Raw genomic sequence first — 144,179 nt, forward strand, 5'->3', positions numbered from 1 at the left:
GAGGGGATTTTGGCACTGATGCAGGAGAAGATGTGAAACAATGGACAGAGATAACAGAGCTCCTGTCACGCTAACGAGAGTGAGACGATCCAGAGCGGAAGCCGTTCTCTGTTTAGAAGCACTGATGGCTCATGCAGACTCGTCCGGTCTGAGGGACATGGGTTTAACATGCTGCAAAAGCATTCAGAACAGTGCTTTGATTATTCTGTATGTTACTTTTCACATTTTTACTGTTTCATTAATGATTGTTTTAAAGTTACATTTTCTTGTAAATGCTGTGATTTAATGGTGTGCTCCCTGTGTGACAACTTACCCCATATCTGATAGTGGGAAGCTCATAAGGACATTATAGGCTCCTTTAAGGATTTTCATCATTTCTTTTAGCTGCTGGGTGTATGTTTCATCAGGGAAGAAAAGCATAGGGTTTCTAAGATTATATAAATAATACAATAAAGATAAAAAGACATGTCATTTCTCGAATCTACTTAAGGCAATGTCTAACCTTTCCCCGTATGAGGTTTATCGCTGAGATACCAATCAACCAAACAACACGAAATGCCAAACAGGTGAAGAGTTAAACAGGTGTAATATTAACCCTGTCAAAATGCCCTTTTTCTTAGAGAGTTCAAGGCCAGAAGAAGTCGAAGTCCATATGAATCTACAGTAATGTTGAGAGTTTAGTGTTCACACAGAAGCTGATTTGTGGCTGTACGTAAAGCAGAATAAAACACACCGATGTTTCCTGATCGAATCTCGCTGTCAGTAACAGGAACTCGATCACTAGAAACTTCCTGCTCATAAATGACAATAAAATGACTCATGAAAGATAGAAAAGCCATTTATTAATTATGAGTCATTTATCAACACTAAAAAGAAACAGAAAAGAAAAACAGTTTCCATGCATTTCCTTATTTGATCTGGCTTTATTTTTCTGTGAACAAGGAAACACACTCCTCATCATGAGCAGTTCTCGTAGATCGTCTGGTTTACGCATATTCATTTTCCTGAATATTTTAAACGAGTAAACCTGACACACATGTAATGGAGATGGAGACTAGCTGTGTTTATTTCGGATGAGATTATGTATTGTCCACACTATTTACAGCGGCCTACATTCAGGTTTTGTCACTCCTGCCACCCAGCGGTTGTGTTATTAAAACCACAAGGAATGAGTCAGGAATACAAACAATCAGATATGCTTAAATGATGACGGTTATGATGCTATCCATGTCCAATTAATATTAAATACGGTAGTCAGTACGATAAATAGCTGTTTTATAAAGCCTTATGTCACGCTGTTAGAGTATGATTTGAGAGATGTTCAAACCACAGCTCAGCACATAAACACAGACAGTACAGACGATGTGTTTATTCATGATGACTGGGCCGGTAAAGACACCAGAGACTACCTGATGTCTGCACAGAGGTTAACAGAACTGGCTAGAAGAGGTCAGAGGTCAAGTCAAGGCCGAGCTTTCCCTCCACATACAGTATAATGTATAAAATAGCATTAACTCCATAAGTGTCACCGGCCTACATGTGGGCTGCTTGGCGCTCTATTTTCAGTGCCTTTTTTTCTCTATAACATATTTTTAATAATCATCATGAATTATATATCATTTGAAAGCTTAAATGGAAATGGTACTTTAATATCTTTTAGCAGTGTGATCATATCTTAGTGGGCAGTGTCAAGTGTCATATTACAAAATGTATTACAGTCTTTTAGAATCAAAACATTTTATAATCTTGACAAAATACATACCGTCTGAGTCTCAAGATTCCATATTTGGTGGTTATTTTGCAGTAGAAGTAATATTAACAGAGAAATTTAGACATTTGTGACAGAAAAAAATGCATAAAAAGAGTCAATGGAGTTTGTGTGGCACCTGGTGGCTGTTTGTGGTATAACGCCCTAAATAAAATCTCACAGGAACCTCAATTTTTATATATATATCAATTTAAAATTTGGAACATAACTTATATAGACATAAGGCTTTAATTTTATAGCAATTTTGGATTCGAGAATATTTAGTGAAATATTTATTATATATAAAATAATAAATACAATGGTACAGTGCATTTTCTTTACGGTAAATTTAAATGTCTATAACTTTTTGATAATTTCATATTTCGAAATTATTCTTTTTAAAAAAGAGTCCAACCTTATGTCTGTATTCTAAAGTGTTCATGTATTATAACTATTTAAGTTTGGATAGTGCACTTTCACATCTATGTTCAAAATATGTGTGTGTGTGTGTGTGTGTGTGTGGGGGAATAATTCATTTATTTTGATTCATTTCAAAATAAATGAATAATTAGCCAAATCAAAAATTGCATACATTTATTTTAAAAATATATAACATTGTTATTAATTACATTAAAGAACAGAAGTAGATTTCACACACACACACACACACACACACATGCACACACACACACATATATATATATACACACACAGCGCTGGACTGGGGTTAAAATCTGGCTCACGAGCTCCTCGTGAATGTTTTGCTGGGTTATAGGGCCTTAAATTGGAGTAAATAAATGAATAAATAAAACAGGACAGAAACCAATAATGATAGATATTACTGAATTCTTAATGAACTTAATAATGCATTTTTGTCACATGGAAAGGAACTTGACAGTAAAGCAATGATTTTGAGCCAGAATGCAGAACGTACTGCTATCATTTCCACTCTCATGTCGTTCCAAACCTGAATGACTTGCTTTCTTCTCTGGAACACAAAAGAAGTACCCTTGATTTCTACTGTATTCTGCTGTTTGTATACTGTGCAGAAATTTCGTGAATTTCTTAAGATTTGGAATGACTTCATGGTGAGTAAATGATGACCGTTTTAATTTTTGTGTGAACTATCCCTTTAAGAACTTTATCATTTGGAAATAGTTAACACCTAATTTATATAAGACCCTATTTATCTTTAATCAGGCTCTAATTGAATTCACATTTTACTTCAATTAACATTAATTAGAACTAAACATTTAAAGCTATTCTGTTAAATGATACTTTGCCCTAATGAATTTTAATATAGTTCATAGAATCCAGAGTTTACATTAAATTTACATTTAGTCATACATTTTATCCAAAGCGACTTACAAATGAGGACAATAAAAGCAATCAAAATCAACAAAAGAGCAACGATATGCAAGTGCTATGACAAGCAGCAGGGTTTTTTTTTTTTTTTTAATATATAATAAATAAAAATAAATCAGATAGAATAGAAAAAGAATAGAGCAAGCTTGGGTTAGAGGCCTTTTTGTTAATTGTATAATAAATAAAAAGAAAAAACAAATAGATAGAATGCAAAAAGATTAGAGATTTTTTTAAATATTATTATTTTTTTATTTTTTATTTTTTTTAAAGAGTAGAATACAAGGAGCCTGAACTGAAATTCTCAGTTCCACGTGCATGTCCGGTAAACTCATTATTATTATTATTATTATTATTTCAAGAGTTCAGATACCAAATCCTCTAAGTGCTGTTTGAAATTTTGTTCTAAATTGAGCATTTTTATCAGGCTCCTATGTTTATGTTCAGTTATTTCACTTTAACGGCAATGAAAAGAACCTGTTCTCCTCGCTCTGCACCGCGTGCCCTGCTTGAACTCGCTTTTATAATGTGATGACAGTCGCTTCTGTAAGCGGTCCGTTCATCATGACTTGCAGATTTGAGAGGTCGCGTCTCCTTTAAGACGTCGCGTTACGTTTGTGGGCGGGGCCTCGAGCGACGTACGCGCACGCGGCAACTAAGGCGGGTAAATCGAAAGCTGATAGCAACCAACCGACAGCCCTTAGCAACCGGTTAGTTTCGTCAAACACGCGGTTAAACTGACGGCTTTTATCTCCAAAACGAGACTTCAGCTGTATGTTACGTTCGTCTGAAGCTGTTTTGTTGAGTTTCTGTGTTTGAGATTGAGCGCGCTGAGGGTGAAGCTAGCATGTAAACAAAGCTGTGAATGAATGGACCGACTCTGTTCACATGTACAGTCCTCTCTGTGTGATTGCTTTAGATCAGTCTGAACATGAGCTCTGTCATGGTGAGTGCTGCTTAAAATATCATTAACTACTACAGGAATATTACATGTAGCAGATGCTTTTATGATTATCCAAAGCGACTTACAAATGAGGACAGTGGAAGCAATCAAAATCAACAAAGGAGCAATGATATGCAAGTGCTACGACAAGTCTCAATATGATTGAATAAGATAATTCATAATAATAAGATTCAATAAGAATTATGCTTGATATCTCAGTGTGAGTTGTGTTTGTCTTTGGTTCAGGATGATCCGACCCTTGAGAGGCATTTTAAGGGTCACAGAGATGCCGTCACCAGCCTGGACTTCAGCTCGAACATGAAGCAAATAGGTAAATGTGTTTTACACATCTGTGTCTTTCTCTCCAACATCTGAGTTTACAGTGATGACATCTTACTGTCTTTATGCATTAAACCCAATATGTGACCCTGGACCACAAAACCAGTCTTAAGTCGCAGGGGTATAAAATACATTCTGAGTGTCAAAATTATCGATTTTTCTTTTCTGCCAAAAATCATTAGGATATTAAGTAAAGATCATGTTCCAAGAAGATATTTTGTAAATTTCTTAGCATATATATATATAAAAACTTAATGTTTGATTAGTAATATGCATTGCTAAGAACTTAATTTGGATAACTTTAAAGGTGATTTTCTCAATATTTTGTTTTTTTTGCACCCTCAGATTCCAGATTTTCACATAGTTGTATCTCAGCCAAATATTGTCCGATCCTAACAAACCATACATCAATGGGAAGATTATGTATTCAGCTTTCAGATGATGTATACATCTCAATTTCGAAAAATTGACACTTAAGACTGGTTTTGTGGTCCAGGGTCACATATATCAGAGCTAAGACATGAAGTAACTGTGTAAGATGGCAGTGTTTGCTTGCTCTTCATCTGTGTGTGTGTGTGTGTGTGTGTGTGTGTGTGTTTCAGCCAGCGGCTCCGTGGATGCGTGTGTCATGATCTGGAACACCAGGCCTCAGATGAGGGCCTACAGGTTTGTGGGACACAAGGATGCGGTGACGTGTGTCCAGTTCTCTCCCTCCGGTCATCTCGTGGCCTCTGCGTCCAGAGACAAGACGGTCCGGCTCTGGGTGCCCAGTGTGTAAGTCACAATCAGTCCGCTCAGATACTGTAACCTCACTGCCATCTGCATTCAGCCTCTGTTCACACTAAAACTACATTGAGCAACAGAGACAGAGCAACACGCGTCATAATCTGAAAACCGTGCCCACCGGAGAGGAAAACAATCCATTGCTCTCCATTGACTTTGTACAGCGGGAATCTGCCTCCTTGTCATTTCTGACTTATAACAAAAAACAGAACAATGTCTAAAGCTGCTGTGTGACGAGGTGAACAGCAAACAAGCTAAAATATCCAGAACTATGTGTTTATAATCTGTCGACCCAAAAAAGGAGCATTTAAGGACACAAAAGTACAGCGCAATGTGTTATATTACTCTGAGAACTGCGCCCACTGGAGGGAAACGTAATCAGCGACATAAACATTCATTATTGTTAACCATATCAAAGGATTATTTCACCACCCGATGTGGACCTGAGAGGAGCAGATATACTGAGAAACTACATTTTATTGGTCTATATCAGTGCCTCTTTTCCTTACCTTCCTTCTGTTGGAGAAATGACCCAACTGAATGGCCCAATGTGAAATACTACAATTGACATCTACAATTATTTGATTCATTTTTTAAATTAAAACGATGGTGGGACAAGCTGTTGTCCCACCATCTACAGCTGCATACTGTTAAAATGCTACAGCTTAGCTTACAGAAATATATAAACCTGACGTTTGGATATTTGCACACGCAGGCATACTGAGTGTCAGGATCCCACGATTTACCCATTCTTCCTGCTGATGCTTCATGTCTTATTGCCTGTATCCACTTTTGTTTCCTTAAAGGCTGGCTTTTACGGTTCGGTAGCTTATAAAAACATAGTTCTGGGTTTTTTTAGCTTGTTTGCTGTACATCTCGTCACGCAGCAGCTTTTAGGCATTTTTCTGTTTTAAGTCAGAAATGACAAGGAGGCAGTTTCCCGCAATACAAAGTCAATGGAGAGCGTTGTATTGTTCCCCCCCGGTGTGGGCGTGGCCTAAATGGACTCAGTCTCTATAGTTAAAATGATCGGAAAACAAATTGTCATTCTGTATCAACTCAACCATGGGTCCAAGTCGAAGTTTCTTTTTTTATCATTTCTGTTTGTGTTGAAAGAATTGCACAGGTATGCCAAAATGTTAAATGGCATGAATGTATATGTACCGAGTAATCAAAATAAGCATCAAAATGAGAATTTTCGCTTGAGATCCAGAGCCAGATTACAGGAGGATAAAAAAGACCTCAGAAAGAGTGCGGCATCGTGATGTTATTTTCACACAGAGATTGATTGGTTGGTCTGTTCTTTGTTGCATTATGTGCCAATGGTGATCGTTCAGAAATGGGGAAAAAGCACTTTTCAAGCATTTCTTCCCAAAGTTTACATACCTGTAACTCAAGAAGTATTAAATGTATCTTAATATCATAATACATTTTAGTTTTTAGCAAACTTTTCATTTTGTATCACCATTATTAGGCCCTAAATGGTTCATTTTCTGATATATTGAGATCTCAATATGGCTCAAATAGTTAAATTGTACACACTTTCGGTGGTCAAAAACCAAATGTGGGTCACTTTGCATACAGATGATATTTTTCTTCTTTTAAAGAGCAATATCTTAAGAACAAATAATCAAGTTGAAGCTAAAATGAGTCTTGTTTTCTTCTATCGAAACATACCTGTCTGAGAACTATAAATATTATTTTACCGATGTTTGCCTGTAACTCAATTAGTATTAAACATACTTCAATATGCTTTTAGATTTTGGTTCTTAGTAAACCTTCCTGTTGATATCTTTATTTTAAAGCCCTGTTTGGTTCATTCCCATATTCTCAGTTTGGCTCCATAATATCCAAATTGTTGAATTTGACCCGTTTTCAATGTTTGAAAAACAAATGTGGGTCACTTTTCATATAGCGTATATTTCTCAGTATATATTCATTAATAATATGTAAGATTTTGGCTTTGGTGTTTGATTTATATTTGTTGTATTTTAGCCAAGTTGATGTGACACAGAATGACCCAAAAGCGTTTATGGCATCCTACCCATGATCCAGTATGTTAGTTGATGACTGTTAATAACGCCAGATCTGTCTGGACAGTTATTTGAAGCTGAAGTGTCCTGGCGGTGATCTGTTGTCCACTGGATGGTCAAACAGTGGAAACTAATGTCACAGACGCCGTGTTCGGCTCCTCAGGGAATGGTGACACTAGATGGCAGCAACACCCATGAGCTGACAGTCACTTTGAGCAGCGTCTCTGAATACTGCAGGCACCGGACTGAATCAGATGCTTCATGAGAGCGTGTGGCTCAAACACACTCAGAGATGAGCGCGCCTCAACTTCAGATGTGTGTACATTCAGCTGTTTCTGTAGTGTTTCTATACACATACTAAGAGCTTCGTAAGCTCTTCATACTCAAACTAAGACAGCAAACCTTCTGTTCTGACAGTGACTAATGCTCCCATAAGCCTTTTCTCTCAATCAGCGAGATGCTGGATGTGGGTGTTGGTACAGAAATAACTGTTTCACAAGCTGATAATCATGTTGTCTGAAAGCCTGAGCGTGTCTCATCACGATCGCATTGAGACACTTTACACATGGAGACATCCTCCTTTACACGTTACAGAGACGTGAGAAATAGAGGATGTTTCTCCAAGAGCTGCCCTCCATCAGACACCAGAGTTATGAACACGATCATGAGCACTGAGGTCCGGTGTTAATGCTTCATCTCATTAAAAACACTGAGACACACGAGCAATGCCTGACATAGGGCTGGGCGATATGGCCCAAAAAAATGATCATAGGTTTTTCATATCAGGCGATATCGATAATTATCATGATAAATGTCAAATCTTTATTTCCATTATAGATCTTATAGACCATTAACTGTGGTTTTAAACTGCTTTAAATATAACTATATGTGACCCTGGACCACAAAACCAGTAATTAGGATAATTTTTTTTTAATTGAATTTATATATTTTTTTGTTTGTTCAGATGTATATATCATCAGATTTATATATCATGAACTCTGCTTTCCATTGATGTATGGTTTGTTGGACAATATTTGTCTGAGATATAACTATTTCAAAATCTGGAATCTGAGGGTGCAAAAAAATCTAAATATTGAGAAAATCACCTTTAAAGTTGTCCAAATGAAGCTCTTAGCAATGCATATTACTAATCAAAAATTAAATTTTTATACATTTACGTTAAGAAATTTTACAAAATATCTTCATGGAACATGATCTTTACTTAATATCCTAATGATTTTTGGCATAAAAGAAAAATGGATAATTTTGACCCATACAATGTATTGTTGGCTATTGCTACAAATATAGCTGTGCTGCTTATGACTGCTTTTGTGCTCCAGGAACACAAATGGTTTTTAGGTATTTGTATGAAAAACAGTAGTCTAAAAACATTTAGTATAAATTCACAAACGCTATGGCTTAATCACAAAAATATTGTAATTATATTCCATTACTCCTTTAATACGTCTACATTAATAATACAATAAGAGTCAATATGAATATCTCACATTTCTGCCACAGTGGCATGATGCAGTTAGTGTTACTACAGTAAATCTGTGGTGAATGATGGTGATTTGTAGATTGAAAGTCTTCTGGCTCAGTGTTTCTGCTGTTTGTCAGCACTGTTTCAACTGGTTTTAAAGGTGCAGTGTGTAATATTTAGGAGGATCTATTGACAGAAATGCAATATAATATACACGAATATGTTTTCAGAGGTGTGTAAAGACCTTACATAATGAACCGTTATCTAATTTATGTAATAGTATTTCTATTATATCGCAATAATTATCGTTATCGATTTATTGCCCAGCCCAGTTACTTAGACCCAGTGCATCTGAAATATTTTTTTTCTTTTGTCTACAGTATATACACAACCAGGCTATGTTTGTTAATATTTTTGAAAGAAGTCTCTTCTGCTCAAAAATTCTGCATTTATTTGAGCAAAAATACTGTAAAAAACCTGAAATATTATTATAATCTAAATAGCTGTTTTCTATATGAATGTTAAAATGAATTTTAAAAAGCTGTATTTTCAGCATCATTACTCCAGTCTTCAGTGTCACATGATCTTCAGAAATCATTCTAATATACTGATTTGCTGCTCGAGAAACATTTCTGATTATTATCAATGTTGAAAACAGTCGTGCTGCACAATATTTTTGTGTTATTTTAATGCATGATGGAAAAAAAGTCTTACTCAAGTCTAGATGTTTTTTGTAAGCATTATTTATAAGCTAATGTACGTGACATTAAGAAACAGGTGAAAGCTTTGTTATAGATGGAAAACGAAGACGTCATGTATGTGTGTGTTTTAATGGAATATGCACGGAAGTAACGTGAGAGATTCTGTGGATGTCAGGAAAGGGGAATCGACGGTGTTTCGAGCGCATACGGGAACCGTGCGCAGCGTGAGCTTCTCCAGCGACGGACAGACGCTCCTCACCGCTTCTGATGACAAAAGCATCAAAGTCTGGACCGTTCACCGGCAGAAGTTCCTCTTCTCCCTCAACCAGCACATCAACTGGGTGCGCTGTGCCAGGTGCGTTCACAACACTTTTTGATTCATTATTTGCTTTTGTACTTTAAGTTAACGTGGACAAATCATTTGAAAAGTGTATAACCAATGTGTTTAACCAGCAGAACCTCACAGGTCCAGAGTAGTTAATGATGTGATGGCTAAAGATGAGCTATCGTAACGAGTTCACTGTAAATCCTGTAGGTTTTCCCCGGATGGCCGTCTGATTGTGTCTGCCAGCGATGATAAGACGGTGAAGCTGTGGGACAAGAACAGCAGGGAGTGCATTCATTCGTTCTGTGAGCACGGCGGGTGAGTGAAGGCCGCGATACAGAGCTGAGCACAGCACTGGAGCACAGTCACAGCAGCGTCTGCGCTCTCGTTTCAGATACGTGAGTCACGCTGACTTCCACCCCAGCGGCACCTGTATCGCAGCGGCCTGCACCGACAACACCGTGAAGGTGTGGGACATTCGCACACACAAACTCCTGCAGCACTACCCAGGTGAGGGTCACTGCACAACACACATCAGCAGCAGATGCCAACATATTCTATCTCTTGCTGGAGTGCGTCAGGAGGAAATATCAGTTTACATTCCAAACATTCATTTTGCCATTAATTGTAATAATCCAGTCAGATTTTTAAGCTCCACACGGAGATCTGGGGCCGTATGTATAAAGCCGCTCAGAGTAAAATTTTAGCCCTAAGTGTGTCAAAACTCTAAGAATGACGTAATTTTACTCTTATTCCTAGAATTAAGAATAAAGGCCCTTTCACACGGGACGCGGCCAGCGGCAGTTGAGGCGGACGTTACCATAGTTACAAACAACAAATCACATTTGTATTTCCTACACTAAATAAATGAAACAATGTAAGTTTTGTGTTAGTGTTATTTGCTATTTATCATTTTATGGGAGCGTCTACTAGTGTTTTCATTAACAAACTCCGTACACTCGATCACACTCTGGATTTTAAAAAAAAAATTTTCAATTTAATGTTATATCTCTGAGATTTTGATGGATCACACAACAACTCCGGGAATTCCAGTAGGATTTACAGCGATCTTCATCATGTTTTCAACACTCCGGACATGAGCTCAGTGAAATATTACCAGTGGTTTTTAATAATATCAGTTCTCTGATTGGTTGAAACCGACACGATGCGCAGTGGATTTTGGGTGCACGAGTACCGCTTGCGCTCCGCCTCCGCACCGCCAGCAAAACCCCCCGCGTTTTGCCGCTTGTCACATGTCTCCCATTGAAAATGAACTAGACTGCCGCGTCCTGTGTGAAAGGGCCTTAAGAGTGATTCATAAAGGTTCCTAAGTGTTAAGACTAGCTCTCAGCTCCTAAATTATTTAAGAGAGCTGGAGAGGTCTCCTAACCTAGTTAGGCGTAACAAGATTGCAGCAAAGAGGAGGAGATAAACACTTCACAATAAAGATATGACATATTGGAGTTATATGTTGATATGGAATTGATAAAACGATACAAACTTGATTGTCAAGATCAATCAGTTTTTTTTTGTAACTGACAAAGTAAGAAATTTAATAACCTCTTCCACTCAACAAGTCAACTGCAGAAATGAAAGTAGTAATTAAATTTTTTTTTGGCTGGAAAAATGCAGCAATGCACCGGTGATGACACTGTAAGCAGGGCACTAACCCCACCAAACACAACAGTGGCCAAAAGTGATGTATGGATTTTTTATTTATTTATTTTTTTATATGACCCCACATTTCACTTAAACCATTAAAATACAAAGGACAAAAACACTGACCAATTGAAAGTAGCTAAAACTGGTCACTTAAAGGGATAGTTGAAAATGTGATGTTTATCTGTTTACCCCCGGGGCATCCAAGATGTAGGTGACTTTGTTTCTTCAGTAGAACACAAACGAAGATTTTTAACTCAAACCGTTGCAGTCTGTCAGTCATATAATGCCAGTCAATGGGCTCCACGGCTTTGAGAGAGAAAAAAACATGCACAGACAAAACCAAATTAAACCTTGCGTCTCGTGACGATACATTGATGTCCTAAGACACGAAACAATCGGTTTGTGCGAGAAACTGAACAGTATTTATATCATTTTTTACATCTGATACACCACAATGTCCGACTGTCACAACATCCGGAGTGTGACGCGTCAACCTGCTCTGGCGCATAGATATATATACATAGATGCCTCATTAGCAACTGTTTCTATGGGCTGCGAAACGTAAGGATCTACGTACATCTATGTTCCAGAGCTGTTGACGCGTCACGTGCTGGATGAGCTCAGGAGAGTTGGACATTGTGGTGTATCAGAGGTAAAAAAATGATATAAATGCTGTTCAGTTTCTCGCACAAACCGATCGTTTCGTTTTCGTTTCCATTTTTGGGTGAACTATCCCTTTAATGTTGCTAGATGACCTCATAAAAGTGAGTTCACTGATCTATATTTATGTTTATTTAGATCAGTGAACTCATCTTTGACGTCATGGGAGAGTCTCGGAGTGTAGATAAGGTTTGTCCAAGAAATTGATTTTGTTGCTATGCTTTTGAAAAAGTCTTTACAGGGATGAGGGAGTCACTAAATCTAGTGACAAAATCACTAAATTGGCACACTGACTACAACATACTGTAAGTTATTAACATTTTATTGGTCCTCTTGTTTTTGCATGCGTTCAAAATTTATTTGTATGACAGCATGGCCAAAAATGATGACCGCACAATTTGGCATGTTTCATTGCATTATTATCACAAATAAAACGACTGACTCTAAGCAACTATGCAATATGCTTACAAAAAATCTTGCACATTTTATTTTTATTTTCTTTTAATTAAGGGTAAAGATGTCAAATTTCCTAGGCCAGACATCACTTTTGGCCACTATTATATGGCAGTTTATTGACTTTCCAACTGACCGCCAAACCATATTGCAAAAACAAGCCACTTTTATGAGGATTGTGGGCTTTCCTGGAGTTGTTTATGGAACTCGTGTTCACATCATTGCTCCAAATGTAAACAAGGAGACATGCCAATAGAAAACAAAGCATCAGTAATAATTTTTTATAATTTTGCACAATGCAAAGCATTTAAAAAAATACATTTGAATATTAAAATATTTCAGTGTCTTAATGTCATAAATAGATTTTTTTGATCAGTTACCGTCTATTAACTAAATGAAATCAACATTAGGTGTGAGCATCAGGTCATTCAGGACACTTTTTGCCATCGAGATGATTGCTCATTAAGGTAATAATGATTATTAAAAGTCTCAACTTTAGATTGAGTTCTGCAAAAACATGAACAATTAATAAATGTTAATTTTGTCAAGATGTGAAAATAGTAGACGTCAACACAAATTAGATAATTATGAACCAAAGTTTAATGACATTTGTTAGCATTCAAAAGTATATTAACAAATAAGCTTTTAATCACGTTATAACATCTGCTAAAATCATTTGTAGATTTTTAAAAAGTGCATGATCATATGAATTGAAAGTTTAATGACATATTTAATAAGTTTAGTTGTAAACATTAACAAGCACATTATCTCATATTTAATAACTAATGAACTGTTAAGCATTATATAATGTTTATTAGTGATTTATTAATGAAAGTTGTTATTACTAAGTGTTACCATTGTTAATAACCGTGTAGATCAAGAGGTTCAGGCCCTGTTTTGTCCACTATTCATGAAAGTGGCTGTTAATATGTGACCATGTTTTATGCAGCACTTTTCAAGTTGCGTAGCTTTAAAAAATTAATATACTTTTGCATATAATAGCGTATAATAAAAGGAATCATTCACATCTGGAGCACATGCTGCAGGGCAACACACGCAATAAGCAGCATGTACATTTACAAAAGTAATGCATGTCATGATTCAACATGATCAAGTAATGCATAATGCATTCAGAGCACATAAGTGTAGACAGGTTTTTGTTTTTAAATGTGTGCATACTCGTGGACTCAAAACAGTGTGCATCGACTCTCACAGTGAGTCTGCAGCAGCTGATACTGTGTGGAGCTGTAGTTTCTGCATTAGTCTGCTGGGGGCGTGTTGTGCTCGCTCATATCCAGCGTCCATTCATGAGGCTGACGTCATGACGAGCAAAGGCTGTCCTCAGAGAGAGGCCTGCTCAGCTCCGAGTGTTTGAGAGAGGATCGTAAGACTTCAGCTCACAGCGCTCATGTTTCTTCTGCGGTTGCTGCATTTGCTCACTTCAAGTTCACGAGAACGTCTGCACACAATCACAGGTCTATTGTGTGGATCTCTTCATTCATCCAAAAACACATAATTACAGTTCACACATACAATCAGTACACCTTTTCTGTAATTAACATGTTTTTAATTAAAATTCATATTGATATTTTTAGGGAGTGTAAAGTGAAATACGTCAGGGTCATGCAACTGCTCAGATATCATAGTAAAAAAAGAAAACATTTAAAGAATTAATAAACCTAACCTTTTCGAGAATTTATTATTTCTAGTTCAGAAAATATATTGAAAAGTTTTTTTCACTTGCTTATTAATGCTTGGAAAACATTGTCGTTTAAATCAAAATCATGTGAGGCAGCCAGTATACAAAAACAAGCAGAAAAAAATCATAAAACAGTGAGAGCAGTGAGTGATTTTCTTGTTTGATTAATATTAAGCACACAGTCGCAGAAGGAATATTATTATTTTTATTAGGAATATTATATTTTAAGTGCCGCACGTATACAATTTACTGTGATGCATGTATTTTCATTCTTAACTCTTTTACGTGAATAATCACTAAGCGCCACATTTTGACAAAATTTTGCATGTATTTGATGTGTATTTATATTTTGTATTTACATTTTGAGCTTGACTTTACATTAGAGGTCTGCATTCCCGCGGCTCTCCCGCGGCAGCCGTGAGACCCGACCAGATTTCTTGCGATGCGGGATTAAATTTCCGAATAAAAGGCGGTAGCGGTTAGTAACTCTGGTGTAGTTTGAACGGGAGTGGGCAGTCTAACAATATCCCGTTCCCAATGTCCTTTCAGAGCAGCATATCAGCGCTTTATTCTTATTGAACAGCGGTACAGCCTGCACTCAGGACTGTTATGCACGTACTGCACGTACGGACCACTACTTTTTGAGTCATGCATTTTATTTGCGGGGTCTGTGCGCAGAATGTGCATAATGGTGTTCAGAGCAGGCTGTAGCCTACCGGTGGTGAATATACGGCCCTCAGACAGAACAGGCAGGCTGTCGATGAGTGACAGGGCAGAATAAGGATGGAGCAAAGTGTGGATGCGCTGTCCTTGAACGACGTTCAACTGTGTTTTGTTCATATTTTGCTTAGCCTATAATTTTAAATGACAGATGTCGTAGCCTATTTATTTATTTTTCTCTGCGACACTTCCTACTGTGTTAACTGCAAAATGTTAAACGAATTTTGTATTTTGAGAAGACGAATAAAAATAAATAGGCTACAACCTACATTTTAATTTTCTCTGTGACACATTTTCCTACTGTTGACAGCAAAATGTTAAACGAATTAAATGTAAGACGAATAAAATTACAAATACAGTTTTGTGCAGACTACACATTTATTTGCTAGCCTATTTCTCTCTTAGTAGTGGAAATTTAAATGTGAGATTCTGGAAACGAGATCTAAATTTATTGGGATGGGTCAGGTCGGGAAGAAAATTAGTCTAAGTAGACAGTTTGTGAACGAAGAGTGAATATATCACGGGAGCGGGTGTGTGCGGAATATAACCTCGCGGGAGTAAAAAAACAGTCCCGTGCAGACCTCTGCTTCACATGTCCGTCTTCTGTTCCGTCTCTGAGCGCAAATCCTCCCAAGGAACAGCGCAAGTTCTCGTTTGTGCTTTTAAAAACATGAATAAATCTAGTCAACTTTAATAAATGAAGCACGTCCCATTTTGCAAAAGTCACGTTACATGATTTTACTGATTTGCACGTGAAATTGGGCTTTTACGGAGGAAAAGCGCACCGCTGGAAAGAGCGCAAAATGGGGCGCAATAATCATTTTATCTCGATTACTGTATTTTCATAATCATTGGAGGCAGAAATGGAAATCAGAACCTTATTTCGATTAATTGCACAGCCCTAGTGAGTAATGATTGTGCTCTTTCAGTTCACAGTGCGACGGTGAACAGCCTGTCCTTCCATCCGTCTGGAAACTACCTGATCACGGCCTCCAGTGACTCCACGCTGAAGATCCTGGACCTGCTGGAGGGCCGACTGCTGTACACGCTCCACGGCCATCAGGTGACACGCTGAGCTTTCACCTCTGACACGAGCCCACTCTCTTTCTGTGCTGTCCTCAGACTGCGTCCCAGTGCAGCTGTGTTGTGTAGGAAGTCATCATCTCCACTCACACAGCAGAAACATGCGCAAGACAGCCATTTACGTAAGGTGAACATTGACCTCACCACTACTTTTCAATTAACTTTATTGCACGATTAGTAAAATTATAGGGCTTCACGACTTCAATGACTCCACGCTCTTCACGCTGGCTAAGATGTTGTCTGGTGATTATTCCCCTTTCATGTTTTGCGTGAAGAATGCCAAGCACATTCTTCCAAAATTAGAACCCTATGATTTCCGCAGTGTGGAAAATGCGGAATCCAGTCATCATAAAATCTGAATTTACTGTGTAACGCAGAATGTCACGGAAGCTTTGGATGCATTAATTAGGGCTGTTGCGATTCATCGATCTAGTCGACTAGTCGATTTTTAAAAAGATTTTTCATTTTGCTCGCATCGACTAACCAGCAAAATACATAAAACTAGGGCTGCAACTAACGATTATTTTAATAATCGATTAATCTGTCGATTATTTTTTCGATTAATCAATGAATCGGATTAAAAAAAGAAAAAAAAGAAAAGCATTCATTTCCAACCCTTTATTCAAAAACAGAACTAAAATCTTTAGAAAGTGCACAAACATGTTGCTCCTTGAACATCCCTGAGCTGTTATAATAATAATAAAATAAAATAAAAATGGACTAACACAAAAAACATACACATGTATGCTTTACATCTGCCAAATATATAGACTTTTTGGGGGGGGGGAAAGTGCAAAAAATTAAATAATTTAACAACGCTGCGTCGTTAGCGTTGGTATTGTATCAGACACCTGCACTTAACATTATATGAAAATCAAGCTCAAATGGAGTTAATAATGTTTTTGACCAGAGAATGACGGAGATGGAGTGTTTTGTCTGTCGTTAGAACGGCTGTAACTGTTATCTGAAGCAGCAAGTGCATTATGCTTTCATCAACTTTTACAGGTTATATAACTTTGATTGTAGCTATATGGGCGCTTAATTTTTCTTGTGTTTAATACACTTGGCCAAAATCTCAAATTAAGCGCTTATGCACATAATGCACAGGATATTTAAAACGATATAGACAGCAAATAACTAATTCTTCTCCACTCTTCAAACACACAAAAACATTATCCTTTACTGACATAGTGTTTGAGTAAAGAAAACGCTGTACTATTCAAACACCAATTATTTATTCACCCTTGCATTGCGAAAAAGCAGAGATCTCATCTTCTCCAGGCTGTGCGCGCGTCAATCTGAACGGAGGCGGGTGAAGGTGCGAGGTCTCGCTGAGAGCTCGATGATCCAATGGCGTTACGGTTTTACTGACAAGTTATTTTAATGCTTATCATTGGTTTACTATTTTTAAAACTCTCTGATTTAAAATAATAAAACGAATTATAAGCGACTCAAGTTTGGATAATTTTTCACAGCACCTGACTGGGCTAGGGTATGGCAACTGCCATACGCAAATGCCGCCCTGCTCCCACACCTTGGATGACTTGGGTGACGGATTTCTCTGCCTCCGCCATGTATCTTTCCTCTACCTCCGCTCGTTTTTTTAATGTTTTTTTACTTTTTTTTTATTTATGAGGCGCCAAACTCTGCTACCATCCGTGCTTGTGAGAGAGACCGAGTGTGTTCACTCCGCTCCGCTCAACTAAAGTTTTTTTTTAAATAATCAAACGTCTCCGGCGTCGCGACACAACGAATCGATTATGAAATTCGTTGCCAACGCTTTTAGTAATCGATTTTATCGATTTAATCGATTCGTTGTTGCAGCCCTACATAAAACACATTATTAGACTATTTTCCAAGGCTGCATGATATATTAAACCCATTTAAAAATCATAATTAAGCATAATTGTGAATTGACAAATGCTATGATTTAATAAAATAATTATATGCGATGCAGTTCTAATACAGTATATGCGCTTTAATTATTTACATGTGTGTAGGTTAAGTACATGCATCACACAGCGGCTCCGTTCACAGTAGCTCCACAGAAACTTATTTACATGTGTGGCACGTCTCATTTCATCAGATTTGTAAGGTAAATAATTTATAAATCTACGCAAACACAGGAGAATACATCGCAATTTCAAAGTAAAATCTCAAACCCTCACTCTGAGTTTACAGGTTTTGATGTCCACGTATTTATTTAATTACAGTGGCTATAGCATTACTGTCCTAAAGAAATGGCCAATTATTAAAGATTAAGTGGACATTTGAATTAAATGGTTCTTGGTCAATATTAAACAAAGATTAGATCGCGCAGTAATGTGTAAAAACAATCATCAGTTGGTGCCCCCTGCAGGCATTTGTTGTTATGCGTAATGTACATTAGCTCTATTGTTTATAATACTTTATGTATTTTAACAGTTTTGTTCAATAAAACCATATGATTTCTTGCTTTTGATACTTTATTTGAACTAATTATTATTGCATCATTGCTATTATATATGTATTTTAAGTCATTTTAAAAGCTATTGTTCACTTAAATCTATTTTTATTACCACACAAAAAAAAAAAATTATAATTATAGGGCCCTACGAAATCAGTTTTATTTCCAAATTCAGTTTTTATCCATTTTAATTTTTCTATACTCTTTCTTTTAATAATCAAAAGCATCTCCAATTAATTGATTTTATATTAAAAAAGTATTAATCGATAAATTAGTCGATAGATTAATCGAAATAAAAATAGTCGTTAGTGGCAGCCCTAGAATTAATCAAAAGTAGGTCATTACACATATCAAATCGCGATATGGACTAGTATCTGTAAATGTTAAGCTGCAAAAAGACTATTTAAATGACTCCTGTGTGTTCTGCGTGTCTCTGTGTGAGTGAATGATGCAGACGCGGGGTTTCGTTTACTACACACACACTGAAGCGTGTGACGTCTCACTAAACAAGGACATAAATACATGAACAACATCTCCAGAACTGCTCTGAGAGACACTTCATGAACATTTTATCCTTTAATTTGAGAAAAACTAGCACCATACCAAATACAAACAGAAAACCGTCAAAATAAAAATTCAGTTTACTTGAAGAAATTGTGACAGAAATACATTATTGTGCAGTAGAATGTATGTAATACTACTACTACTACTACTCATAATAAATTAAAACTTTATTTTTAAAGAATAATCACTCTATTACTTCCATGTTTTAATTTTAATAGTAAACCCTCTTTGTTTGACAAAAACATAGTTTAATTTTCATTTGATTAAAAGATAAATTAAATGAATGTTTATGGCTTCATTTAATTAGAGATGTTCCGATACCCTTTTTCCCTTCCCGATTCCGATACCTAGGCTCAGGGTATCAGCCGATACAGAGTACTAGGGCTGAAACAATTAGTCGACATTATCGACAACGTCGACAAAAATTATCGACAAATATTTTTGTTGTCGAGTAATCGTTTGATCTCACGTGACCTAATGCAAGAGCCTGCAATACTGCGGTTCGACCAGTGTGGCGCTGTAGCGCAAGAATGTAATTCAGCCCTCCTGGATGCAATTCAAGAGAAGACACACCCGAACCTGAGCGGCGTTTGATGAATATGTAAATATATATTGCACGCTTTCCTCTCAGTAACAAAATAAACACAACAAAAACTGACAGCAGTGTGAAAGCAGCAGTTAAAAATGCATGTGATTACAACGATGTGGATGTTTGCATGAGCTCTGCAGTTCAGTACTCAAGTAAAGTCTGGTCACATCATGTTTATTTATATAGTACTTTATGCAATAGATAGCCTTAAATCAAGCAGCTTTACGGTATTAAACAAGAAAAACCAGAGTCAGTGTCGATTTCAGTTAGAATTACATCTTGATTTTCTGAAATAAAGCAGCTCTCCAGTGTGGAGCTAGCTAATGATAAAATGTTTTTATTAGTGGGGAAAAAAATATTTAATCAAAGTGATAGTTTGTTTTACAGAGATCAAAGCTTGATCTAGCTCAGGACTGTTTTGGTTATCATAACCCTAAAAGGTAGGCTATTTTAAGACATTATGTTTTGAATAAAATAGTTTATCCAAAGAATCTCATCACTTACCTTTTATTTTGATTCTTAGCACTTACAAAAGGAGATGTTAGGCAGAATGATGTGTTACTTTTCCATGTAGCTAATTAAATGGTGAGAGAGTGTCTCTGTCTGTCATCTCATTTTGTGTGCCAAATACATCTATTTGTATAATGAATTGGTAACACTTTAACTAATGTTAACAAATGATACCTTATTGTAATGTATTAATCTTTGCTAATGTTGGTTAATAAAAATAGTTATTCATTGTTTGTTCATGTTAGTTCACAGTGCATTTACCAATGTTAAAAAACGCAACTTGTGATTTTTATAAATGCATTAGTAAATGCTGAAATTAACATTAACTAAGATTAATAAATGCTGTAGAAGTATTGTTCGTTAGTTCATGTTAACTAATGTTAACCAATGAACCTTATTGTAAAGTGTTACCAGTTAATTGTATAATAAATGTAATCACATAATATGCTTTTCTAAAGCTGAAGTGACCTTTATTTATGTTAGAATATGTATAACTTAATATTTTAACTAATTGCAAAAGCTGAATAATCAGTCGAAGTCTACCGATTAATCAGTGGAATAATCGGTGATTAGTCGATTAATCGTTCTAATAATCGTTAAATTAATCGATTATCAAAATAATCGTTTGTTGCAGCCCTACAGAGTACTGATCCGATACCTGGGTGTGTATCTGGTTATACAGCTGTATGTACTACTAGCCCTGTGTGAATTGATACAATTATTTTATGGTGTGCTTCATAAGTCTGGCGAGTAAACAAAAAATAATGTTTGGAAAATGCCACCGCTTTTTAAATATCTAAAAGTACACACTTAACATCAGTCAGTCAAGCATTATAGATGTATTATGATAATCGAGTATTATTTAATGATAGAACTTTAGTAATTAGAATTAAAACTTGGTAACCATGTATGAATACATATTATTTTTATTATTATTATTATTATTATTATATAGTTTACATACCATGCAGAATTGACGCGCTACATTTAAGACTCTCTCTCTCTGGGTTCAAGTACTCGCCGATACCGATGCCAGAATTTTTTGTGGTATCGGTGGGATTTCCGATACTAGTATCGGAATCAGAACAACCCTACATTTAATAACCAGAAAAAATTTTACATTTCTGGGGAAAAAAACAACAACAAAAAAATTTCATAGGACTATTGTAAAAATTTATTTTAATAAAGTAAGTTGTTTTATGCATTCAAACAATTAAACATGCAGGGTAACACTTTAGTATAGGGACCGATTCTTACTATTAACTAGTTGCTTATTAGTGTGACTATTATTAACATATTGGCTGTTTATTAGTGCTTAAAGCACATATTCTATGAGCATATTCTACATTCCGCATCCTGCCTAATACCTAAACTTAACAACTACCTTACTAACTATTAATAAGAAGCAAATTAGGAGTTTATTCAGGCAAAAGTCGTAGTTAATGGTTTGTTAATAGCGAAAACAGGACCTTAAAATAAAGTGTGACCACATGCACAGACTTTGGCAACAATAAAACAGAACATGACAAAAATAAAACATTGCACAGGGCTCTAAAAATTAAATTTTTTATTAAACTTTTAATAAATTTATGTTAAATTGTATGTTTCATGATTTGCATTAATTAGACATGCTTTCTGATTAATAAAATGTAATTTAACCATTAAAAAGGAATTCAGAAAAATTTAAATGAAGGCGGAAAAAAACATATATATATATATATATATATATATATATATATATATTTATTTTATATATTTATATTTATTTATTGATTTATTTCCTTCATTTTCAACAGCCAGGTTGCTCCAAAAGACACATTATTACATGATGCAGATTTGATAGAGATTTGGTGCTAGCAATGGCAAGGTCATGGCTTGATTTCTTGAATGCAGTGTATGTCGCTTTGGATAGAAGTATCTGTCAAATGAATACATGTAAAGAAATGCGTAAAATGTAAGTTTGATCTTCAAGGCACTTCACATGACCAGGTTGATAAAGCGTTTGTGAAACATGCCTTTATTTAATGGGTCAAAGTGTATGTTGTCCTGCTCTCGTTCTGCAAATGAATGAATTAATCACATCGCAGAAGTGATGATGATCTGTTCATTACACCAGTGCTGTTGTATTTTCCCTTCAGTGGAGCGTTGGCTAAATCAGTCCTGTCCTAAGAGTATTAAAAACTGACCGCCTACCCATTGATGGTGAGTCATATGCAGTACAAACCTGAATGCTCCTGGTTAGCGTTACAGTGTAGCGAACGCCTGCTAGCATCAGTGGGAGTGAGATGAGTGAATAATCTCAGCTTTCAACACAAACACACTGACAGCTAAAAGAAGCTGGAAATAAATGCAGTTGGTGAGGAATGGAGCGCTGTGATTGGACGGTCAGCCTGTTCCTTAACAGCAAACTGCACTCAAGTCTGCTAGAAAAGGTGGTGTGGGGTGGTTTGGCATACAATTCCACACTGCTGGGAACTGCCATTGTTATGTTTGCATGCTCCTGCTCGCTTATTATTGCGTGATGCATTTCTCATTGCTGCTAGTCTCCAAATAAATGATCTTCAGAGAGCATTCTTCTCCTTCGCAGCGATGTGTCTGCGGAGGTGTTTTTGTGGTAAATCCCAGCGCTTAACTAGCTACAGCTGCTGCTAGTGCTCACACCGATGACGGTTCAGACTCAAAGAGGAAAAGAGACCTGCGGGATTGGAGCTGAACTCACGTTTGGACCTTCGAGATGCTCGCTGACCATCAGTGGCCTATTTGTGGATTGGTCTCTGACACAGTTATGGCCTTTGGGGCTGATTCGAGGGTCTCCGTCCCATCTGGTGTCCCATCTGGACTATGAAGCGCTTGTGTTGGCCTCTTCTGACTGACCTCATCTTCCTACACGCCTGTTGCGTAACTTCCCACTGAAAGGCTCTCGTTCAGTCCACACTCACCACATTCAGAGCCGTGCGCTCAAACGACTGGTGTTGTTTTCCCAGCAGTCTGTTTGGCCTTTAAATGAGAGGTTCACCAGCACCTCCAGCTATTCCAACACCAGTAGCTTAGGTTTATGAAAGACAGTTTTTCAGCTTGTATTCCATTTTCTTTCAGCATTTGTTTGGAAATCACATGTAAATGTGCCTTTCCTCGATCTCAGACTTTATACTGGTCAGCTGGCTTCATTGTGGTCCAGTCTATGATGTGTCCACTGAGACCGATAAATCAATCCAGTATGTGTTTTACTTCTAAAACTTGCAGAATATTGCATACCTAAACACATCATGCAAACAGCTTTGTAAGCAGTGATGAGTTGCAGCTCATTATCACATTGGTTCCTCTGCAGCGGCTTCCTTGAAGGTACGATCGGTTTCACTGGAAACATGCTGTTTGCAGTTACACACGCGCTTCATCAGGAGAATGGGAAAGTGTCATTGGTGCTGTAGATCTCAAATGATCTGTTAAACAGCCGTGTCGACCTTTGAATTAGACTACCTTCTAAATCAGCTTCAGAAATACCCAGTGCATCTGATCAGCGCCGTGGCCCGTATGTTCATTTATGTCTCACGTCATAAAGGGGTCATCGGATGCGACATTCACTTTTACATGTTTGAACTGAAATGTGTGTTGGCAATGTTTGTACACAACCACCCTATAATGATAAAAATCCACCCAGTTTTTTTTTTTAAAATCCTAATAAATGATAACTCCTTTCTCATATCAAACTGATCTCATATTCTTGGCTGTGTGATGTCACACAGACCCAGGCCCCTCCCACAACTGTTGATTGACACTGGTGTTTTACCTTAGACCCGCCCTGAGTGAGCTGTCATCAGTCCACCATTGTTTCACCGCCGAAGCAGATGTAGACAAGAATGTCTCCTAAGCAATTGAGGCGTTCTGTTGTTGGATGTAATAATGAACATAGCAGTCGTCATTTACTCCTGACATCTGAGCCGCTGAAGACGCAGAGGATTACCTTTGTTTCTGAAGGGAATGCACCCTGATCTACATAAATGCGTTTATGTTCGCGCGAATCATTCGTGATTCAGCTTCACCTACAGAAGAAGTGAGTGTAAGGTTCTTTTATCAGGGGTGCAAACTTGTCACCTTTCGGCGAAATTCGCCGTTTTCACCTTGAAATAGGTAATTCACGTGAATCGTGTAGATCTGAAAAAAAAATGTAATGGGGGGGGGGGGGGGGGTCGTATCTGCGTGTCATGTGTCACGTCACCTGTAGCGTTTTTTTCCCCTGTTGGCAAAGGAATGGACCCGCCCTACTCTGCCTCTGATTGGCTTACCTTAATGTCCTTTCCCTCAACCAACCAATCTCACTCCTGAAGGATAACTTTTAGACGCTGCAGGCAAATGTCCATATTTCCAGAGGCTACGTAAAACGTGTAGGAACAAGCTAACGGCAAGCAACTTATGACCGAATGAAGAATGTGCATCAGTGTGTTTTTTTCTTTTTTCCGTTTTATTTCATTTATGAAGGTGATGTAAACTGAATAATAATATATTCTATTATAATTATATAATAATATTGTGTGTAGGCTATGTAACTTATATAGTTTTCATTTTATTAATTTCGACAACTTTACCGACACTGCATATGGTCTTTGGCTGCGTCCATTGCATCCGACACGTTTTTCACGGACACGCCGCCAAATCGGAAACTCGGGCTTAAAGAAAATTTCAAGTTTCCGCTCGTAATAACGACTTTGTGGTGGCGTTCATGTGCGTTCAACTCGTACATGTATCTGACATGACTGTAACAGCCTATTTCAAGACGGAGAAACACCTCGCGTTTAGCCCGTCAGCTGCTTCAATAATTCGAGTGCTGAAATAAAGATTTACAGTGGTTTATTTGCCCTGACTAAGTTCATGTATTTTAACAACAGTCCTTGTTGAGTTGTCGCTCAAACGTCTTTTAATCATATAAAGGTGTTTATCCTTGAATGGTGCACTGCAAAAAATGATTTGAGAATGTTTTTGTCTTGTTTCTAGTCCAAATATCTAAAAATTCTTAAATCAAAAAGCATTTTCTAGACAAGTAAAAATTGTCTTGTTTTCAGAAAAAAAATTGTCAAAATTGAGTGAGGTTTTTCCTTAAAACAAGCAAAATAATCTAGATTATTTTGACTTATTTTTTTCTGGAAAAAAAAATTATTTGATTTAAGAATTATTAGACTAATTATTAGACTAGAATTATTAGATTATTTGGACTGGAAACAAGACAGAAAAATTTAAGAAAAGCATTTTTAGCAGTGTGTAACATTTTCTCCCTATAAAGCACTTTGACTTGCCATTGTGTGTGAAATGTGCTATGTGAATTATGTCAATTAACTTGCCCTTAGTTTTAACACACCTGTGTGTGTCTGTGTGTGTGTGTGGGGTTGTCACCTTTTTCACCCCTGACGAGTTTGCACCCTGTTTTATGAATCTTTGCAAATCTCCTTTCCTAATAATGTGCTAGTTAGCAAGTTTCACGATGAATGCGGCTGAAGTTTACCGTCTCTCAGAAGAGAGAGGTGGGGTCAGGAGAGCTCATTTGCATTTAAAGGGACATGCTCGATGTGAACAGCTGTTTTTGTCAGGGTAAAAAGGGTGTTGTTTTACAATACCATTGAGAAATTTTAACCAAAGTATGTTACAGACTTTTCATTAAGACCCTAAAGAATCATATCAACTTGTGGAAAATGGGCATCTGATAACCCCTTTAAGACATTGCAGCAGCGACCAGATTGATGAAAATCTAATTATAAGTTAAAGTTAAATATGTTTCTTAAGAACTTTTGAACAATTTTTGAATAGTTCTCGATTTAAAAAAAAAAAAAATTATTCAGAACATCTCATTTTTTTCTTAAGAAGAAAAGTTTTGGTGTTTTCTGACTGTATGGCGGTTCTTGCTGAAGACTCGCAGATCAGCTCGATGAAAACACCTGGCTGTCGTTTAGTGCTGCCTGCAGATTACTGTAATAATTTAGTTTACCCTAACTTTGACGTTATTTACGGTGATTTTTAAGAACTTTTTTTTTAGGAAATCAAATTCTTCTTAAAGGGATAGTTCAACCAAAAATGAAAATTGTCATCATAATTATGTCAACACCTTGTGTTGTTCTAATTGCTGTCAGACCACAAAAAGAGCTTTTGAAAAAAAATATCTCTTGTCCATATAATGTTTGTAAACATAAATCCATCTCTGCACTTGTGATCGTAAGAATGACAAACAATATACGTTACTTTACTGTGCTATAGAAACATACCAGTATATCCATGGTGTCACCATTTACAGACTCAAACTGATACAGTAAAACTGACAACATTATTAGCTGTCTTTATAATTCATTTGGAAGCTGAAGCTCACGATTGTGGAAAGGGGCATTATATTTCCGTTACATACTTGAAATATTTGGCCAATCAGAGCACACTGAGCTTTTCAGAAGGAGGGGCTTTGTAGAAATCAATGTGTTTTAGAAAGACTGGGCATAGAGGAGCTACAATAATGTACAGTATGTGAAAAAGAATGTGTTTTTACAACGGTGAGTTAGTGATGACTTTATTTTCATTTTGGGGTGAACTATCCTTTTAAGTTATGTCTTTAGAACAAACAGATAAAGAAGACCTTTTGGCACATTTTTAGACAAAGAAAAGACAATAATTACTGTTGGTGACATGCTGGCAAGGGCTTTTATCCCTGTGCTTCTGTATTATACATAATGTTCATGTACGAAAGTAAATATTTGAATCAGATTGCAGAGTTTAGGGTACATAATCAGTACTCTGAGAATCTGCAGTCTGACTGAATTCATTGAGATAGTTAGACGCTGTAGTGGAGTAGGAGTGCACTAGCATTCAACAGTCCTGTGAACGTGCCTTTACTGATGCATTACAGTGATGATCAGATGAACCATGTTTTGTGACTCCAAAGGCTAAATCTCATGCATGTGTCGCTGTCAGTGTGAACGGCCCATAAGGGTTCACCAGGTTTTTGTAGTCATTAGCAAGTGTCTGTCTCGCGAGAAGCTGTCATTAGCTGTAGCAAGTCGGTCTTGGCTCTGGTAAGATCAGCAGGTGCTGCTAGCGTGCTACATGCTAACACACGTCACACAGGGTGAATGTTGTGTCTGCGTGTGCTAGCCTGTTAGTCAGCAGCAGAGTCTGTCTCTCGCATGTGCTCTGCAGCTCTGTTTGTGGCTTTACCCACCAGATTCACCAGTTGATCTGTTTACCAGTGTTTGGTGCACAACAAAACACACCGGCTAGAGCAGCGGTTCTCAATTACAGTCCTCGCATGTCTCTCTTTGTTAACACACCTGATTCAGATAATCTGCTAGTTAGAAGTGAGCTCCGTGCACAAACTGTTCTGAATGACACGATCCCTACACCGTGTTCATTGCTCCCTGAGCAGGGAAATCCGTTGAAGTTTACTTCACTTCGGCACGAGGACTGGAATTGAGAACCGCTGGGCTAGAGTAAGGAACGCTGCATCTAAGATGCATGAAATCATTTTACCAATGAGCTGTTAGTCTGAAGCCCCCTGTAATCTGAAGAAAGGCCTAATGTTTGCCTTAACTGTCACCGTCCCGCCAGCAGGATGCCTAAGTTTACTTCAATATATATTACCATTTGATCCTAATCTAATCATGGCATACTGTATATTGTTGGAAAGGTTTAAAGGGATAGTTCACCCAAAAAATGGAAATGTGATGTGTATCTGTTTACCCCCAGTGCATCCAAGATGTAGGTGACTTTGTTTCTTCAGTAGAACACAAACGAAGATTTTTAACTCAGACCGTTGCAGTCTGTCAGTCATATAATGTCAGTCAATGGGACTCACGGCTTTGAGAGCCAAAAAAGCATACACAGACAAAACCAAATTAAACCCTGCGGCTCGTGACGATACATTGAGGTCTAAAGACACGAAACAATCGTTCTGTGCAAGAAACTGAACAGTATTTATATCGTTTTTTACCTCTGATCCACCGCAATGTCCAACTGCCCTGAGCGCGTTCACAACATTACGGCGCGTGGCGCGTCAACGTGCTCTGGCATAGTAGACGCATGCGCAGAAGCGATCTTCTTCCTTGATGTTTAACGGCGGTTGGCATCCAACTTCAATGGTGCATTACCGCCACCTACTGTACTGGAGTGTGAACCGGAGCTAGATAGAGATAAACTATAACTAGAAGGGAGACTTCCATCTCTCTTCTTCCCCTTCCCCTTTAATTAATAATAATGATTTCCAAAACTGTATTCTTTATGACAAGAGTGCACCTAAAAAAAACATATACATCATAACAGGAGTTCTGACCTTTGTCACAAAAAGTATTTTTCGTATCCTTTTTACCCATCATATGTTTTAGTAATCAACATAAATTATATATCATTTGAAAGCTTAAAACCTTAAAATTCATCCTGTGAAAAGCATTTTGAAATTGGACATTGCGTTATTATGGAAATCTTACTTTAAAATCTTTTTAGCGGGCTCCTCACCCTTAGTGGGAGGTGTCATATTCCAAATGTATTTTAGAATCAATATTTTTTTATAATCTTGACAAAATACAGGTGCTGGTCATATAATTAGAATATCATCAAAAAGTTGATTTATTTCACTAATTCCATTCAAAAGTGAAACTTGTATATTATAGTCATTCATTACACACAGACTGATATATTTCAAATGTTTATTTCTTTTAATTTTGATGATTATAACTGACAACTAAGGAAAATCCCAAATTCAGTATCTCAGAAAATTAGAATATTACTTAAGACCAATACAAAGAAAGGATTTTTAGAAATCTTGGCCAACTGAAAAGTATGAAAATGAAAAGTATGAGCATGTACAGCACTCAATACTTAGTTGGGGCTCCTTTTGCCTGAATTACTGCAGCAATGCGGCGTGGCATGGAGTCGATCAGTCTGTGGCACTGCTCAGGTGTTATGAGAGCCCAGGTTGCTCTGATAGTGGCCTTCAGCTCATCTGCATTGTTGGGTCTGGCATATCGCATCTTCCTCTTCACAATACCCCATAGATTTTCTATGGGGTTAAGGTAAGGCGAGTTTGCTGGCCAATTAAGGACAGGGATACCATGGTCATTAAACCAGATACTGGTTGCTTTGGCACTGTGGGCAGGTGCCAAGTCCTGTTGGAAAAAGAAATCTGCATCTCCATAAAGTTGGTCAGCAGAAGGAAGCATGAAGTGCTCTAAAACTTCCTGGTAGATGGCTGCGTTGACTGTGGACTTCAGAAAACACAGTGGACCAACACCAGCAGATGACATGGCAGCCCAAATCATCACTGACTGTGGAAACTTCACACTGGACTTCAAGCAACATGGATTCTGTGCCTCTCCAGTCTTCCTCCAGACTCTGGGACCTTGATTTCCAAATGAAATGCAAAATTTACTTTCATCTGAAAAGAGGACTTTGGACCACTGAGCAACAGTCCAGTTCTTTTTCTCCACAGCCCAGTTAAGATGCTTCTGATGTTGTCTCTGGTTCAGAAGTGGCTTGGTAGCCCTTTTCCTGAAGACGTCTGAGCGTGGTGACTCTTGATGCACTGACTCCAGCTTCAGTTCTCTCCTTGTGAAGCTCTCACAAGTGTTTGAATCGGCTTTGCTTGACTGTATTCTCAAGCTTGCGGTCATACCTGTTGCTTGTGCACCTTTTCCTACCCAAATTCTTCCTTCCAGTCAACTTTTCATTTAATATGCTTTGATACAGCACTCTGTAAACAGCCACACCTTTCAGTAATGACCCTCTGTGACTTACCCTCTTTGTGGAGGGTGTCAATGTTCATCTTCTGGATCATTGCCAAGTCAGCAGTTGTTTTGGATAATAATAAAAAAGAAACATCAGGTCTGACAATATCGTGTCTTTTCAAATTTAAATCTAGATTCATTCTCATTGGCCCATGGAACACACTTGACATGACTTGGCCAAAAAATTGCAGTGGACGAATTTACGTTTTATTGAAAAGTGTTTGCATATTCTGCACTAATGGCGTGCGAACACACGATAGATGCCTGCCTCCGTTGCGAGTCCCGATCAAGCACTTTACCGACTCAACTGCTCTCCTCTCCTCCTCCTGCTGGCTCTTTACGCCGCATCACTCACCGCAGAGCAAGCCTTTTCTTGATAAAGCTGCTGTGAAAACGTGGGAAAAGCCGACGAGGAGTAAGTTGGGGGTGAAGCATTCTTTATATAGGCGGAGCAAAACACTTCATGGCTCAGTCTATAGCGCATTGTGATTGGGTGGTTTACACTGTTAATACAAGAGACAAACCAATGGGCCACCAATGGGTTTCAAGTGATGGTCCGTGATGGTCCGTGATGGTCCTTGGCAAAAAAAAAAAATTCTGTCGGCCCCTTCAGTGCGTTGGCCCACCGGGAAAATGCCCGGTATGCCAGATTACCAGTCCAGCCCTGTTTGTGACAGAAATATGCATAAAAAAGTTTGGTTGGCAGTGCACCCGGTGGCTATTTGGTATAACGCCTAAACAACGCTTATTCAAAAATTGCATAGGAACCTCATTTTTTTTTATATCATCTTCAAATTTGGAACACAACTTATTTAGACACGTGGCTTTAATTTTATATCAACTTATCATTTTATACTACTGGCTGTTTTCGTTGTATTTTGTATTTCTGTATTCAGAATGTTATATTTCAAACATTAATCTCAAAATATTATGCAATTGTAATTTGCAGTGTAAATGCATTCATGAGCTGCATTAAACAGTCTGTGTAAATACATCTAATGCCACTTCAGATGCAGATTCTGTGCCACATCTGCCGTGCAAAGAAGGGGCAAATATCACAGCGTAATGGGGAAGTTAGTTTCTGCCATTGATCAGAAGGTGCTCCTAAAGCACAAGAGGTTTGGTTTGGTTTGGTGATTACCCGTGGTCTAAGATTTATCTTCCTTACTGCTCCTCACTGTCTGATTCATTATCCTTGTTTTGTAGAACAGAAATACAAGAAAAATCTCCTTCCACTTGAGTTTTCATAGACCACATTCCCTCACATTTCACCCATTTTACAACTATAATTATTATTATTATTTTTTAAATGTTATTAGTTATTGTATTATTAGCATTTAAACAAAATAAAAAATAAACATCAATAATAAATGATAAATAATAAACTACAATAAAAAGTGAGTAATTGTGAAAAATACAAGTACTCTAATATTTACATTTTCATGTTTTTATTTTTCCTTTTTTTATATTAATTTTCTTCATTTTCAAAACTAAAATCATCAAGCTTTTATTTTGGTGGGTTGCTGGCAAATAGGTTTATGCGCTGCCAGTTATATACTTAAAGTGGAAGTGAAGCAGTCAGTCAAGTTTACATAGTTTAGTAAATTGATTTCCACTTTAACTAAAGAATATATAACATTACAGCATTTTAAGCCATTCAGAAGTGAGTCAGCACGAAAGAGATTCACTGTAAAAATGTCACTGTAAATTTACAGTAAAGTACTAGCAGAAGTGGTTAACGTGTATGACCCCAGAGGATGAACCAATGTCTTCTGAAGCCAAACATGAAAAATTGATAGCTGTGAAAAATTAATATTTTTAACTCTTAACTATAAATAGTTTCTTGTGAAGTTTGTGCAAGAAGTGTGAATCCTTTGTGCTGGTGATGTAAGCTACACAATGTAAGTTTTTATTTGACAGTACACCGGAAGCAATAGTTTCTAGTTATCTTAGTATTTGCAGCTATAATAGTATAGTTTTTACACAGGGATGGCATGAAGGTGAGAAAATGATGAAAGAATTTATTACTGGGTGAACTACGCCTTTAAGCTAACAACACATAATCATAATCTACCATGTCTTTACTAAGCACATCCCATTAAACATCTACAATACTGTGGAAAACAGTTAAATTTGTAAGATGTTTTTATTAATTCATTTATTATTATTATTTTATTTTATTTTTGTAATGGAGGTTAATGAGTCCTTTGTTAGTCTTGATCAGTTAAATTGAAAAGAAAAATGATCCCGGTCTTGACTCACTATTACAAAAAAAAAAGAAAAAAAAGTTGTGGGTCATCAAGGTAATCACAAAGCTTACATCCCTTTCCCACAGCACTGTGCATGTTTAGCTGAAGCACCTTGTGTTTTGTCTATGCATGTGATCAGATGCAATTTTAGGTCATATTAATACAGAAAAACAAACATTTCCAAAGGGTTAACTTACTCGTACCACTTAATATGAATGTAGATTAGAGATGGTAACTCTCACACTCAGAAATAAAGCTGTCACTGGGGCGGTACCTTTTCAAAAGGTACATGTTTGTAACTAAAGGGTCCATTTTGGTACCTTAAAGGTACTTAAAGTGTACATATTTGAACCTAATAGGTACAAAAGTGTACCTTTTGAAAAGGTACCACCCCAGTGGCAGCTTTTGTACCTTTATTTCTGAGAGTGCAGGGAACTAGAATATGTGTTTGTGGGGAATTAAGTTTATTTACGTAGACAAAATCCCATTCGAAATCGATGAGGTTCTTTATGAGGGATGCAACTTTGTGGTTGACAGTAGCAGACTTCTTATTCACAATCTTTCCAGTTTTCTTCGAAAAGACCTTGCCTCTGCCAGTCTTCAAGCCTTTTTCAGGGTTTTGATATCCAAGATGTCTATGACTTTTTTCGTCATCAGAACACGCATACATTTTCAGGAGTAAATTGGAGCTATGTATATGTACCATGTAAGTAATCAAGACCCAGAGTCCAAATAGCATATAAATACAGCATTACAGGAATCCACATGATTCCTGTTTAGCAGTGAATGTTTTCTGAGGTGAGACAAATCCATCATTAAGATTCAACTATAAACTAAACTATTTACTGTTATTTTCAGTCAAAATACAGCGTATTGGTGACTCAAATTACATGCATCCATAACTAATTACAATCTTCCAGAAAAACAAATCATCTCTGCTCTTCTCTGGAGATGCTGCATGTTGTTAAACTTGCCTAATAATAGCTTTGTTTACCGTCTCGGAAATACATGTACATCCAGTGAATGATTCCTGTATAAGATAAAAAGAATAAAATAATTTATTTTGGGTTAATTACCTCTCTGACCAAGCAAGTAATTCGATGCCTAACGTTAGCCGCTTAGAACTGTCTGTCTGCAGAACGTGATTCACGTCGAAAAGCAGTCAAAACACGTTATCTCTCAGTAACAACCTCTTCGACTGTTTGAACAGGCCTCCTGCATATACAATATACATGTAAATAATATCGCTAAAATAATAAAAAGCAATAATCGCTAAAATATGAGTAAGTACTTGCTCCATTAAATCAAACGAAAAATGTAGATTACACTGTGGTGTAACTTAGTGAATAACATTTATGCATCTGGTATCTAAAATTAGCATCATAAATCATAAATAGATGTAGATTAAAGGGTTTCTGCTAAATAAAATTGATCTTATATTGAAGAAGTACCTTTTTAACCAAGCAAAGAATTCTCTGTAATGATCGGAGGTCGGAGAACTGACTAGCCGAATGCCTGAGCCGTTGCAAAGCTAGATTTGCGTACCGCAGCCACAAATACGTCTTAAAAAACGTGATTTTACTAGTTGGGGACAACCTAATGAAATAACAACAAAGAGACAACAGTGTCCTTCAACAGTGTCCTTTAAATCAACGGATGTGAAGGCAAGAAGAGCTGTGAAGTAATCTCGTTGACCGTGCTGTTTTTGAAAACTAGGACTGCATTGAAAAATCCCTGCCCACACCTGCTGCTTTTTACAGGAGCCAATGGGTTTACAGTTAAATACTGCAAATTTAATTCATTTACGGGCCTTTGGCTGTTAATTTACAGGATTAAACCAAAACTTCCAAAATCCCAGTAGATAAACGACAAAAGTCAACAGGCTTTTCAAAATAAAAAATATTTCCAAACAGGCGCTTTTGCATTTCGTTTAGAAACTAAATCTTCCGCCATCGTCTTGTCTTTCTCACATCACTCTTCTTGTCCGTCAGCTCAACTCTCCTCACGTGATAAATTGAGTTTTTTATTGTAGTGTCTGTTCTCTAACTGAACTAAATTATTTTTATTACTATAAAAAAACTAATGAAAACGACGGTGGGGGGCAAGTGATGTAACCGGTGTTGCGGCTTAACACCGTAAACACAGACTATCGCAGCAAGCCTAGCATCCAGGCGGCAACATTGTCAAAATGATCCCAGTTCACATGGATCTGTGAAAACCACTAATGACGCTCATTACGCTCTTTATTCATGCCAGGCCAGAAGCTGACGAAGTCGCTTAATAAGGAAACTCACGCATCCCTAGCCTGAACACACAATACATCTGCACGATGTGATCGCTTCACAAATTCACGTTTTCATAGTTTACACCGAGACGATATTATTTTCAAAAACCTTCACTTTTAAACACATTTCCAAATGTTTTTTTTTTTTTTTTCAGACCCCAAAATGCCGTTGTCATGTAAATGAAGAGCCAAAACACATAAAAAGTTAAGTTTTTAGTTGAAAACAGTAACAGAATAAAGTATTGTGATTTAATATATAAGTGGCATAAGTAAGTAGTCTGAACTTATTTACCCAGCACAATTCAGTGCAGCCCTGACCATGACTACAAACTACAAAATGGACAAAAACATAACGAAAGCTCAAAGTCCACAGGAATACTCTGCTATATTCCTTCTGAAGCCAAACTCATACTTTTATGAGAAACAGAATGAAATTTCAGTCATTATTAACTGATTGAAACAACATGATGGAGAGTGAATAATGACAGAATTGTTATTTAATGGTGAACTAGTCTGAAATTCACATCTGTCCTCACTGATAAGATGCTTTGAAGCAGAGTGTTTGTGAAGGTGTGACGCTGCATTATGGGTGATATAGGCCAGATTGACCTGGTCGTTTGAGTGTTGTGTGCTGGCGTGATCCCACACACTGATCTCTGCTGACTGCGGCGCATCTGAGGACGTGATGTGAGGTGTTGCTTCACTGACTCACTGAACCTCTGACGAATCCTCACCAATCCAGCCAGTGGATCCTCGACATCTTCAACATTACACTCCAGAACCCTTCCACATGACTGGAGATCTCTTCATTTATTACTCAAACTATTAGTCATATTAGAAACTGCAAAATAAATCCACATAAAGCAGTTCAGAATCTATGATTTATTTAATAAGACCTCCTGCAGTCCCTAATTTTATCCTTTAAAACCCCTCTCGAGCTAGTCTTAGACCGCTCACTGCTTCTAGAGCTCAATTAAAACAAAGAGGATAATGTGCCTTTGCTGTTACTGGCCCCAAACCCTGAAACCGTTTACCAGTTTACATTAGGTCCACACCTACTTTATACATTTTTAAATCTTTACTCAAAAACTTATTGCTTTTAATGTCCCTTGATGATTAACCTTTTCATTTGACACTTGTTGGGAATTTTGTGATACTTTGTTATACTATATGTGACCCTGGACCATTGAGATAAGCTGAATAAATAATCTTTCCATTGATGTATGGTTTGTTAGGATCGGACAATATTTGTCAGAGATACAACTATTTGAAAATCTGGAATCTGAGTGTACAAAAAAATCTAAATATTGAGAAAATCGCCTTTAAAGTTGTCCAAATGAAGTTCTTAGCAATGCATATTACTAATCAAAAATTAAGTTTTGATATGTTTACGGTAGGAAATTCACAAAATATCTGCATGGAACATGATCTTTACTTAATATCCTAATGATTTCTGGCATAAAAGAAAAATGTATAATTTTGACCCATACAATGTATTTTTGGTCATTGGTAGTAATATACCTGTGCTGCTTATGACTGCTTTTGTGCTCCAGGGTCACATTTAAATTTTGATGTAATTGGCTTTGTTTTCAATTGTGAATTAATTTTTGATTTCCTTTTACCTGTTATTTATTCTACTGATGCTGTAAAGCATATTGGTCAGCTGTTGCTGTTTTATTGGTGCTATATAAATAAACTAAACTTGAAACTTAAAATTTGTCTTTTATAATGAAAATGATATATTTAAATGTTTTTCCCCATAAAAATAATTTCTGTTTGTCTTAATTTGGCCTGAATGTTACTGAATGCTAATTAGCCCGGCCTCCACTCAATCCCAGCAGCTCAGACCTGCTCCACTTCCACACAATGGCAGGCGGCTATATTTGATAAACTGTTATCAGTGAGTGAATATATAACAAATTCTGAAAGGATTGTTAAGCTTAGAAATTGTGCAAAGAGCGCTCCCTTTATAATCACTAAAAACTGCCTCTCATCTTAGTTCCTTTATAATCAGTGAAGCTCTACACTGCACACCGAATCTCTTATTTTCATCCTGTATACACACTGTGTGTTACAGTGAGAGGATTCACAAGCTTGCATAACTCAGTGCTGGTGAGTGGATTCTGACTTAAACGCCTCTAATTGGCCACCGTGTTCATGAATAAGCAGATCTGTCTATAATTGGCGACATTGCTCAATGCTGCAAAAGCACATTGTGAATAGAAACCTTTGACCAGTGGTGATAATGATATATAAAGCCCTGTCCTGCAGACTGACGGGAAATGTTAGACGTTTGTGACGGTTGGAAAGGGAAGTGCATTCAAACTGCAGTGAGAATGTAGTTTCAATGAGAAAATTCTCAGCAGTGCTGTGGACTGATGAATTTGCACATGGTTTGTCTGTTTGATGTTTGTAATATGCGTAAACAATGTTAAAAACGTAAAGTATTAATGTGAATGTGTGTGTACTGGTATAGCGTTTACATGCATGCACTGTGCCAGTTGTGTGGGTGGAGTGTGTGTGTGTGTGTGTGTGTCAAAGCGTGTTTTTTGGCTTTGCCAGAGCCGTGTCTGCTTTGTGTTCTCTGCCTAAATTTAACCTGCTCTCTTCAACCAAAGTCAATATGGCATCATGACGCTGTAATTTTCCTCCTACAGACTGGCCAAGGCTTTTTCTGCTCCTTTTCTGATGGCACTGATAGTTGTGTGTGTAGAGGGAAGCGACTGGCGTCTTGGTGCTTATTTTCTTTTAACCAAATTATTACAGTGCAACACAAAGTAGTTTTCAAAGGCCATGACTGGCTTTATTCTGTGGGATGTAGGAGATGTTTAGAAGAATGTCCAAGCTGCAGTTTTCCATGTGTTGGCAGGCATCTCTGTTATTCCTGCAGAACTGAACGCTGCTGTTGTGCTTGTTTGTAGGGTCCGGCCAGCTGCGTGTCCTTCTCGAGGACCGGAGAATTCTTCGCCTCCGGAGGTGCAGATGAACAGGTGAGCTCATGTGTTGTCTGCTCAGACGTGAGTGTTGGGCTGTGCTGTGTGCGGCGTGTTGATGACGTGACCTGCTGCAGGTGATGCTGTGGAAGACTAACTTTGACAGCGTGGATTACAGTGAGGTGCTGGAGCAGAAAGGCGCTCGAGATGAGAAGGCTTCGGTTCACAGCAGCTATAGAGGGCCGTCAGCACAGGTAAGATGATCACATGATCACCTCACCGCAGGTGTTTGCTTCACTTAAAAAGCCACTGTGAGTGCAGAGTCCTCAGCTTCACTCGACTATCACATAACTCATGCCAAATTAAAGCTTTAAAAAAAAAAAAATCACATTTTTTCAAGTGAAGACACACATACCTTGTGACACACCTAGAGTGTTTCCTGCACCTCTGCTGAATCTGCAGCACCGCTGCTATATATAGTTTAGCTGAGTTGAGAACTTGTGAATTCTGTATGCGAGAGAGACTTGAAATCAACAGTAAACCACTTTCTAACACTTCAACATGCAACACAACTTGCGGTCTAATTCGAGTAAGTGAATCAGTCAGAAGTGGACACAGGAGTCATTGATATGAATCAGACAGCTCACTTCCCCTCTGAATCGCCTCGGGTGACTCACGTGAACTATTACTGTATCATGGGAGCTTTTGGAAAGCAGAATTCAAGTCTTAATTTGTATTTGTATGTGTATTATATCCACAAACTGTTCATCAGACTTATTTTTATGGCAATGTGTGTGGATCATGAGAGTCATGATTGTGTGAAGAGCACTCATTATTCATCACATATGTATGAGAAAGATTCACTGATAATGAGTGTGTGGGAACTAAAAACTAAATTATAGGTGAATTACGTTAGAAGGAAGTTATGCCCTAAACTAATAATTCAATATAAAAATATATCACTCTTTGTGAAGTACATGCGTCTGACAGGCTGTAATGCTGTTCTGTTGTTTGTTTTGGACAGTGGCACTGGTAGATACGGACCTTATTAGAGCTCTATGAAGTCACTTTTATTATGATTATTATTATTTTTTATTTAAACAATGATAGTTAAAATTCAGACATTCTGTGTTGTATCTTGATTTTTATGGATTCTGTGTTTAATCATTTAATACACATTTTTTATCAAAAACAGTGGCAATCCAGTGAATACATACAACTTCTACAATGTAATTAATTTTTATAAAAATGTAATCAAATTAAATTTGAAGAATTCCTTTCCTTTTTTTTTTTTTTTTTTAAGTTACAACAGATGCTTACTGTTCAAATTAAAACATGGAAGAAGAAATGTGTGATTTTCTTTAAAAATAATTTTTAATAAACTTATATTATTATTATTATTATTACTCTAAGAAGTACATTCTCCTGTACAATAGTTATAGATTTTCACAATTTGTTCAAGTGAATAATTGTTAAATTAAATTTTTTTTGTGGATTGTAGTAAAGATCTTTGAGTTTTGTGTGCATCTACTAATAGTTTTCTCAAAGTAAATGTTGAAATGCTGCTGAAGAGGCTCTCAGAGCAGCTCTGGAGATGAAGTTTACGTGTGCGTTCATGTCCTCATATAGTGAGATGCAGACGGGTGTCAGTATGTGTCACATGCACAACATCCAGACTGTGTCATTCCGTGTCAACTCAACCAGTGGTCCCCTGCTCAAATGTTTGATTTTGACAATATTTATTCTGAAGAAATATAAACGTATAGTGAGGAAAGCCAAAATATTAAATGTCATGGATGTATATTTACTGAGTAATCCGCTATTTTGTAAAGGGGGGTCAAAATGACAATTTTCACCTGAGATTCAGAGCCAAATTACAGGAGGAGAAAATGACTTCAGAAAGATTGCAGCATCATTGTTATTTTACAGAGAGATTGGAAATCTGTTGACTTCAGCAGTCTATGTTACAATATATTCCAGTGGTGATCATTTAAAAATGGCTAAAAGCACCAAAATTTGCATGCCTGTAACTCAAGAATTATTAAAGATATCTTAATGCCCTTTTAGATTTTGGGTCTGAAACTTTCTTTTTGGCATCTTCATTTTTAAGGCTATCTATGGTTCGATTCCTGCAAAATTGGAATCTTAGTATGGGTCCAGGAGTAAACTGTTAAATTGTACACATTTTCAATGATCAAAACCCAAATGTTTGTCACTTTGCATACAGATGGTCCTACTTTGCTTTTAAAGGGATCATGAACTGAGAACCAAAATTCCTTTGATCTTTTGACATATAAGAGGACAGTGTACTTTAAAAAACATCCTGCTTTCAGAACTCAAGTTTCAGAATTTAAAACTTTGTCATTTGTCTAAAAACAGCTTATATTGAAGGCAGCCCACCAAAACCACAGCTTTTGGAATGATGAACTCTATGATGTAATAGTGTGGCTAAACACCGCCCCCACAGAAGATGATCAACGCCTGCTTCTACATCACTGCCTGTTTAGCCCCGCCCAACGATTCTATGTCACTGCCTGTTTAGCCCCTCCTATCAATTCTACATCACTGTCTGTTTAGCCCCGCCCACCGATTCTACGTCACTGCCTGTTTAGCCCCGCCCACCGATTCTACGTCACTGCCTGTTTAGCCCCGCCTATCGATTCTACATCACTGTCTGTTTAGCCCCGCCTATGGATTCTACATCACTGGCTGTTTTAGGCTAAAAGTAAAGATGCCAAAAGGAAAGTTTGTTAAGAACTAAAATCTAAAAGGGCATTAAGATGTCCTTAATACTTCTTGGGTTACAGAGAAAAGTGCTTTTTCCTGTTATTGAATAGTCACCATGGGCATATAATGCAACAAAGATTGCCAAAGTCGACAGATTTGACTATAGACCAGGGGTGGCAAACTCCGGTTCTGGAGAGCCGCAGCCCTGCAGAGTTCAGCTCCAACCCTAATTAAAACTCACCTGCCTGTAGCTTCTTAGTAACCGTTCAGATCTTGATTGGCTTGTTCAGGTGTGATTAGGGTTGAAGCAAAACTCTGCAGGGCTGCGGCTCTCCAGGGCTGCATCCGAAAACCGAAAAATGCTGCCTTCGGAGGACACATTCCAAGGTAGGAAGGCATCAAGGCACGTCCGAATCCAAAGTTAGCTTCACTTCCTGTCTCATGAGATACCTTCATCTGATCGATTTTTGAAGGCAGCATAGATGTATCCTTCGCTGCCTTTGATATCCCACAATCCTGTGCGTTCCATTCCGTGACAGTTGAGCTGAAAAATAAAGATGTCGTCTGAAAGTTGCATTTGGTGGTTAGTTTGTGTGTAAATGTATATTTCTGATTAACTTTTTGTACTTTTGATTGTTATTTCTAGCGAGAAATTAGTATTACAGTAATTAAATATTAATTTAGTTATCACCAAAAGTCGTTCTATTTTGTTGTAGATCATTAAACCGTTTCGCTGCCTCAGAAGCCTGTCAGAAATCAGTTTCGTGAGGTGCATTCGTGCAAAAACGCTGCCTGCAAAGTCATTGCCTTTGTAAGGCATCGAGGCAGCAAGTCAGCTGCCTAAGTTTTCGGATGCAGCCCAGGACTGACGTTCGCCACCCCTGCTATAGACCTACCAGTCTCTGTGTAAAAATAACAATGATGCTGCACTCTTTCTGAAATCATTTTATCCTCCTGTAATCTGGCTCTGAATCTCAGTTGAAAATTGTCATTTTAACCCCCCTCTACAAAATAGTGGATTACTCAGTAAATATATATCTATGACATTGCATATTTTGGCTTTCCTCACTGTACATGTTTATCTTTCTTAAGAAAAATATCAACAAAATAAAAAAATTGAGCTGGGGAAGTTTATGAAATTTGGTTGATTTGACACGAAATGACCCAGCAGTCTTTGTGTACTTTAAACACAGAAACTCATCCACGTCGCCATTTGATATTTGGGATATTTCACCCAAAAGGGATAATTCTGTCATTTTCACTCACCCTCATGTAGTTCCAATCCCGTAAGACCTTCCTTCATGTTCAGAACACAAATTAAGATATTTTTGATGAAATCTGAGAGCTTTCTGACCCTGCATAGACAGCAATGTAACTGCAATGTTCCCATGCAGGTCCAGAAACATACATCTTTAAAACAGTCCATGTGACATCAGAGGTTCAACCGTAATTTTATGAAGCTACGAGAATACTTTTTGTGTGCAAAGAAAACAAAAATAAGGACTTTAATACGGATGATGCACGCATACGATGATTTATTCAACAATTTCTTCTCTGCCCTGTCAGTCTGCCACCTTCATGAGAGTACCACGACGCATTCCTCTGCTTTTAAACAAGATGCAGCACACCGACAGCTCCGTATGCATGCATCATCCGTATTAAAGTCCTTATTTTTGTTTTCTGTGTGCACAAAAAGTATTCTCGTAGCTTCATAACATTACAGTTGAACCACTGATATCACATGGACTATTTTAACGATGTTACTAAGTTTAAACTTACTTTAGTCATACTATGTTTCTGTGCCTTGACCGTGGTAGGACCCTTGCTGTCTGTGGAGGGTCAGAAAGCTCATAGATTTCATTAAACATATCTTAATTTGTGTTCTGAAGATGAAGGTCTTACGGATTTGGAATGACATGAGGGTGAGTGATTAATGACAGAGTTTTCATTTTTGGGTGAACTATCCCTTTGTACAGACCTACTTTTTATTTATTCATCTAAATTGTGCCAAATTCCATAACATTCTGCATTATACAGTAAATTCTGTTTTTATGATTCTGTGATTCAATCTGAGTGTTTCACATTGTGGAAATCACAGGGCCCTGCCTTTACACGAGGAGCGTACCAGAAGATATCACATGCTGCTAAAATAATCAGCACAAGCTTCTGTTGTCTTGCCTGAATGTTTTAAAAGATGGAGAGACAATGGGATAGATCAGCTGTAACAGCAGGGTTTCTGAGTGTTTTCCGGGCAGATCCTTGTGGGTTTGGTGGATGTGGCTTGAGAGTGGCTGGTTGGGGATTCTGAGGCATGTGGGATTCCCGGCGTCAGTAAATCACGAGGCCTGCATCGCTCTCGAGTCTCAACTATATCAGATCATGCTGCTGTTTGCTCTGCCTCATCACACCAGTGTCAGCTCCTTTCACAAACCCACTGAAAACCCTTTCCAACCACATCAGAATGAGGAGAACCGGCTGACCGTGAGCGTCTCGTCAAACAAACGAGAGTGCAGTCTGCTCTTTTGAGTGAGCCACATAAATTACACTAAGAAAACTGGTCAAATAACTTGATTGAAATCATAATAATATTAACGGGAGTCTGAAAGTCGGCTTTTCTATAAACACAAGATATATAAGATATTTGTTAGAGGTGTATCATACCAGCTAGCTGTTAACCAGTTCATTGATTCAGAAAGTCTAACTTTATTAAGTAAGAATTAAATACAGTAGTTTCTTTAAAACAGTCCAACAAAGGAATGCATTTTCATTTATTTATTTATTTATTTATTTGCGAAACTTAAATTTCATGCTGAATAAATAATAATAATAAAAAAGCAATTTATTTTAAAATTGTTCTTCAATGTGGGAAGTTTTTTTAAGAAGTGATGATAATAGTAAACGAATCTAAAGCAAATATTCTATTTTTTTTCAGTTGGGTTTATTTTAAGGGATCATGGGTATTACAAGGTGACTTTTCAGGACATTACCCCGTCATACCCTTGTCATTATACACATCTATGTCCTGATTTGTCACAAAAATGCGCACTCACACACACACACACACACACACACACACACACACAGACAGACCGACCGACCCACAGACACATGAAATAAGAATATATTTTTTAACTGTGAAATGAAATTCTGTGTTGGGCAGCTACATTGAACCGGTAGCGAGCTATTAGCTGCCTGTAATTCAATTAGTGAAACTACAGCTTCACCTGTTTCAGAAGCAGTTAGCTAGTCTACAGCCTACTAACAACTAGCAGCTGAAGCAGTTCATTAAGGGAACACTATAAACGTGCAGATTACAGCATTGATCTTGTACAAAACCTGATGATCTCAATCAAGATGACCGCATCAAATGTGCCTGAACACATAAAACTGTAATAAACACCCTAATATCTGAATCATAATGAAATATTTCTCTCATTACTCACGTAAACACTGTGCAGGGAACACTTCGGAATGATGATGACTCAAATTTATATTAGCCTTTTGAACCGCTTGGACTAAAAATGAATCTGTCTTCCTCTATGCTACTGCACAATACAATGAGACAGAAATTGATGCTGTTCTTCTACGCCACGCTACTTCATTTGACTTCAGAAATCTAGATCTGATTAAGTTAATGTTTTAAATATACATTTTTGAATATAGAAATATTAAATGATTTAAATAACTGAAATTATACTTTAAAAATGAAACTAAAACTGCCAGTAGGTGGCAGCAAGTCACTTGATATTATCACTGAATTATTTATTCAATTAATTTGTTCAAACAGCTGATTCATTCAGGAAGCTTCTTGTTTATTGAACTGTTGTATTAAATTAGTAGGGCCTATCACATTTATTAAAAGCTGCCACTCTCCTTAGTTCATCACGATCTCACAAAGTTCCATTATTATCAACAAAGCTCTCTAATACTACATTTAATCATGCTTTTATCCAAAGCGACTTACAGATGAGGACAATAGAAGCAATCAAAATCAACAAAAGAGCAATGATATGCAAGTGCTATTATTATCTCAGTTAGCTTAACACAGAACACGTAGCAAGGATTTTTTTAAATTATATAATAAATAAAAAGAAAACAGATAGAATAGAAAAAGAATAGGGCAAGCTAGTCTCAGAGGCCTTTTTTGATTTGTTAATTGTATAATAAATGAAAAGAAAACGTATAGATAGAATACAAAAAGATTAGCAAAGCTAGTGGTAGGTTTTTTTTTTGAATGAATGGATTTAGGTAAAGGGCTGCAGAGCCAGTGGTGGTTTTGTAGGCAAACATCAATGCCTTGAATTGTATGCGAGCAGCTATTGGTAGCCAGTGCACATTGATAAACAAGAGGTGTGACGTGCATTCTTTTCGGCTCATTAAAAATTAATCTTGCTGGCGCGTATCATACTGCACAGTGAATCTCTTTATTTACACCGTCTACACTTTTTGTTATAATAAGAGGATTGATGCGCTGGCAGAACTCGGCCCTGAACAAAACGGCGGTTTTTGAGCAGTGAATGAATTCTGCGAATGCGACTGAAATGGTTGCACTGTAGAGCCCTGTAATTGCACATTTAATGTCTCTTTCATATCACTGAATCCCTGCATTAGACAATGGAGAGGTGAATTACTGACGCCGTGTATCTGCATCGCCTCAGCCGCTCTGGACGAGAGGAGAAGGTAGACTGACCTTCACGGGGTCTCGTGTTTAGATAATGGTTTCCAGACCTCCATTTATTGACTATTTTTACCAGCTCCTTTGAACATGCTGTTGGACGAGGCTGGGGAATGGAAGAGCACACCATTACGGCGGTTAAATATTAAACGCTGTCATTAGGTGTAGGTGTTGTGGACGCGCCGGCGGCTCGTGTAGAGTTTCATCTCTGTGTTTTTAGGGCTGCAGTGTTACTTACATCAGCGAGGGCACCGAACCGCTGCCGTCTCTGGACCCCATGCCCACCTGAGCTCACTTTCATGCAGATCAATGGCATTGAGCTTTTAAGTGAGGCTGTAAAAGGAAACCGTTCCTGTGGTTTGTGCATCTCTGTAACAGCAGACCGACTGGAATCAGAATGCACCTTATTTACTTCATAAATACACACCCCTGGCCTTACAGGAGAAACTCAGGCAAAAATGATAAAAAAAATAAAATAAAAAAAAAGGCTGAAAATGTGCTCCCCTTCAGGCCGTGCGAGATCAGGTTTGTAGAAATGTGTCTCTGCATCAGTGTCTCAGCAATGGATGCTCTGCAGTGAATGGGTGCCGTCAGAATGAGAGTCCACTCCAGAACCTGATGAAGAAACAAACTCATTTTGGCTGAACTTCCATAAAACTATTAACTTGCTCTGTCTCTGAAAGGACTTTCCTTTTCTTCTGAGCATCACTTGTGTCATGAAGTAAAAAGGAAGTCTTTTTATTAGATGAATGAAAAGAAATAGATGTCACTCTTGAGCGTGTCATAAGTAATCATCGGTCACGCGTGTCGCCGGCCGTGTCTCTTACACACACACGTGCTCTGCTGAGAGCTTTTAGGTTCATGCTAATGAGTGTGGCTTTGCACAGGTCCATTTAGAGGCGGATGAGAGATTTCTGTGATGCTCTGTACAGCCATTACTGTGTGTGCTGTAAATGTCAAACTCAAATACATGGTAATTCACAGAAGTACTTTCTGCAGGCTTCTTAATGGCCTCTGATAGACTCATTACACTTGACAGAGGTAATTAGAGGAACCTGGGCACACGTCTTTACGAATGTTCTGTCCCTTTTTCCTGGAAATGTTAAATGCCGCTAATATTGGGCCGTAGTCTGACTCTTCAGTGAGCACGGCGAGTTCATTAGATTCTGGATTAGTGATGTGTATGTAGATCACTGTCTGCACATTGAGTTCTCGCTTCACACACTTTATTAATTGTCAGATTGGGTCCTGTCTGAAGATTATACAGCACACGGAGATCACGGGTTTGTTCATTACACTGGAAGAGAGACCACACCGATAGCACTAGCAGTGTGCAAGATTTTATTATTTTGTGACTAGAGTCTGTCATTGATTAATGATTTTATTTATTACCATTCAAATGGCTTTAAAAGTTCTTTTCCTTTTTTTGTGGCTTTTATTAGCTTTTTTCTCGGTGCGTGGTATTATCACAATGTTGAAATAAGTTGCAAAAAAGTTGTCAATACAGTGTAATAGGTTTAATAACTTTTTTCTTAAAACAAAAAGAACTGAACATTTAAATGCAATAAAGCAATACACAAAAAATGTAAAAAAGTAAACAGATGTTTCAAATAGCTAAAAGTGCAAAAGATTATAAAGAACAATAGATAAAACCTTTACAATTGACCCTTCACAAAGACCCGCCCTCCTTAGTTACTGTTGCTATCCCCGACAAACAGTGCCGCTCTCACACTGCACTCATGTTCTCACGCAGTGAAAAATACATCACAGAGCAAAGAGACAACTGACAACACACCGACAGACAAGACAGAGCGGGCTACTTCTGATACGAAACAAGGTCTCAGGACTCTCAGCTTTCAAATTTGGTTATCTTTAAAGAAATTCAAACAATAAACACAGTTTTGTGGCTCTTTAATGTGTCGTGACAGGTCACTGTACAAGTGAACCGATCGTCTTTTCATATGTACTTAAAGCATGAAATAAACATTAATAAACATCAGAACATATTTTATTTCACCATTTTTCAAGTGTAAGTCCACCGAATCTACTCTTCTGTCTGATTTGTGGTTAAGGCTAGAAGGGATACAGCTGCAGCTGCTGGGCATTCGCACATCAATATAGTGTCTTTTAGTTAATGCACGAATATTAGGAATGAGCAATAGCTACATTTGTTACATAAGTTATTGTTCTTTGTTAAGAATACAACTGTTCATGTTCGCTCGGGTCTATTAAATACAGTTACAACTTTTAACAATGTACTGTTAAATGTTGAAATGGTTGAAAAACTCCCACAACTTTAAGGGCATAACATTTTTTATTTTTTATTGAAAGATAAATATAACAAGGCTAGAGCATGATAATGAGGGATATTTTACATTAATGAAAACAACTTGAGGTGGTAAAACACTGGAGATAAATGTATGGATTTGCATATGTACTGAGTACTTCAAATTTCTTTAGAGAGAAGCATTATTTTTTCCCCGAAATAGTGTAATGTGAGCATTAGTGAGTGCAATTATGTAATGTCTGTTTCATTCATACTGGAATCCAGAGGGCGCCCTCACGCCGAAACTCATATATGCCTCACAGATGTAATAGAAAGTTCCAGGAAATCCCTAATATAGACAAAGGCAAAAATAACAACAACAACAAATGGACAAAGGCATGTAGCTATTGCTGTAGCTCAATAGAAAGGAGACAGAAATGCTGTAATGGACTGAAACGAAGACAATAAACCGCTGCAGCAGTATAAGAATAAAGTCCATTTATAATGCAATGGTAATTGACACAGCCTTTATTACAGTATAGGAAGAACGGGAGGCCGTACAGTCTGTGTGTGTGTGTAAATGTGTTTGTTATGAAGCTGTGCATGAATAAACCCTGAAGGGATGAACACATAATCACAGCATAAAGAAACTCCATCCAGCACAGCCTGAATTATGACGCTGATTTGCAGATATTATACATGGCTTTACTCATTCATGCAAGTTTCATGCTTATAATGCGGCAAATTCCCTCACACATTCATTCAGCTGTTATATCGAACATTTACTGAACTCTTCATATTGTTTTATCGAGGGAAATTATATCGTGATAATTATTGTTATTGATTTATCGCCCAGCCCCAGGATGCAATGAATGAAGCATCTGTATTGACGGTAAATTTGTTGAAATTATTTTATTTTATTTTTTAATTTACAATAAAGCTAGCTAAGTTCAAAATATGACAGTGTTGTACACGTACTAATTCATAAAGCTTTGTATGACCTCATTCATATGTTTGTCACGCCCCAGTGAGTGTTAGGTCTAGGGCTGGACGTTCATGCTCACTTTTTCCTAAACAACATATGTTTTCATATGAATCACATCGTACAAATTCATACGAAATGGCCACCTCATAAAATGCTGATGTGTTTTTCATGAGGGTTGGTCTCACATAACGGAGCAGTTCTTGAGAAAGTGATTTCAGGCCTTTTTAGGCGACGCAGCGACACGCATTAAAAGGTATCTTTTCCATGTTAATCAGAGTTTTTGTCCTAACTAGCTGTGACGGCGACACGCGAAATTTATATTTTAGAAACAGTTTATATTTCCGTGACGTCGCGTCTGGATCAACAACATACAAACTATATGACAGTAGATGATCTCAGGTGATTGTGCTTTATTTAAAGTGAAGTGTCTAATGTGAGTTTGACTAATATCACGTGGCATTTATAGCCATAATGAAACCAACAACAGACAGTTAACCTCTGATCTTGAAAATAAATTAAAGCAAAGATGTACGTTAAAACTGTGAACTCACTGCGAACCAACGAGTGTATTCTGTGCACCAACTGAAACTTGTCATGGCGCTTGTATACTGCTGCACTCTCGATGGTCTCATTGCTTCTATTGTTCTCATATTGTACGTCGCTTTGGATAAAAGCGTCTGTTAAATGATTAAATCTTTAGTAAAAGATCTTTAATAAAGTTATTTAACCTGTTAGGAGGACCTTTTTTTTCCCACTTAGAAATTATATATTGTGATTTAAAAAAAAAAAAAAATTAAATAAAATAAAATAAAAAACATTTTCAAGACAAAAGCTTCAACGACTATTGTGAAAATTTGATACCTTCACGTACCTAATGTACATAAAGTTTAATAGAACTATAAATAATTGCATAATTAGCCTATTAAATACAGTCTGAAGCAAAATGATTTAAAAACCTTGTGTACTTTCTGCGTTCTGATAAATTAAATAATTGTGCTTGTAAATGTCTCCTTATATCCCCTTATTAAGCTAAAACACATATCGTTTGAAAATTTGCATTGCACCCCTAAAATTTTTTTTAATGCACTCCTAAATTTTTCAGTTTAGGAGCACATGTGCTCCTTGGGAAGAAGGTAAGCGTCAAGCCCTGAAGTAAATGATTATATATAATATGGATTAAGTAATCAGATTCCAAAAATTAAGTACTTGTAATTAGATTAAATTACATTTTAAAATACTCATAATCAGACTACAGTTACTTTTTTTATTCCATAAATACATAAAGTATTCATAATTGATTGATTCTCCCTAATTCCTCTTTTTCATCTTTTAAATGTTCCTTTCTAAAATAGCCTACAGCTTATATTCATTCAGAAAGTCTTCATTAGTCATTAAGTGGATACACAGCATTGGACCATTTGCATTTACAAAAATCATTTCAGGTTTAAGAAGTGTTTCAACAATTGCATCATCTACTGATGAACACTTTCATTTTTATTTGAATTAGGTTATTTAACCATGTCTTTGCAAGTTCTTTGTCTTTCAAACAAATTTAAATGCACAGATCCGTGTTATTTCTTATTTACTTGTAATGCAGGTATTCCCAAACGTTTTTGTCATCTGAACCTCTTTCACCAAATATATTTACTTGAAGTATCCCTAAGATTTCAAAATAATTGTTTTAATAATTAAGTATCAGATTTGCATGTTCACTGTTCTCTGGCATTGGTTTAATGGTCACATGACGTGTAATATTTTGTAATATGTTGATTGTTGTTATTGTGAAATGATTTATTTTAATCTTACATTTTTATGATTTAATTAATTATCCGCTTTTCATTAAACTCATAAGCCCCCTGCAGTTTCTTCACAAACCCAAAGTTTTTGGGAAACCTTGATGTCATGTAATGTTTAATGCACTTCATATTGTTATTTACAACAAGTGGAATTTCTCTTTGTATTTTTATATCAATATGGTGCAAGATTATCCTATTTAAATTAATGTGAGAAACGAGTTAGGTCAAAAGTAATCTAAAAGCAGTCTGATTATATTATAAAATGTGTAATGTAATGGATTACGTTACTGACTACAATTTTTGTCGTGTAATTTGGAATCCGTAATAGGCTACAATTTGTAAGTAATCTACCCAGCTCTGTTGTCGTGTGTGTGTGAGGGGTCACAGGGCCGCTGCTGAAGCATGCTGGGATCACAGTGAGTGCGTGATCTCTTTGTTCCACATCTGTGCGTCTCTCTCGTGTGCTCAGACATGCTCACTCACACACTGAAACACACTCACTGTTGTCACTCCAGTCTGCACAATGGAACGACCCTGCACAGTTAGCTATTAGGAAATTTACAGTGTAAATCGTGTGTCTTTTCTTTTGTTTGTTTTTTGTAGTGCATAATATAGGGCTGGGCGATATGGCTAAAAAATTATCACAATCAAATTTTTCATATCAGTCGATATTGATAATTATTTGTGTATATATATACATTTAGTATAAATGCACAAATGCGATAGCTGAATCACAAAACAAAACTGTAAATATATTCCATAACTCTTAATACATTAATACATGTATACATTGATATTTTTAAAAATGATATGACTATCCCTCAGTGTTTCTCCAGCGCTCTCATCTGGCTTTAAACCAGTTTAACTCATTTGTGTTCTTCGCTGTTGATACCATTTTATCGAGGAAAATTATATCGTGATAATTATCACTAATTTTATCGCCCAGCCCTAGCATAATGTAATTATCCTGAAAGCAGCTTTGTTTTCTTCCTCATCTCCTTAAAATATTACTTGAAAAGTGCCCGATCATGTTCTTCTGTGAGATTCACTCTCAGATAGTTACAGTATTGACTGAATATTGCAGGATGTTCTGTGACTGTAGCATCCGCACTCAAATACGCCCACTAAACGTGTGCTGAGCAGAGTTTTCCCAGCACTGTATTGAGCTCTATACTGTGGAGGAAGCAGCAGATCAGTACTGTGTCGTTGTGGGTTTTGCTTCTTTTGCTGTTGTAAGCTGTAAGGACCTTTGAAATAAGTGAAACCATTTGGCAAAGAGATCTGGCACAGCATCACCTGAATAATCTCTGAAGCGTGATGAAAGGCTGCTTCACTAAACCACACATGAAGAAATCCTACCTGCTGACTGTTTCATCGTTCTGACATTGAAATAGGCCACTCACGTGATTCAGGCTGATCCGAGGAGATTTTATTTTGTGTCCTGCTTTGTGTTCAAGGCTAACATTTATGCTTTTCCATAAACGCCATCTAATAAATTAATTTGCCCTTTCATTCAGCCCGTCTGCTGTTTTTGTTCAGACTAAATATATTCATACATACATACTAGGGGTGCACCGATACCGAAATATAAAACAAACAAAAATTGTAGGGCCATTCACTATAAACTTTGTTTATTTTAAATGTCAAGCATACACAACTTATTTAAAGTGAAAGTGAAACTAGCAGCCTGTGCGCTAGGCTATAGCTCTATGCATCTCCCTTATTCTGCACCAATACAGATGAGTGACTTTGGAATATAAGTCGCAGCAACTTTCAGATGATAAAAAACACTGATCTATATATATTTCTATTATAGATCAGTGTAAAAAAACGCGACTTAAGTTTCAGAAAATATATTCATCACTGTTACAAGATTTATAGGCTATAGGATAACGAGTGTTTGCTTACAGTATTACAGGAAAACATCTTGTGATTACAGTAGTGAGCAGCTCTAATTAAATTAAAAATGAAATACCATAGAGCAAAAAAATTAACAGTGTAGCAAAAGCTTGTAAAATACATTTTAATGGGTATAATTAAGTGAGAATATAACTGAAGGACATATCTGTTTGCTAAATCAACTAAGCCATCTAGCATACATATTATTTTGGTTTCTGTACCCAGTATTTGTTTTTTTTAAATTCCATATGCAATGACAATACTGGTATCGGTACTCTGTATCGGCAAGTACTAAAATTAAAATGATCCGTATCGGCCAGTTCTGGAAAAAGTGGTATCGGTACATCCCTAATACATAAGTATATAACCCTAACATACATAAACCTCACATTTCAACCTAATTAATGATTATCATTTTATACTACGGGGCTGTTGAATGCTTGAATCTGATTGGTTGGTGAACATTCTGGAATTATTTTGGCTGAAGTAGCTCCGGGCAGCTCTCGACCTCATTACATATAAGCAGAATAATTGACTCCAGTCTGTTGAATTATTAGAAAATAATGCCATGGCCAATTCACCACCTTGAGTGTGCATTATATTCTAATAATTCAACGGCCCGTCATCAATTATTCCCCACAAAAAAACGTGTTTTTGTCAAAATGTGTATTACATTTTATATAAACCTTAAAGTCATTTAAATAATCATTTAAGTCATTTTAGTTTTAGGAAAGTGCTGTTTCAAAACAATGTTGCTAGCAATCTAAATTTCTCCAAAACGAAGAAGAAAACCACCTTCACCTGTTTAGCCAGTCTGGATAAATGCCTGGTTCTCCAACATTTGGTCATAATCATCTGGTTTACTTTGCTAGATAATCACTAGAAAGAGCACAAACACAAAAGTCTGTTTAAATGGAAGTGAATGAGACTGGCTTACTGTGAATGCTGAAGGTTTACCGCTGTGACGGCACGGCCTGCACATGCTTTCACTTGTTTGCAGGTGGTTAGTGAATTACATGAGGAAATACCATTGTTTAGTGAATTTGCCCCATTTACATTCACCAAACAAGTCCCAACACATGCAGAAAACTGGGCTGATCTCCACACAACCAAAGCACACACTCCTCCCGCCTCACGTGATTGTTTCTTAGCTGTTTTGGCTGATTTAAATCGGTCTTTCAGTAATAAACGTCTTGTTTCACTTTTCCGCAGTTTTTGCCACAAAGTCTGCGCAGCAAATGTAAAACTTTGGCCTTTTGTTGAGCTCTCGTGACGTGATGTTTGCAATGAAGTTCAACTCTTGAGCAATCAATATTTGCCTCTGTCAGGTTACTGAGAAAAACTGAAATCCCATAATTCCTGGTGGCGGTTGCTTGGCTGTACTTCACAGAATTGCCTTTGACAGGTCGGAGGCCTAATGGCTGATCTTTCAGCTTCCATGAAGAGCTCTTCTGAGAAACAAAGGCAGAGTGATAAAGAGCAGCAGCGTGTGAGACCTGTGCTCCTCTCTCTCGCTCGGTCTCTCTCCTCCCACCTCACATGAACCTGAGCTCCAAGCTCATCGTGCACGGTGACAAATGGAGATGCTCTCAGAGGGAAAGAATCTTCTGCCATTTTTCCTTTATGAATTTACAAAGTCCTCTCTGGCTCAAATGTCCTCATTTATGAGCAGCAGAAAAGCCTAGAAAATTAGAGCATTTGCAAGGGAGCTGTTTTCTTTTAGCGCTCCTCAAAGCACACGTTAATCTCATTAAACCGGACCAATTTGCAAGATTCAGATGATACCACAGCTCTGCTTAAAAACCCGGATAGATCTTCTACCGCAGGGTCCTAAATGAAGTGCAAATGGAGTCTAAACAGCGATGCTTTAATGAACAGCCCCTGCGTCACACGCTCAGTAGAAGTGACACTAGAGCTACAATACATAATTAATACACAATACAAACATAATGCAGAGTCAAGTCAGAATATCTGAGTGTAATTCAGCTGCTGTTGGAGCATCTTGATGTTCACTATTAAAAAATTGATCTTCCACTTTTGTTGCTAATGAATGCTTTTATGAATGCTTTTATTCATCAAGGATGCATTAAATTGATCAAAAGTGACAGTAAAGACATTTATAGTGTTTCAAAAAAAAAATTAAATGTATCATAGTTTTCACAAAAATATTGTGCAGCACGACTGTTTTCAACATTGATAATAATCAGAAATGTTTGTTGAGCAGCAAATCAGCATATTAGAATGATTTCTGAAGATCATGTGACACTGAAGACTGCAGTAATGATGCTGAAAATACAGCTGCGCATCACAGAAATAAAGTACAGTTTAACACATATTCACATAGAAAACAGCTGCTTTAAATTGAAATATGAATTTTTTTTTTACTGTATTTACTGTATTTTTGATCAAATTAATGCAGTCTTGTTGGGCAGAAGAGAATTATTAGAAAAAAAAAAAACATGTTTAAAGTCTTACTATCCCCACTAATATGAATTTGACAATAGTGTAATTGCCTTATTAAAATCATAATTATTGCTATCACGTATTTAATTCATTTTTGTTTGCGTAATAAAACTCCCCACGTTTATCAGTAAATGATGGAAACGACTCTCTTAACAGGTGATTAATTTATAATTCAAAGTCACTTTCATTCTTTTTAGTGAAGCATCGACAGTAAAATTCTGCCCGAAACCAAAAAAGGCCGTAATTATGTTGATATTATGGCTGATAACCAATAAAGGCTGAGAAACTGTATACTATTGATATAACTTGTATACACTCTGAAAATAAAACCCAACAGTTTTAAAGGTTTCAAGTGAATTTATACACCATAACATTATAACTATTAAAGCATCTTCATTTTAAATGTCATTTTGAAGATCTGCTGCTTGCATTGAACAGTTATATTAAATTAGTAGTGTTTTTAAAGATTGACTATGATAGCAAAAGCATTGTAAATGTAAACTCCTTTATGACCCAACATAATACTTAAACAAAGGCCTGTTATTTAGTTATCTTTAAAAAAGATACTGAATGTGTTAAATGCAAAAGCGATGAATCACTGAATTGCTTCACTCGACTGAACACTCTTTCTCATCCAGCACCAGTGATCGTCATTACAAGCTTTATATTAGGCCTTTGGCAGCTGTTAATTACATGTGCATTCCCTGTTTTACAGCAGCATGAGGAAGCGTGCGTGTGTGTGTGTGTGTGTGTGTGTGTGTGTGTGTGTGTGTGTGTGTGTGTGTGTGTGTGGCGGCTCCTGATGAATGACTGTGTTCGGAGGAAGCGTCTATCGATGGATCCGTCAGGCCAGTGCTGTTCAGAGTTTCACTGGGGCCTCAGGAAATTTTCCACTGTTGGTTTTTCCAGTCCAGGTGATTCATGGTGAGGGTGTTAAAGGGTGCGTGTGTGTGTGTGTGTGTGTGTGTGTGTTTGAGCAGCTGTTTTACTGCTGAGCTGTGAGTAAGTCCACCTCTCAACAAGAGTTAATCCTGCTCTTTGGAAGCCTGTTGGCTCAGCATAAGCTCTCTTCAGCTTTCATGTTTTTGTGTTTGTTTCGTCAGGCTCTTCCTTAACATTCAGCTCCAGTATCTGCCTCTCTGCACGCCTCAAGCATCTACACAACTATAGATAATGTTCTTCAAATTATGACTGTCAAATTGAGGTTTTAGTGCAATTAATTATTTAAAAATATAATATAATCTACATACAATCCAGTGTTTCCCACAGACTTGCACTCTATTTGTGGTCACACTTCCCCTGATGAAGGGGGAACTGTTTTTTTTTTTTGTATTATACAGTGCTCCAGTGCAAATACTGCAAAGAACTTTATTTACATAATTAAACATCTCCCCCACACATGTCTGCTTTTTATAGCACATTTAGCACCATTTGTTTGAACATGCTATTTTATGGGGCTTTCTGAAAAAATATTCTCAGAAAACATTTTTCAATATTCATCTAAATTGAAGGAGCAGACATTGAGCGTCAGAGTTAAAGAAGCCAATATTACTGAGCATATGTCATTGCATTTTTAACAAATCACGTCAAATCACTGGTCACTGGTCCGGAAAACCGGCTAATTCTGGTCCATGCCCAGTTAATCGGTGTATCACTAATTATTATAGTAATTTAAAACTAATTTAAAATATATCTTAATGTCTTGTTGATATTTTTATTAGGGCATATTATCTATCCATTGCTTCACATTTACAACTGTGTGTTTGCTGCTAAAAAATATTTGTTGATTTTCGCACTGTTTTTATTTAGAATAGCTGACAGGCTTTTTGAAAATGCAAATTAATTCTGTGCCAGTAGGTGTCACTTCTGGAGCAGCAGAAATAGAGTGGTTTCCCCGTTAACGGCTTTACACAAAGCAGCGCTGTGCTCATAAACGCTGCTTCATCAGGCATTATACAGTGCCCTCCACTAATATTGGCACCCTTGATAAATATGACCAAAGGTGGCTGTGCATTGTGCAATCTGCATTGTTTATCCTTTTGATCTTTCACTCAAAAAATTCACAAAATTCGAACCTATTATTTAAGTAAAACAACTGAAAGTGGGGAAAAAATCTCATGATGAAATAAATGTTTTTCTCCAGTGAATGTTGGCCACAATTATTGGCACCCCTAGAAATCCTTATGAGTAAAATATCTCTGAAGTATATTCCCATTTTTAGTACACCAGGGTGACTAGGAGCATGAAATTGTCCAGCCATGACTTCTGTTCCACAGGGTTATAAATATGAGGAACACAAAGGCCAAATTCCCTTAATCATCCATCACAAGGAGTAAAACTGAAGAATATAGTTCTGATGTGCAGAACAAGATTGTTGAGCTTCACAAAATAGAAAGTGTCTGTAAGAAAAGAGCTAAAGCATTGAAAATCCCCATTTCCACCATCAGAGTAATAATTAAGAATTTCAAATCAACTAAAGATGTTACAAAACTGTCTGGAAGAGGACGTGTGTCTATATCGTCCTAATGCACGCTGAGGAGGAGAGTTTGGCAGCAAACCCACCAGATGAGTTTAGTACAAACAGAGATGAAGTACTCCATGTCCACGGTTAAATATACTGCTGGATCTTTAATGTTGTGGCCTGTTTTTCTGCCGGAGGTCCTGGAGATCTTGTTCAGATGCATGGCATCATGGATTCAATCAAATACCAACAGATAAAAAATCTAAACCTGACTGCTTCTGTTAGAAATCTTATAATGGGCCGTGTTTGGATCTTCCATCAGGACAACAATCCAAAACAAACATCAAAACAAACACAAAAATAGGTCACTGAGCAGAAAATGAATCTTTGACCACGGCTGTCCCAGTTCTCTGACCTGAACCCTACAGAAGATGAGTGAAGTGAACTGAAGAGAAGAAGCTGTGAATCTGAAGGATCTGGAGAGATTCTGGATGAAGGAATGGTCTCTGATCTCTTATCAGGTTTTCTCCAAACTCTTCAGGCATTACAGGAGAAAACTCAGCGTTGTTATCTTGGTGAAAGGATGCTGCAATAATTGTGGCCAACATGAACTAGAGAAAGCATTTATTTCATCATGAGTTTTTCTCCCCACTTTCAATTGTTTTTACTTCAATGATAGGTTGGAATTTTGTGAATATTTTGAATGAAAGATAAAAAGGATAAACAATGCATATTTATTTTCACAGCCGCCTTTGCTCATATTTACCAAGGGTGCCAATATTAGTGGAGGTAAGTAGGTCAAGTAAAATGAAAATGCCATTGATACTTTTCTGAATACATTTGGTTCTCTACAGAGATACATTCACATAAATGTGCCATGTTTTGACTTTGAAATGTGCAGCGCTCATATTTACTCAATGAAATCATAGCCTTTGAAGTTGAATCCTGCCATATCATGATTCTTGCATGAGCTTTGGACAAATTTGTGCAAATCTGTTTGTGGCGGTCAGTGTTGATATTGTGACGGGCTGCCACAAATGAATCAATGTATGGGAAACACTGCAATCTGTAATCAGGGGTTTTCATATCGTCAAAGCAAAATATGAAGTAGCATCTAAATGCAAACCATGCTGTTTAAATTCAGTGTTCATTGATCTGTTGTCTGTTTTAATGTTGATTAATCAGCATTCATGTAATTCAGTTGAAATCCTTTGAAAGTTGTAAATTCTCGCTGTAGACGCACTATTATGAATGAACTGGTTTTGTCACATTGATGAATAATGTACATGTAATTGATTTGATGCGTGTCACAAACAGCCGCCTGATTTCAGGACGGATAATTCAAGCTCCTGCAGCTTGACCGAACGTTTCCATTGTTCCAGTCATGAGGATCTAGTATTTGAACTGTTTTTCTGCTCCAGCCCAGCCTGGTTAAATATAGAGCTGCAGTGTGCCGGAGCAGCCGCTTGTGGTTTATATAAGGCTATACTTCACTGTAAGTAAATATTTGGCCTGGCCGGGAAGCGCCTCTTACCCGGCACTGCAGAAATGCACCTTGTGGCGTGCTCGTGTCCCAGAGTCACTGGTGAAAGTGTTCCCCCTCGCTGCAGCCCTCCTCATCCAGCGACAGGTGCAGGAGTGTGACCTCACACTCAATCACACCGCCTCACACTGGACATAACTCCTGAATAATCTATGGCTTCTGGAAAATTCACTTTTTTTGTTTGTTTTGTTTTGTTTAGAATACTTACACTCTTAAAAATAAAGGTGCTTCACAATGCCATAGAAGAACCTTTAACATCTGAAGAACTGTTTCACAAAAGCTTCTTTGCGGCGAAAGAAGGTTCTTCAGATTATAAAAAGGTAAGAAGGAGAAAGAGTTCTTTAAAGGGATAGTTCACCCAAAAATGAAAGTTCTGTCATTAATTACTCACCCTCATGTCGCTCCAAACCTGTAAGACCTTCGTTCATCTTCACAACACAAATTAAGATATTTTTGATGAAATCCGAGAGCGCTCGGACCCTTCATAGACAGCAATGTAACTGCAATGTTCCCAAGTCCAGAAACATAGCAAGGACATCGGTAAAATACTCCGTGACATCAGTGGTTCAACCGTAATTTATGAAGCTACGAGAATACTTTTTTGTGCGCAAAGAAAGCAATAATTCCATAATTTATTCAACAATTCTTGTCCCCGAGGTACCGTCTTCCACCATGTTGGAGAGTACCCCAGAGCGCAATCAGCGCTGTTTACGTTCAGCATGCGCACGATTAATCCTGAACGTAAACAACGCTGAATTCTGAGAGCTCTCCGAATTCATCAAAAATATCTTCATTGTGTTGTGAAGATGAACGAAGGTCTTACGGGTTTGGAGCGACATGAGGGTGAGTAATTAATGACAGAATTTTTGGGTGAACTATCCCTTTAAAGAACCGTTGACTGAATGGTTCTTGTGTGGCATCGCTGCGAAGAACCTTTTAAGCACCTTTATGTTTAAGCATGTAGCGTGACTACAGTAGATAATGTGAGTAGCGTTGCACATTGTTAGCTGGTCGCTGGGTTGATTGCTAGGTCAGCACCATGTGATCTCTACAGTGAACTTGGGTTGTTTCACTGCAGTTTCTTGTTCTGGGTGCTTGCATCTGCCTGTCCACTCACATTCCCGGCATTTAGGAGCTTCATCTGATCACTTAGACAAGTAACAGCACACCCAGTGTTTCCCTCAGGAGTTCACGAGACTATAGGGGTGGACCGTGGTCTAAAAGTTTTTTAAAAAGCTAAATGCACCAATCTGGTGCACTTGGAGAGAAAAATTAAGAGCTGAAAGCCATTTTCAGTTACTGAGTTAGAGTAAAGTTTCTGCACTGCTTCATAGCTGTACTTGCGAGTGGACTTAAACCGCTTTTAGATTTGTAGTGTCTCAGACCACACATTCACACGGGTGTTTTGGGAAGCCAAACAATTTGATTTATTATTCTGTTTTTGCCATGCAGATAGCCTTGCTGCTGACATGGCATTAAAAAAATATATTAAAAAATGAAATAACCGAGCAATTCAAATATTATAAAAATAATAGTGATGTTTTATTTTTATAGTCAAATTTTAATACTTTTGTCTTGGTTTCTTTATTTCTTTATACTTTATTTTGGCAGAAAGCTGCAGTTTCTGTGAAATCAGGTTTACAAACACTGTAATCATCTGTCTACAGAAATGTTGGAAATACTGCAAAGGTGAAAATACTCTGGTGCTCCTTGTGTTCCCGAATGCATGTTGAGCTCACAGCACATGTAGAGATCGAGCTGTTTTGAGACACTGACAACACGGGTCACAAGCTGATCGCGTGTAAATGAACACTGCCATGCTTAGGCACTTTTATTAAATCACAGCATTTTGCTGTTCGATGAGCATTTGGATTTTAGTTCAGTGAACATGCTTTGCCAAATCAATTTGCAAAACACTGGCACAACACTCAATAAAATATGAAGTGAGGAATCATACATGTCTGGAGCACAAACGCTGTGGGACGAGTTATTTTGCTTTGAGGGATGTTGATCTCTGTGCTGGACTGATTTCGATCATCTGTAATCATGATCATCACAGCGTCTCTGGTATAGTCTCTCTGTGACTACAGTAAGTGTGCTGTGGTGTTCAGCGGCCGTCCCATCAGCGTGAGTTTGCCTGGAAATCACCAGGGTCACACAGGCAAATATTTACCTAGCTCGGACCAGAAAGAGGCACTCGAATGGCACCTGTCTGCCAGATGTGTCCAGCATGCGTTTTATGGCAGGAGTGCTGTCTTTCTTGTATGGACGAGCTGGCAGACTGTTTATTTTTCCCCATTGCCTCTCTCAGTTGAAGAACTCAGACCTGATGCCGTACCCTCTGACCACATCAGACTGCATGGGCACCACGTCTGGTGAAAACCTGGTTCTGATGACCAATTTGAGATGCTTCAAGGTGAAAATATGCAAACCATTTGGGTTGTTGAAGCAACATTTAAGAACAGTTTCTATACAGTCCATGCTGGAAGCCGTTGATTATGATGGCAGTGGTCTGTGAGACTTTAGTAAGTTTCATTCATCACACACTTTTGTCCAGATTGACTCCGAGCACACTTTACATGTTACTTATAATGATTACATTTTTATTTCGGATAAATGCTGTTCTTTTGCACTTTCTATTCATCTGTGAATCATGAAAAATCAAATGCATCACAGTTTCCACAAAAATATTGGGCAGCAAAACTGTTTTCAACATTAATAATAATCATAAATGTTTCTTGAGCAGAGAATCAGCATATTAGAATGATTTCTGAAGATCATGTGACATTGAAGACAAATTCAGCTTTGATCACAGCAATCAATTACAGTTTAACAGATATTCACGTAGAAAACAGTTTTTTTATTGTAATGATATTTTATGATTTTTACAGTATTTTTGATTAAATGCAGCCTTGTTGAGCAGAAGAGACTTTGTAAGGTCAGAAACGTACTTTGCACAACAACGCAGACGTGAATGTTTGGCTAAAGTGTTGCATACATAAGGTCACATTGTACGTGCTTAATGTGTGTTCTTGCTAGCTGCAATAAACCTGTTAACTTTAACCAGAAGGATTCTCATCAGACTGTTGAGCGAGACATGACCGTAGCTGTTGTGAAAGAGAAAGCTGACTGTAGATACTGCTTCTGCTACAAACCGCTTGCATAGGGCCCTGTAAAATTCTGTTTTATTTTTTCCTCAAATTCCTTATGTATATGTATATATATGTGTGTGTGTGTGTGTGTGTGTGTATATATATATATATATATATATATATATATATATATATATATATATATATATATATATATATATATATTATTATTATTATTATTATTATTATTAATTTATAAATTATTATTATTATTATTATTATTATTTTTTTTTTAAATTTTGCTGAATTCCATTTTTTTTTTTTCATTTTCTGGACTCTGTTTTAATGTTTAAATTTCATTTTTATTCATCAAAAAGCATGTCTAATTAATTGAAATCAGGAAATTTACAATATTAATTAGCAATTTATTAAAAGTTTAACAAAATTTTTTTTAAGGCCCTATGAAATGTTTTTTTTTTTCTCAAATTTAGTTGTATTTTTTTTTTTGCCAAATTCTGTTTTCCATTAATTTTCCAGATTCCATTTTAGTGATTTCATTAAATAATAATAATCAAAAGCATCTGTAACTTATTGATTTTAGAAAACAAATACTAATGTATTATTATTTCATTATTTTTTTTCCCCCCAGAAATACTATGTTGTGTATTTACATTTTTCTGCTAAATAAATTCTGGTAAAAGATTTTTATTTAATTTTTTTTCTGGTAAATATTCCTCTAAAAATAATGTTTCAATAATAATTTTAGTAGTAGTAGTACTATTGTTACATTAAGGGTGAAATAGGAGATCTCGGAAAATGGAACTTTAGCCTGATAAAAAAAATACTTTATAGTACAGTTAGTAAAAGTACTACAATACCAGGAAGGAAGATCGAGTTGTTGATGTTTGCCTGCCACTCTGGCTCTGTCTGCACAGCGTGCGTGAACGCGCTGATGACGGATCTGTCTGCGTGAACAGGGTGCGCAGAGGTATGCAAATACATACGTTGACAGGCAGGTAGGAAAGCCAATTAAAACGCTTGGACCGAGCGTTTTGATTGGACGAACATTTCTTGGTCCTACACCTTCCACAGAATATATAAATACATTTAGACCACTTAACCTTAATGATTGCTATCAGGATGTGGAGAGACGTTCGACCAGAATAACAAAACATGTTTCTGAAGACAATCACCTATGGCACCTTTAAGTAATATATTTCTGTAAATTTTATTTTGATGGGTTGCTGTGAAGACCTTTTATTTTTCTGTTTTTATATATGACAATAGTTTTTTTTCAAAAGAAACAGTAAAATGCTCATGAAGTGACCCTCAGAGCAGTTCTAGAGATCATGTTCATGTGTTCATAGGCTGAAAACACAGTGTTTCAGTGTGTGTGTAGTAAAGGAAACCATTCATTCACACAGAGACACGCAGAACATGCAGGATTAATATTTAAATGGTATTTTTGCGGCTTAATATTAACAGACACTTGTCCATATCGCGTTTTGATTTAACTGTACTGACCTACTTTTGATTTATTCATCCAAAATTTGGCAAATTCCATGACATTCCACGTTATACAGTAAATTCTGTTTTTATTATGACTGGATTCCATGATTCCATCCTCGTTTTCTGCATCGCGGAAATCATAGAGCCCTACTTACAGCAACACAGGAGGCTGATGGGTGACCAAACAAACTATAGTTTTCTGTCACACGGTGGAAGCTCATCAACACGGATAAGTTGAGTGATACTCTGCAGTATAATGAACAAAAAAACAGTTTTATAGCAGATTTTATTTCTCTTTACTTCTATTCAGTGATTTCTGCATAAAGCTGCTTCCCCAGAGGATCCCGTCCAATCTTAAAATATGAGCCGGACTACATTACATTGAGCTCCACTTGCAGCAAGGACATAGTCTCAGACAGCAGTGTGTTTATGCGGTGAGATATTGGCTGCTCAGAGAATGAAACCAATAAAATGATCTTTCATTGGTTGAGGTTGAACAGATGAACCTGCCTGAAGCTTCAGATGTCTGAACTTTGTGCTCTGGACAGTTGATTGTGTGAACTCTCTCTCGCTCAGCCTTGTTCAACCCCATCAGTGTCAGTCATATTCATTTCATGAGCTCATTTCACACCATCTGTTCTCCTGAATTAAGATGGTTTTACTGTTTCTGCTCCTTCATTTTCAATAATGAGCAGCACCCTCAACAATAAATACACTGAGCAACAACTACATACAGTTAAACGCTTGTAAACATACAGTCTCTGAGGCTGTGCTTTCAGGCTCATTGTGACGATGCAGAAGTTTAGTGTGGATTACTGTCATGAACCTCCACCCATCAGACTTACTGAGGCTTATATACAAGGGAAAAACCATAAGCATGATCATGGACGTTAATCAATAATATTTTCAACTCAGAAGTTTATAGTGCATTATTTTCAACATGTTTACAAGCAATTCACTTGCAATGTATGGCAACCTCACACACTTGCTGCTGCTCTATGTAATCATAGTACAAACACGGAGTGTGAATTTGTAAGTTTACTCTAGAAATGCTCAAATGTATCTAAAACTTTGACTGACAAAATCGTCTGGCTTGGTTTGTTGCCCCCAAACACAAACGTCAAGCAACGCCTGTGAGCGTAATGTACACTTGACACGTACCATTTGAGGTGGTAAAAGCACTTTTTGAATCATTGTCGTCTTGGGTTTAATATCAGTCTTTTTTGGTGTAATATGTTTTATTGATGGAGCTGTTGTAATGTTGATGGCTTTTCCGCGTCCTTTTGTCTTCCAGTGGCGTTCCGTCCCGTATGCTGTTAGTCTCGTTTGTGTCCATAATACTGTAACCAGGCAACAGCTGACCTTTGCATTCCCCTCAGCTCTTTAATTAAACTATTACAACATGCCTACATGATTCCTCAAACTATCATCAGAAACACATGTGAACACTTTAACTTTAACTTGAACATGCATGCATCCTGATCAGTGAAGCACCGCCTACTCGCGTGTCAATCAAACACTAAAATAATCACACCGCTGAGCTTAAAGAGACAGTCGTTATTTTTTATCACATTAGTTTACTCTAAAGGCCGGGACACACCAAGCCAACTTCAAAGAACTAGCGTCGACAAAAGCCGACGGTGTTGTCACCTCGCGTCGGACCAAAAAGCTGCGCTCGAACACACCGCACAGACTACAGCCGACGGCAAACTAACATGTGCGTTCTGTGCATGCGTGAGAGGAATTAACTGACTATATCAGCAGCTATCAATACTGCCGCCGACATGAGGCCGACGAGTGGAACACACCAAACAAACTAGCTGACCTTCGGCTTGGTCGCCTTTAATCACACATGCACACTAAATGGGCTGAAAATGTCTTAAAGGGGTCATCGGATGCCCATTTTCCACAAGTTTATATGATTCTTCAGGGACTTAATGAAAAGTCTATAACATACTTTGGTTAAAATTTCTCAATGGTAGTGTAAAAAAACCCCACCTTTTTTATCCTGTCAAAAACAGCTCTGCACACAGCAACCTGTTTAGGTGCATGTCTCTTTAAATGCTGATGTGCTCTGCTGACCCCGCCCCTCTCTTCTGTGGGGTGACGAGCTGTTCTCATGGGATGGTAAACTTTAGTGGCATTTAGCCGCGGAACTTGCTAACTAGCATGTTATTAGGAAAGGCGATTTGCAAAGATTCATAAACTCTTACACTCACTTCTTCTGTAGGTGAAGCTGGATCACAAATGATTCGCGCGAACATAGATGCATTTATGTAGATCAGGGGCGCATTCCCTTCAGAAACAAATTTAATCCTCTGCGTCTTCAGCGGCTCAGATGTCAGGAGTAAATGACGACTGATATGTTCATTATTACATTAAAAAAACTAAAAAAACACTGGGTGGATTTTTATCATTATAGGGTGGTTGTGTACACACACTGCCTACACACATTTATGTTTAAACAACATGTAAAAGTGAATTTTGCACCCGATGACCCCTTTAAGTCATCTTTTTTTTTTTTTTTTTAAATAAGCTTAACCGTGACAAACAGATAAGGAGATTCTCCTCTCCTCTGGCTGGAGCTGTCCGTATATATGTCTAAATATGCATCGTCAATGATGAAATGAAATGAAAGCTACCGCTGTCTGTTTTCTAAATATTATCTGTTGTTTTGACCTCATAATGTCAAAACTGGATCTTTGAGTGAATGGTCAGTCTTCTCTCTGTGACGTAGGCAGGATTTCTTCAATCATTTAGTGCTCTTAAACTCCGCCCCTGCAGAGCTAAATCTCATCTGCATTTTTTCCAGGGCCCAATGAATTCCATTTTTTTTTTTTTTTCAAATTCCGTTTTTCGTTGTGTTCCCCCTATAAAAAATATCTAATTTGAATGCATAAAAACAAACTAATTTATTAAAATACATTTTTACAATAGCCCTATGAATCCAACCCCAAACCCCCCCCCAAAAAGATTTTGTCTTGTATTTAAATTTATCTGGTCATCACATGAAAGCATAAAACATAAATTTTTAATTTATCTTTTAATCAAATGAAAATAAACTATATTTCTTGGCAAACAAATGGGATTTAATATTAAAATTATCATGAACAAAATATTGTGTGATTTATACTTAAAAAAATAGTGGTAGTAGTTGTATTACGTACATTCTACTGAACAATAGTAGCCTAATATATTTCTGCCTCTGTCTTCGAGTTAAACCGAACCTTTATTTTGACGGGTTGCTGTGTGTATATGACTCTAGTTTTACTCAAATGAAATGGTAAAATACTCATGAAGTGACGCAGAACATGCAGGAGGCATATTTAAATGCTTAATATTTACAGATACTAGTCCATATCGTGATTTCATCTCAGTGTAAAGGCCTACTTTTGATTAATTCATCCAAACTTTGACAAATTCCGTGACATTCCGCGTTATACAGTAAATTCCGTTTTTATGACTGGATTCCGTGATTCCGCCCGCTTTTTCTGCATCGCAGAAATCATAGGGCTCTACTTCAATTACCTGTTACACTCAGATGCACGTCACAATACAGAAGGAAAGATCTGTCGCTATCTTGAGCTTGCCTGCCATAACACCCTTTCAGTCATGTGTTGGTAGGCCTCAGTGACGCTCACGGTTTCCCATCGCCCCCGCAGGAGTCCGGAGCCGCCGGTCAGTCCTCACAGAAGAGCAGCAGCACAGCTCCGGTCAGCCCTGGAGCCGGTCAGCCGGACAGCGTTCCCGCTGCGCTCGCCAGCACCCTCCAGCACATCATAGGACAGCTGGACGTGCTCACACAGGTAACTCAGCTTTACATGCTCACACATCCTCTGTTCCTAAGCAGATTGATGGATCATTTAGACTGAAAAGACTTCAGCTGATCCAAATGAGTTGGATCTGAATGAAATTTGGATCAGATTGACGGGGTTGGCGTAGACTGGAAATAATCCCATCAGTAGGAAAAGATGAGGATGGAAATTTTCGAATGGATTCACCTGGATTCAAAGACGCCTAAGACTACAATGCTATTGCCTTATTTTGCACTATTTTGTCAATGAAAATAGTTTCAGACAAAGTCACATCTGAGCCACTGCGCATCTCCATTCAAACACAGTGGTGTTTCGTTTCTGAATGAACTGCATTTTTAAACGAATCTAGTGAGTCAATGATTCAATTACCCATTCATAAAGACAGTCAGATGCTTCATTCCTGAATAAATCGGCCGTTCGAACGAATCAATTAAATGAATGATTCAGTGATAAAATCAGTGACTTGTCGCCACCTGCTGGCAGTTTTAATTTAATTTTTAAAGTATCTTTTCTGTTATTTAAATCATTTAATATTTCTATATTCAAAATTGTATATTTAAAACATTAACCTCAACATGAATTCATGAATTGCACTCATGCAACCTCTGAGCCTCATTAAACATCTGAAGATACACCTACAAGCCACTCGTGTTCTTCTGCACCACCTCTGTAGTACACATTTATTTCTTAAATACTGATTTCATTTTATTGGTAACTTATTCTTATTCTACTTCTTATTCTGTTGTTTTATTTAAAAATTTTAAAAAGCTTATAAATAAATATATATATATATATATATATATATAATAATTTTTTTTTTTTTGGCAAAAGATGACATACTTTTAATAAAGTTAGAAAAATGCCATTACAAAGGTAAAAACAAAATTCCTTGTAAATCACTTTAAGGAGTCAAATATCACCTCGTAATAGGAAGGTTAATTTCTTGATCAGAATTTTTGATTATTGATTAGAAGGTGCTCCTAAATTTTTTAAATTAGAAATTTTAAAAGAAAAAGTAAGCGTAGAGCCCTGGCTTACCAGCTGTTCTTGTGGAGCATTAGAGGCTAAGATACAGCTATTTAATATATTTAATTATAATTAATTAATTATAATGAACTATAATTAATTAACAGTTAATTAATACAACTTAGAGGAGTCAAACGCAACTGCAGCAAGTATTTAGGCTTCCCAATATTTATGTGTTCCTCTCTTTTCTGTCTCTGTCAGTTAATATATAAAATAAAAACCATTGTGAATGAACTCTTTAGGCAGCTGAAGTGCTCTTCTGGGTGAGGAGAAAAGAGACGGACAAAAACTGATACAGGTAATACAAAGTAATAATACAAAAACAAGATGTCTTTCTGCTGATCTCTTCACTATAGCCACACACAAAAACAAATACCTAAACTTAACAACTACCTTACTAATAAGCAGCAAATTGGGTGTTTATTGAGGCAAAAGTCGTAGTTAATGGTTTGTTAACGGCGAGAACTGGACCTTAAAATAAAGTGTGAAAGAAAAAACTTTTACTTTGGTTCAGATCTACCTACATGTAGTACAGCTTGTGCACATCAGGATTCCCATCATACTGTATATACATGTCTAGTTCATCAGTGATTATATGTTTGGGATCAGATCAGTCTCGGCCGTTAAGAGCATGTGGAGAGTAATTGGCTCTGATGACTTCTAATTATACATGTATGAAGGAGCTTTTAATGAAGGTAAGTCGAGTGTGAAAGTACAGCTGGAAGCATGAGGCATAATCTGTGTTAATGCACCTGCTCCTGCGTGCTTCACTATATACAGTATATACGGCCGTGACCCCTGGGAGGAGCTTTCATGTACCGCTTCAACACAACACAACTAAAGCCTGATTAAAACAGCGGCCGCTGCTGTAAGTCAGAGCGATATCTGGGGCAAAAGTAAAATGTTATAACATTCATAAACACCATTTGGAAAGTAGCAAAAACAAATGATGGATGGATGGTAAAAAGTGTCTGATTGTTCATGTGACCTCCATAAAATTAAAATAACGAAAGAAATCTATGTAGTTAGAGTGTTACAGTATTAATAAAACTCCTGGCTCCTGAATGTATGTCTGTAACGTGCAGGAACTCATTCAAAACTGTGGATTCGTTCAGTAACGAATCACCGCTGATCAGAGATGCACAACAGTGCTGCTGGAGCTTTGATTGGATCAAAACAGACGACACTGACAATATTGAGTCTAAAATGTAACACGATATTAACTTCTTGTTTATTGAACTGTTGTATCAAATCAATATCACATTTGCACTCGTGCAGATATTGGGGAAAAGGTTTTGATTTTTGCCCTCATATCTTGAGTTTGAGGCTCATATTACTGCGTTGTAATGGGCTCCTGCATCATATTCATCAGAAACGGACAGCTCTGGACGGGGCGCTGCGTAAGATGGCTTAATCATTATTTTTCCCCTAATTAATTGCACCAAATGAAAGCATTAAATCAACAACCCTACCACAAATATCTACAAATGGTGCGTTATTTACTTTGAGGAGTCTCATTTAAACACATTTTAATGGCTTAATGAGGAAGGTGAATAGATCCTGACCTGGAGGTCTGTTGACTGTCTGATGTTATCATTTTACATATCATTAGCTGTTTTCTGATTCATCTTTGGCTGGGAACGTGAAGGCTAATGTTTCTGAGCTGCTCCGCTCAGCAGTTTCACCTGACCTGCCCCTATTCTGTGTGATAGTGGAGAGGAAAGGACTTCATGCTGCAGTTATTAGGCAGCAACAGCTGGTTTCCATTGCAGAAGAACGCCACCTTCTTTCCTAATGCTGTTCCTCCGGCATGTGGAAAACACTCGGGTCTCAAGGGGGGCTTCTCATCATCTGGGAGCATTTATCCATATTCCAGATTCACATTCTCCATGCAGGGAATGCTAACCTTCACCTTCATGCAAATGCCGGCGCTTGCCTTGGCCTGCAGCTTCACTAAAGGTGGTGAAACTGAGCTAGGATACGGCCTTGAGTCATCATCATCCAATTAAGTTAGATCTCTTCCAAGCGACGGAAGTTATCAGCATTGTCCGCTGTATAACTTGGCGTGTGTACACTACCATTGATACGTTTGTCAAACTCAAAATATTTTTAAATGTGTTTTAAAGAAGTCTTCTGCTCACTTAGACTGCATTTATTTGATTAGAAATGCAATAAAAAACAGTAATATTGTAAAATATTATTGCAATTTAAAATTGCTGTGTTCTGTCAATATCTATTAAACTGTAATTTATTTCTGAATATTCAGCATCATTACTCCAGTCTTCAGTGTCACATGATCTTCAGAAATCATTCTAATATGCTGATTTGCTGCTCAAGAAACGTTTCTGATTATTATCAATGTTGAAAACAGTTGTGCTGCAACTATTTTTCAATATAATTTCCATTAAAAAGATTAGCGTTTATTTAAAATCAAAATATTCTGGAACATTTTAAAGGGCTTTCCAGTCACTTTATCAATTTGATGCATCCTTGCTGAATAAAATCATTGAAGGTGGGGTATGCATTTTTCGAAAACGAGTCGGGGCCGAGTACCAAAACAAACTTGTAGCCAATCAGCAGTAAGGGGCGTGTCTGCTCATGATGCAGAGGAGAGAGAGCGCTCATCAGTGCACATGACGGACATTAGCCGAGCGACAACAGAAAGATAGAAATGGCAGATAAAAAAACACAAGAGGAAAACGTCTGCGGAACAAAAGAAGGCTTACATCGTGTCTGCACTGGATGTGACAGCCACTGTTGAGAATCATTTGAAATTTGTGTCAATATGTCATAATTAGAACGCGGCTGCAGTTTACTGTCGTGGATCAGTAACAGCATCACTGATTATAAAAATAGTATTTTTATAGTATAGTACACTATCGCGTCCAGTGTAGACACGGTTTTACGATAAGGCAAGAAGTAGGACCTGTGTAAATATCGTAATATCAGAACTCAAGGAGCGGGAATGCCTGCGATCGCTTTGTTTCTTCTCGATAGGTGAGTAACATTGGTTTTGCTTTGTTTCACAGAACTAATCGTTGCCGTACGTATGTGTGGGGCGTAGCTATCAAAATAGGGGCGAGACCCTTTTGGGGTATGGGTGTGTTTGTTTTGGTGATTTCAAATGTCAACATTGGCTACCAGAAATCACTTACCCCACCTTTAATTTCTTAAAAAGAAAATACTTGCCACAAACATTTGAATGGTAGTGTATATATAAATCAGTGTATATATATATCAGTGCATGTTATTCTTAAGACAGTGTGTCTGTTCTGTACTTAATGTTGAAGGGCAGAGAAAGGCTGCACAATTACTAAAAACTAAAAGGTAAAATATGACTATCTTTGCACAGAATTATTTCACTAACATTATAAGTGGATGATAAAAAAGATAATTAATAAATAGATGATAGGACCCTGATATACATGCATTTCAGTTGTTCTGCTGTTCAAGGGAAGGCTGTCAGTGTTGTTTTTACATTGTTTAAAGATACTTAAATGCAAAATCATGCTTTTGACCCTGCAGTCCAGCATCTGATGTTTCCATAAAAATGCACATCCAGATGACATGCAATATCTCCCTGGCCATCATTTGATCATAATGTTAAACCTAAAGAGATATAAATCTTGGGAGTGCACTGGATAATGTGTCTGATGCACATGGCAAGTGCTGTCTAGAAGAAAACACTGGATCCAGTTGCTGGAAGGACCCAATGAATAATTCACTTCTGAACCTGAAACGGGGGAATGTGCTAAGATACACACTTTCACACACTCCCCGTATCAGCCGTACACACACTACAATTTGCAGATGTTAGTAACATTCAGTGTATTACAGCCCAAACATCATTACTATCACTCAGCGGGTATTTTTAGTGTAGTTTAATATCCACAACTCTTTTTAGAATTAAAAACCACAGCTGGAGTATGTGGGCAATTGAGAAACAAAAATAGAGCTGGATCAAGCCTCGAGAGGGTTTAATGGGCCTATAATGCGGGTTTACAGGGCACATGAAAAAGGCATTTGCTGTTTTCCTCTGTACAGAGGCTTCTATTAACATGAAAAGATTTTCTGTAACTGAATTCTGGGATGGCAGACTGTGGTAGATAACCTTGTTTTTAAAATTATATCCATCTGAACTTTATGCAAATTGCCTTGATTGCCAATATTATGTGCATTTCAAAAAATTTAATAAAAAAAAAAAAAACTAAACCTGGTTTACACAAGGGTCATAGAGCCTAGTTCATACATTTGTAGATCTGTGACGAAGCAGCAGTGAATTTCTGTGTAGCAGATGCCTTCAGCCCTGTTAGGACAAATACAATAAGATACTTGTCCTATTCAACAAGACTGTCAACCAAAAAAGGAACAAATTCAAAGCTCACACACACACACACAGAGTAGCGGCATCATGTTCAACACGGCTCCTGTAAACAGCATGCGTCCTGTGTAGTGTATTATCATCACAATTTTACCTGCGCTAACTCCAGTGACCTTCACCAGAGTATACTGCTACCCAGTGTTTTCAGAGGAGCCAATAGGCTCTTGCTCGTATTGATCGGAAAAGCACACTTGCAGACGAAGGAAATGCAAAACCCATTCCCTCCAGCATGAAATACCAGCAGATGTTATCGAGCTCTGCCTCCCAGGCCTCAGGGGGCGGCTCAGGAAGCCTGTTTACTGAGCATCAGCCCGTCTCGCCCACGTTCTGAACCGCATGCACTCTCGGGGTCATCCTTCGGTTGCGCTCACCCAGAGCCCAACATCAAGCACGTCCTTGTAGGAGGAGTGCTGTGCTCAAACACGGATGGAGGGAAGACTCTGAACACAAGAGCGCTGTGGAAGAATGATCAGAAATAACTCTCCAGCCATAATTAGCATTCCAGGGATTTGCCTCGTACTGATTCAAACTGTATAAAAACAGGCCAAAGGCTTCAGTCTGCAGTCAGATCTTTCACTGGATGACAGCTTCTCAGAAATGTAGCAAAATTAAAATTTAGTAGTTCGATTGTATAAAACAAACAAGAATGTCGGGGTTTGTGTTTCTGTTGCGTGTTGCCTTGTTTGTCCCAAACCCATTATTCTGCGGTTCAATGTGCTCTTGAAGGGTCTACCCCAGATCAAAGCTGCTTTGGTGCGTCTTCATATATTCTTGAATGGATTCACTACGGTGGTGGTTTCACCAGGTCCTCTCATGTGGAAATGTCTTCATCTACCTCTCAAGCTGTATAAGATTTCCCATAGACGTGTTTCCATTTTGCAACATTCCGATGCAATTGTTTATTTCCCGTTTTGTATTTCAAAGGTACTTGAGCCATTACCATCTTAAATGCAGTGTGGGGGATCTGCTGATGGTCTGTTTGAGTAATAGCTTCTTCTGTGCCTCTGTGTTCTCCAGAGCTCTTGATGTGGTTGACTGATTCACCTTCATTCTCTGCGGCTCAACTCTGCAACTCCTTCAAAGTGATCACTGGCCTCTCTGTAGTTTGGCTAACAAGTGCTCCTTTGTTTGTGCAGAGAGTTTCAGTGGTTGATCTTTTCTAGGCAGTGTCTGGTTGGTTTGGCTTCCACTTCCGTACGATTAAACCAACAGTGCCCACTAGGACACCCAAACCCTTGAATTTCTTTTGTACCACCACTTTGATTGCAATTCTCATTTCAGTTTTGCTATTTCACAGCTGTCCTTTCAGACAGGTACACTAAAATGGCACTAATCTTAGCACTTTGGATGCCAAGTCTGTGCATGAGATGTCTGCCCTGATCGAGTGGTCGGCAGATTGATGTTGTTGTTAAATGTAAATGTCTTGGAGCAACCGCTATGAACAGTCGTGAAGCAGACGGTCAAAACATCAGCTGTCCTTGGTTGCAGAGATCCAGTCTGCCTCGGTAAGCGTTGTCAACACAATGTGTTTGTCTGGAGCTTCACGAAGTCGTGTCCGTGGTCGTGAGATCAGCATGCACAGTGTTGAGTGTTTGCTGGAGTAGTGTAAAGCTCACTGCCGTTGCTCTCTGAAGCTGTGCGAACACGTTTTTTAGAGTGATGAATCACACTTTACCATCTGGCAGTCTGACGGACAAATCTGGTTTTGGAGGGTGCCAAGAAGAACACTACCTGCCCAAAAGCATCGTGCCAATGTTTGGCCCAGAATAATAATGGAATGTTTTCACGACATTCTAGACAATTCTGTGCTTTGTAAATGTGTGGCGACAGTTTGAAGACGGCCCTTTCCTGTTTCATTACGACAGTGCTCCCAGGCATAACAGGAAGCTCATACAGAAATGGTTTGTCAAGGTGGGTGTGGAAGAACTTCATTTGAGTCCAGAGCTCAATCCCATCAAACACTGTGACCCAAGGATAGTGGTCAGTGTGTTATTGTGGCTTGACATCTGTTAAAAAGTGTTCCTAGAGAGCAGAAGATGGAACAATGTCACAATAATGCCAATGATTTAGAAGGATGTGTTACTTGAGCATGTGACCACATAGATCTGGATGTGTTTTGTTAACTTTTTGTTTTAGGCGGATGAGCGTAGAGATGCAACTTTTAAGGGTTAATTTTAGGCTACACTTGTCCCTAAGAAATACTCCTGATTGGCCACATTTCCAACATTGAGCCAAAAGCGAGCGCACCAGTGTGTGCCAGGGCCAGGCATCTCCACTGTCACTTCAGGGGCTTGATCACGCCTCGTTGGGGCTTCCTCGGGGCCAACAGTCAGGGGTTTCTGGCCGGTTGATTACCTTGGTCCAAAGCAGGCCAAATGGGGCTTGAGGAGTGGTCATGAACAAAGTTCATCTGAGTCTGGAGACAGCAAGAACCGCTGCTTATTTAACATGTTTTTATACCAGGCCACCAGCTAACATCAACATTTAAGACATTTAAAACAATTTTCATTGCAGAACTCACTGTCAGACACCAGCGAGTGTCTGAAATAACTTACATTTGCAAACCAGGGGAATCTGATAACTATATGAGACTGATATATTATTTATAGATTTACATGCGATGCTAAAGGTTACACATGTTAATCATTGCTATAATGAATCCACAGTTTGCTTATGAAAACCAGATACATCTTAAAGTACTTCAAATTAAAGACAAGCTAATGTGATTATAATCGTGTATGTATTTACTTTCATATGTCTTTTGTCTCTTCCATATGCCTTTGTTGATACCAAATTCTGCGTCTGCATATTTAATAAATTACATCATAACTCTGGTTTTCTGTCCGTGAGCTCCCTCTGTCGCTCTGGCTGAAAGGATAACAGTACAGTGAGATAGGAAAGATGTGTCTGGACTTAAAAGTCCTAATGGAGCTGTTTTGTGCATTCCTGTGTGTTCTCTTTTTATGTGAAAATGATAAATACCAGTTTGATTAAGCATGATGTGCACTACTGACACAACTTAACAGATTACTGCCGCTGTAAGGTTTTATCATTAGTCTGATGTCACAGCTGGAGCGTTAAGTCTTTATCTGTTCGTCTCGCCCTCACTGGTGTGATGGTGAGGTTGTGTGAGGTTGTCCTATGGAGGCGTGTTATGGGCAGGTTTTAGAGTAGCACTCTGAGGCTGCTGGCCAGACAGTGAAACGCAGCTTAATTTTCCGAGGCTGTTTGCCCCGTCTGACCTGCTGTTATCCCTGTCTTACGCTGGCCTGATAGTGTAAAAGCGGCTGTTTTAACCATTTTTTTTCATTTGGGCCTAGAGTTTATTTTTTGGGGGAGAAAGAATATTTTAGAATATCAAGGTTATTGCATTGATATTAAGGTTTGGATGGCATTAACTTAAAATCCGTTGTGACAAATGGTCTCTGTAATGTAATATCCTCTCAAGAGCTGCCAGCTTTCTATCTTGGACTGAGTGTAAGGAAAGAGACGCATGAGTGGTAGTTGCTCATCTCTCCCGGGGAGCTTGTTTCGAGGACACGCTCTCTCTCAGCGCTCCTACCTCACATGTGCTGTTGTGAGTGGCCCAGCCCCCAGACTACATTAAGGTCAGTGTGTTCCTCTCCATGAGCCCACTACGCCATGCTGACCCTGGCACGAGACACCCTGCCTCCATTCCTCACCTCCTCTCCAGCCGCGCTCAGAGAAGGCCGCTTTCTTGAGGGGTCCGTCTGTGCTTCCGCCCCACATAGAGGATGTGGTGTTCGGTTTCTGCCTCATGCCATGAACGAGGGGGCTCGTATTCCGCCCACATAATCAGCGGGTTTGTCTACGAGGAGAACGGCACATCTGTTTGGGGCCGGCCAAAATAGATGCCATTCATGCATTCTTGTGACGACGGATTATGACTCCCTCCCACGCTTGAATCTGAATGTCTTTCCCTCCCTCACTTTTACTTTGCTTCCTTATGGTTCTTCACTCTGTTCCTTTTCCATTCGGTCATAATCCATCTGAGTAGCTCAGTACTGAGATGCTTTGATACTTTAGCTTCTCACACAATCATGGACACATCATGCATTTTTTATTACATATATTTTAGGGCCGCTTGCCATTTAAGACCATGTAAATACCCATTGTTATGATTTGCTGTCATCTTTGCATATGATGTTATCAAGGCATATTTGATTCCCCATCACAGCCTGTTTAAATCATTAGATTTTGTTTGCTTGTTTGACAGTAAGAGTTTATTGTACTATGAAATACAATATACTATATACATACTATACGGTATGCTTTGGAACTCAAACCCTCCTCCTCATTTATTGAATCCAGCTGCAAAAACGACTCGTTATGATGTCACACTGCAGAATGTGTCAGCACCAGAGTTTGTGAGCGGAGCGGTGTGTTTTTGACTGGAACGAGGAGCAGATTTTTTAAAAGTCGGAGCGTCGTGGTTTTTACTCGCTCCAAGAGCGCTCTACCACCGCTCCATCACGAGTACAATTCATGCCAGTGGCCCGTAATATAACTGCATATTTAGCAAGAATTCACGTTAAACATATTTAGCTAGCTTGATAGAGAAGGATCACTCAAATACAAAAAGAATGTGAAGGCTATGATGACGTGAGCGGGACTCAAGGAACTTTGTTCCTTCTACATACTGAATATTTCCAGGTGAAAGCATGATTTAAACAGTTACAACACTTATTCACACACAATCACTCTCTCAATAATGCATTCAAACAAATGTAATCTTACAGTGCTACTTCATCTGTATCTGATTTCGAATGTGCAGAAATCTATAATGAAGTGATTCGTAGGTAAAATAACTGACGAAAACATAGCTACTGTTATTTTCATCAGAAACAAAATTGGCACTGCAAAAAGCAGCCATTATACCTTTTAATGCTGATATTAGCTTGGCATGTGGTAGGAACACTTCCAATAAGCCACTTTGAAACTCTCCTGTTATTTTATTTATTTTATTTTATTATTCTCTCTTCTTTTAATATACGTTATGAACAGAACTGTGATATTTCAAACCTACTGAAATACTTTAGACGCGGAGCGGTGTTTCTGATATCAGTGAGCGAGGAGTGGAGCGGGAAATGGTGAACCCGGAGCAGAGTGATTATTAAATACTGGGAGCGTGGAGGGGGAATTGTTGCCGCTCACTCCGCTCACATACTCTGGTCAGCACAAGACCGCCTCCACAGCAACACATCAACGACTTCGCTTGTCTTTTATACTTTTTCTCAAACTGGCGTCCAGTACAGGTCAGAGCAGGACGGGTCGTAAACACTCTTACTGTAACAACACATTTTAACGAAAGGCCTGTTCATGGGATTATATATTTGTTTTGCATACTTCAGCATGGATTGTTCATGAAACATAACATATGTAAAGAAAATCGGTGTCTCGGCAGTGTTTCAGTCAGATGGTCAGAGTGTAATGGCGTTTTTGATAATAAATGAATATAACAGTATTATAAATATATTAAATAAGGTAAAATGCAGTACTGCATTCAAGCAGGCTTGGGTAACCCTACCTACTCTTCACTTGACTTTACAGACAGTCTTTCTCCTCTCATTCAAACCTCTGAATGAGATATTTTCCACCAGAAATCATCTTTCCTTTCACAAAACAACCTGCTGGGCAACAACCAATCAGGATTTAAGCGGTCACTCACAAGTGAGACTGCCTTGCTCTCTCTCACTGAACCCCCTTGGCTCGTTAAAACTGATTCCAAATCATCAGTTCTCATTCTGCTGGATCTATGTGCCTTCGTTTACCATCAGATCCTTCTGTCCTCCTCCTGTTCACTACTGGCATCACAGGAACTGCACTTCTCTGGTTTGAATCTTATCTCACAGGTAGGTCTCTTCAGGGTTGCCTGGAGGGGAGAGAGAGAGTCCAAAACACATCATCTGGTCAGGGGGGTTCATCAAGGATCTGTTCTAGGACCCCTCCTCTTCTCCATATACACTACATCACTGGGACCCATCATACAGGCACATGGTTTCTCCTACCACTGCTATGTTGATGACACAAAATTTATCTTTCTTTTCAACCAGATGATCACACAGTAGCTCTCGAACTACCTGGCAGACATCTCAGCATGCATTAAAACCTGTCATCACCTGCAACTCTATCTTGCGGGGGCAGAACTTTAGTCTTACCAGCATCTCCAACTGTACAGCACAATTTCACCATCCAGTGAATCTTCAACAGTAACCCCAACATCTAGAAATCATGTGCTAATCTATGCTGACCAGAATACAAGTTTGCACTGCACAACATCAGGAATATCCTTCCTAACTGAGCAGACTGCCCAACTCCTCGTCCAGGACCTGGTTATTTCTAGACTGGACTACTGCAATGCTCTTCCAGCACAGAGATGGTACCACAGGCACCGAAGAGAGGCACAAAATCGCTTTCCAGAACTTTCTCATTCAGTGTTCCTTGCTGGTGGAATGATCTTCCTAACACTATAAATCCTGTGCAATTTTCAAGATACTGCTAAAATGCATCTCGTTCGTATGATCATTCGTGACCAGTTGTACGATCTCTTATGCCACACTGAGGGTTAGGTCATGCCTTCTTATAACAAAATCTGTTTTCATGCACAACAAATTGTACAGGTTCATACACCGATTCATAGTTATGTTTTTTGTTTTGTTTTGGGTTTTTTTAACATGAGATCAGGTTGGAAGTGTCACTTTCAGTCAATCTCATGACTGTTCTGTTCTTGTTTTGTAGACAGTGGCCATTCTGGAGCAGCGACTGACTCTGACAGAGGATAAACTGAAGGAGTGTATGCAGATGCAGCGTCAGTCCGTGTCTGAGAACTGATCCAACCATCTACTGGAGCTACAGCTACCTCACTGTCACCTCAAAGAGTTTACAGCTCACAAACCACCGTTAAAACTTCATCCTTGTCCCAACATGTTTGTGTTAAAGAGCCACCGTGATAAGAGTGAATTAAATGACAGAGAGTCTGTATTATTTGGTGGCAGATGTTTGTGTGTTTTTTGCAGTAACAGCAGTGTGAGGATGGAGGATTGTGCTGAGTGTGGATGTGCTGCAGGCCTTAGCATCAGCTCTACCGTAATCCATCCTAAAACCACAAACTGAAACTCATCCTCGGCTGAAATCTGATAAGAGAAATCAAAACGTGAAGCCTTCTTTCTGTACTGTGCTAATTTAAGTAGTTTGCGTTTTGTTTTATATTAACTTTAAAGTTGTCATTTTTTAATTCACTTTTGCTGTTTTGAGTTATACTGTCTCATCTTCTATGTAACTCAATGTTTTTTTTACACTTTTTACAGTTTTGATGTTTCACTTGTTGTCCATGCCAGTAAAATGTTTAACATGGTGTGCTTACTGTTGTTCTTTCTGTATACAGCATTACTGTAAATTGTGAAACTGATAGTGATCCTGAATACTGATTACCAATGCTCTGTTTAAGCTGTGCTGTAATAAAGTGATGAAGTTTAAGTAGTATAGTGAATATAGTGTCAGCTGGAGAGTGATAGACCCGACACACAGTGGATTTACTGATTTTAGAAAACAGGAATACAGGCTATTAGAATGCACAATATAGTATCATACTTTATGTAATGTGTTTATTACATTGAATCATGCAAATACTGTGACTGTGATACTGTGTTAAAACATGCTACAACATGGGAAAACATGTTAGCAATGTGTGTAATTTTAAAAACATGCTAACAACATACTAAAACGTTAGCAATGTGTTAAAATGTTAGAAACATGTTAGAAACATGTTAGCAACATGTTAGCAACATTTTAAAACATGTTAACTGCATTTTATTGACTGATTAAAACCTTCACACTTTTTAAAGTTATTTTAAACTTTCAGTCAAGCCAATATCAAAGTGTTTTTTTTTTGCCGTTGGAGACGCAGGCGGCTGTACAGTTCGGGACGAGGCTGTTTTACTGTAGTTTTTCTTGAATGTATATTGCACATGAATCTGTGCACACATCTGTAGACTGACGGTCACAGCTGAGCGTGTGTTTACTGTCATGATGTTTCCAGGTGAATGAGTTCGCTGTAGTTCAGGTGAGCAGCAAACAAGCTCACGGAAACACACGAAGGGCTGCTCTTTTCCTTCCCGTCTGGATCTGGAGTCTGTGCTGGATGGCCGGGCTTCAATCCTCCAGATATCGAGAGCTCCGATCAGGCTAATGAAGGGCCTTTAATTACAATTGGCAGTTACTCGCCACTCGTTCAGTGCGTGTGTTTGTTTGATGAGAGAAGAGAAGTTGAGTGTTACTCTGCCTAATGCTGCACATGTGTGGCCCGCGGGAAGAATTAGTCAGCCTCATTTTTCTCCCTCTCTTTGGCTCTTTATGGAGATCACATCTGGATGTGTTTTCCCCTGATCTGCTGTGCGCCGTCGCCGTCAGTGGAGTGTCTTTCTCTGCTGACTTTCTTTGAGGACATGGAGGATCGTTCCGTGAAATATTCTAGGATTTAAAAGTAGATTTCAAACTCTGCTGAAGAAACATTGTTTTTAACCCTGTTTAATATGACCAACACTCAGTTATCAAACTGCTCGAAATACTGGTAAAACGATTCATTTCTTGAAATTTCATTTATGTCATGCAAGTTTTGACAAACAGATACTGTTTAAAAATTGAAAAAAAAAAAAAAAATTACAAAAACTTCTGTGTTGTGGGTCAAATTGACCCAATGGTTCCGCATGCAATTTGCCAAAAATCAGCACTTTGAAAAACACCAAAGAGTCGGGTAAAGCAAACCCCGAAAACATTTGTTTTATTTAACTTGCCAAATGCTGAAATATGATATACATGAAAACTTCAGTTTAGGAAAATTAATTTGATTTAATTTGAACTTTAAGGCCAAAAGTTTACTCAAAATGGAGACTGGTCTTATGAATCCTCCGAGGAAATTTCCCTGTTTCTACATCTAGTTTATAGCGCGTTTCACAGTCAAACGGTCTGTCAAAGGTTGTTTTTGGATCTGAAGGACTGTCTGTTGCAGCACTGAAAAGAAGTGTGGGTTTGAGAAAAAGACATTAAAAAGCAGAGGAAGTACAAATAGCAGTAAATACTACTTGCTCTATGTACAAATAATGTTAGATAAAATGTATACTTGCACCTCAGTGTGTAAATAGTCATGAAAAATGCATCACATCATCTGTGCAGCTTGTTTTGTACATAGAAATATGTGGGTCAAACAGACCCCTTACACAATAGATAAAACTGATGGAATTATTACATTTCTCAGATATTTTATCATTTTTAGTCTCTCGCAGTAGTTTTTGTTTTTCTTTCATTTTTGGCGCATTGCAGGGAAACCAATACGAGTCTATTTGACCCACAACACAGAACCATATAATAATTAACCAACCACACAATAAACAATAATGTCAGAATATAACAGTGTCTTCAGAAAGCTAACAGGGTTGACCGTTTTAGTTTAAAGTTTGTATTTTAGCCAGAAGCAACGGTTTGAAGTTGAAAACATCTTGATGGATTAGTTTCAGCTTTTGTCTTCTCCAGATGTTAACTGATGGACTGGAGTGGTGTGGATTATTGTGATGTTTTATCAGCTGTTTGGACTCTCATTCTGACGGCACCCATTCACTGCAGAGCATCCATTGCTGAGACACATTTCTACAAACCTGATGAAGAAACACACTCGTCCTGATCTTGCATGGCCCGACGGGGAGGAACTGTTCAGCGCATTTTCGTTTTTGGCTGAACTGTTCCTTTACCAGTTCATTGAAAAAGAAAAAAAGTATGGCAGGACATTATGCGAGTTTGCAGTGGACTGTAAGAAAGGGGCGGGGTCTGCGCAGACTGCATGATTGACAGCAGTGATTTCTGCTGTAGATATCTTTGATGACGTGGTCAGTGGTGAATGGAAAGCAGCATGAGCGTGGTGGTTTTGTTCTGGCAGACCGAATGTTCTGTTCTGTGTGCCGTATGACACAGACGACTATTTTAAGAAGCGTTTAACTGTTGGCCGGTAGGTGTTTATCAGAGAGCGGCAGCAGTGATGTCCCTCCTGACCGCTAACGCTGCTCAAACCCTGCTTCATTTCCTGCTTCCTCTCCCTCCGCGAGGATCGGCTTGATGTTTGTCTGGGAATCCAGGCCTTGCCTTCCCCCTGAGCACCACACGACGCGGCCCACGCATGAGCTGCAGAATGATGTTTCCACTCGCTTCTGCTGCGCCTCTTCCAGCTTCAGCCCACAAAAAAAGAAAAACAGCCTTCTAATGATTCTGCAGACTAAACCGGGCTCGTATGAAGAGGTTTTACTGAAGAATTAACCCACAATCGTTTTATTTTCCGAACCTGCCGCTTAGTTAAAGACGTATAATGCAGCAAAAACACAGTATTTAGCGGTTACTCACATTTACAGCTTCACAATCATCGATCATTTGCTTTATTTTCTTACTGGATACATTTTTACTGTAAGTTTGTACTGGAATCTTGCTACTTTAGAAATATTGTTTTCTCTCCTTTCATAAAGAGACCTGCAGAAGGCGTTTTGAATAATGTGCCGGTCGCTCTCTTCAATTCAATGACAATGAAAGAGGACTGATTTTATGAGTTGAATCAAGCGATTTGTTGAAAAGTTCAAGATTCATTCACGGGTTAGACATGGCTATACTTCGGTCACAAACATACCAGTCTGTTCCTCATGCAGTTCACCATCAGTGTTATTTTAGTGTCATTGACACACTTTATTAACAGTTTAGGTCACACTTTATATTAGGTGGCCTTAACTACTATGTACTTACATCAAAAAATAAGTACAATGTACTTATTGTGTTCATATTGTATTGCAAAACACTTCTGCTGCTATTGAGGGGATACGGGGAGGTTAGGGACAGGTTTGGTGGTCTGGGTAGGTTTAAGGGTGGGTTCAGGTGTAAGGGATGGGTCAACAGTGTAATTATAAATGTAAATACAAAAATTAATTACAGATGTAATTACATGTATTTTTAAAATATAAGTACAATGTAAAAACATGTATGTACACAAGTGCATTGTACCAAATTATTAACTTAAATGTAAGTACATAGTAGTTACGGCCACCTGATGTAAAGTGGGACTATGGTTTAAATTAGTTTGTATTTTTAAATTTTACATTTACCGTTTTAGTAATTGTTGTTTTTGTCACTTTTATTCATTTATATATATATACACACACACACACACACACAGCACTGTACGTGGATACACTGTTTACGTTCAGATCAAAGCGTAACAGCGTATGGTGCAGCTGACACAGAACAGCATGTTTACGTATGTGATACTCTCCAAAATGGTGCTATAGGGTGATGCGGAGGAGACGCACGGTTCAATAAAGTCATTATTTGTGTTGCTTTGCGCACAAAAAAGTATTCTCGTAGCTTCGTAAAAAATTACGGTTAAACCACTGATGTCACGGAGTATTTCAGCGATGTACTTGATCGTGTTAGGACCCTTGCTGTCTATGAAGGGTCCGAGCGCTCTCGGATTTAATCAAAATATCTTAGTTTGTGTTGTGAAGATGAACAAAGGTCTTACGGGTTTGGAACGACATGAGGGCGAGTAATTAATGACAGAATTTTCATTTTTGGGTGAACTCTCCCTTTAACCGTTTGCCTGGATTCTGTCAGGACTCCTCAGCCCAGAGAGCAAAGATCTCAACAACTCATCACACCCTTTGGCTTCATGAACAGCTGAACAAACTACAGCCACCCAGCCGGCTCCAGACAGCGCTTTAACGAGCGATTGCGTTTGAGATCGCATCGGTTTCATGGCTCAGAATCTCTGCTTCTCTCCTGAATCTCCTCGTCTGGTGTTGTGTCACTGACGGCCGCTCCAGGAGCGCTGGGGTCGCATTAATGGGTTTTCCAGGCTGAACGGAGGCGAGGAAATGCCAGTCGAGGCGTGGGAGTCAGCGCTGTGAGGGTGGATTAGCGCGGCAGTGAAACCGTAGCCGGGGTCAGTGTCACTCATCGAGCCATGGGCTACAGCGCTCACCTTCACAGATGACATTAACATTCGAGAGCACTTCGCTGGAGCTCGTTCACTGTGAGCAGAAGCACGAGGCTCTCGGCTCTGAAGAGCGTGTGTGTGTGGAGGTGTTGCTGCTGGTGAAGCACTCGTGTGTTTGTCCTGGTCTCGTAGGAAGCACGTTTAGCCGGCTGTACAGTTGGCATGGACCCGGATCCAGCAGGAAATTAAAGCTAAGTGTGGTTTCCGGACAGAAGCACAAAGGCAATGCGATTACCATAAACCAGAACACATGGTCATTCCTCATGAAACCTCGCTTTCATCATGATACAAGCATGCACATCATCATTTTTGAACATGTAATTAAATGTGTCATTGGTCATGTGATTGACCATGTTCTTCCTCCGTGCTCTTTGGATCATCTCAAATCATCCTGGAGGAAATGATCCTGAAAGTCACGTTCATTTTGGAATTAAATATCCCGCTAATATAATTTGAAAATGTTTGCATTAAGGCAAAATGATTGTTTTTTCATGCACTGATCCATTTTTGAGATGTTTTGCTTCTGTAACGTGTCGAGAACAGACTAGTGGAAAGAAAACATCCAAAACAAATAGATATGTTTTGTTTTATTAAACTTTATCTATTTCCCTCTATATCTTTAAAGGCGGTGAGTTTTTTCTTTCTTTCTCCACTTCAGCAGCACTTTACAGTTTTATGCCCAGGGTTTTGTCCATATATATATATAATTAGCTTGATATGCTATATATTTAATATTTTATTTCTAAAAACATGTTTTTTTTCCCCGTCTGATGGTATATTCAGATTTTTTGGTTTTAAACTGTGTAAAACAAAACAGATGTCCATTCTTGAAATGAATGCAAAATAGTGCATATTTCATTAGATAATGCCTCCTTAAGGACTTTTCCAAAACCATGCGATACAGTTGTCTTAATGTGCTGTGATCAATCATCTGGGGCAGTTATGGTGGTATACTGTATATCTGTTCAAATGTACCACATTCATCCAGTGTGTCTTGCCATAAAACATGAAATAAAAACAGCCCAACAAGCATTCGCAGGCCTCGGTCTGTATTTTGAACACTGGTCTCGTGTATGAGAAGCTCTGTTCTCTTCATTTGGTGTGGAGAGGCCTTTAGGATGAGAGGATGGAGACACAAGGAGCTGACAGTTTGGAGGAACTACAACTCATCTGCATGCATAAAAGACCATTGTGTCCGGCCTGGGCATCTCACTGCTCCCATCATGCCTCTGTGCAGAAATCAAACGCTCCTTCTTTTCCCCGGTTTCGCCGTTATGAGCGTTCAGCCTGAGTTCCAGGTAATGTGAATCTCATCGGTTCAGAGCTTCATTCACATGATTATTATCTCAGGCCTCTCTCTCGTATGTTACGAATTAACGCAATGTCATATGGCTCGATCCCTTTTGCTCGTTTTTAAACAACAGCTGTTACGCGGCGTAAGACTCAGACCTTTCATGCTTGGATGTATGAAAGGGAGTTGATAGTTAATGAGATTAACTTTTAAACTGAGGTTGATCCATTCACAATCCACACTCACTGAAACACTGCTCGGAGGCACAGCTGCCAGCCTTAAAGGGCCAGCGCACTCTCAGCTCAAGCGCGGACGCAGCAGTGCCACAACGTTTAACTGGGGCTCTACAAAGTCACCACGAAATGTACCAACAGAATGCGTCCCTATTAGTTTTAGTCTTATTGTGAATGAGTCATCATCACTCCAGATGTGTCTTCGTGATATTTAATCAGAATGTAAAAACTTGTACCACCTGTAAAATGATTATTTTTTATAATTTTTCAAGCTCCCCTTTTCTTTTTTTCACAAGTGAGGCACAGATGTTAAAATAGACCTTAGTCAGGGTGCTGCCATGTTTCATTTCTGACAGGACTGAAGTGCTGTGTGTTCAGTGGATTGTACAGTCGTTTAGTGACGTATTGATTGTTCAGCTGACGAACTGTCTTTACAAAAGACTTTCAGTGGAAATAATGTGATCTAGGACCTGTATGTCTGTCGCTCACAGCCTGGTTTTCATCCGCATTAAATGTAACATGGTGTACACCTTGACTTGCACATAATGCTTAACTTTTGCTGTCAATTGTTGAGCTGATGCAATATGGAAACTATAACTGCAGCCCATGACACATTATACACTTCTACACAAGTTTATGCACTGTATCCAACCATGTAGTGTATGAATTATATAAGGTTATTTTGTCACATATAATCAGAGTCTGATACGTAATTAAAGCTGCGACAGTTGAGTGCATGAAGTGTTCAACACTTGGTTTTTATAGTTATTTAAACATCATCCTGGTATTTAAAGTTATTTTTTTAATTTTCAGTGTGAACACACTACTTGCACTATTTATATCAAATGTCATAGAATAGTGCTTATGTATGTGATTTGGGATGCACTATATGGACAAAAGTATTGGAACAGAAAAGGCACTTCCAAACCTGTGGCAACAAAGATGGAAACATAATTCATGTATTTAAAAATTGTGTTTCCATCTCTGTTGCAACAGTTTTGTAAGTGTCTAATAACTGTACTCATATGTACAAGACAAATCGTTGGTGTTTGATGAGTTTTTGGCTCAAGCTCTACATTTAAAGTCACAGCAGAGGTTTCTGCAGACCAGTCAAGTTCTTCCACACCGACTCAATCACTGAAACAAATAGCTGTTTTATAAGAGGTCACAGACTTTATGCGACAGGTGCTTACAGCACTTCTCATTCATTCCCGAGGCATCCGTGAACAGCTCTGACTGAAATTCACTGACCATTTTATTTTAATGTATTATCTTAATTACGGTGCTGCTGTACAAGGTTTACTGCACTTTGTTATTCTTCTCGCTATTAGCGGCTAATGAACCGGAAGTCTCGCACATTGACAGAAATCGGCGCATTGAAAAATAAGGTGGATAGAAACAGACGTCTGGTGTACCTTTGCTTTGTTTTCCATGAAGAAAGAACTTTCACGCGCTCTCGGCCGCGACTGCTCCATTATTTTGCGAGGGAAAATAAAGAGGCGCTGCGCCTTTAAATGCTCCGCACAGACCCCGCCCACCGGCGTGACGCGGTCGGTTTATTACAGCCTGTCAAACAGGCGTCAGAAGATGACAAACAGGCGAGCGATCATGAGCTGCTCTCTTCCCCCGCGTCCAGCGCGCTTTGCGCGGATCTGACGGAGCGTTCCCCGCAGCAGCAGCCGCCTCTTATGGACGCCGAGCGGAGCGAAGCTCGCACCGAAGCAGCAGAGCCAGACCTCTCGACGCGCATGGATTTGCCCGCGGGGGAACTTCTTCTCAGCGCCTGATCGCTCCCACCGCAGCCTCGCCCTCTCTCCCCATGAAAAACAGCGCGATGATGTCGAGCAAAAGCGCGGAATGGCTGCAGGAGGAGCTGCAGTCCGGCGGCGGATCGCTGCTGCTGCTCGACTGCCGCTCACACGAGCTCTTCGAGTCCTCGCACATCGAGTCCGCCATCAACCTGGCCATCCCGGGGCTCATGCTGCGCCGCCTGAAGAAGGGCAACCTGCCCATCCGCTCCATCATCCCCAACACCGAGGACAAGGAGCGCTTCGTGCGGCGCTGTAAGACGGACACGGTGCTGCTGTACGACGAGGCGGCGGCGGCGACGGACTGGCAGGGCTCCGTGCTGGGGCTCCTCATGCACAAGCTGAGGGACGACGGCTGCAAAGCCTACTACCTGGAAGGTACGGTAACCGACGCCGGTGCTGACGGGAACGGTTTCTCCGGAGTAACGGCGCGTTTGGTTTGCTGTTCAAAACTTCCGAGAGCTGAAAACGCTCAGTGTATGTGTGTGTGTGTGTGTGTGTCAGTGTGTGAAACGGATTAAACCCGACCCGCTCCTCTAAGTTAAAATTCACGTTTTTCTGGGATTTAAGAAGTGAGAAAAGTTCACAAGCGCTGAACTTAACATGATTTAGACGAACTGTTTCACAAATACAGTACAGTACTCCATACGCGAAATACGTCTATATACTCATTTTCTCTTACAGTGGGCCACTTTTATCTGTCCTGTCGCGTTTCGCCTGCAAGCCTTTTGAAAAAGAGAAACAAACATGTTTTCAATTAATTTCCTAAAATGGCTCCGCCATGTTGTCTTTCAGAGGGAAAGCGAGCGATTCATGAATGAACGGCTGAAATTACTGAATCACGACGCAGTTTCACTCTTTTCGAGAAATACACGCGTTTTGTGCGATATTTCGTGCGGATGGACGCATATGTCGAGCGTTTTGTCGCAGAAACGGTGTTTGGCTGCGTAATTCTCGCTTTCTCCGCCATTCACAAAATAGACATGGAGTGCCAGTCATGATCGTTCACGACCGACACTCATCTCCGAGCAGCTCACAGACCACACTTTCACACTCGTTCCCTCAGAATATCTGCTTTTATTACTCGCTTAACAGAAATGGTGACTAGTTCATCAGTGTTAGACGGTAGTTTGCCAGCAGTGACGGATAACTGTTCCATTAGAGTTTAACGAGGATCTGTGCTTCAGATATTAAAGGGATAATTCTCCCAAAAATAGTTCATTTACTCACCCATATGTCCTTCTGAACCAAAACAAGATATGTTGAGAAATGTGTTTTAGTTCCACTAAAGAAAGCCATACAGGTTTTGAAGGACATGAGGGTGAATTTTATGACTCATTTTTGGGTTTTAATTGTGACATTTCTTATCTCTCTAGTTAAGTGTTTGGTCTTGTGTAATAACTAGTCAGCATGGCTGTTGTAACTAATAACAGCTGGAATACACAGTATTGTGTCACAAATGTACACTGGTGTCTGTTTAGTTAGCTTTAAGAACACTGGAATACACCGAATGAGTATTAGTAACATGTACATTAGTAACAGTACACGACCAGTCAGAAGTTTGTGAACCGTAAAATTTTTGTTTAAAAAATGTATCTTCTGTTTACCAAGCCTGCATTTATTTGATCTTATTATTATTATTATTATTATTATTTTGAACACTGCTGAGTAGAATTTATTGAGGTTTCTTTGAATAGAAAGTTCAGAAGAACAGCATTTATCTGAAATGGAAATCTTTTGTAATTTGGATTAATTTAATGCACACTTGCTAAATTCAAGTATTAATTTCTATAATCCCCCAAAAAAAATGGACTCCAAGCTTTTGAATGGTATCGTGTATAATGCTGCGAAAGCTTTTTATTTCAGATAAATGCTGATATTTGGATCTTTCTATTCATCAAAGAATCCTGAAAAAATTTACTGAACTGTTTTAAATATTGATAATAATAATTATAATAATAAATGTTTCTTAAACAGCAAATCAGCATATTAGAATGATTTCTGAAGGATCACATGACACTGAAGACTGGAGTAATGATGCTGAAAATACAGCTGCGCATCACAGAAATAAATTACAGTTTACTAATATATTCAAATAGAAAGCAGTTATTTTAAATAGTAAAAATATTTCACAATATTACTGCTGTACTTTGGATCAAATAAATGCAGGCTTGGTGAGCAGAAGAGAATTCATTAAAAAAACTGGTAGTCTACATAAAATACTAATTAGTTGTATGGAATGTTATGACATCTTGCCATAGACAAATAATTTTAATAACCACAATATTTACATCAGACTGACTACGTGCTAATAATTCTATATTATAATCTAAGTAATGCGTGTACAAACGTTATAATCTGTATGTAGTTTGTGTACAAATGCATTAATGTAGTGTACAGTAAGATGGTCTGTGGCGGAGGTGTTGGCTAATCAGTGTGTTTCTGGCCTGTTCCAGGAGGATTTAACAAATTTCAGACTGAATACCCAGAGCACTGCGAGACGAACCTGGACTGCTCCTGTCCAAGCAGCTCTCCGCCCGCATCCGTCCTGGGTCTCGGCGGCCTGCGGATCAGCTCCGACTGCTCTGACGGCGAGTCGGACCGGGAACCGGGCAGCGCCACCGAGTCCGAGGGCAGCCCGCTGCCCAGTAACCAACCAGCATTCCCAGTCCAGATCTTACCCTATCTTTACCTGGGCTGTGCCAAAGACTCCACCAACCTGGACGTTCTGGGCAAGTACAACATCAAGTACATCCTGAACGTCACTCCCAACCTGCCCAACATGTTCGAACACGACGGGGAATTCAAGTACAAGCAGATTCCCATCTCTGATCACTGGAGCCAAAACTTATCTCAGTTTTTCCCTGAAGCCATTTCTTTCATAGGTAAGTTTCTGCGTCCTGGACTTTCACGTCTGTGAAGCTCAGACGGTGGTTTATTATTTTTGTTGTGTTTCTGGAAGTGACCTCAGGATGTGTTTGGGTTCAGGACACTCCCTAAACTCGCACATCTAGGGCTGCACAACGATTAATCGCATTCAAATTAAGAGTATTACTTACTCTATGTGACCCTGGAGCACAAATCCAGTCATAAGGGTACATTTTTTTAAATTGAGATTTATACATATTCTGAAAGCTGAATAAATAAGCTTTCCATTGATGTATGGTTTGAAACTCGGCTATTTGGAAATCTGGAATCTGAGGGTGCGAAAAAATCTAAATATTGAGAAAATCGCCCTTAAAGTCTTTAGCAATGCATATTACTAATCAAAAATTAAGTTTTGAGATTTATGATAGGAAATTTACTAAATATCTTCGTGTAACATGATTTTTACTTAATATTCTAATGATTTTTGGCATAAAAGAAAAATGGATAATTTTGACTCATACAATGTATTGTTGGCTGTCGCTACACATTATACCTGTGCTGTGTACTGCTGTATAAAAATACACACACATATGTGACCCTGGACCACAAAACTAACTTGATTAGTAATATGCATTGCTAAGAACTTCATTTGGACAACTTTAAAGGCGATTTTCTCAATATTTAGATTTTTTTGCACCCTCAGATTCCAGATTTTCAAATAGTTGTATCTCAGCCAAATATTGTCCGATCCTTTATTCAGATTTCAGATGACGTATAAATCTCATTTTTGAAAAATTTACCCTTATGACTGGATTTGTGGTCCAGGGTCACACACATGTATATATTTAAAAAAAATAAATAAATAAATAAATTATATATATATGCATACGCACATAATAAATATACACAGTACACACACACAGTATGTAAACAAACTTTTATTTTGAATGCAGTTATTAACGATTAATCATTTTGCAGCCTTACAGCTGCGTTTTCTTGAGTTAAAATGAGCAAAATGATCATCAAACCGTGAGGCATTGCCAAGTCACTCAGACAGGGGCTGGATTTACAGCTGTCCACCTGCGGTCTACATGAGGAACAGCACTGCTTAAACCTGACAGATAGGCATCTCCAGACATTTCTCAAGCAAACGAGCTCGGGTCAGGTCAGGCGAGCTTTCCCGCGGTGATGTAAAACAAGGGCACAACATTACTGGAAGGGTGAGGCAGAGGAAGTGGATATAATTGATTCAGTGAGCTGTACAGAAGTGATCGATGTAGGCCATAGATCACAGAGCGCCACCGCTAATGGTGAACTGAACCGTGCGAGCGTGAATCCAGACAAAGCACGCACGGATTTCACCTCATCGTTTGCTTTGAATGAGTAGCAAACCTGTTCATTTAAAAAGAATAAATTCTAGATGAATGAGGACGGAAATGGTTTTAGTTTCTCTGGTGTTTTTATGTCAGTGTTTTTCCGGTAAAGCCACATGTGCCGTCTGCGGCAGGTCTCGGTTGACACTTTCTCAAGTCATTTCCTAAAAACATTTAGTCTGAGGTTATATCTGCATTACAAAGGCTCAGTTTGGTCTTTGTACTCGGTCTCATCAGGAGCTGCAAATGGTAAAAGTCGGTTGTGCCTTGAGTGTGTGAGCTCAACATTTACATCCGTTTTAATGTGACCTTGTACAGCTTTACTAAAACACTGTATTCGTATTTGAATATGAAATAATTTCTCATTCGCACTGGAGGTGTTTTCGCGTGACAATTGTCTAGCATCTCATCTACATGTGCTTTTGACTGGAACCTGTTGTTCTGGTTTCTGCCGCTCATTCTTAACCTTTAAATAAATGTGTCTTTCATTGAGACTGTGGGAAATGCCTAGCTGATGAGTTAACCACGTAACTGAATGGTAGTAAAGGGATAGTTCACCCAAAAAGGAGGCTGAATGAGATGAGGATGAGTGCATGACGACAGACGGTTCAATGTCGGGTCAAGGCAGCTTTATTTATAGCGCTTTATACAATACTGATTGTGTCGAAGCCGCTTTACAGTGTCAAACAGGAAAATAGCCACAATATTACCAGAAATTAAGCGTCCCCAACCAAACAAGCCAGAGGCGACCAAAACTCCATCTGTAACAGAAACGGGGAAATAAATAAATAAAATGATCTGAAATAACGGCTAGCCGTGCATCATCCTGTGGTCGAGAGGTAAGCAGGTACGAGAGAAGCGGAAGGGCAAACTAGTGCATAAACTATCACAACATCCTGTTATGCAGCTGGACGCTGCCGTTCTCTCGCTGAACACTTTCGCTTTTGCTGCCTAAACACACTTTTCATGTGAACGTTTAAGTTGCGGCGTTGCTTCCTATTGAACATTAGGAAGCTTTGCTGAAAGGAACTTCCTGTTTAGATAAAGCTCAGCAAAAGCTGGAGATCTCAGTGGCGTGGTGGTTTTACACGCTGTACGTTGTGTTTTATGAATTCACTGAAGCTCAGGAGCGTCTCGGTGGTGGAGACCGTGTTTCTGGAGGAAGTGACCTCATTGTTCCAGGGTTCAGCTGGACTCGGAGCGCTCTTGACACATCCATCACGAGCGGAGAAGAGGAAATGGCCACTTTACCCTGCCTCGCCTGGCACTAATGGCTCTGTAGTACGTCATGCCTCACAAAACCAGATGCACTTTGTCTCTAAATAATGTATAGCTGTACTTTTTCCCATTCACGGGTCAGACCGAGTATAACGCTTTAGAGAGGGAGGGCGTTTGTCATGTGCTCGGTGTTAATGGTTTATCTCGAGGTTATTAAGCTTTGTCTGGGTGAATCGCTCATGGCTCCGCTGACTGGAGCTGTAGAGCGCGTCGCTCTTATCAGAGGCCACTGAACGCTACTGTACTGAAGCAGACGGTGTCGTGATTAGCCATTTCAGGAGTTCAGTGGAGCTCGGTGAAGTCGGGATTTAACTACTTGTTTTCCAATCAAGAGCCCATGACTAATTGGTCTACAAGAAGCCCCGTATGATTACACCGACTCGCATCAGACGCGTCTCTTAAAGGAATAATTCACCTTGTCGTCACTTACTGTGTTTGTCCAGACAGTTAAAGTCAGTGTGATCTGAAAGTTTCAAGCTCTCTGAAGGTAACAAAAATGCAATCCAAACAACTCCAGTGCTTCTGAAGCGATATGATGACTTTGTATGATAACAGAGTGAAAATGAAACCTTTGTTCACTTTCAAATCAAACCAAAACTTGACCACGTGTCCATAGCATCAAACCTCAGTGGTTATTGTGTGACGACGTCCTGACTTTAAGCTTGAAAAGGCGATGCTAATGTCGCTGAAAAAACTCAAACACAGCAGTCAAAGGTGTCTGTCCACAGGCCTGTTCACACACACACAATTAGATCGTGATTCTTCCCGTGCTATTCACTGGCACTTAGCAAAGTGCTTTGGTCATGAGCATCTCTGGGCATGTGATCTAATATACTATAACTAACCTTTGAAAATATATTGTTTTTCTATTTAATCAACATTTTCCACAGTTATATATTTCTCCGTTGTTTCTTTTGATTATTATCTGTGACACTTAATGGGATTGTAGTTTTTCCTACAAGTTAAAGCCATTAATTAGACTTTTTGTCCAATTTTTGTTCAAAACTTTATTGCTTCAAATCAAGTTTGTTGTAATGCTGGGATTCACCTCTTTAACAAAGACTTTTTATGATCCCTGTGGGAAGAACGAATGGCGGAAAATGCATCCAGAAAAAAAATGCACAGCACTAATGCACTACTGGTTGGGCAGCTTTCTTCACAGTCCAGTGGGAAAGAGATTAAAAATAAATAAATTGATGGCATGCAAATTTGTGATGTCTGAACAGACACATCAATAGGCATTCGTTCAAATTAAAAAGTTAATTTGAATTTATGCACCAAACACTTATTTTGGTGTTAACAAGCCTTGAATGTGTACACAGGGCAGTAGTTTTGTAGTTGTCTTAGAAATGTGTAATTGAAGCTGGTGGGTTTGTCAAAGTCACACTAAAAGTCTCTAAATGCACCTCTTTTATTTAAGCATAAAATCAATCAATGAAACCTTCTGGGTGATCTTAAAGCTAGTCCACAAGGCGACCCTCCTCATTCAAAAAACCTGTTTTGTAATTGGATGTGGGCATTTTTCATACCCCCAGAGGTCATTCGTGTAATGTGTGTGTTTGTGTGCGTGAGATTTAGATCTTCATCTGTTTGTGTTCTTCTGTTCCTCAGATGAAGCTCGTTCCAAAAAGTGTGGCATCTTGGTGCACTGCCTAGCGGGCATCAGCCGCTCGGTCACCGTCACGGTGGCGTACCTGATGCAGAAGCTCAACCTGTCGCTCAACGACGCCTACGACTTCGTCAAGCGCAAGAAGTCCAACATCTCGCCCAACTTCAACTTCATGGGGCAGCTTTTGGACTTCGAGAGGACACTGGGGCTAAACAGTCCCTGCGACAACCGCTCGACGCCCAACGACCAGCTCTTCTTCACCACGCCCACCAATCACAACATGTTCCAGCTGGACACGCTGGAGTCCACATGAAGGCCAGCAGAGGATGCTGGGTGGGAGCAGCCACCCTTTGAATGTTTATCTCCCATCTCCGGGGGAGCTTTTGTCCTGGAGGACAGGCCAGCAGCCGCGGCGAAGGGAGGGACGGAGGGTGGTTAAGCACACGGGCCCCTCTCAAGCCCTCCGGTGGATTTTAATGCAGCTTTTCTTGCCTTCATGGAACAGACTGTTCTTTTTCTCTCACGGTTTGATACATGAGAAGAAACGTGAGACTTTTGCACAGCGCTTGGCTCGAAGAGAAGGAAGCTTTGATTGCAGATGCCCTCCCGTCTCGAAAGGCTGCCGACGCACCTCATGGGATTTTGCTTTTCTAACCGGAGGAGAGCGAGTGAAAGCCGAGAGGTGCGCGACACATGCGTTCTGTCCGTTGCTATATCTTCGTCTCCATCCTCTGCGCAGAACCATGTTGTCCAAAGTAGTGACGGTGTTGGCGACCGAACCGACACAAACAAACATTGTGAGCCCTCCCCCTCTTTATTTTCTCTCTCTCGCTCTCGCTCTACGTTTGCAATGACCTAATGCGTTTTGCACAGTGGCGAAGCCTTTCTCTTCTTGGCACTTAAAAGCGGTACTCCAACACACACAGAAAGAGACATTCAGAGGAGCTGCCAGTCCTAGGCTGCGCCGAGGCTCCGCAGCTGCGTGACGACGCGCGCACTTAAAGCTCATTGTTCCTTAACCGCAAGATCGACAGATCCACGTTTGTGTCCCGACTTCCGGGCTCACTCACCTTCTGGCCTTGGCGATTCTCATTACAGTATGAATATATTGTATTAATTTCTACGTAAGAGTATATATCTATTGACTCGATGTATTTGGGCATGCGATCCTCTCGAGGCGTGGCACGTCACCGAATGTTGAGGACTGTTTTTTTAACTACTCTTGCTGCTCCCGGGCAGCAAACAGTGTGTAGCGAGGGCGTTCCTGACCGCAGGAACGAGCGACTGGACCTGAGCGGACGAGTGCTTGAGTTAACAGGGTTGCTTTAAGCTGGCCTTATATAACCTTTTTAATTCTTTCCTACTCTGACTGTTCAATACTCTCTTTGTATCTCACTTTAGAAATCGTTGTATTACCAAGATATTTGTTCATTTTTAAAGAAACCAATATGTAGTAGTAATAATAATAGACGACTAATGGTCTTTAACGGGTCAGTCAAGGTTGTATTTGTTACTCTGCAATATACTCAACAACCCTTTGCAGTATTTTCTAGAAAACGGCCTCGGGTTTTTGACTCCTCTACTTTTGATACTAGAGATCCACAGAGATATGGCTTGAAACGGAGGCAGCTTTTCGCCCGGGGTGTCCGGAGCGCGTCTGGGTGCTGGGCGCTCGCTCGTGTTTCGTCCGATTCGATTTAACCCATGGATTTCTTTAATATACAAAATACGTGCTATATGCTGACTCCTGTGGCCTTTTCATATATCTCGATATATATATAAATGTAATACTCATCTTGTGCAGATATGCAAGAGTCGTCCCCTTAATATATATCATCGCGGATGACTGTTTCTCGTGCTTGAAACAACCCAGTCACAATAACAACACGGCGCTCTCGCCTCACCCCGGGACGAAAAGGCGCTTCATTTCACGGCTTCTTTATTTACGTGTACATCTTGATTTCGAGCTGCTTCTTGTGGAGGAATGTTTGAATCTGTAACCATGGGAAAGAGAAACCGTTCATGTTTTTCTCTGTTCGTATATTGCCAGAACACAGGAACAAGGCTTTCTGTGGACGTTTCTTGTAGCTACATAATGGTTCTGCGATTAATAACAGTAGGAACGAAAGCGAACGACACACAGGAACTAGATGAGCGAATAAGGAACTGTATATCTTACCTCACCGAGGAATTTTTCAGGGATTTTTATTTGACAATGCGTCGGCATCGTGTTACAGCTTCAAATGTCAAAGAGCTGTTTTATATGTGCTGTATAAATTTTTTTAAAAGATACAATCTATCTATGTGTATAATACTGGGCTTGGTAACCGGGCAGTTCAATTTTCTGGTTTATGAAGGATATAAAATTGTCCCTATGTATTGTATAGTATATGAAAACCAATACAAGACTTGTTTGTACTGCAAATAAATATTGAATTATTTTTTGGTTATCCGATTTGGTTTGGTGTGTTCCTTCTGCCGTTTTCAACATTGTTTTACAGTGACCATCCCCCATGTGCTGTCAGTCTCTTCCCATAACACCCTTCGGTTATGCTTTATTTTGATGGTCCACTCTAGACATTCTACTAACTAGAAGTATCTTTGTAACTACATGTCAGCTAATTCTCATTCATTTGCAGCTACATGTCTACTAACTCTCCGTAGAGTAGGTTTAGGGTTAGTAGAATAAGTTGACGTATACTTGCAAAGTTTCTCATAGTATGTTGTGGACCCATCAAAATAAAGTGTTAGAAGATATTAAGCAGACGGTCTACTAATACTCTAAAGACTGCTAGTTGACATGTAGTTGCAAAGTTACGTACTGTTAGTAGAATGTCTAAAGTGGAGTATCGAAATAAAGTGTTACCCACCCTTCAAGTAGTATGCTATGAAAAGATGACTAGGGCTCAGACAGAAGCGCTCTCCATGAGGATACGCCATGTTTCTCCCGTAAATGTTAATCTGATTCCAGCTTTACTTCATGACTTGGGACTTTTCTTGGAAACCGGCACCCCTCAGGTGTTTTTCTGTAGCATGAGTCCTACATGAGGTGAGACCCCAGGGATTGGTTTCCTGTTGCCTTGTGGTTAATTTCAGATATAGATTGTTTCTGAAGCATGTGATGACACCACATCCGATTGCTGAAACGATCACCGCTCTGCTTCCTCTTTGTAACCTGTGTCAAGTCATGTTTATTTGTGTAGCGCTAAACCATGCAGATTGCTTCAAAGCAGCTTTACATAATAAACGGGAGGAACGGCATCAGAGTTGTGAAGTTGTTCAGTCAGAAGTCTCTCATTTCAGTTATAATTACAACTTCAACATATCTGCTACTTTATTTATTTCTTCAGTGACCTCATTTAATAGTGTTAAGTACAGCTAAATCTGAATATGAATAGTTTTTTTTAATCCACCACGGAGTTAGCCAAAGTTGACTGTGGCAAGAAACCAAAACTCCATCAGGAAGCATTGGAGAAAAACCTGTGGGAGAAACCAGGCTCAGACAGGGGCCGGTTCTTCTCTGGTTTTACTGTATGAAGACAATATCAGCAATGGGTCCAGGCTACACATGTCAGTCATGTCCTCTATTTTCTGAGAATGAGTGCAATTTTCTTCTGTTTTAAAGGTCAATTTGACATGCACTCTCAGATCAGACTCCTTTGAATGCTGCATTTTTTATTTATTTATTTATTTTTAATATTGGGTCCCACTTTATATTAGTTTGGCTTAACTACTATGTACTTATTTAAATTAATAATTTGGTGCAATGCACTTATTGTGTGTGTACATGTTTTTACATTGTACTTATATTTTTAAAAATACCTATATGTAATTACATCTGTAATTAAATTTATAATTACACTGTTGACCCATTCCTTACACCTTAACTCACCCTTAAACTTAACAGACCACCAAACCTGTCCCTAACCTCCCCGTATCCCACCTCAATAGCAGCAGAAGTGTTTTGCAATACAATATGAACACAATAAGTACATTGTACTTGCATCAAATAATAAGTACAAAGTAGTTAAGGCCACCTAATATAAAGTGTGACCAAATATTGTGCTGGAGTTTGTCTTTTTCAAATTTACTCTTCAAATCCTCAAACTGCCAGATGAATTATAATTTTTCATACTAATAATGTGCTTTATTGCAAAAGAGTGTTGTGAAATTCTGGCTCACTTTAATAGTAACTTAAAGGTGCACTAAGCGATTTGGTAACCCTTTATAATAACTGCACGCTATGAATCATTAGGTAAGCATTAGTAAATAGTCAGTTCATCCTTTATAAAGCATTGTCCCAGCATTAATAGTCATTAGTAAGCAGTTTATTAATACAGCTATAAATGCCTTGTTCTTGATTTATAAGCATATCTATTACAAAGGAGATTTAAAGGCTCAGTTATCTTCCTAACAGAAAAAAAACAAACAAACACAACACAGAGGGATACAGAACTCAGAAATATGCATTTCAAGATGAAAAAAAAATGAAACTGTCCAACTGTACACTTTAATTTTGCTTTTTAGTTGTACAGTTGTACAGTTTCCTTTTTGCATCATGAAAAAAGATTTCTGTGTTCTGTATCCCTCTGTGTTGTGTTTAACTTTAAGTCTGTTTGGAAGATAAATTAGCCTTTAAATCTGCTTTGTAAATGCTTTACGAGGTATGAATAGTCCTCACTTTAGATGAGCTCACAAAAATAGATGGCTGGCAACTACTAAATGTTTTATAACTACCTGACTTAATCATGAATTACAGCAGGAATATGTGTTAATAAAGCATTTATTAACACACTGAGCAACTATTATCATACGTCTAAATAATAAGATTCATAAATGTACATTTAAATAGTTTATTAATCATTTACTTATGCTTTCTAAATGATCTTATGAACCACTGACAACTCCTAAATAACTGGTTTGTAAATAACGTAATAATTTAGAAATTATAAACTGATCATTAATAAAGTATGAAAATACAATTATTAAACATTTATAGATATGCTCAAGAACAAAACATTTATAGCTGTATTTATAAACTGCTTACTAATGCCTATTAATGTTGGAACAATGCTTTATAAATGATGAATTGACTATTTACTAATGATTAACTAATGATTCATAGTGTGCAGTTATTATAAAGTGTTACCAGCGATTTTTTGCCAAACGATATTAATATTTGAAAGCACCAAAACAAACACGCACATACCCCAACAGGACCTTGCCCCTATTTTTATATCTCTGCCCCACAACATACGTACACAACCCTGGCATAACGACGATTGCGGAAACAAGTGAAGATGACACACGAGCATTTTTTTTTTTAAAAAGCCAACGCAGATAAGTTGTGTGAAACAATGCAAAATCAATGTTACTTCGCTATCAAGAAGAAAACGCAACCTCGGGGTCTGATTCGAGCCCTTCCCACTCATTGAGTTCTCCACCGCTGGAAAGGTAGGAGTTCTCCTATCTCTTGCCTGATCGTAACCCATTTTTTTATGATTTGTTCCTCCTTTCATTTTATTTGTTTTATTTATTTTTCTTTTAATCTTCAAATTTTCTCTATCTATAGTCAATCTGCTAATATCCATCTGTGCGCTCTCTTCTCTCTATCATTACAAGACACGCCCCCTTGCTGCTGATTGGCTCCAAGTGTGTTTTGGGACTCGGTCCGACACTGCGGTCAAACGTTTTTTTCAAAAATTGCTTAGTGCACCTTTTAAAAGGGATATTACAGCTCAACATACTGCAGTCTGTACTTTGGGTGTCTGATTTAAGGACCGTCAGGTAATGGACAATGCAAGACATGCGCTAGGTGTTCAGTCTGTTAAATAACACATGAGCACATTCGTATCCTAGGTCATTGCTTAATTGAAGGGCAAGAATGGAGAACTTTAACCACCTAAACAAGTGTGAGCCTGTCATGTGGAGCGATAGGGTGAGCTTGCTGCCGAGAAGTGTCTGGGACGAACACCTTGATTATGTTTGACAGGAGTGAGGACAGGCTCTTTGCGAGCCAGGAACAGGATGTTGAAGAAGTCTAGCAGACACTGTCAGTCAATGTGAAGATCTGAGCAAAGACTCGGCTCACATTTCTGGGGGTTAAAGGCGTTCAGATCTCAGCAGTCTCAGTAGGGGAGCTGTGAATGACGAGAATCGGGACAAGGTGCAGCAGATAGTGGTGATGCAAGTCCTTCTTTTCCTCATGTTCTAGAGCAGGCGTGTCCAATCCTGCTCCAACCTGCCTGGGAGTTTCTGTTCATCCCGAAGACCTCGATTAGCTGTGTTTGATTGGGCTCTGCAGGATCGGACACTCCTGAACTAGAGGAAAACGCAACGGGAGCAGAAAGAAGAGCTCAGCATCCAAGAGAAATATCAGCTTCATGACTATATACCAAAATAACACCAAAGCTACTTCCATGAAAGTATGAGTGAAACCAGTGAGTAATTTCAATTCCAGTTTCATTGCACATTGGTTATGCAGGATTCATTAAAGCTTTCTATCGGACGGGACGCTGCACAGAATAAGGATGTGTTAACGAGAGCGGTACGGAAGAAGAGCACTGATAGGGTTTGAAGGTGGCTCTGTGAGGAACTGGTGTATTTTTTCATGCGAGACAGTTTTGTTTGAGATCAGATGACTGTGATGAGACTGCTGGGTTGGGGTGTTGATCAAAAGATAGTCAAATATAAAGTATGCTTCAATAATGCAAGTGAAACAACGGGGCATTTCCGTAAAATACTATTATTTTTGTGCACTAATTTTGTACTTAATATATTAGAAATGATTTTTTCAGTCTTGAGTGGATCAGTGTGCGGTTAGCCATCTTTTTTGCTCATTCTCTAGTACATCAAGTACAAAATTAGTGCATAAAAACAGAGCACTTTAAGTACATTATGGAAGTGTACTTTATTTCACCTGGGTGAAGGTTACCGTTTTTCGATGTACTACTTTTGCACCGGTGTTTTTCTACGTAAATGCGCTAGACGCGTCTCACACAGAAGCGCTTTTAAGATGTATCGGGTCAAAAGATTTTAAACTTTTTCACACAGCGCTGCTCATCAATGTCGGTTCCAAAACTGTGGACCAATCAGAAGACCCTGGAGGCGGAGCAAGCGCTGCAAGCTTTTCTTTACAGTTGTAAGTTGGCAAGGCAAGTGGTTTATTTGAGGCCAACATGGTGGAAGAGGTGCTCTGCGCTGTGCTGTTTTAAAAACCATTCCTGAGCGCTGCATCTCGCGCTTTTAGACATGTTCTGTGTGAACGGTTCCAGAGTCTTCCAGGACTGTGAGATCCAAAGTGTTAGGAGTGGGATAGGAAAGGTTGGACGGGATTGTTTTTGTCCTTTACACTGCCCTGTCCTGCAGACTTTAGATCCAACCCTTTGAAAACCTGCCTGCAGCCTTCTAGTAATCCTGAAGACACTGATTAAATGGTTCTGGTGTATTTGATTAGGTCTGGAGCTAAACTCTGTGGGACAGTGTCCCTCCAGGACCGAATTTGCTGGTTCCTGCTCTAAAGACAAACCTCCCCTGGTTTCTCCCAGCCATACCGTCTAATAAGAGCATGTAGTGTATCAATGCCTGTGTTTGTTTGATTATTTCACTGTTTGATCAGTTGTATTTTCTACATCTGTTCTGGAAAAGAAGACTCCTCCAGGTGTCCCGTGTCTCTTTCCCATGTGGACTGTGCACGGCGGGCTCGCTTCTCTCTTGTTCAAAAGGTAAGTGTGAAGCTTATCCCTTTAAAAAAAAAAAAACTCCTGAAAACAAACTTACTCGAGGCTGCTGCAGTCCCTGCAGCGTTAGCAAAGACATGCTTACTATATACTACCTACGATTAATGGCTGATGGGTTAGTAGGCGTGAGAGACGCTGGCCTGTTAAACAACTTGCTACGATGACACCTTCACAGTCTCACAGTCCACACTAATAAACCAAAGGAAAGCAGTGCTAATTAAAGCTAAAGGGATATTGTGCTTAAAACATAATTCAAGTAGGGTGCAAAAATAACTACTTAATGAGGAAAAATACTCTGAAGTTGAAGCTAAGCAGTAACAGGTACACAAAGTTAAATAACTGAGGATAGGTTTGTAAGTGTGTGCGAGTTTATCTCATTTTCACATCATGAGCTGAGCCGTTTAGCTTCAGACATACAGCAGCAACTACAATCCACCGCTGACTTCAGCTGACATCCTGAAACTAGGAACTGCTAGGGGTCAGTGAAACATCTCGAGCATCCTGACTGAGATCTGGCTCTTTGTTCATAGCGCTTTGTTTCCTGATTCTCGGAAGCAGAAAGGAGCGAATCCCACGCAAACACAGAAAGCTGGAATTAGGCCAGATCTGCTTGGTACGATGCAATATTCTGGCGCCTATATAGACTCTGTGAGTCATTCCACGAGAATCAATTTAATGTGGGATCTGATGCCGACACCGAAGAGATGATTTTCTGAGCACTTTTTAGTATTCATGATGCTGAAATATTTGTCCTTGGATTTGCATTACAATGTAACACAGTAGCACATGGGGAGCATCGTTTCGGTTCCATCCTGCAGTATGGATGCTGTCTCAAATGAAGAAAACATGTTTCCTCTAAACATGAATGTGTGAACAGATTCACCTTTACCACACCTGACATAAAATAAAATAGAAACAGTATTTTGCATGGTAAATAATTAAATATATTTGACGATAAAATACTTGTATGCAGCTAGGATGCATTCAATTGATCAAGGTGACGCTAATATCATTTCAATATCAATGATTTCTATTTCAAATAAACGCTGTTCCTTGAACTTTTCTACTCATCTGTGAATCCTGAAAAATAAAATGTATCACGGTTTCCACAAACATATTCAGCAGCACAACTGTTCCCAGAAATTGATGATAATAATCAGAAAAGTTTCTTGAGCAGCAAATTAGCATATTAGAATGATTTCTGAAGGATCATGTGACACTAAGTACATTTACATGGACAACAATATTCCGATATTAGCATGATTAAGACAATACTCTGATTAAGAATCTACTATGTAAACAGATGTTTGATGACCTTAATCCAGCTAAGGAAGTAAACAAATCGAATTAAGAGATGTGGAGTATTTCTATTTTAGTCGCATTATTGAAGTGCAGTATAGACGTACGCACCTTAATCTCACTATTACCGTTGTGTAGGACTTTTTGCCGCATTTTGCAACAGAATTCACACGTGGCAGTGGTTAACCATTTGACGGCAAACAAAAGAGCATGGCTTCAAGCAAGAAGGCACATTTTTGGTACGAGCAGGAAACAATAATGCACGTACAGCATGACAAATAATTAACTGCACTTGAAGCTTTCATGAAATTGAAAATGAAACATCCAAAACTGTATATTGTACTATAACGAAGATGAACTGTATGTTGATATGTGGAATTCTGGAGGGACATAATGACGTGTCCCATCACAGTTTTTCTCAATCGATTTGACACTATTCTCTAATGCAATGTACTTGTTCTCAAAACAATTAACAGCCATCCAAACACAAAATTATCTGAACCAAACAGTTCAACTTTACTGCAAAATGAAGCACTGCAATTATTTCTAGTAATGCATTTATTAAAAGTAAATATTAACATCAAATCTATAGGTGTTCTCATTGGATTATAAAACACATTCAGCTGTAGATGCACAAATATGCTAATGAAAATGTTTATTGCAATTCTTCAACAGGGGGTTTTGTTTTATATATATTGTGTATATCTAAATGAAGTAAAAATTGCTATCCAATACCTGAGAAAAAAACTAATTGCCCCTTTAAACTTAAAATCTGTTTGTGCCACCTTTAGCAGCAACAACTGCAAACAAACGTTTCTGATAACTACAGATCAGTCATTTACAGCACTGTGGTGGATACACACACACACAGAGAGAGAGTCTGGTCAGCTATCCTTGTGGGGACTCTCCATAGGTGTAATGGTTTTTATACTGTACAAACTGTATGTGCTATTGCCCTACACCTAAACCTACCCCTTACAGGAGACTTTGTGCATGTTTACTTTCTCAAAAAAAACTAATTCTGTATGATTTATAAGCTTTTGTACCCATGGAGACCTCAATTTAGGTCCCCACTGTGACACGAGTCTCCATGAGTCTGTGTGTGTTCAGGTTTAAGTCCCCACTTGGATATATAAACCTGTACACATACACACACACACACACGTGTGTTTGGTGTATACATGAATTTCATTGTATTTTATCTACACTGCATTTTTGCTGCACTTGCATCATGGGAGAAAAAATGTAAGAAGCTTGAATCCATGCTTGACAAACTCCTGTCCCTGTTGAAAAACCAGCATATGCTGGTTAGGTATGTTTTAAAGCATGGCTGCCGGTCATGAGCTGGTTTAATCTGGTCCTTAGCTGGTCATGTGCTGGTACTAAACAACTAGCTCCTGCTCAGGGCATCTCAACATCTCCACAGGCCTCTTCCTTTGTGGCTGGTGATGATGTTCTGTACCAACATGTCAACATCACTGCTGTTCCATTCAAAATGATCTTAATTGTCCACCTGAACGATCTCAAACTTAAATTCTGAAAAATGTTTGGACATTTACAGTAAATAACAGAAGTTATCCCAGGAGGACTAAAAATCTGTACACTTTAGAAGTTATTTTATTTTATTTTATTATTATTATTTTGCATATTCGTTCTTGCTCTTTGTATACTTTCCCTTTTATTATTACTCTAAAGCAATTGAATGTTATAAATGTGTAAACGATTAGGAAAACTGCATTTTCCGTGTTGAGTGTATGATTAACCGAATAGTTATCAGTTTAGGGCCAATCGAAAATATACCATGTTCATTTGATAGAATGACAAATTACAGAGTTTTGTTTGTTGTGTTTGGACAAATAGTACATAAATGTTTGTGATTTGTGTAAAACGTTTTGTTTTTTTCAGATATTTTAAAGTATTGGTTGGTTGTGTTAACTATGAAATCAATTGAGAGTTTTGTGCACATTGGTTTGATAAAATGTTTTGCATGGTTTGCAATTTGTATGAAATTAATGAAAATGTACAATCTGTTTAGGACAATTATAAAGCATTCAGATCACTGTGTTAACTGTTTTGAGAACAGTGACCTGAGTTTGGAGAAATGTGTCAAATCAATTGAAAAAAACTGTAATCGATCTATGTACTGTAACGTGAAACGGGAACACAAAAGGAATATTCTAAAAGCAACTCGTGTAAATACCTTGATCATAATATTGTCTTACCCAGAATAAGGCAAATAACTAGATTACTGATGTCCATGTCAACGTACTGAAGATTATGTAATGATAGATACGGAGGAATGATGCTGAAAACTCAGCTTTGATCAAAACAAGAAATTAAAGTTTAACAGATATTCACAGAGAAAACAGCTATTTTAAATTGGAATAATATTTAACTTATGCCATTACTGTATTTTTGATCAAATAAATGCAGCCTCAGTGAGCAGAAGAGACTTCTTTCAAAAATATTTTAAAAACATTTTGCCAACCCCAAACTTTTGAATGGTAGAGTCTATATAAATATCTATAGTAATAAGTAACATCAGTGATTTTCTTTAGATGACTATTTGAATGCCTCTGATTTGAATCAGCTAGATATTGTTCTTCAGTTTGATGTAATGTTACTGATCCTAACGCAGTCACCATCCAGCCGCAAACATAAGGGTATTATGACAGTGGATGGCAATGATGAAAATGTCCATGTGTAGAGCACACAGCTCTGGTTGTTGGTGGTGGAGTGTGGCTCAGGCTGTGCTGTGCATTGAGACACTATTAATAGCCCAGCAGTGTCTTCAGCACATCGAGCAGCGTGCTCACAAGCTCTTCGCTGTACCGCCTCAATGCACCATTAAGACTCGTGTTGGCAGCAGCAGCCCGACAGGTGTTAATTGGCCAGATTTAGAGCAATGTCCAGGAGTCCTGAAGAACAGCTGAGCTCCCATGGACCACTGACCCCTGACCTCCGTCCACACAGAGACCACAGACACCAGCACTCGTCTGAGTACACGATGACAAGACAACCCAAACCTCGCGGCAAAGCTGTGAAGTCTAACACGTTTGAACATTACATGCACCGGCAGCCACGGGTTATTCAAATGTGACAGCGGCTTGGAAATAATCTAGCGTGAGATGCTTGATAATGTCTGGCAACAGGTGCGGGAACTTCAGGTGTAAGGATGATGTGGGTTAACTAATGCATTCTGTATGCTAACGTATGGTCATATACTAGTGGCATAGTGCCATTTATCTTCATCAGATTGCGTTGGATGAGTACCTCTGCTGAAGGAATAGAATTAATCATCCCATGAAACCAGGCATATAGGGGTTGCAACAACTAGTAATCTATTCACTTTGTACCTCCCTGCTCGTTCTGTTCCCAGCTTTTGTTTGTATGTTACGTGACCACATTCTTGACTTCTTGTCGTTAATTGTCTGTAGTTATTTGTTGTCAACATTTGTTTGCCTTGTTTTAAACAAATAGCCAAAACAACCCAGGTTAAACAACATGCCTGTGGTGAGGTTTCTACAAAATAATAATACGTTGTTTCTTGCACATTTTAGGACACTTTTAAAACAACCTGTCCAGCGAGTGGCATCATTTCATTACGTTGTTTGTTGAACATAGTGGCAATTCAGAAATGAAATGTGCTGAAAGGTTAATGCATTGGAAAACAATGTAGCACCTGTGTTAAACCCAACCCTAAATCTAGCTAATAGTTTTAACAAACATGAGATTAAAACACATTTGCTTTGGCAACCGTGCCATTTAATCTTGCTACTACAAGTCTTTGAGCTCTTTCATCATGACTTACATTTCACGAGACTCGTACCAGTGATGTGTAATGCTGCACCGGGTGCGCTATCGAGCAAGTTTACTACATCAGAAAAGCCTCGCATATGGAGCTGATTATGTGATGCAAATGTCAAGATGTATTAGTTTACATATCATGCACTACAGTAAAAGTGTAAAACACAGCATTGTGTAAGGGACAACATGAAATTAAGTCTTTATTAATCAACAATCTGCAATTGTAGCCTTGATTTGTGTGAAAAGGAATAAATGTTGTTAGTGTCTTACTGCAACTGTTGTTCATTTCAGCTGGAAACTGCAGTGAATCGTATATATAGGAATGTTTTGCAGAAATGTAGCCTGTGTATATTAACAGCAGGAGGGAAGGGGGTCATAGATGCTCAGATCCGTCCAGTGGAGCGATGAATGAAGCACAAATCCTCTTCCTGCTAGCACTTATAACACTTGAAAACACTTCATGTTACACAACATGTGTGGGCGGCTGGAAGAAGCTGTTCTTTTTACCCACAGGCTCCATTCATCATCTTTTCATCCTGCTCATCCGGTTTGTTTTTGGGTTAAAGAATGCCACATTATTCCTGTGGACAGAAATCTCATAAAACACGAATGATCAAAAAGATTTTGCGATCGTTCTTAAAGCATGCGGTGCTAGATAAATCTTACTGATAGATGCTATTTTTGTAACCAATGAGCTGAATATTTCTGCTACTGAATTGCTCTTTCAAACCTGTTTTCTGGAGCTTAGTAACTCTGCCATTATAAAAATCCGACAAATGTTTACATGAACAATCAGAAAATAAAACAAAATATACACTGGTGAAAAATGACATTTGGCACTAATGTGTTGAGAACTGAAATCAGTGTGGTTATTTTCTTACAACAAATGAAATCATTTAGAAAATAATTTAAATATAATCATTTAATAAAACAATGCAAGTCCGGATGTTAGTCTTTGTTTAGATGATTAGACCTTTACTAATCTGTTTACTAGACTTTTTTTTTTTTTGCTGTAAAGAATGAAGCTGCTTTTGTCTGAAATATTACTCCGTATGATCTGTTGTATCATTGGCAATTGCGCTGTTGATCCGGACAGCTGTGATTACCTGCAGCACAATCACTGATATCACTTAAATAGATGTTTAATAAAATAGTATAATCATTCTACCCAAATTATGTGGCTGGGTGTTTGGCAGATTCTCATTTATTTTCATTCCATAGCTGTGTAATATAACATACACAGTCAATAAAAGAGCATGAATATAGCAGAACATACAACTGAACCTGTAGGTAATTGTGATGTGGACACACGTGTAATCTGTCATTTTTTTGTTGCTAACTCTACCTAAACAAGTTACGTGACATGAAGTGACCTGCCAAATCCATCAATATAACAAGCCTAGTGTTATAGGGAAGAACCTTTGCTATGAGCTCGTGCACTTCACAAATGAGTGACATAAGCTCTCCCGGTCCCAGGTTACATAAAGCTGGCGTGGCACACTAACAACGCCTCGCAGAAACAATACAAGGTGAGGCATGTTTTCAGTGCACATGCCTGCAGGACTGATGACCATCCCATTCCTGTGTAGTGATTGTGACGTAGCCATCAGCCTCCTTTGGCCCACATCACTGTAAAAAGGTCAAGTGGACATGAAGGGTAGTAGGTGTGTTTGTTGCCATCCAGATCACTGAGCTACACAAACCCTTGTGCGTTTCAATCATAATATAAAAGTTAAATGATCATAGTTCATATGACTTAAAGATAACCCAGGTAGCCAAAACGATTTGGCCTGATAATGGCCCAGATCTGGCAGGCAGAAATAACTCGGCCTGGCTGCGGTTGCCAGACTCGGCATGGACATGGGATGAATACGTCCCAGAATCGGCCCAAATACACTGGCCTGAGTCCGGCTGCTAAAACTGCTGGCATTGGGCCACAATCACGCCGACAAGAATTGAAACACTTAGCCAGTACTGGTCCGAGTCTATATATTTAGACTTACTCATACAGAATTACAACTTCTAAAATATGTGTATTAAAGACTCCTTCCAGTTTTTATATAAAACCAGAGCTTTGAATAATTTGATTTTCCACAAAATGACATTGTTACCGTAAAATCATTAAGTCAAGTCAAGTCACTATTATTTGTATAGCGCTTTTAACAATGCAAATTGTGTCAAAGCAGCTTTACATCAGCTTGAAATAAAGCTGGGTGGCTTTATATCAGCTTTACAGTATTTAGACGGGAAATAGTTTTGTCGAAATAGTGTCATTCTCCTCTGGCCAGACAAAATCAGCAGTTTAAGCTAAAGCAGAGTCAGATTGTGCAGATTAAGATGGCATCGACTTCCAACTAAAATAAAATATATATTTTACAGTGTCCTTGTTAAGCCTACATGTACTTATGCCTGTCAACTAAATATATCACCTTTACAAAGATTAAGGTTTAGCCCTTAAACCATTTCTTTTCATGGCATCCCCACCTACTACCCCATGAATTACCCCATAACATCAATATGTGCTCTTTTCTTCACGCATGTCTGTCCAAAGTAAGCAGCAGCCATCTTTTGATGAACTTTTCAATCTCTCCATCTGATGCACTGCCAGTACTTGCATTTCTTTGCACTGCCCTGCTGAAAAAAACAATAGAACCCTGCCAAAAACTCAATAGAAAATGTAATGGTGATAATGGGAGTTGTATTGGTTTTAATGGAAACTATAATGGTGTCTACTGGTATGTGATGGATTCTGTTGGTGGGATGTTAAATCCTGTTGGAAAAATGCCCAAAACACACTACAAAAAGGAATTTTGTAATGGTTTTACTGGAAAAAGCTAATGGTTTATAATGGTATTTTAATGGAAACCATTGGAATTTCTGTGATGGTTTCTATTGGGCTTCTATTGTTTTTTTTAGCAGGGTGATTGAAAAAAAAAAAGAGATCAGTCGCAATACTATAGACCAGTGGTGTCAAACTCAATTCCTGGAGGGCCGCAGCTCTGCAGAGTTTAGCTCCAACTCACACCTGCTTGGAAGTTTCTGGTAATCCTGAAGACGTTGATTAGCTGGATCAGGTGAGCTTGATTGGTTGGAGCTAAACTCTAGCACTGTCAGCAAACTCACAATTATAGCTTCATTATAAATAAACGTTAGCTTGATATTATATGTGCAGAACTGTTTATTAAAATGATATTATATGTTAGATTATCAAATGTTTACTCACCAGGGTAGCAAGTTCTTCTGGTCTTCTGGCAATTAGCAGCACAAAAAGCCCGTAGGGTTTTGTCATTATGTCAAAGCTAGTGCGCATGTCTTGAAACTCATGTAGCAAAAATAATGTTAAAGTTCCCTTAACCACTTTAAGCTTGTTTCATTAATTTCCAAATGTAGTTAAAGACAAAAGAGAATGTTGGATTAAAGGAAGAAATATTAATAGGAATTAAAATAAAAAATACACTAAAAAATAACATAACATGGGCAGGTAAAAGATATTATGTTTAAGTTTAAGTGTCACTGCTACATACTATTTACCACATTGTAAACAGAGACCCACCCCCAGAACTCAACCTAAACTGGTCCGGGTATGCATGCCCATATCTCAGCCAACATCAGACCAGCCCTTATGTTCCATAATCGAGCCGAATGTGGCTAAATGTGCCGTGTCTCAGTTCAAATCGGGCCAGATCCACACATCCAAAGCCTAGCCAAATCTGGCAACCCTTACTAGGCCTTCGGTGAGCTGCTGCCAGAACACAGCCGCGTGCACTGACCCGATTGCACTGGATACCTGGGAAGGCTGGTGTATGGTTAGTCTAAGCTTAGCTAACACACTAGTGCTGACTGAAATGACCTGGACTGGCTGGAAGGAAGATCACACACAGAATCAGTCCAACCGGAAACAAAGTCATGTTTGAAATGCACTAATCCGGTTCTAACTGGATCTGCCTTCTCATCATTTTTCACATGTGGTGTTATCTGATTTGAATGAACTGTTCCTGATCCCCCACAACACAGGATTTTCAAATGACCTTTTAGTTTATGCATTTGTCTCACAAACGAAGGAATAATATCAAAGGTTTTGAGTATAATGACATGTATAGTTTATTTTTATGATGTCATCACACAGCCAGCCAATCAGTGCACTGTTGATTATCACAACTGAAGATCTGGCATACATCATTTTATCTCAGATATATGAAGTGATGTAAAAATAACTGAGATATCCAGTGGCATATGTGTGAAATATGACCAGATGCAACTGGCTTTTTCTTTCTGTGTACAAAACGCATTGAAGTGTAACAGCGTTCTGTCATGATATACAGTTTTGCTTCGCGTAATGAAATTAGGCAGGTCACAGTTGGTGTCCCATGGGAGCGAAGCTGGCAGGTTGTTTTCTCATGTGACAGCCTGAAGCATGTTCACACTCTATCTCAATCAGTGTTTGTGAAGTGCGCTTGTGTTCTGTCCTTATTGTGTCCTTAAATCCCAAGACGTTTTGCTTTAGCCTGCCGTATTCTTATTTTTGACCCTTTTCAAATAGTGGATGTCTCCATTGTTAGCAATATTGGTTGCTATTGTTAAACTAATGTTTTTTACATGCACCTTCATCAAAAGATTATATATGTTTATATGCACAAGTGTACGGAGAGTTTTAAGAGCATTAAGATCAAACTCTTAGTTCAGCTGGTGTTCATTTCACATGATTAGATCCTGTCATCGTTACTGGTAAGTCGACCCAATAACCTGTATGAGTCCTTTCGCAATACAGCAGTTTTTCTGCTTGAGTTCATACAGTGAGATGGATTACCATAGACACACAGCCGTGCCTACATCTTTACAATCCATGCATTTCTTTATAATGCTACCTAACAAGAATAATTAAGCTTTTTACAGGAAACACATATCTGCAGTTATCTTTCATTTTCTCTGGTGTTTCTTCATCTCGACTCGGTGGTGTTGTTAAACTGCTCAGCTGATAAGGCTGCTGTGTGTCCGGTGGCCAGTTAAAGTTTAACAGGCGATTGCAAAAGGCCTCACTATGTCCAAGTCTGACTAACAGTTATCACACATGCACACAAATAATCATAATACCTGACCATAATCTGTTGACACATCATAGAGGCAGTGTAGGACAAAATAAGTTGTTTAGTAATAGAGTTATTGAGATGAACTGTAAATCATAAGTACTTCTGCCAATGAATATCTGTCAGTTACATCAAAAAATCATTTAAACAAAACTGAAAGGAATTTTGTTTTGAAATGGCCAGTTGTGGCATGGATGCTTGATCCCCTTCTTGATATCTTACTTCTTCCAGCGGGGAAACCAGATTTCGTGTAAACTGTTGTTGATACAGTCACATTAGCACAATTTCAGCAATGGTTTGCGGGCGAAGAGTCCCTATCATTGCGAGAAACAGTGCTCGCTCAGGTCACTTCCAAATCTATCAGCTTATATCAATCAATGTGGCGAATTCACGTTTAAGTTCATGAACTTGAATCTGGTGAGAAACTGTGTGGGAATGAACCCCTGTCACAAAATACCCAATTGAACGCTTCCTGTAGAGACGGAATTCGCCCTCTAATTTGCTCCTGAGCAAGCGAAAAAGCTGCTGAATAAAACTGAATAGACCTTATATAGGAATGCCGTGATAGGCGTCGTTTTCCTATAGGTGGATGTGGATCAGCTGAGAGTGCACTGGTGGAGCTTTACATCCTGGAGCTGAGCCTCACCCATGTCCCCACCCCTGAAGCTCTTCTTTCTCAGTCTGTCTGTCTCCTCCAACTGGTTGGATGTCCTGGTCCCATCCAGAGTCCTTACACCTTCTCTGGTCTCATCTGGGGCTGGAAGAGACCAGAGGAGGAGGAGGAAGGACTCTGGATGGGACCTAGCTCCTTCATGTGTGCTGGTCACACCCAGCTTCCAGGCTTCTTTGTCTCATCAGTTCTGCCTGGCTTCCTGGCTGCTCCTCCGCTGGTTCCATCCAGGCTCCTTTATCCTTGCTGGTTTCGTCCAGCTCCTCTGCTTCTCCCCTTCTGCTGGCTCCATTCAGCCGGTCCTCAGCTTGGCCTTGGTGCTCGGATCTCCCTGCTCTACCTTGGGCATCAGAGCCCATTACTCCGCCTAGGCCTTTTCGACCCATCAGCTCCACCTTGGCTCCACGCTCCCTTGGTTTGTCAAGCTCGCTCATCCCTCCGGCTTGGCCTTGGTCAATCATCGTTCTGCCTCCCACACTGACTTCCAGGCCTCTGGCTGCACCTCATCTCTCCCCTGTACTCCTTCCCTCGGGCTTCCCGTTCAACTGTGCTCTCACTGGCTCCACCTCAGTCTGCTGAGCCCCAGCCTCCTCCTTGGTCCTGTGAGCTTGCGACTCCACTCCGGCCCTCCAGACCAGCAGGGTGACCCTGGGTCTTTGTCTCCTTGGCTCCACCTGGATATCCACCTTTCTCGGCTCTTCCTCGGTCAGTCAACCACTTGGTTCCGCCTGGCCTCACCACCAAGGCTCATCCCTCCGATGGCTCTGCCAAGGACCACTAGCACCAACTTCGGCTTTTCTGCCTGGGGGTCCTAGACCTCCTTCCTACCTCCCATAGTCATGATCACACCCTCCCACCCACCTCTTAGGTGAACTTTATGTTTAGATGTATCACTGATTTCACTGTGTATGTATTCTGTGTCACTGTATTCTGTTAATTCCTTCATGATCATGTGCATTTAACCTGCCTTTTTTCATGAAACTGTTGGATTATCTTCTTTGTTTTTGTTAGTAATAAAGCTTAAAGCTGCATTTAGACCTGCTGTGACACGTTTAAATCAAAGAAAATACATTCACATCACATTTAAAGGAAAATGTTATATGTTGTCTATAACACGTGAACATATAACGCATTTGAAGAGAAATCATCAAGGTACATACTTAACAATGTCTACTGTAGGTTTGGAAATGTATTTTCCTGCCTCTCAAATATATAAGGTTAAAACTGCATTTTGACAAGTTTCCATATCCTTGTTGTTTCAAACACTGTTACTCTTGGTATTGTTATTGTTTGCTAATGCTAAGTGCTTTTGTGTCAAGAGCTCTTTTTGTTTGATCAAGTGCTCTGATGTGGGTTCTTGGTTTTCTTTTTATTCTACTCTCATAATGTGAAAAACACAAAAACTGCGGTCACCTGATTTAATGAACAATATCTTTTCAGGGAATCACAAAAGATCACAGACTTTATCCAGATTATTATACTACCTTATTATGTTCTTATTATGTCTTCTAATACAGATACACAAAATCGTTTCAATCACCCCATGGTTACCCCCTTCTCTATACATTTTTTTTTTTTCTATTCTTTATTTTGTTTTTGTTTTTTCCTATCCCTTTTTTCTTATTTGGTGTACCTGGATGTTTTTACTTTCTGTATAATGTATTTTATATTATTGAGACTGAACAAATGTCAATGTAGTTGGAATGTGAAAGACTAACATGTCAAAATAGTAGCACTCTTTTGCATTGTATACAGCATAATGGTTCAAAAAAAAAAAAAAAATCATGTCCAAATGCAGCCAGTCAGGTATTATCAGGTTTTACAGCACAGGCCTATGGGATTGTGGGTATGTTCAGAACTGATATCTATCTGTAAATATATAACTAGGGATTCTGTTGACACAGTTCAATGCTATTGTCTTGGTCTGTGCCGTAATAACCGGTTCACAAAGCCCAGACTGAGGCCTTGTGTGTTATTCAGAGCCCTTGTAAAACACATGCTACTGTGAAATTAAACACATCTTCAGCAGAGCCACAGAAACCATCTGAAAATGTCATCTTTGCTCATGGAAGTTAATGGCGTGACACGACATTCACTCAGTAGTCATAACTGATCTGCTGAAGGAGGATGTTGGTAAGTACTAATGTTATGACCCATGGCTCAAGGGAAGCAACAAACAGAGGACACACGCGAAACCAAGTTGTTGACTCAAAATATAATTTATTTAAAGATTAGAGTCACATAGAAGAAGTAAAGAAAACCATAAAGAAAACAACTATGGATTGGGAAACGTCAGTAATGTCAGAGTGTAATGTAGAATGCATGGATGTAAGGAGATATAGTGTACTGCGGTGTTGAGGTGCAAGGGCAAAAGCAAACTAAACCAACAATCCAAAACCGAAGCCCCTCCGCTGACTCAAGAGGAGGTCTCTATTAAACGGAGCGTCTGATAGAGAACAGGTGTTTCAAACGGCTGCCAATCAAAGTAGTTTGTGGGCTCAGCGGCAATTCCCAAAAGAAGAAGACATCCAAATTAGCACAAAACAATGGCTACGTTATACATCCAGAGCATGAGACAGCGCATCGGCTACCACATTTTCCAAACCTCGGACATGTCGAATATCCAGCCAGAATGACTGTAAAAACAGAGACTCATTTTGAAAAACAGCTGCTGATTCAGACACTAAGGAATTCAGAAAAGTCAGTGGATTATGATCCGTGTATATCACAATTGGGGCACTTGAATTTAAATACACGGCAAAATGCTGTAATGCCCAAATAAGGGCCAACGCTTCCTTTTCAACCACAGAATAGTGACGCTGATATGAAGTAAACTTTCTTGACAAAAAACTAACTGGATGATCTACTCCATCATCGTCACGCTGCTGAAAGACAGCTCCAGCTCCCACGTTGCTGGCATCAACGTGCAGCGTAAAAGGCTTATCAAAGGACGGAGCCCGAAGCACAGGCTCTGAACACAACACGGACTTAACATTTTTGAAAGCCGCCTCACAGCTTCAAACAGATCTTCAACAGATCTGTAAGTGGTGCGACTACAGTAGAAAAATTGCGTCAAAAAGATCGGTAGTACCCTACCAGTCCTAAGAACCTCATAAGTTCTTTCTTGGTTGTTGGAAAATGAAAATTCTTGATGGCTTGGACCTTTGCATGTACTGGTCGCACTTCCCTGTTCCCCACTACTTTCCCAAGATACGTCACAGACGTCTTGGCAAACTCACATTTTCCTAAGTTTACCGTAAGCCGAGCTTCAGACAAACGTCCTAACACCGAACGTAACCATTTCAAATGAGACTCCCAGCTATCACTAAAGACAACCAAGTCATCCAGATAAACAGCACTCCCCTTGAGACCTGACACCACTCGGTTCATAAGGCGCTGAAACGTCGCTGGAGCATTTTGCAGGCCGAAATTCATGACCTGGTAGGAATATAGCCCAGACGGAATAACAAGAGGCACTTGCCAATAGCCCTTCAGCAAGTCAAACTTGCTGACGAACTTGGCGGATCCAACCTGGTCTACACAATCTTCTATGTGAGGTAAAGGAAAGCAATCTGGCTTAAACTATTTACTTTGCGAAAATCTGTACAGAATCGAATGCTACCGTCTGCCTTTCCTACTAAAAGGCACAGGGAGGCCCAATCAGAAGACGAATGCACCGCAATATTATGGTCCTGCATATACCGAATTTCTCTTTCCATCAATTCCCGTTTCTCAGGTGAGACGCTGTTTAATTGGCTTTGCATCCCCCACATCAATATTGACCCAATCAGTACGAGAAGGCACATTGCCAAATAATTCAGCAAAACCACGCAATAATTCACATAACTCCTGACATCGTACAGAAGGCAGATGATGGAGAGTGAATTCTAAATTCTGTAATGACTCTAAATTTTGTAGCCGACCACGAAACACTCAATCATCCGGCGAGAAGGTCTCCTCTTCCTCACCCACTAAACATTACGCCTACCAACAGAGGCTACAGTACAGAAAGGGCGGAATGCGAAGGCATTAACTCTCCCAAGGGCTTCATTTCGGTTTCATAATAAGGTTTTAATATATTTACATGACAACGTTTAACAGACTTTCTTCGTGATGGCATTATAACTTCATAATTTTCGACACTTTTAGTCAAATTTAGCCTCAAAAGGAGAAGATACAATAGGTCGTAAAACAAGCACTTGATCGCCTGGGTTAAAAATTCGATGCTCAACTGTGCGGTCGTATAATCGCTTCATGTTCCCCTGATGTTTCTTAAGATTTTCCTTAGCTCACTCCCTCACTTGGAGAAGTCGGTTCTTGAAACCCAAAGCATATGACGCCAAATATTTAGGAGGTTCGGCAACTTTACCAGCCTCCTGAAATATGGACAACAACCCATGCACTTTATGGCCAAATCATTAGGGCTAAAACCCGTACTTTCCTGCACCACTTCACGTGCCGCTAACATCATCCACGGCAAACCCTCTTCCCAGTCCCTATCCAACTGCACACAGTGCGCACGAAGTAGTGACTTTAACAACTGGTGGAATCTCTCTAAAGCACCCTGGCTTTGAGCGTGATATGCGGTAGACTGATTATGTTTAATGCGCAGCTGTTTCAACACTTGCTGTAAGAGGTGAGAAGTAAGGTTTGAGCCTTGATCGCTTTGAATGATCTTTGGAATTCCGAAGACTGATATAAATTGGGTTAGAGCTTTGACAATAGAGCGAGAAGTAATACTGCGCAATGGATACGCCACAGGGAAGCATGTATTTAAGCACATAACAGTAAACAAATAAGTGCTTCCTGTCCTTGAACAAGGTAGTGGCCCTACACAATCCACAATAAGATGTTCAAAAGGTTCACCAGTAGCTTCAATTGGTCGCAAAGGAAAAGGTTTTAACACCTGATTCGGTTTAGTGGTTAGTTGGCAGGTCTTACAACTTTTAATATAAGCAGAAATGTCTTGCTTCAAACGCGGGCAAAAAAAAAATATCCCAACAAGCAAAGTATTTAAGCAGAGGCCTCTTTTAAACGGAGCGTCTGATAGAGAACAGGTGTTTCAAACGGCTGCCAATCAAAGTAGTTTGTGGGCTCAACGGCAATTCCATGAACAGACGACAGGGGTCGTCACGCTAACCACAGCAGGATTACCACGTAGTGTTCACTCAGTCATCTGCCAAGGCAACAAGTTAGCTGTTTAGGCTTCAACTTGGTCTTATGCAGCCAATTAAAAAAAATAAAAATAAGTGGATGGATGCATAGATGGATGGTTGAATAGATGGATGATTGAATGGATGCATAGGCGCCGATTTATGTTTCTGCCGGTGGGTGCTCTACCATGCGCAGTTTTTTTATTATTATTACACATTTTCACCACTGTTTCCATGATTAAATAATAACTGGGCTAAGTTATCATACACATATGCAACAAATGTAATATTTCATTCTCATTACTCAGTAATTAGTTATACTGGGTGTTACAGTTGGATAGTGCATTTGATGAATTTACACAAAATTTATCTTGCGAAGTGAAACGCACGGACTGCAAATACATTATTTAGTAACCAAATAATACACATATTCTTTCTATGAGGGCTGCGCTTTACTAAATAAAATGATTTAATAAATACCTGTTTACAAATTACAATAAGCACTTATCTGTGCATACACAGGAGAAAGTTTGAGGGCGCACACGTAATATCTTGGGAGAGTGCAAGGCGCAGAGCCATGATCACTATATGGGAGAATAAGCCCGCTGCAAGCTGAGAGATTCTTGCTGGCACTCTCGTATTACAGTAATGCACTCTTGATATTTGCCATTAAAATAACGCCAAAAACTGCCTCAAATGAACTATGAAAACGAGAATAAAGTCGTACAAGCTGCAATCCATTTCTTATTCGTTAAAATGAACGGAGACTATCTCGTGTTTTTCCGTGGGTGCTCGAGCCCCTGAGCACCCATGGGTTCGGCGCCTATGGATGGATGGATGCATGGATTCATGGTTGAATAGATGGATGGATGGATAAGTAGATGGGTGGGTGGGTGGGTAGGTGGATGGATTGATGAATGAGTGGATTGGACTCCCTGTATATGTATATATGGATTTCAAATTAATTCATTGTGAAATGTAATTAATTTTAAATAATAACTAACATAGTACAAATTAATATTATCACCCAGCAGTATATTTGAAGTTAGATACATGACCTACATACATATAGTACACTCATGTAAAGTGATTTAGACAGTAGTCAACATTTCAAGTGGATCAAAACCTTTCTTTAAAGTTGTCCTAAAACCTAAAACCAAAATGCATTCTTGTCTTAGGACAACTTTGATTAACTTCTTTGATCCACTTCAAATGTTGACTACTGTACTAGCAAATCTCAGCTGCTGGACTGTTTATATTGTCACAAAATGGGGAGACTATAAGGCATGAAGATATTAAGTAAATATGATCATTAACATCATGATTTTCTGTGAAGCTGCTTTGAAACCAGTACAACTGAAATGTTGCGGAGAGTCCAGTTCTTTCTCTTCTCTCATCTCGAATCAGTGAGTGTGAGCCACTGCTTTGTTGTAATCCTCGTTTATGAGGTTATTCTCATAACGTGTGTGTGGCGGATCCGAGCTGAAGCTAGCGATTCGGCTTAAACCCAGGGGTCAGGATGAGAAACCACACACACCAATCAGGAACACGGGCAAACGCTTTAACAGAACCTGATGTTGTGTGCTTTTACAAAACCGCAAACTAGCGTGACTCTCAGTACTGATGAGGCTGTTTGTTGAGATGAATTAATCTTCTTGCAAATGCTTGAATGTGGGCCAGCCAGTGTCGTTTTCAAACTGTGGGAGTGTCAGGCAGGAGTATTTCACTGTTTTTACTGGACCTTTCCTATGGTATCTTTTTCTCACAGAGATATGACGGTTGTACTGATTTACAGTGGCGTGGTAATGTGTCTGAAGCTGATTTTCATTGATCTCAGATAGGCTCTGAACACGTCGATGCTGAAACGCTTTACAGAAGCTGATCTGAGTAGCTGTGATCAGAGTGCTCAGTCTATTTAGGTTGAGGTCATGTTTGCCTACTAATTACACATTTACCCAGAGATCGATGAAGAGTGCTTGTGCTGATGTCACAAACCATCAACTCATGCATTTCTAACGCTGCAGATATTGGCTCTGGTCCTAATCATCCTGACGGGTATGGAGACTCAAGCAGTTGACACATATTGACACATATTTCCGTGATGGGTCTACACTGTATATATACGGTATATCCTAATGCCAGCTCTAGTACATACTGATATTAAAGGGGTCATCAGCAATGTTCTCTTTAGGCTGCGTAGACTAATTGAAGGTCCCGCGCAGCGCAATTTTATACCGTGCACACAGCGCGCACTCGCTCATTAGTCAGCAGCAATGGCAAAACGAAAAAAGAAGAAATTTTACCTCAGGTTTGTTTGTCTTTCAAACAAGAATGGTTAAATGAAATAGTTTCATTTAATTTTTTTTTCATTTTCATTTATTTAATCAGGGACAATGCACATTAATAGTACTTACAATATTATATATTGCACCAGATTTTGCCAACACTGGCTAATTTTCATCCATAGTCCCTTTTGGCAGGTTGATGTTTAGGACAGGAAGAAAATATAGACAAAGAATATTAATACACCAAATAGTTCAAACGGATACAGCTGATGGTCCTGGAAAATCAGTTAAATTGTCTGAAATATTCAGCTACGGAGCAAATGGCGTTGTGTGCAAAATTTGCTCCGAAGCTAAACATGGACAGAGTGAAAACTCGACTACTTAAAACGCCACTTAACACAAAAATGTCACACTGATGCTGTGAAAGCTTCGTATAATCGAAAGCATGGAACTTCGATTAACCAGCTCGAGAGAATCGAGAGAAAAACTTATTGTCCTCGCCAATAGGAACAAGTCAAACCCCGAACAAATCAAAATATTGATCGATAACGTGCTTCTTGCAATCAAAATGAACGCGTCAATACTGTCTGTTCAAGAAATTCATAATAATCTGGCAAAATATGTTAGCCTTCCCGACAGCTGGAGTAGTAAAAACCACGCATTTGAATTTGTGGAGTCAATTAATGCCGTTGTACAAGCTGAGACTTTGGAAAGTGTGAGAAATGCCCAAGTCCACACGCTAAAAGTCGACGAAAGCACAGACATTACAGTGCGGTTCTTTACATTAAGTTTAGGGAACAAAATCAAGTCGCCTACAAAACTGTGTTTGCCGGGATCGTTCAGCTGGCAGGATGCAGCGCCCAGCAGATTGCAGATGCAATAATAAAGTTCTACATGGATCACCGACTTGATTTGCAGAAATGGTCATGTTAACGTCTGACGGCGCATCTGTCATGTTAGGTAAACATAATGGAGTCACTGCAATACTGAGACGTCAAATTTTGCACCTTACAGAACAGCATTGTGTTGCTCACAGGGAAGATTTGGGAATTGATGATGCTTGGAAAGGTGTGTCGTTGATGAAGGAAGTGGAAACTCTTCTCAGGACAGTATATTCACTATTTAGTAGGTCCTCTGTCAAGAAAAGCAAATTCGATGAGCTGGCAAATGTTTTAGAAGTGGATTCACTGTCTTCCGGACCTCTGAATGAGGTTCGCTGGCTGTCTCGTTACCAAGCTGTAAATTCGTTACAGTCTGTTAACTGAATATCGCACAAAAGAAGCTGACAACGACGACCGGATTGCGAAATACTGTCTGATCCGAAGTACAGAGTTGCAATTACTGTGCTTGGAGATGTGTTGGAAGAACTCGCTCAGCTCTGTAACTCCTTGCAGCGAAGCAATCTTACTATCATTGATGCTCATTGCTTTGCCAGAGCTAAAATAGAAAAACGTAGTTCTCAGTATCTTGGGCAGCATGTTTATTGGAGCAGCCGAGTGAACGAGCTGTTGGAAACACGTGACAGTGCAATAAATACAGCGCACAATATTCTGTTTGTCCATAAAGTCTGTGACCATCTTGATGCTCGATTTCCTGAAGGTGAGCTTAAAGGATGGCCTGCTTTTAGCCTAGAGACACTGGATTCAACACTTGATTTTGATCATGGTATAGATTATGATGTAACCAGACTAAAAAAAAAAAACAGATGAGGCTGCCACTGAGTGCATCTGTCATCAGTACAAGGATTTCAAGTTCACTCTCAAAGAAAAACGAAAAATGGGAGCACTGCAGACATTTGCTGAAATGGTAACCTGGACACTAAAAAGTGAGGAGTTTACTGAACTAGCTGATTGACATTTGCGGGACATTCCAAGCGTCTAGTGCAGACTGTGAACGAGGTTTCAGTCTGATGAATCGTATCAAGACAAATTCACGCAACCGACTTCAGACCACGCACTTGGATCAGCTGATGAGAATCTGGTCTGCACAAGCAGAGGGCCCTATAAATTTGGACAAGGTCTACAACCACTGGAAAGGGGACAAGGACAGACGGGAGAGGTTTTAAGGTAGGCTACAATATTAATAAATACTTAAATAGACAGTTCATTCAGTTATGTGCAATGTGTTTGACTTGGACAATATTTTTGCTCTTTACTCGAATAACAATTTTAATAATCCTTAAACATTATATTGTATAAAATATTAATTAGCTCACTAAAGCTTTATACTTTGTTTAAAGTTTAGATACTAGTTTAGTGTATTAGTACACACCAGCAGAAATAAACAGGGGAGTGCATAAATAAAAAAATAAAAATGTCTATAATTGCTGAAATAAAACAGGCAGATAATATATATATTTTTAATTGTGGTGCATCTGTTTTTTTTTTTTAGATGCTGTTTTGAGAGAGGCCTTCCACAGACATGCAGGGCCAGTCAAGAAAGGACTGATGATGAAGCACTGTGACGTTGTTGTGTATATAGTTTTATTCAAATGTGATTTAATAAAATATGTTTTGTTTAAAAAATATTGTACTGTCATAGTTACTGTTAAACAGTTGATTGGAGGGACTGAGTCATCTATCAAACTATAGCATAGTTAACATGCCCTTTTTGAGTAGAATATATCATCACAGAAGATTTTTGCTCAACTTGCTCACAGTTTTAAAGTCTGCGCTCAGAGAAATATTTATTTGCTCAGTGCCGCAAAAAATTAGAGGGAACATTGGTCATCGGATGCGATATGCACTTTTACAAGCTGTTAGAACTGAAATGTGTGTTGGCAGTGTGTGTACACAACCACCCTATAATGATAAAGATCCACCCAGTGTTTTTTTTTTTGTAATCTCATTAAATCTTTACCCCTTTGTCAAATCCAGCCAATCTCAGATGCTTGTCTGTGTGATGTCACACAGACCCAGGCCCCTCCCACAACTGTTGATTGACACTGGTGTTTTACCTTAGACCCGCCCTGAGTGAGCTGTCATCAGTCCACCATTGTTTCACCGCCGGAGCAGATGTAGACAAGAATGTCTCCAAAGCAATTGAAGTGTTCTGTTGTTGGATGTAATAATGAACATAGCAGTCGTCATTTACTCCTGACATCTGAGCCGCTGAAGACGCAGAGGATTACCTTTGTTTCTGAAGGGAATGCACCCTGATCTACATAAATGAATTTATGTTCGCGTGAATCATTCGTGATGCAGCTTCACCTACAGAAGAAGTGAGTGTAAGGTTTTTTAATGAATCTTTGCAAATCTCCTTTCCTAATAATGTGCTAGTTAGCAAGCTTCACGATGAATGCGGCTGAAGTTTACCGTCTCTCAGAAGAGAGGGGCGTGGTCAGCAGAGCTAATTTGCATTTAAAGGGACATGCAATAACATGCTTGCTGTAGACAGGGCTGATTTTGACAGGGTAAAAAGGATGTTTTTTACACTACCATTGAGAAATTTTAACCAAAGTATGTTACAGACTTTTCGTTAAGACTCTAAAGAATCATATCAACTTGTAGATAATGGGCATCCGATAACCCCTTTAAAGCAAAAGGGAGGCATAATAAATAATCAAGGTGTACAGAAGAAGTGTATAGTTTCTATATCTAAAACTACACATTTTCTTTACTCAAATATATATTTGTTGACTTTCACAATTACTTTGTTATTGTATATATTATTATATGTTATTATGTGTATTATTACCCACTGTCCACAATCTCCTGCACCTGCAAAAAGGAAAGTTCTGCTATTATTCTCGTCATGAATTACCATCCTTCATTGAACTGCTACTCACCTGTATTTACCTGCACTGCTCATAACTGTCCCTGTTGTCATAGACCCTGTTGTTTCTTCGGCCTGTGTCCATAACAGTAGGTAGAACATGCATTGGATAGTTTTATGTTTATAATAAATCCATACATAAAAATGGAATTTTATTTTAATTATTGCACACACAATGTGTGTTTCCCCACACACTTTTAGTACGCATGATAATTAGAAATGTATGTGATTAACATTCTTTACGTCCTTTATATAAATAAAAAATGTATGTTTTACTTTCCATATAAGTTTCTTTACAGTTACTCAGCTGTAACAATTGTGTAAAAAACTACTGAAATTCACATTCTCACTTTCAACTAAACTTTTCTCTCAAATTGTTATGTTTATAATAAGAAGAAAAATGTATATTAAATTAGAAGTGGATTGTTTTCGCTGGGCTTGTTGCAATCTGTTTTGTGATTGTCTTATGCATGAAGGACAGAAGCAGTACTGTGAGCAAAAGAAGATGTATGTTTATTGTTTTGGAAGCTCATATGCTGGCATTCCAAGTAACATTTTGCCCTTTTGAAAGTCAATTCATTGTCCATACATACAACCCATGCAGGAATATGTAAAGCAGCAGATCTTTAGTGCTAGTGTTGAGACTGATCTCAGCAGTGACAGTGGGCTCCAATTAGCTCTCATTAGCCCCGCTTAGCCTCCTAAACGACAGCGAGACAGAGGGAACGATCTCATGTCTGAATCTCCGGGGCTGGATTAGTGACCATTACACTGATTACATTTCTCTAGCACCGTGGCCATCACTGCTCCAGATCCTCGCGGGACCGCAGATCACCGTACTGTGGATGCATGGATGGATAGATAAATAGAGGGATGGATGAATGCTGCTCCGTCACATCCAGCAGGTAATGACAGGTTGCATGTCAATGTGCAATGCTTTATTCGTCAGAAGAAATGATACAGTTTACGCATTTTTCTCACAACATGAGTTGCATATTCAGACGAGCACGAACTTGACCGGCTGTGTGCACGCTTCATTGTGCAGATGTGTGGTGATTAATCTCAAATATGATGTGTTTGAGTGAATTAACCTGCTAGTTAAGCAGTTCAGTTCACCAGCTTACTACATCAATCCGCCACATACATTTTCTTTCTTTTTTTCAGAGAAAATCAAGAATATGTGGCATTTTTCTCAAAATATGGCAACCTTGCATGTGAAGAAGCTAATAAGTGTCTTCACATTACTGCCATCCATACTTTAGTCATCAGAGGAGGAAGGAAGCGCTGCTTGTGCTTTTGCTGAGATCAGGAGAAAGCAGACATGACTCTGCTGTGTTTGTCACAAATAGAGGAACAGCGATGAACAGCGTCTCCTTCCTTCCCGTGACACCGACTGCCACTCCATGCTTACTGTGTTTCAGCGTCCCTGAGCAGGAAACCTTTGCTTTGACCACGATTTTGACATCCTAAACCCTAAAATTACATAAACACAAGCACGATTTTACTAATAGTTTCAAAACAGCCGAGGCTGCCATTTGTAATGCCCTTACAGTTAAAGTATTTTTACTAAGTATATGTAGTAAGTTTGTAAGTTAATGTAATAAGTATGTATATAAATAATAAACTTATAAACAAGCATACTTTCAATATAAAAACTATTAAACTAGTAGTTTACTGATTATTGTGTCAGTGTCCAGTGTCATAAACAAGGTCAGCTTGAAATACACAAGTAGTAAACTAACAGTATACTGTTACCATATTCATACTCTACCATCCATACTCTACTTTGCCATCAACTGTTTTGTTTCTAGCATTCTTCAAAATATCTACCTGAAGTTCACTCGTAGTATAGTTACTACAATACTAAAGAAACACTTGGATGTAAAACTAAAAAGGTGGGCCAATTTATTCTCAAGAAGTACTGAAATAGCACAAATACTACTAATACTTAGATGTTAGTATATTTAAAAAATGATTTGTGTACTACTATTGTGGTTTGTGTACTACTATATGTTTACTATTACTACACTTAAAGTACACCAAAAGTATGCATTTATAAACTGAGAAGTGTACCAAATTACTTCCAAGAAGTAGTAGTGCATTTATATTAGTACAGTATATTTACCACATAAAGCATACTTGGAATACACAGTATTCTTGAATTTTACTTAAAGGGGTTGTTCACCCAAAAATGACGGTTGATGGTAGCCATTGACTTCTATACTGACCCCATTGACCCCCCATGCTATGAAAGTCAATGTCAGCTGTTTGGTTGCCAACACGAAAGATATTTTGAGAAATGTTGGTAACAGCTGATGGCAGCCATTCACTTCTACAGCATTTTTCCTCATACTCTACCATCAACTGTTTGGTTACTAGCACTCTTCAAAATAACTTCTTTTGTGTTCAGAAGAAAGAAACTCATACAGGTGTGAGAATGATGTCAGAATGTTTATTTTTGGGTGAACTGTCCCTTTAATTGTCAGCATGTCTGTAAAAGCACTGCAGGTGAAAATTAGTTTGTTTTCTCAGTTTTCAAATGCTTTTGTTTTAGTACCCATATTTTACTTTAGTACACATCAAGTGGCATCCCAATACAGTATACCAACATAATAATAAAAAAAAAAACACATGCAAAAATGTCTTTTAAAACCCGCTGATGCTCTGGTTCTTCTTTTACATCATGTAATTGTATTCATTTTTTCTGAAGATGAGCAGATGTTTAAGCTCTGTGAACGTGCTAGAAAACACTGCCTAGGTGCTGTGGTCTCCTGACAGCAGATGGTCGCCTCGTACGAGGAGAAAAGATTAATATTTGAGCATGCATCTGAGTGTGTGTGTGTGTGTGAGAGAGACAGATGTGTCACACGCAGCAGCAGACAGATTTCCTGACGTTTGCCCTCAGTAATCTTCATCCGTTCGGCACGTGCTGCATGCCATCGGATATATAAAAACCCATCCACGATGACTGACTTCCACCACAGAAATGCAGTTTGTTCTGCTCTTTCAAACAATAAACATTTCTCTGAATGAAGTGCACTCAGAGTCTGTGAGGAGCGTTTGTGAATGGTGTTGTCTGTGGAGAGGGATTACAGCGCTGGACTCACATCTCAAGTCATTTAGCGCCGCAAACCTTCCTCCTGATGGACTCAGACCGGACGGTAATGCCGGATTAGTATTAATTCTTCCTCTGCAGCTGGCCGGAGCGTGGGATGGAGGGATACGGCACGGAAAGAGCGGGTTTGTGGAGGCCCTGATTGAGTTTTCACATCTCAGATGAAATTGCAGCGGGGTGTGAATATGGCTGCGTCTCACAGCAGACGCACATTAATGCTTATATAAGCGTCCAAAGCTGATGCTCTCATATCAGCATATGCTGTGCGTCTGAGATGATCACCAGTCATTTCATATCTCTAGCTCAAACGCAACACTGAAATGAATTATTTACACTGGATTTTACACTCCAGTCTGGCTGACAGAAGACTTCACTGTCTAACATTTTCTTCTGTGGAGCACGAAAGGAGATATTAGTCAGAATGTTCAGGCTGCTGTGTTTTCCATATAATGAAAGCATACAGTCACTAAGTCAAACTCTGAAAATGACAAAAAAAACACTACGTGCATACAATCATACAACGTCATTGTTCACTAAAAATCTTCCCCTCTGCCACAGATCTTACTGACATTTGATTAAAATATATCATGTCTGAAGGTCAGTTTACACATCAGATTTACACATTATCATCCTGGTCAAAAGTTTACAGTGGCTCATTTGTGTAAATTAATTTATTGCATTTTGTCTTGTAAACATCTGATATGTAAAACAGCGTATTCAGGAAAGTACTCAATAAAAAATAACCTGCAATTTCTTCTTATTTCATTCAAGTTCTTAACATCTTGCACATTTTGCGAGGGGTTATTAGTGTGTGAGTGATGTTATTTGAGCAGGAATGAAGCAGCGCATACACACCGAAGCCCTGCCGGCGTTTAAGATGTAAGTAATTCATGTGCTTTCAGCGGCCAACAAGTGCACGAGCTCCTAAAAGCCACATTACATAATCTCCATCTCCACAGCTACTCCACAGGGATGTGCAATATAGACATGAATGAGAACTACGCTCATGAGTCTAATATAATAAGTCAGAAGGATTTCATATTTATGTCTTATGTTTATGTGCTGCTTGGATCTTCACCTGCGCCGTAATGTAATTAGAGACTATATTTAGTATATTTTCATATTCATTATGACATATTCACACAAGGTTATTTGCTGCAGACGGGATTAGATCGGGCTTAATGGTTTTGTTTATTGTCACATCACATAAAGAAATGATATTTTACATCAAAGCTCAGTTTGCTATGTAATGAATGCCACGTGTTTTTAGCGTAATCCTGTTTCAAGCTGTCGATATGTTCTTCTTATTATTAGTTATTATTGTATTCACTATTAAACATGCAATCTGAGATTTTCTCTATGAAGACTGAAGACATCTCTGCAGCTTACCGGAACCGTACATGCTTGATTTCTAACGTCGTTGTAAATATTTTGAAAGCTCTACCGATCTTATATTAGCAACGCCAGACCTGCCTCCAGACCTGCCCAGTGAAGACCTCGATTAAAATACAATAAACACACTTTACACTTAATTTCTAGCGATTATCGATTTGATTGCACAGATACTGTTTAAACTAAACTGAGCTAGACAATGACATCTCTGAATTCAATAATGAAATGCCTTTAACTGAAAATTGAGTGTTTAATCTTATCATTATACATTACTGACACTCTATCCTCCAATTTGATACTGTTAAGTGCTTTGAGACAATCTGTATTGTTAAAAGCGCTGTATAAATAAAGGTGACTTGACTTGACTTGACTCTATATTTGGGCAAACTGATGAACCAATCAGAACTGCGCTAAACTAAAAGACTTGGTTCTAAATGCTCTAACTTTTGATTAATTTTTACTATCACCACAAAATTTGATCCAGATGCAGATCACATGTAGAGGAACTTCACTAAAAAAACCCTTATTTCCTCCCTGAGATATTGCATGTCAAAGAATAAAGATAAGTGAAATTTCCTTTCAGCACATTTATTTTCTCAGCAGTTTCTCAGCAAGAGAGTGTCCAAATGAAATGGAAATTTATTTAGTATAAAATTAGAATGTTTTCTATTGAACGATACCTACCTTTCGACTGCTTTTGTTATGTGTCTGCCCTTCTAGTTTCCTGTTTGCCCTTATTTGGTTTTGTTCCGGTCTTTGTCATTAGTTAATCATCGTTTATCATCCCCACCTGATTTATATTATCTTGTTTGCTCTTTTGTTCTTGTCCTGTCATAAGTCCTCAGTTTTCCCCTTGTTTTTGTCTCAGCTAAATGTTTAATAAATGGAAAAGTGTGTTGATGCTACTTCGTTCTCCTGACCTTTATTTAATTTGGACTACAAGCACATATCCGTAACAGCTATGGTTTTGGAGTTTTTGCCTTTGTGTCTGACACTCAGAAAACAATCATTTTAAAAATGTCTTCCGAGTTTCAAGGACTAAACAAAAAGTCTACCTTGGTTCCAAATACTGATTTTTTTTTTTTTTTTTTTTTTCTGTATGCTATGAACAAATAATTTGAATCAGATGCAGCTCACATGCTCACACACACACACACACACACACACACACAAACTCCTAGCTTATTTCCTTCATGAGATACTGCATGTCAAATAAGAATAAGATTTTTTTTTGTGTCTTTTATTAGCAGCTTCTCAGCATTAGAATGTCCATATTTAATTAAAAAAGAATGACATTTTAATTTTAAAATGTAGAAAGTTTTTTTAACCAGTTTTACCTACCATTTCCTTGCTACGGGTTTGGAAAAAAAAAAAGAGGCTAAACCGGAGGGCTAAACAAAAAAGCTGCCCTGAGTGTATATATATTGACTCATGTTTCTCTCTCTCTTTCTGTGTTTTGCTCATTTTTGATTCATGAACATGGACGTGTGGTTCATTCAGCCTTACGGTGCAGCACAGATGAATAATGTATGAATAATTGATAAATCTCATAAAGAGGGCAGCGTTTGTCTGTGAAGGGGATGTTCTGAACCCTAATTAAACTGTAGGCCGGGACGGTGTGTTCCTGTCTGTCTAACAGCACACGCTCTCACAGTTTTTTTTTTCTACAGGAATAATTGAAATAATGAAATAAAGTGAGCCTTTTACGTTTATCACAATGACATCCTAGAAGACACACAATGAAACATAATAGACGAGGCCAGATGAGTTTGGTTCTTCATCAGGTTTGTAGAAATGTGTCTTTCACATCAAAATCCAGTCACATAATGTTTAGAGCTGTTTTGTCTTGTAAACGCTGCTTGATCTGCAGATTTCTCTCCTGATTCACACCAGAACACTTTTCACTGGATGAAGCGTTATTATGGATTATGGACTCATATTTTAGTTATAAACATCTTAATGCTGGATTTGTTTCAGTGGTAACACTTTAGAATACAGTTCCATCATTAATGAATAACTACACAAGAACACATGAGTAACGCAATATTAGCACTCTAGTAACTACTAGTAACTAACAAGAAACTCTGATTAATGAATTAGTTAGTGATAGTGCTTAGTCGAATGTGGTAGTTCACTATTAGCTAATCAATAACTATTATTTTTGCATACCTCCCTAAGAACTACTAAGAACTACTGTATACAGGTTCATAATTAATATGAATAATAGATAATGTATTATTAATTCTAAAGTAAAGGTCATGGTAACCCACTAGTAATGACTCAAGTATTACCAAATTCTTCAGAAGGAATTACTAATTATTTGGATCAGTATTCTAAAGTGAAGACTGTGATAACTCCCTAATAATGACTGACGTCATTGCAAACTTTTGAGGTTTTTGTAAGGTTTTGGTTAGTAATTCATTTTAGCTAGATTTGGTAACACTTAAATCATTACTAGTGGGTTACCGTGATCTTCACTTTAGAATACTGATCCAAATAATTAGTAATTTCTTCAGAAGGATGTAGTAACACTTCAGTCATTATCCAAAACCTTACATATTGTATATTCAAAAGCTTACAATGACGTCAGTCAATATTAGGGAGTCATGATGCTTTTCACTTTAGAATACTGATCCAAGTAATTAGTAATTCCTTCTGAAGAATTTGGTAATGCTTGAGTCATTACCAGTGGGTTACCATGACCTTTACTTTAGAATTAATGATACATTATGCATAATTCACATTAATTATGAACCTGTATACAGTAGTTCTTAGTAGTTCTCCAGGATATATATAAAACAATAGTAGTTATTGATTAGCTAATAGTGAACTACCAGTTTCAACTGAGCGCTATTACTTACTAAATCAATAATCAGAGTTTCTTGTTAGGTAATAGTAGTTACTACAATGTTAATAGTGCATTAGTTACTTGTTCCTGTGTAGTTATTCATTAACAAAGAATCAGTATTCTAAAGTGTTACCGATTCAGCTTTTGTCTTCTCCAGATGTTAACTGATGGACTGGAGTGCTGTGGATTATTGTGATGTTTTTATCAGACTCTCATTCTGACGGCACCCATTCACTGCAGAGCATCCATTGCTGAGACACATTTCTACAAACCTGATGAAGAAACACACTCATCCTGATCTTGATGGCCTGATGAGGAGCACATTTTCAGCATATTTTCATTTTTGGCTGAACTATTCCTTTAAACATGTGAGACATTAGAAATTTGAGTGGTCCTCCAGAAGGCTTTCAGACAGGCCGCGGGTCGTGGCCGGACACGAGAGCACAGCTCTGTTTCAGAAACCTAAACCCCAGTAGGAAATAGCAGCTTGACATGTTGAATTTTAATGCAGCTGCTATTTTAGTCCTCAGGAGTTTGACCACATTCACTGAGGACGAGACGCATGATCCGAACACTCAATGGAGCAATATTTATTGTTTATTTAAATAAATACACTATTGAAATACATTTAAATTGAACTAATATTTTGTAGGAAGAAATACAATGTCAAATACAAAATATTTTCCAGTTACAGTTTTTTTCAGCTGCTTACACACAAAATCTTTCCTTGTCACACAGTTTCTGAAAGCTGTCACTCAAACAGCAGAAGCACACACCAAATCTGCAAAAACATAAACACTCTTTCTCAGCCTTTGACACACAATTCTGCTGTAACACACAAAAATCTTTTTGCGTTTGTGTATAGTTTGTGATATTTTGCATTTTGTGTGTGCAGTTCTTGAAAACTGAACACGTGTCAAAATGCTTCTTCACTTCAATTCAGTCTTTTGTATCTCCCATGTGTTCCTCAGTGAGGACTTGTGTGTTTGTAGTAGATGTCACATCACAAGAGAGACTGACCCTGTCAGCGCTGCTGCTTCTATTAATACCACATGAAGGAAGAACGGCCTGCGAATACAGCGGCGGTGTGACGGGCCTTTGAACACGCTAAACACATCTCTGCTGCATCTGCTTCACCACACCATTCGACTCCACACACCAGCGCAAGTGCCTCAGAATGAAGTGCACATGTCCTGCACACCTCGTGGAGTTGAGCGTGGTTATTCAGGGTATCTGCATCAGTCTAGCGATCTGCGGTGGTCGCGGTGTAGCAGCTGCTCGCTGAGCTCTGATTATACAGGGCTTACCAGTAATTAGCTGGCAAACGGACTTCCTGTTTCCATCCTCAATAATGAGGATCCTAATCATGCCATCCAATGTATGCAAGACATCTAGTGAACTGCCTACATAGACAGCATTAAGGGCTCAAATGCAACCTAGAAAAAAAGGTAGACAGCGAATTATGCTGCTTTCTAAACCAAACAAAAATGCAGCTTATGTGTGTCTTTCATGCAGAAGATGAACCAGAGTGCATTACAACGAGTGAAAAACCAATCCAAGATGGTGGTTTATTGATTAGAACTGATTGATTTCATTCAGTACTGAAAATGTAGGTTAGTTAGCATCATACTGGTCCCTGGTTAAAAAAACAAAAAAACATCTACAATGGAGTTTTACTGATGCATTTAATGTATGGAATCAAATGTTAAAATATCTTGAGCTTGTGTTAAACACCGACCTTATTTCAGGCTTTTAACTAAAAACCCACTGACTTAACCAGAAGTGCTAAAATTCATCTTGTTTCCAGGTTTTGGTCTACAAAATACAACATCCCTGGAGCACTCTAAGGTAATGTAAAAATATATTTTACCCACTATTTGTTTATGATATTTATTCTGATTGGAGTGTGATCTCATTAGCTCAGCAACATGCTAATATCAATCATCCATATCTTGGAGTCACTGCAGCAAATCAGTCATTTATGAGGTTCTGGGACCGTTAGGCTGCCTGACAGCAAGGCAACTCACTGGGATTGGGAACACATCGGCTGTATTGTCACATGTGTAATATTTGATACTGAAGACCACTGTGGACAACTGCTTCAAACTGCTGCTCTGCTCTAAAATCCTGATTTATAATAAAGATTTCGTTTGACAAAATCACCATAGACATAAGATAAAGACAACGGCCATGCTGTGATTTCAGCCATACAGCTCTGGAAAGAAAATAAGGGACCACTGCTAATGTTTCTGAAATCAGCATCTCTACATGTATGGCAGCTGCTCCATAACAGTGTTGAATTCCAGCTCAGGCACACCTCATTCTGCTTAACGAAGTACTGATTAGGTGATCATCTCAACCAAATCTTAAAAAAAATATAAAAACCACTGCTGTGGTCATCACTGTCCTCTTGCAATAGGAGCAGCTGGATGGCAAAAACAGTGATATTAGTACCTCGAAAATAACTGGAATCAAATAATATCTATTGACCATGCCAAAAGAGTTGAGTGTGGGTTCCATCCCTAAAATTTCAGACACTGGGGACAACAAAGCTACAGACAGGCAAAAACAACTCTCCACTGACCGGGATGACCGCCAACTCATTCGAATGTCACTCGACAACCGTAGGATGACTTCAAGAGACCTACAAAAAGAATGGCAGCTGGGGTGAAGTGCACAGTGAGGATGATTTGAAACAGGCTCCTAGGGGCCGTGCTGAAGTCATGCAAAGCAAGAAAAAAGCCCTTCGTCAATGAGAAGCAAAGAGAAGGCAGGCTGATGTTTGCAAAACACCATAAGGATTGGACCAAAACCAATATTCATCTTTGATTAGACGGAGACCTGGAGAGGCCTAAAAGCCGCCCACTGTGAAATTTGGTGGAGGATCGGTGATGATCTGGAGGAGCTTCAGCAAGCCTGGAATCAGGCACATTTGTCAACCCATGTCCAAGGTTGTCCTGGAAGAATTCTTGCTTTCTTCTGCTCTGACAATGTTCCCTAACTCTGAGGAATGTTTTTTCCAGCAGGACAATGCTCCATGCCAAGCAGCCAGGTCAATGAAGGTGCAGATGGAGGACCACCAGATCAAGACCCTGTCAAGGCCAGGCCAATCTTCAGACCTGAACCCTACTGAAAACCTCTGGAGTGTGATCAAGAGGAAAATGGACGGTCACAAGCCATCAAACAAAGCCGAGCTGCTTGAATTTTTTCACCAGGAGCGGCGTAAAGTCACCCAACAGCAATGTGAAAAACTGGTGGAGAGCATGCCAAGACACATTAAAGTTATTCCACCAAAGTTAAAACATTATATTTGCATTATTTCAGTGCTTCTGATTGGTTTCATAGATGCATCATGAAGAGGATCTTTTTGGAAGATAAATCCAGTCTCAAAGGGTCCTATTTTAGGCAGTAGGTGTGTGTGTGTTTGGTGTATGTTGACAGTGGGATTTCTCAGACGCTGAGGTGCAGCAGCTGAAACAGAGAGAATATTCCAGCCCTTCTGGCCTGATTGAGTCCTGTCTAACCGCTGCAGAGACACACGTGTTTGCTCGTGGTGTGAGAACACATTCCCCTCCATCAAGAGCTCACAGGCGCTGCTCATAGCCCAACTGCAGAGCTGTTCTGAGGGGAAGAGCATCCTGACAGAGGCGCAGGCGTGGGCGACTCTTACAATGACTGCACATCACAGCCAGAGGAAGAGACGCTCTCGTGTGAATCTGCGGTGATTCTGAGAGATTGTGCTGGGACCGCCATCAAACACAACAAACACATCACGCTCATGCTGAGTCTGGAACTACACAACATTACTGATACTGATAAAGCAACCTAAAGTTGGCAGTATGTAAGTGCAACTTAACGAGATCTGGTTCCAGCAATATCTTTTCTCGCTTCATATTCATACACTCTCTTCTTCCCAAATATCAAGTGGTTATTATGAGTTTGCTTTGTTGCTGGAGAGAAGATAAATCATGGATGACAGCAGGTTCATTCTTGCATATTTCTGGGGGAAATTTCATTAAAGCCAAAATATATCGAAGATGTTTAGTCAATATAATTGTGATTACGTTATCTAGATTTGATCATTTGCAGAATATTCTGGAGTTTCTGCAAACTCTGTGTAAAATACATCAAATATGCATCAAATGGGTAAATATACATAACTGTAATGGCAAGAGAAAGCTATGTCGATGTTGTAGGAAACTGAATGAAACTGAACGGTCAGGGCAGCAAGGGCTCTCTCCTCCAATATGTTTAAAGTTCATGGCCCAACTTGGAAACTTATCAAAACAATCTTTCACAAACAACAACACAATCAGCAACCAGTGGCCAGAACCAAGTCCCGCCCTTCTTATGTTTCTCCAATAATCAGCTACACTGTCCGTACTGTACGAGTGTCAGTGATCTAAACACACCCTTAATACTACACTCTTAAAAATAGAGGTTCTTTATTGGCATTGATGGTGCAATAAAGAACCTTTAACATCCATGAAATCTTTCCATTGCTATGAAAGCTTATTTCTGCCACTGAATAAAAAAAGAGAATTGTGACTTTTATCTCACATTATGACTCTTTTCTCTTTCTTTCCAGAATTGCATGATATATACTTGCAATTGTGAGACATTGTGTGATTAAGTTGCAATTGTAAGAAAATATCAGAATTGTGAGCAGACTTTTCACCTCAGAATTGGACTTTATAACATATATAGTTGCAAGTTTAAATCTCAAAACTCTGAGAAAACAAGTCAGAATTGTAAAATAGAAAGTAGCAATTACCTTTTTTATTTATTTTTTATCCCATGGCGGAAGCGGGCTTCCATACATTTCCATACACAACAGTTTCTTTATAGTGGAAAATATGTTCTTAAGATTATTAAAATGTTCTTTACACTTAGAAACAAAATGGTTCTTTTAAGAACTGATCACTGAAAGGTTCTTAGTGGAACAAAAATGGTTGTTCTATGGCTTTTCTGTTAAAAAAAATCTTTATTTTTTTAAGAGTGTACCTTTGTAGACAGCAGACAGCTCACAAGAGTTATGGCCGCACCTCAAGTGTGAGTAATAGTGATGCTTGCCTTAGCAGCCAATAATGAGAACCTGATGAGAAATGTTTAAGCTCATGCTGAGATCTCTGACAGAACGTCTGCACTGATCTTGGCTTCTTGAGGTTAGAACACGTGTGTGTGTGTGTGTGTGTGTGTGTAGATTGATGATCAGCTGATGATGTGTGTGTGTGTGTGTGTGTGTGAGATGATGGGGGATGCAGCTGCTGAGTCACTGTCTGAGAGACACTCGTTATATCTGTCTCCCGTCTGGATCTCACCTGGCCGCTGATGCAGCTTCTACTCTGACTGGACACATTTGGAAATCTGTGTCATCTAAAGATCACATCATTCACCCTTCCTCCCAAATGACTTTTTTTTTCTGTGTAAAATTAAACCAAATTTAGTTTTTTCAATAATGTGCAATTATAATGAAAGGACACTGAAGCTTTTAAGCATCAGAAAGCACAAGCAAGCTTGATAGCAGCATGATAACAGCAGTACATGTGACTCGTGCCTGATTACACAAGTCTGATGAAGTTAAACAGCTTTGAACAGACTGACAAATAAAACCTTGATATTTGTCTCAACTTTCCATCCGTCAAAATCAGTTTTAATCAATCTTTTTTTTTTTTTATTATTATTAATCTGAATGATTCATTCCATAATGCACATAACACTGAAGGTTCTTTATGTGGTTCCATGAGGAACTTTTAACCTTTCCATTGCACAAAAAAGTTTCTTTGGAAAAATGTTCTTCAGAATAATTCAAAAACAACTACTTGTCAAGCAAAGCAAACAAACTTTGTTCCTGTACATTGCATGGTGCTTTTGGCTTTTCGATTGGGTTCATGTCAGATGAATTTGGAGGCATTAACAGAAATTCACCGCAGTGATGTTCAGATACTTGACAGCCGTCAGGGATTGTGCTATTGTGATAATGGGGCCTAAAGTGTCTGAAGAAAACATTGCCCACAGCATAACCGGCCTGATCTGCCCAGCAGTGCATCAGGTGCCATCGCACTCGGCCGTCGACGTGCTGCACCAAGAGTCTTCATTTGTTTTGATTCTGATAATGTACTAAATGTTGAAATCAAATAAGATTAAATAAATGTTTTAGAAGTTTTTTCTTTGTTAGTTCTGAAGTGGTGGATTTCCAACCCCCTCCTCTTCTAGTATAATGTTTTCTTAAAACTAGTGTATCTATTCTGGTATTTATGTGATGGCAATGTTATGTCTGTATTTTGTATCTGAGAGTTGACTGAGGGTCTAAACCGTGTCAGGAATGCAGTTATCAGTTGAGCTTTGTTCTTATTAGTTTTGTTTCGTGGTTCTCATGCTAGCCGTATGAGAAATGCAAAGACTAACGCACCACATGGATCCAGAACTGTTATGTGTGCTAAACCTTTATGACTCTCTTTAGGGTTTATAGCACCATTAGTTGCTACAGTTGAGGTCAAAAGTTTACATCCCCCTTTCAGAATCTGCAGAACGTTAAATGTTATTTTACCAAAATAAGAGGGATCATAGCTGAATGATCCACAGCTGTGTTTTTAGTTTAGTGATAGTTGTTCATGAGTCCCTTGTTTGTCTGAACAGTTAAACTTCCTGCTGCTCTTCAGAAAAATCCTTCAGCTCCCACAAATTCTTTGGTTTTCCAGCATTTTTGTGTATTTGAACCCTTTCCAACAATGACTGTATGATTGTGAGATCTATCTTTTCACACCAAGGACATCTGAGGGACTCATACGCAGCTATTACAGAAGGTTCAAACGCTCTCTGATGCTCCAGAAGAAAAAACCATGCATTAAGAGCTGGGGGTGAAAACTTTTGAACAGACTGGAGATGTGTACATTTTTCGGTAACACTTTATTTTAGGGTCTCTTAAATAGTTGCTTATTAGAATGCATATTACTAGAATATTAGTCATTTATTAGTACTAATTAAGCGCATGTTAATGCCTTATTCTAAATTCCTAATCCTACCCAATACCTAAACTTAACAGCTACCTTACTAACTATTAATAAGCAGTAAATTAGGAGTTTATTGATGGGAAAGTCGTAGTTAATAGTGAATAAGTGTTCCCTATTCTAAAGTGTTACCCATTTTCTTATTTTGCTTAAATATCTTTTTTATTTTTATTTTTTCATTTAGTACTGCCCTTCAGAGTCTACAGAAGATAGTTACATGTTTCCCAGAAGACAAAATAAGTTACATTTACCCTGATCTTCAAATTCAAAAAATTTTCACACACACTCACATACACGCATTGGCATATGTGCATGGGTGGTTTATTAAAAGTAAAGGTTGGTTTAAAACATTTAATTAATGACATTTTCCTATTTTCTGTCACCTAATCTAGGCTACAGTGAGAACTATTTATGGTTAATAAGATGTTAACAAAGCATTATCTAACTCTTATAAACTAATTAAGCATTCATAATTGTGTTAATTAAAGTGACAATGAATGAAGAACTCACTATTGGAATAGAGTCTATTAATATATTAACTACAGTTTATAAACTGTGAAATAACTATAAACTAATAGTTTGCAAATGATTTGTAAGTACTTTATTAGTGTATAGTTATTATGAAGTGTTGCTGAAGAGCCTGGCGAGCGTGAGCCGGGTGAGCACTGAGGTGAGAATATGCCGTGCCTTCGGTCGTGTTTAATTATGGAGCGTCGCTCACGACGCGGTGGAAGGCCGTCTAGCCTCAGCTGAGCTGAAACACGACGCCAGACTTCCTTCACAGTGTGAGAGCGTTTCATCTGTCCTTCACATGCTAGTCTTTCCACTGTGAAGGTCACGTACTATGAATAGCCTTGCTATATAAACCTGAGACCTGCAAGGTTTTTAGTCAATGAACGCTGACCTTAGCATTCACTCAAGCCCAAACCGACCGGTGAAAATAACACACTCGTGCATGACCGCCTGTCTTTAGATGGCAGACGCTTCATCAGGTTGAGATTTAAACACAAACCTCCTCATCAAGAGGGAACTGAGCCTTACTAAGCTCCGCCCCCTTGGTAACTGTTGCTAAGTCAGAAACTCCCATGGAAATGAACCGGAGATTTTCAATAAAATGCACATGGTGACAGAAAAACTTGTATGGTATAATATTTTAATATGTAATATTAAACTTGAACTGGGAACTCTGTTTTTGTGTTTGATTTTGGTCTTGTTTTGTTCCTTATTCTCTTTTGTTTTAGGATGGTGAGTGATTGCTTGTTTGGTTACCACAGAGAGCATAGAAAGCATAAGTGAGCTGACCCGGAAGACTTTTGCTGTGTTTGTTTTCTTCCTCGGGAGATAGGAAGTTTAAATTTATGATTGTTAAATACATTTCTTGCTGTTTTCTATTTTGATCATATGCTTTTTTCCTGCATAATTAAACTTCAACTTTTTGCCCTGGCCACTGTGGTATTTGTTGCTTTTAGAATGACTTTCTTATGTTGGTCCCTAAACGGGGTCGTAACAGCCGCCCTGAAACAGCATGATATCTGGTTGGTCCGTTTCCGTGTCAGTCAGCAAGTGGGCGGGTCTTGGCCAGAATAAGATGCGAAGTGGACCAGATCTTATGCTGATGGAGAGTTTGAGCACACAAGCAGCGTCTGTTGGTCTGTATGGCAGGAGTGTGAAGATATCAACAGGAAACCGATCATTCCCATGAGCTCAAAGTGTGATGGTTCACACACAGCGGTGAAGCAATGGCGAGGCATTAATGAGCTGGATTGACTGCAGCAGCCGTGGAGCCGAGGCCGTGGGAGCCCGTCTCTGAGGTGATGTCATCCAGCGGAAGTGCTCTCCAGAGTCGTGTCTGGGTCACATGTCTCGCATTCCTGCGTCTCGTCAGAGGACGGATCGGCCTTGGCTCTCCTCGCAGGAACACACTGGCCAATTAGAGACGGAGTATCAGATTCTGGCTCAGATGCTTGTGAAACCAAGAGGCGTAACATGGGCCATCCGCCGGACACAACCATTCCTGAATTCCTGAATTCCCTGAATTCCCTGGAGAGTTCTTAATGAGGAAAATGACAGAAGATGAAGGAGCGTTTACCAAAAGTGACACAAACTGAACTTCAAACTTACTGAACTTTAGAAAACATTTTAAGCAGCCTAAAATGCCTGCATATACTGCACAAGGTTGAGAATGAAAACACAGCATATAAACTTGCAATTTATTTCAACATAAATTTAATTTCATCAAAAATACACTTGAACATATTTGTTGTCCCTATGACAACCGGATCGTTATGTTTCATCTGTTTAAATTTGATGACTAACTCATATGAGCTAACCTCAGAAAAACTGCACCTGTTACAAAACTACAAAAGCTGGATTTTCTTCCTCATTATTCTGTTTTGTCAGTTTAATATTCTATTGGGCTGCTACTGATGCCACTGAAAAAAGTAGCTCTGTGATAGACACAGATAGATTTATGGCTTTGATTTGATTAAATGCACATCATTTACATGAGCAAGATTCCAATTTTAATTCTTACCATTCAATTTATATATATATATATTATACTGGTTTTATTTAATGTATGTATTTATGTATTTATTTATTTATTACAGAGTAAATAATTCATAGCTGTTTCAAAGCATTGTGTGAATCTTCAAGCTGCAACTGATACTCATTCATCCACAAAAAACAACCAGTGCACAAGAAAGAAAGTTATACAAGATTGTAATGAAAGGAGAGTAAATGACATTTTAGGAAGACTATTCCTTAATCATCCATCTACCATCCATCCCTCATTTAATTTGCCAGCTAAACAGTCATTTAGCTACTCTGTTGTAGTCTGGAAAAACTTTAATTTCAAGTTTAAGGTAAAAGAAGTAGATTGGACAAATCTTCTAAGAGAAACATTACATGAGCCTCCAGCAAACTCACACAGTCAATCAGAGCAGTCACTCAGAAGAGCAGGCATTTATCTATAGATGCAGAATAAATAACCTTAGCACTTTGTGAGAGATATAGCAGCTTGTTACCGCGCTCTGGCGATAGCATGAATGCAGCCGCGGTGGTGTGCAATTACAGCACAGGAAGTGTGCTAAGAGCAGCCATTCCACACGCTATCAAAGTTAATAAGGGCCAGGAGTCGGGTTGCGCTGGGCTCTCCCAGGCCATTAATAAACTACAGCGGGTGTCAGAGCTGCTCCGAAGACATAAATAGTCCAACCGCTCAGTGCTGGCTTCATACATGAGCTGCTTGAGAAATGAGGATGGCTGACCACCCGATAAAGAGCTGTCACTAACCTCTCTAGCCTCTGACCAACTACCATTACTGATGGACTGAAACAAGTCAGTCAAGCTGAGAACTGAACACAGAGGAAGACATGCTGCATTTAAGCTAAATATGTTATCAATATGTCAAATATGTTACCTTCCAAAGCAGCTTTACACAACGTCATACTCTTATGAATGTAATGCCTTAGTGCTTTACCACAGAACAAGTGCTGGGTGATATGATAATATATAACAATAATTTGCGTGATTTGCTTTAATTTCAATTCATAACATCTCTTAATTTAGGCATAATTACTATAACTGATGACATTCCTTACTGTGGTTGAAAATTACCTAGATCATAGTAAAGATTTTGGTTGCAAATTTATTACATTATGATAAATATTTTGGTTAGTAATTATATTGTGGTAAATGTTTTGGTTGAAAATGATATCATGGTAAATATTTTGGTTGATACTTGTATCGTGGTTAATGTTTTGATTAAAAATTATATTGTGGTAAAATTTTGGTTGAAAATTATATTTTGGTAAATATTTTTGTTGATAATTATATTGTGGTAAATATGTGGGTTGAAAATCATATCATGGTAAATATTTTAATTGAAATTTACTTACATTGTGGTAAATATTTTGGTTGAAAATTATATAGTGGTTAATATTTTAGTTGATAATTATATTGTGGTAAATATTTTGGTTGACAATGATATCATGGTAAATATTTTAGTGGAAATTTACTTACACTGAAGTAAATATTTTGATTGAATATTATTATATTTTGGTAAATATTTTGTTGAAATTTATATTGTGGTAAATATTTTTAGTTGATAATTATATTGTGGTAAATTTTTGGTTGAAAATGATATTGTGGTAAATGTTTTGGTTGATAATTATATTGTGGTAAATATTTTGGTAAAGAATATATTGTGGTAAATGTTTTCGTTGGTTGTCCACTGCTCCAGGTGTGTGCTCTTTGGATGGGCTAAATTCAGAGTATGGGTTACCGTACTTGGCTACTGTCACTGTCAATATTTTTGTTAATAATTATATTGTGGTAAATATTTTGGTTGAAAATAATATTTTGATAAATGTTTTTGGTTGAAGTCAACATAATGATTTAGAACAGTGATCATGTTTTTATGACCTAATTAATGTTCAAGAGCTATTTTCTGTCCATTTATGACATCACAGTATTTCCCGTATCCTTTCTATGTTTAAGGACAGACACTCATGATAGTACCCAAGTATCACAGCAATGATCTAACTATAAGAGACACGAAGCTAATTTAATTATGAGCCAAATCACATCAGAAGAATAAATGTGAACACTGGAAATAGATTTTTGAAGACACATGTGCTTCAGTCACTTAAAAATCAATAAGAGAACAATTTAACCAGTTTATATTTCCCATTTGCAGACATTTGACTGCCTAACTGTGTTTAGATCAGCCTTAAGCGTTTATTTCCTCAAGCACGGCATGATAATATCACTCCTCAAACTATAAAGCAGACACGTATCTAATCTAGACTCTATTTGAGGCATATCTGGTGCTGTAGAAAGGAACACAACTTGAACGCTTTGTCCTTGGATGAGTGTTTTGTGTTGTGTGGGCCTGCAGTCACATCTGCTGTAACGTTATTCTGCCACCCATCAATGATTTAAAAGCTCTCTGCTTTCTAACACTTACTGTCAGAATGCCAGCCATCACGTCCAATTACAGCAGCAAAACACTGATGTAATCCTACCTCATGATCGATCGAGCAGCGTATGAAGTCCATCTCACTGCTTTTATAGGGCTGATGTGAAATGAAAGTCGCCTTTAAAACAATATTGCACATAACCAGAGCGTAATAAACATCATCCTAATGAGACAATGCAAGCAAAATCAATAGGTTCCAGTTACTCTCAAACCCTGAGTGGTGTTTTTTGGAGAAAGGGAGGATGGCTCGGGGGAAATGTGGTTTCTTGTGACGTGCTGCTGAAACGGAGACAGAATGAAGGCACTGAACCTCAGCAAGAACCTGGTTTTGATGGACTCTGGTGGATCACCTACGGCCTCATGCTTACAAACCATCACAGTCGCGCTGAGTGTAGTAGCTACTGCTTATGAACCATGACTCACTATTGAAAGTTACTTTGTCTACTTTAAAAAAAAAAAAAAAAAAACTTAAGCATCAAGGTCTGTTTGTGACCTAGCAGCACACAGACTTAAATCTGATCTGGATCAGCGTATATGAGTGGAGTGGAGCCACATGGATTTCCTCTT

At 38.7% G+C, this 144,179-nt stretch overlaps 2 protein-coding genes and 1 long non-coding RNA gene across 5 annotated transcripts; 2 read left to right on the plus strand and 1 right to left on the minus strand.

The window, feature by feature from the left end:
• Positions 1-3,744: 3,744 nt before the first annotated feature.
• poc1a (POC1 centriolar protein A) lies at positions 3,745-79,774 on the plus strand. The gene is made up of 11 exons (XM_058790907.1): positions 3,745-4,055; positions 4,299-4,383; positions 4,994-5,165; positions 9,567-9,746; positions 9,927-10,034; positions 10,111-10,226; positions 15,840-15,973; positions 37,303-37,371; positions 37,452-37,568; positions 66,393-66,536; positions 78,712-79,774. Exons 1-11 carry the CDS (start codon positions 4,041-4,043, stop codon positions 78,802-78,804), a joined length of 1,233 nt encoding a protein of 410 aa, XP_058646890.1. The 5' UTR covers positions 3,745-4,040; the 3' UTR covers positions 78,805-79,774.
• Positions 37,492-53,178, minus strand: LOC131549090 (uncharacterized). Of its 3 annotated transcripts, XR_009273333.1 has the most exons (4): positions 52,600-53,178; positions 44,955-45,331; positions 37,730-37,821; positions 37,492-37,623 (listed from the first exon to the last, which is right to left on the minus strand). It is a non-coding gene; the product is annotated as an uncharacterized LOC131549090 (long non-coding RNA). The 3 variants fall into 3 exon arrangements; XR_009273332.1 differs by having other exon boundaries at positions 37,575-37,821; XR_009273334.1 differs by lacking the exons at positions 37,492-37,623; positions 37,730-37,821 and adding an exon at positions 39,386-40,585.
• A 7,319-nt stretch (positions 79,775-87,093) lies between the features above and the next one.
• On the plus strand, positions 87,094-96,905 carry dusp7 (dual specificity phosphatase 7). The gene is made up of 3 exons (XM_058790908.1): positions 87,094-87,705; positions 89,784-90,212; positions 94,458-96,905. The coding sequence occupies exons 1-3, from the start codon at positions 87,339-87,341 to the stop codon at positions 94,766-94,768; spliced, it is 1,107 nt and encodes a 368-aa protein (XP_058646891.1). The 5' UTR covers positions 87,094-87,338; the 3' UTR covers positions 94,769-96,905.
• The last annotated feature ends 47,274 nt before the right edge of the window (positions 96,906-144,179 follow it).

Source organism: Onychostoma macrolepis, chromosome 11 (assembly GCF_012432095.1).
Source record: "Onychostoma macrolepis isolate SWU-2019 chromosome 11, ASM1243209v1, whole genome shotgun sequence".
In the NCBI taxonomy this organism is placed as follows: Eukaryota; Metazoa; Chordata; class Actinopteri; order Cypriniformes; family Cyprinidae; genus Onychostoma; species Onychostoma macrolepis.

What these genes read in the sequence shown, in the direction of transcription:
- poc1a (XM_058790907.1), top strand. An exon ending in CGGCTCTGGGTGCCCAGTGT is followed by an intron (nt 5,166 to 9,566) that starts GTAAGTCACAAT and finishes TGTGGATGTCAG; the next exon opens with GAAAGGGGAATCGACGGTGT. An exon ending in AACTGGGTGCGCTGTGCCAG is followed by an intron (nt 9,747 to 9,926) that starts GTGCGTTCACAA and finishes TAAATCCTGTAG; the next exon opens with GTTTTCCCCGGATGGCCGTC.
- dusp7 (XM_058790908.1), top strand. Translation starts at nt 87,339, where the DNA reads ATGAAAAACAGCGCGATGATGTCGAGCAAAAGCGCGGAATGGCTGCAG. An exon ending in CAAAGCCTACTACCTGGAAG is followed by an intron (nt 87,706 to 89,783) that starts GTACGGTAACCG and finishes GGCCTGTTCCAG; the next exon opens with GAGGATTTAACAAATTTCAG. An exon ending in TGAAGCCATTTCTTTCATAG is followed by an intron (nt 90,213 to 94,457) that starts GTAAGTTTCTGC and finishes TCTGTTCCTCAG; the next exon opens with ATGAAGCTCGTTCCAAAAAG.